General features: G+C 34.8%; 12 protein-coding genes, 1 long non-coding RNA gene, 1 other non-coding gene and 2 pseudogenes across 20 annotated transcripts in view; 5 read left to right on the top strand and 11 right to left on the bottom strand.

Moving 5' to 3' along the window:
• LOC146919527 (uncharacterized) overlaps positions 1–3,969 on the bottom strand; it is a 4,096-nt gene extending 127 nt beyond the window's left edge. The window contains exons 1-2 of the mRNA XM_085711046.1: positions 641–3,969; positions 1–361 (exon numbers count right to left, since the gene is read on the bottom strand). The exon at positions 1–361 is cut by the window's left edge and continues 60 nt beyond it. Of these exons, the coding sequence (XP_085567172.1) occupies positions 1–361; positions 641–3,969 (3,690 nt within the window). The remainder of the gene's footprint in view (positions 362–640) is intronic.
• Positions 3,970–4,481: 512 nt separating this feature from the next.
• LOC146919526 (uncharacterized) lies at positions 4,482–5,780 on the bottom strand. The gene has a single exon (XM_085711045.1). The coding sequence runs from the start codon at positions 5,778–5,780 to the stop codon at positions 4,482–4,484; it is 1,299 nt and encodes a 432-aa protein (XP_085567171.1).
• Positions 5,781–30,123: 24,343 nt separating this feature from the next.
• On the top strand, positions 30,124–32,210 carry LOC146919525 (putative receptor-like protein kinase At1g11050 pseudogene; annotated as a pseudogene).
• A 26-nt stretch (positions 32,211–32,236) lies between these two features.
• LOC146919524 (uncharacterized) lies at positions 32,237–33,341 on the bottom strand. The gene is made up of 2 exons (XR_015011516.1): positions 32,977–33,341; positions 32,237–32,894 (listed from the first exon to the last, which is right to left on the bottom strand). It is a non-coding gene; the product is annotated as an uncharacterized LOC146919524 (long non-coding RNA).
• Positions 33,342–36,050: 2,709 nt separating this feature from the next.
• Positions 36,051–37,374, bottom strand: LOC146919523 (F-box protein At2g27310-like). The gene has a single exon (XM_085712958.1). It carries the CDS (start codon positions 37,209–37,211, stop codon positions 36,300–36,302), a length of 912 nt encoding a protein of 303 aa, XP_085569084.1. The 5' UTR covers positions 37,212–37,374; the 3' UTR covers positions 36,051–36,299.
• Positions 37,375–40,659: 3,285 nt separating this feature from the next.
• LOC146919522 (uncharacterized) lies at positions 40,660–41,265 on the bottom strand. The gene has a single exon (XM_085711044.1). The coding sequence runs from the start codon at positions 41,263–41,265 to the stop codon at positions 40,660–40,662; it is 606 nt and encodes a 201-aa protein (XP_085567170.1).
• A 5,782-nt stretch (positions 41,266–47,047) lies between these two features.
• Positions 47,048–47,154, bottom strand: LOC146919521 (small nucleolar RNA R71). Its single transcript, XR_015012927.1, has one exon. It is a non-coding gene; the product is annotated as a small nucleolar RNA R71 (small nucleolar RNA).
• Positions 47,155–68,209: 21,055 nt separating this feature from the next.
• On the top strand, positions 68,210–70,858 carry LOC146919520 (beta-amylase 3, chloroplastic-like). Its single transcript, XM_085712955.1, has 4 exons — positions 68,210–68,774; positions 68,958–69,168; positions 69,518–69,628; positions 69,776–70,858. Exons 1-4 carry the CDS (start codon positions 68,239–68,241, stop codon positions 70,547–70,549), a joined length of 1,632 nt encoding a protein of 543 aa, XP_085569081.1. The 5' UTR covers positions 68,210–68,238; the 3' UTR covers positions 70,550–70,858.
• Positions 70,859–73,178: 2,320 nt separating this feature from the next.
• LOC146919519 (beta-amylase 3, chloroplastic-like) lies at positions 73,179–76,849 on the top strand. The gene is made up of 4 exons (XM_085712954.1): positions 73,179–73,774; positions 74,672–74,882; positions 75,301–75,411; positions 75,862–76,849. Exons 1-4 carry the CDS (start codon positions 73,233–73,235, stop codon positions 76,627–76,629), a joined length of 1,632 nt encoding a protein of 543 aa, XP_085569080.1. The 5' UTR covers positions 73,179–73,232; the 3' UTR covers positions 76,630–76,849.
• Positions 76,850–78,845: 1,996 nt separating this feature from the next.
• On the bottom strand, positions 78,846–81,564 carry LOC146919518 (putative serine/threonine-protein kinase PBL19). The gene is made up of 4 exons (XM_085712956.1): positions 81,195–81,564; positions 80,683–80,940; positions 79,728–79,850; positions 78,846–79,321 (listed from the first exon to the last, which is right to left on the bottom strand). The coding sequence occupies exons 1-4, from the start codon at positions 81,510–81,512 to the stop codon at positions 78,965–78,967; spliced, it is 1,056 nt and encodes a 351-aa protein (XP_085569082.1). The 5' UTR covers positions 81,513–81,564; the 3' UTR covers positions 78,846–78,964.
• A 5,965-nt stretch (positions 81,565–87,529) lies between these two features.
• LOC146919516 (casein kinase II subunit beta-1-like) lies at positions 87,530–99,836 on the bottom strand. Of its 4 annotated transcripts, none has more exons than XM_085712951.1 (6): positions 99,446–99,836; positions 89,718–89,951; positions 89,466–89,575; positions 89,212–89,377; positions 87,859–88,003; positions 87,530–87,756 (listed from the first exon to the last, which is right to left on the bottom strand). In XM_085712951.1, exons 1-5 carry the CDS (start codon positions 99,663–99,665, stop codon positions 87,873–87,875), a joined length of 861 nt encoding a protein of 286 aa, XP_085569077.1. In that variant the 5' UTR covers positions 99,666–99,836; the 3' UTR covers positions 87,530–87,756; positions 87,859–87,872. The 4 variants fall into 4 exon arrangements, with proteins under 4 accessions (XP_085569077.1, XP_085569079.1, XP_085569076.1 ...); XM_085712953.1 differs by having other exon boundaries at positions 89,718–89,936; XM_085712950.1 differs by lacking the exon at positions 99,446–99,836 and adding an exon at positions 90,954–91,344.
• On the bottom strand, positions 92,960–98,846 carry LOC146919517 (NAD-capped RNA hydrolase DXO1-like; annotated as a pseudogene). The gene is made up of 13 exons (XR_015011515.1): positions 98,400–98,846; positions 97,134–97,384; positions 95,869–95,934; positions 95,674–95,752; positions 95,451–95,530; positions 95,314–95,337; positions 95,030–95,154; positions 94,295–94,511; positions 94,126–94,179; positions 93,971–94,017; positions 93,717–93,801; positions 93,404–93,467; positions 92,960–93,284 (listed from the first exon to the last, which is right to left on the bottom strand). The product of XR_015011515.1 is annotated as an NAD-capped RNA hydrolase DXO1-like (transcript).
• Positions 99,837–101,421: 1,585 nt separating the features above from the next.
• LOC146919515 (NAD-capped RNA hydrolase DXO1-like) lies at positions 101,422–107,260 on the bottom strand. The gene is made up of 13 exons (XM_085712949.1): positions 106,884–107,260; positions 105,590–105,840; positions 104,329–104,394; positions 104,134–104,212; positions 103,911–103,990; positions 103,773–103,796; positions 103,489–103,613; positions 102,755–102,971; positions 102,586–102,639; positions 102,431–102,477; positions 102,177–102,261; positions 101,864–101,927; positions 101,422–101,748 (listed from the first exon to the last, which is right to left on the bottom strand). Exons 1-13 carry the CDS (start codon positions 107,227–107,229, stop codon positions 101,645–101,647), a joined length of 1,542 nt encoding a protein of 513 aa, XP_085569075.1. The 5' UTR covers positions 107,230–107,260; the 3' UTR covers positions 101,422–101,644.
• A 12,586-nt stretch (positions 107,261–119,846) lies between these two features.
• On the top strand, positions 119,847–124,693 carry LOC146919514 (uncharacterized). The gene is made up of 2 exons (XM_085711043.1): positions 119,847–120,010; positions 124,336–124,693. Exons 1-2 carry the CDS (start codon positions 119,847–119,849, stop codon positions 124,691–124,693), a joined length of 522 nt encoding a protein of 173 aa, XP_085567169.1.
• Positions 124,694–130,391: 5,698 nt separating this feature from the next.
• LOC146919513 (calcineurin B-like protein 1) lies at positions 130,392–134,700 on the bottom strand. Of its 2 annotated transcripts, XM_085712947.1 has the most exons (9): positions 134,591–134,700; positions 133,990–134,097; positions 133,636–133,718; positions 133,181–133,240; positions 132,103–132,211; positions 131,640–131,692; positions 131,046–131,126; positions 130,831–130,943; positions 130,392–130,744 (listed from the first exon to the last, which is right to left on the bottom strand). In XM_085712947.1, exons 2-9 carry the CDS (start codon positions 134,063–134,065, stop codon positions 130,678–130,680), a joined length of 642 nt encoding a protein of 213 aa, XP_085569073.1. In that variant the 5' UTR covers positions 134,066–134,097; positions 134,591–134,700; the 3' UTR covers positions 130,392–130,677. The 2 variants fall into 2 exon arrangements, with proteins under 2 accessions (XP_085569073.1, XP_085569074.1); XM_085712948.1 differs by lacking the exon at positions 133,181–133,240 and having other exon boundaries at positions 130,471–130,744.
• Positions 134,701–137,450: 2,750 nt separating this feature from the next.
• Positions 137,451–141,967, top strand: LOC146919512 (serine/threonine-protein kinase SAPK3-like). 2 transcript variants are annotated; one of them, XM_085712944.1, is made up of 9 exons: positions 137,451–137,588; positions 138,763–138,837; positions 138,917–139,018; positions 139,295–139,348; positions 139,450–139,542; positions 139,641–139,733; positions 140,667–140,771; positions 140,873–140,971; positions 141,558–141,967. In XM_085712944.1, the coding sequence occupies exons 1-9, from the start codon at positions 137,463–137,465 to the stop codon at positions 141,831–141,833; spliced, it is 1,023 nt and encodes a 340-aa protein (XP_085569070.1). In that variant the 5' UTR covers positions 137,451–137,462; the 3' UTR covers positions 141,834–141,967. The 2 variants fall into 2 exon arrangements, with proteins under 2 accessions (XP_085569070.1, XP_085569071.1); XM_085712945.1 differs by lacking the exon at positions 137,451–137,588 and adding an exon at positions 138,043–138,378.
• Positions 141,968–144,179: the final 2,212 nt, after the last annotated feature.

Here is a 144,179-nt window from a genome sequence, read left to right as displayed (position 1 = left end):
AGGCCATTCGGGCTTCAGAGGCAGTCGATGTTCTACTACTTCAGTATCTAACCCTGGCATATCCTTGTATGACCATGCAAATATGTCGGCATACTCCCTGAGAAGCTCAATTACTCTTTCTTTAACTGTCGCATCCAACAATGCCCCGATCTTGATCTCTTTCATGTCTTCCTCAGTACCCAGGTTGACAATCTCGATTTCTTCCTGATGAGGCTGAATAGCCTTTCTTTCTTGTTCTAACATCCATCTGATCTCATCAGGAATCTCTTCATCCTCTTCTACCATAGCCTCGTAAACAGGGACTTCGAAGTTGGGAGGAAGCATAGGGTTACCGTGTTCAACGGGCTCATTTATGTTCAGTCTGCACATGATTTATGATTAATTTTAATGGGTAAATGCAGACTTTTGAATTTGATTTTTAAAAGGAAGAAAACAAAATAAAAAACAAGATTTTTTTTTGGTTTTATGTGTTACCATTTTTCCAGAAAATGTGAAATAAAATAAAGTAACGGTCGTGATAGAAACGACGATTTTTATTTATAACAAAAGTATTTGAAGCAAAGCCCTACATGATTTCACTTTCGTCTGGGGCAGGACGAAAGGAATTTTAAGAAAAACAAAAACAAGATAAACACATTACTTAGAATAAGGCATCACAGAAGGGACGTCCACCGCGATCCAGTTGCAGCAAGTTCCTACGGGCGTCACAAAGACAAGTGTTGCTTCTTTGGACTGATCCTCGAGCAGTGCATTAATCTCTGATGGAGCATGAATGAATCCTGCACTATGAAAAGTACCTCCAATAGGGTTGAATACCCCAGGCTTACTGTTGGGAAAACCTATTCCTTCTTTGCGTTTGTTCTCAGTCAGCTCCACTAACTGACCCCAGCCTTCAGTCTTACCTTCTTGTATTACTCTCTTGGCATCCTTCAGAGAAGCCATACAAGTCTCCACCTTCTCCACATTCTCTTCGGAAGAGAGTCCTTGAAATGATGATCCATCTGTACTGTTACCACCAATAAAGGAGAAGGATGACAAATGGCTAACCAACAATGCTACCTCACCGTTCACGGTTATGAGTTTCCCTTGACTGACAAACTTCAGCTTCTGATGAAGTGTGGACGTTACTGCCCCAGCGTTATGGATCCAAGGTCTGCCGAGTAGGCAACTGAAAGAGGCCTGTATTTCCATAATTTGGAAATTAATCTTGAATTCATGTGGGCCCACCGAGATAGGCAATTCTATTTCCCCATACACAGACCTTCTAGTCCCGTCGAATGCCCTCACCGTTACTGAGCTGGGTTTTAAAAGATCCTTCGAATATGACAGCTGATCCAGGGTAGATTTTGGCATAACATTGAGGGCAGACCCCGTGTCTATTAGGACGTTAGACAGAGAGTCCGTTTTGAACAGGACAGAGATAAGTAACGCCAAGTTGTGGTTTCTTCCCTCCGGTGGGAGGTCCTCATCACTGAAACTCAAGTTGTTGCAGGCTGTCACATTTCCTACAATGCTTTCAAACTGACTCAACGTCACGTCGTCGTCCACATAGGCTTGATCCAAGACCTTCATTAGAGTCTCTCTGTGGGCGTCGGAGCTGGATAACAGAGACATGATAGAGATTTTTGCCGGAGTTTGTAACAGCTGATCCACGATCTTGTACTCGCTCCTTTTGATCAACTTCAAGATTTCATCAGTATCCTCATAAGTGGTTCCACTAGACTGCTCTATGGCTTTGCCTTTGCCCAGATTTCGCTCCTTCATCAGTTCTTCCACCGGAGTACCAGATTTTCTTTGAACAACAGGAGGGATAATACGTCCACTTCTCAGAATTTGACTACTTTCGGCGATATTGTCCACAGGGACTGGCGAGTCCAGCGGTATCTTCTTTCCATCTTCTACGATCGCATACTCATAGTTGTATGGGATGGCACTTTGAGAAGTGTACGGGATCTGTTCAGGAGAGCAAATTACCAGAGGAGTGATGGTTGGATTCGTCGGGCTGAGTGTTATCACTAGTGGTTCCCGGGCTCTGAATATAGGTGTGATGACACACACATCTTTATCCTTGTTTTTTCTGGTGACAGTCAGCTCTTTGGTGTCCAACAAACCTTGTACGTCATTCAGGACTTGTACGCAGCCACGAGGATTTACAGAACACACGCTACATGCTTCATGATCATGGTTGAAAAGTAACATTTCACACATTTTTACGTGTATCGGGACCAATGGAGTCTTGATATCATGAGAATTGAGGATTGGGCTATCTTCTTGATAAAGTTGGATCATGTTAATAGCAGGCCCATGAGGTGGTAAGGGATTGTTTTGGGCAATAAGGTCAGGGTCCGTGAAAGATAACTCTTTGTCTTTGATCAGTTTTTGAACTGCATCCTTGAGAGCATAACACTGTTCCACATCGTGGCCTCGTGCTCCTTGATGGAACTCACATGTAAGCTCAGGGCGGTACCAACGAGGTAAGGGATTTTGTACTTGGGGGGGAGGTTTAGTCTGTACAAGATTTCTCGCAAGCAGAGAGGGTAGCAAGGTCTTGTACAACATTGGTATGGGAGGAAAACTGTTTCTGGGAGGGCGAGGTTGTTGTGGAGGCTGGAAGTGATGTTGTTGAGGATTATATGGTTGAGGGTGATATGGGTGTTGGTAGTGTTGTTGAAGATTATGTGGTGGAGGGTAATTGGGCTGGTATAATGGAGGATAATATGGTTGAGGTCCTTGAGGCCTTTGTGGTTGGTGATGTGGTTGGTGATTTGTATTTGTGGAAAACGGTCGGGCTCTTTCGTTAGTCAACATACCGACTTCCTGTTCTTTCTTCCTTGGAAAGTTGCTCCCATATTTCTTTGTACCGCTAGTAGACGCACTGTCTTTCACTATTCGTCCTTCTCGAACACCTTCTTCGACAGTTATACCTACGCGGACCACATCCGCGAAGCTCCTGGATGCACACTCTACCAACTTATCGTAGTAGAAAGGATTAAGGGTTCTCAAGAACAACTTGGTCATCTCACTTTCTTCCACCCGTGGGCTAACTTGGGCTGCAATGTTCCTCCATCGATGAGCATACCCCTTAAATGTCTCTCTATCCCCTTGAGTTTCAGCCTGGAGGTCGCCTCGATCGGGCGCCATGTCTACATTATAGTCATATTGTTGCACAAAGGCATCACACAAGTCCTGGAATTTTTGGATGCTTGCCTTATCCAGATTCGTGTACCATTTTGAAGCCGGGTAAGCCAAACTTTCTTGGAAAACGTAAATGAGGACCTTATCGTCTTTAGCAAACTCAGACATCTTCCTTACGTACATCGTCAGGTGATCATTAGGGCAGGAGTCTCCTTTATACTTTTCAAAGTCAGGTACTTTGAATTTGTGGGGTATCCGGACATCCGGTACCAAACAGAGGTCATAAGCAGATTTCCTGTAAGCTTCTTTTCCCTTTAGAGCTCTCAATTCCCGATGCATCTCTTCATACTTGTCTTGTAAGTCGTCAACTCTATCCTGCCCCACTACACTTCCGGAATGGAAGATGGGTTCTTCTTCTTGTGGTGTAGTATGAACAGCAGGCGCTGAGTAGGTCACAGCAGCTGGAGGAAACATCGGGACTTGCCGAGGAACAGGAATTGCATGTTGAAAAGTAGGCATTTGTGCTTCACAGGCAATGGGGCGGAGTATCTCGCCGGCAGTCAAAGGTTGAAACCATGGCGTGGACCGTTGTGGAGCTGAGTATGTCGGAGAGTCGGCACAAAAAGTCCATTCAGGGCCAGCAGAGGTAGTAGCTTCGGCGTGCACTCTGATAGGAGAGGGAGGTGGGGGTGGAGCTTGTGCCACTGCCAAAACCTTTACCAGAACGGTTAACTCTTCCATCTTCGTTTTCATGTCTGCCAACTCATCCAATTTGGTGTTTAGAGCTGCTACCTCATCACGAAGTGTCGTATTATCCAGCTCGATGCGTTCCATTTTTCTCTTAAAGTTTGCCCGAGTGCCGTATACAATAGTTGACCGGTAGCGAGTGCGTCGGGCACAGTTGAGACGACTTAAATTCTGATGAAGAAGAAAATTTAGTGAGACTTGAGTTTGGAAATTATGAAATGCAGGATGATGCATGATATGTTTATGCAAAAATGGATATGATTTTTTTTTACTTATCAAAGGACTTATAAAAGCAAAATTGTAAACAAAACAAACCAAACATTGATAATAAATAAAGTGTTTACAAGATAATTCCCTTTCTAACAACTAAGCCAAGGGATAGACTTACAGACATAACACATTACAAGATAATTCCCTGGCTAACAACTAAGCCAAGGGATGGACTTATAAAAATGAAATGTAAGACATAAGGTAGCAACCAACTCGGGAGGAAGTTTCGATCCTCTATGGAGACGGATACGAACATGTGTTGGCAAAGAAAGCACTCCGCTTCTTCTTCTGTCCTGGAATCTGGCCAATTATGGCCTCCTTCTCTTCGTTCAATCTAACAATTCCTGATCCTTCCATTCAAGTAGGCCCATTACACATTCGTTCTCGCATACTGCTTCTTTATACTCTTCTGTCACTCTTGTATTATCTTCCATCAACTCAGCTATCTTTTTCTGATATTCCTTCTCAGTCTCAAAGGTCATAGGCATGGGTGGTGCTGGAGTAATTGTAGACAAGAACCTGGTGAGCTTATAAGGCATTCCAAAGTCAATGGATCGATCAATAACCCACTGCGTATAGTCTGCATGGATGGCCCCCGTCCGCTTTCCTAACTGGCCTCTATCTCTCCTCCGGATGGCGTGCCAAGCTCGTGCAATTTGACGCCTCATTCCCGCAGTGTCACTCTCATTGTGGTAGTATATGTTATCTAGATGAACGCTGAGAGGCTTTCCTTCCATGGGGAGCCTAAACTGGCGTCTAGCAAGAACCAGATTATAACTGATTCCTCCATACATGCCGATGAGCGGTACATTGTTGAATATCCCGCAACTATCAATGATGGTTCCCTTGTCGTAAGCTGGTTCATACCACACCACCTCATTCGGAGTAAGGGCCATGAGTCTATCTGACCAACGGAGACCATCTGGATTGGTGGTGAAACGAGGAGTTTTGGGTAAGTGAGAGGTAATCCATTTATAGAGCAACGGTGCGCAACACTTGATAAGTCCACGACCCGCCAGGGTACGCTCATGGATGGAGTGATAGGTATCGGCTAACAACGTGGGAGCAGGGTTTTTTGAAAGGAATATTCGGATGGCATGGATGTCGACAAAGTTGTCAAGGTTGGGAAAGAGCACTAGGCCATAAATGAGTAAGGCAAGGATGGCATCAAAGGCGTCAGCACTGGACATTCTGTAGAAATAGTCGGCTTTTTCGTACAGGAACTTGGTAGGGAAACCTAAGAGTTTGCTATTAGTGGTAATATGGTCTCTTACTTCGGTAGTTGGTAAATGGAGAGCTTCGGCGATGGTTGAGAACTTAGGAGGATTTTCAAGACCGCTGAAAGGTACTTGATTAAGCACTGGTCGATCAATCCAAAAAGCATATTCTTCCAAAGTGGGAACCAATTGAAATTCTGGGAAACCGAAGCAATGATACACTGGGTCATAGAACTGAACAAAAGTCCCAAGGAGTCCTTCATCGACCTTCATCCGGACAATACCGAGCAGATTCCCATGGTCCTGATGGAAGCGGTTTGAGCATTTCACCTTATTCCTTAGATCCCTTAACCTTACAAGATCCAGATTCCTGAAGCTATACTGCTTAAGCTTCCTTGTCTTAAAAGCCATATCTACGATGTTTACAATAAAACCAATATAAATCCTTCAATATTTTAATGAATGGTAAAAGTTTTCATGAATGAATGCATGGATGTATGATCATGCAAGGAAATATGAGGAGGTTTAAGATGTACAATGTTGGAGCTTTAGGGATAACAACGCCACTTGGTAAGGGCTAAGGTTTTTATTTGCACATGTAACAAAGGTTCTACCAAGGTCCCCAAAGTTTTCAACCACGTCCGAACATTTGTTAGGTGACGAGAGTACTCTCGTTCCAACAATATTCATCGGTTAGTCTCGTTTGGGTGTAGTATCGCGTGACGACCAATACGAGAGTACTCTCGACTAGCCACCGCACTACGTCCTAAAAGCCAAGATGGGTTAAAGGTGATTAAAGGTTCTCAACTTCGACGGTCACTTGAAAGTAACATGTCATACGCGAGTACTCACGTCGACAAAAGTATACCTCCAAGATCCCTCCATTGAGTGGGTTATCACATGTACCAATACCGAAGAGTACTCTTGGCAAGGATACTATGATTATACCCGGTCCTATCTTAATTTCCCTCAAGTCCGGGTGTAGGACTTATCTTACCACTCACGTTTAGAAAGGAGATAGAAGAAGGAGAACAAATATACACGTAATTTCCATCTTTTATTAATTTTTTTTTTTTTTTGCAAGCTTAGCACAAAATTTAAATAATGCCAAGTTAGGCTTAACCCTCTTACTTTTAGTCCCCAGTGAAGTCGCCATTTCTGTCGCGTCATTTTTCGGTCGGTCGAATGCCTTTTTATTGACGTTCGACCCGCTTTCGATTTCACGACTGAACATTTAATTATTTTCAAAAGAAAATGGAAAAAGGTTCAAATACCACATTTTTAGGGATTAAGGGTTCGGGGGTTGGTTATATTTAGGGAAGGTTTTAAGCACCCTAAATATTCGTAGTACTCTACGAGAACCTCTTGATTTTATTTAACTTTTGTGTCATAAACTTGCTTGCTTTAAAAAATGGAATTTGAAATGATAAAAGAAAAGAGAGGCCTAATTTATCTATATTTTTTATTGATTTGGAAGGACGCATGTCCTTTGCCTACGTACCCGTGAGGGATCAAAACCTCGTAGTTCGGGGTAAAAATTGACGTTTGATTGGTTGAGTGTTTTTTTATGAGTTTGGAAAAAAGGTTTGAAATAAAGAGCCAAGTGGCAAATTGGAATTGGTTTGTATTTTTTATATTGAAAGGAAATAGACTCAAAGTTGAATTAGAATTGATTTGAAATTTGACTAAGAAAAAAATGAACGATCACTTGATTGAAAAATCAAGGTTTGCTATGAAAATATTTTATGGTTTTTGTATGTTTGTATGTTTTTGTTGTTTTGAATAATGATATGAAAATTATATAAGCAAAATGAGAAAAATAATGTTAAGCTGAAATATAAGGTTATTTTAACACGGACCAGAATACTCTGGAGAATGATTTTATAAGCAGAAGTATAATATTAATAGTTGATTTAGGACCAGAGCACTCTGGATTAATTTAGTTAAACAAGGACCAGATCGTTCTGGAGAATAATTAAATTAAACAAAATATAATATTAACAGTTAATTAGGACCAGAGCACTCTGGATTAATTTAATTAACAAGGATCAGATTGTTCTGGAGAATAATTAAATTAAACAAAAATATAATATTAACAGTTAATTAGGACCAGAGCACTCTGGATTAATTTAATTAACAAGTACCAGATTGTTCTGGAGAATAATTAAATTAAACAAAAATATAATATTAACAGTTAATTAGGACCAGAGCACTCTGGATCGAGGTGTGTATTTTAGTGTAAAATAAATAAAAAGGTATATATATATATATATATATATATATATATATATATATATATATATATATATAGCGAGAGAGAGAGAGAGAGAGAGAGAGAGAGAGAGAGAGAGAGAGAGAGCACGAAAGGAAGAAGAGAAAAGGAAAAAAAAAGATTATATACCTTTGTGGGGAGAGTAGAAGGAAAAAAAAAAAGAAGAAAAAAAAAAGGTTGTTTTGTTTGATTTTTTTAGTTTGTTTTGGTAATGATGGTGTGTTGTTTTTTTTTGTTTGATTTTTTTGTTTGTTTGTTGATGGTGATGAGGAAGAAAAAAGCTTGTTGAGATTGTTGAAGAGCTTGATGAATATTTATTTGAATATTCACGTGAGAGAAAGAGTGGAATTCTTGTGTGTAAGCCCCTTCCTTTTGCCTTGCTATATGCTTGTATTTATAGAACCTTATGTCTTGAAGCTTCACAGACAAAAACAGCTGTGTTATCCTTGCTATAAACAGCCCATGTGCTTATGTCTTTGTTGTTTGATGCACAAGTGTTGCAAAAAATGTGTTATTCCAAGTGAAGAATGTTCTGAAGAACATTCTCTTCTTTCTAGCCATTTGAGACAACCCACGTGAGGTTGTAGTACAGCTGTGTTTTCCTTTGCTAAAAAACAACCCATGTGCTTATGTTTTTGTTACTTGGTGTGCAAGAATGAGAAAAATGTGACTTTTGTTCATGCAGAACGTTCTCCAGAACGTTCTGGAATTTCCAATTTGCAAAGAGAAAAGGTTAACACGTGAATGCAAGCTGTAGAAGTTTGGAGGCCACTTGTTTACAGCTGTTTGGTACTTCTTTGAAAGCTACAAGTGCTGTCCTTTGTTGCTTGGAGAGCAAGAATGTGCAAGTTGTAAAATTTTCACATGAAGAATGTTCTTAAGAACGTTCTTGTTGTTCCTTTCCTTTTTGAGACAAACACACGTGATGAAAACAGCTGTGATCTTGTGGCAACATGAGAGGACATGATGATGTCATTCTTATCTCTTTGAAGTTCCATCAGAATGTTCTCAAGAACATTCTTTTAGTTCCATGCACTTTTGAAGCAAAACGTGTGGTGTTGTGCAGCTGTAATCTAGTGACACACTTGATGGGACATAATGAGGTCACTTTGTTTCACTTGTAATACGACCAGAATGTTCTGGAGAATGTTCTAGTAGACCATTCTTGATTTCATCTTATGCCTCTCTGCCGAAAATTTCGTTGAAAAGTCAAATACTGATCAAGGTCTAAATGACACGTGTCAGTGTAGGAATGTAGGATCCTTAGGTCAAAAATTGGGGTATGACAGATATCTACCCCATTTGACCAAACTGTCAGTTTGCAACCAAACAAAGGTTGTCCGGTGGCACAACTTGAATATTCTAAAGTAATCGGATGCTTGATGTATGCTATGACTTGTACTAGACCTGACATAGCATATGCTGTTGGAAGGTTAAGTCGGTATACTATCAATCCAAGTAAAGAACACTGGCACGCTGTGAAAAGAGTATTAAAATACTTAAAGGGAACAATGAATTATTGTTTAACATATAGTGGAGAGCCTTCTGTTTTAGAAGGATACACAGATGCTAGTTGGGTAACATATGTTGAAGATCATGCTTCCACAAGTGGATGGATCTTCAACCTTGGTGGAGGTGCAGTTTCTTGGGGTTCAAAGAAACAAACATGCATTGCCGATTCCACCATGGCTGCAGAATTTATTGCATTGGCTGCAGGGAGTAAAGAGGCAGAATGGCTAAGAAATTTACTGTATGACATACCAATTTGGCAAAAGCCAATGGCGCCAGTATCCATACATTGTGATAGTCAATCCACACTATCAAAAGATTATAGCCAAGTTTATAATGGGAAATCAAGGCATATTGGTTTAAGACATAGCTATATAAGAGACTTGATTTCTAATGGAGTAAATTCCATCATGTTCGTAAGAACAGAGAAGAATCTTGCAGATCCTTTGACGAAAGGTCTGACAAAGGATATGGTGTTGAAGACATCATTGGGGATGGGACTTAAGCCCATATCTAATTGATTACCAATAGTGGAAACTCAACCCACACTTGAGTAGCATCAAGTCTTGGGTTCAATGGTGAAAGTACACTATTAGAGTAATTGTAGTACTTGACAATAGATACATCCCAAGGGTAAAAGTACTTGGACCATAAGAAGAAAAAAGGTAGGATGAGGTTTTCCTCTTAATGGACATATAGCATATATTTGCTGGAATGCATACTTATGGGGCATTCCCGATATAGTCTACCTATGTGAGAATGAAGTTTGGCCGCTTCACGGAGTTCAAGGGCTTGACTCTTAAATTCTCATGAAAAGGGATATATGACACAAGACCTTCTTAATGTGTCATTTTACAAGTCTCTTTATCAATGGTACCGAGATTCTATGTGTAAGTTATGCACACTTGTTCTAATGAATAGTTGGTTCAAAGCTTGCCTACCATACTATTTGGGAATAAGCGAAAACTTAACTTACTAAGTAATGGTTCAAATCGTGAGATACCATTATCTGAAGGCATGAAATTTCCGGATTTATGAGATTTAGTATTTTGAAAATGGTGGGGGATTGTTGGTGATTTCCAAAATAATGTAATCACTTTAGATCAAGAGTTGTAAATCTTCATGAGAAGCTTTCATATACATTAGAACCTTTGGCAAAGGGGTGCTTAATGAACCTTAGCATTGGTTCAAGTGTGAATGATCATAACCTTTGGTAAAATGGTGCTTAATGAACTTAATGAACCATAGCATTGGTTCAAGTGTGAATGATCATAACCTTTGGCAAAATGGTGCTTAATGAACCATAACATTGATTCAAGTCAAAGAGGTGCTTTCTCTCATGTGAAGGGTCATATAATGCACTATAAATACTTGGCATTTGGGCATTAATTTGACACACAATTTTGGACAGAATTTTGTTGCACTAACAACATAATTCTTCATCATTCTCTTACTCTAAATCATCCATCAATTCTCTAATGCATGAGTGAATTGCTGGAACCATAAATCTGTAAAATACTGTTAGGAGATACGCTTGGTGTGGTTGTGCAATACACGTCAAGGAACTCATAGTATCCTGAAGGGGATTCGCCGGTCATTCCTTATTGCATCCAATTACAGTTATTGGTGGGGGCGAATCGAACTTAAAGGTTAGTGTGTCAACCCCATACGCTTTGAGTTTTACATGCATAATCATTAAACATTTCAGGTTTCAAGTGCAGCAGCCTCTTCCCAACAAACAAGATTTAAAACAGTTTAACATTGTATGTCTAGAGTTTATAAAAATAAAATAAAATCATTGTATGCGTAGAACAGTTTTGGTGAGAAAGAGAATGTAGGATATACTCCTATTGTTTACATTTGCAGCTGCATGGGGTAATCGTATAACACCTGCATTTGATAAAGCATCAATTCGCCAAAAAAATGTAGATTCATGGGACCTGCATGCATGAATTTTGTAATGTGCTTATGTTATCATCTTAGGAACTAGGGAGAAACATAACGTCCTCGAATTGTTTTGTTTCTAGGTCCGTATGTCGGTAAACGGACTTGTTATGTGATGTAATATAAATTTAAGAATTTTTCTTCTGAAATACAAACCCAATATAATTGAACGTGCAAAGAATGAAAGTGTCTTAAAAATTGTACAAAGAATAATGTGATGAGGAGTGATATTTGTACAACCAATTTTGTAGAACTCTTGTGACAACTACTTTTCTCCTCTTTTTATTGGACAAAAACAATTGAGAGAGAAAGAAAAAGAGAGAGAGAGAATAAAAACACATGTGAGTATGAGAGAGAGAGTTGTTTCAAAGTTGTCAAAAAATAGATGTACAAATATCATTTCTCTAACGTGATATGTTTCGTGTGTATCGGAGTTGAGCATTGTTGTTTTGGTAGGAAGGGTTTGAATTAAGGAGGCATAAGTATGTAGGGTGTATAGGTCCTCCAAATTGCTCAACATATCGGAATTGAACTTTTGTAATTGTTAGGTTTTTTCTTTCTTCATACAAACCCTATCAGAACATCGTTTCTGAGTTTTGATAGGTACTTTCATTGAGTTTTAAGCAATTCAAGGGCCAACTATCTCTATAGCCAACTTTATCAATCACTCTAACTAACTAAAGTGCAATACTCTTCAACAATTTCCAAGGATGTCATGCAAATGCAAGTTTTTAAAGCCTCGTAATGTGATTTTTGGTTTGAGCAGAAGTGGAATGGAATATATGAACTGCAAATTTAGCAAAAGGTAATACACATTTATTTTAGAGGTGAAAATTAGAGATATATCATGCCACCACAAGTAGTACAAGTTAAATATTTTGTGTAAACCATTATATTCAAATGAAGTGGATAAAATGAAGAAGTGTATGAGGTTTTTTATGTGATAGTGTTGGGGCAGTAAAATGTCATTGCATGAGTGAGTGCTAAGCTAGATGTATGAAATACCATACGAGTCACGAGATAGGATGAAGCATAACAGGTGTTGGTTTTTATGCTTCATTCTTGATTCTATATTTGTAAGTAAAATTCATGCATTTTAACAAGCAAAGCTGGGTCTAGCTAGCAGAAGTGTCTACTCTCTCAAACTGTGACTGGCTAAAACACAACAAGTAAACTAGTAAATAATGAGTTAATTACTTCTAGCATAAAAATATAACAAGTGGCCCGTCTAGCTCAGTTGGTAGAGGGTTCGAGCCCCACGGTGGGTGATATATTTTTTTTTTTAATTTTTCCACTTCAATTCATTCATTAATTAATTAAGCTAAGTCAATGAAACAGCATAGTAATTAAAACGTAAACATATTCTCATATGGCCCAACCTCTGTTATTCACGGTGAAGAGGTGTGCCCCTGACCATCAAAACCAACACCTCATGAAATAAAATTAATTTCGGACATAAATGACCAAGAAGGGTTACGTTTTCAAATTCCAGTGATACAATTTTATAAATATGATCCAAATATGGCAGGAAAGACCATGTTGATATTATTAAAAAAGCATTAGCAAAAACACTTGTTTTTTATTATCCATTTGCAGGTAGATTAAGGGAAGGTCCTAGTAGGAAATTTATGGTGGATTGCACCGGAGAAGGTGTTTTATTTATTGAGGCTGATGCTGATGTTAGTTTGAAAGATTATGGTGATGCTCTTCAACCTCCTTTTCCTTACTTTTATTGTAGGCAAACTGGGTTGATAACAATTTGGATTGACAGGAGTAAGTTGAAAGTGCATGACAATTAGTTTAAATAGAACATGCCAACAAGCTTTTCTTAGCCGTCACAAAATAATGGAAAGAGGTGTTTAATAAGGTACAAAGTGGGTCTGAATTAAAACAGAGTACTTAAGTCAACCTAAATGTGCTTCCGGTAGATACATTCCGGAGGTACAAAATCTGGAAAATTAAAATGAACTACCGGATTATATGTACCGGATATGTTATTAAGGACATTTTTGTATCTTTAAGGGGTCTAAAGAGATATTGAGGGGCCTAAAAAGCAATCCTCGCAAACAATAGCATCTTGAAATGAGTCGGGCCTGAAATTAATTTATTTTGTTATAACTATTGTGAACACTAAAAAAATGCTTTTAGGAAACATGTTATTTGTTAGGAAAATTAAAAGTAGCAAATTTGTATTGAATTCAACAATTTTTTAACTTTTAAAAAGTTAAATTTATCATTTTTCAATACAATATTTTTATTTTTGTCCTCTTAACCAATGTGCTTAGGGCACTCCTTAGCATTTAAAAAAAAATTACCGCAATTTTATGAAATTTCGAACTATCATTTGTTAATGTAAAATGTTCTCGTGAGCTTAACTCAGTTGGTAGAGACAATGCATAATATATGTAAGGTTTGGGGTTCAAACACCGGTCATCATGTCAATTGACATGGAACTGTTTAGACTCGAAAGAGTCGTTAGTGCTTGTTGTCATTGTTGCAGGGAGTTGATGGTACGTCATTCGATTTCGTGTTGACGATCGATTCATCTGCCAAATTTATTTGTTAGAATTATTTAGGGTTTGATCCACTTTGTGAATCTTTTTTTATGTTTTGCCGGTTAGGATAGTTGACTGGGTCAGATTTTATGTCCATCTTGTTTTTATGTAATTTTTTCTTTTTTTTAATAATATATATGAGCTGGCAACATATTAAAGTAGGATACCAACTTAGTTGGACATTATTCTTTTTAATGTTATTTTACTCTTGACTTATAAAAAAATGATATTCCTAACATTAATCGTTTATGACATCTCGAGATAGAGAATCAATTGAATATTTCACTTTAGTGCTCTATGGTATTTCTTCAATGCAAATGTCTATGAAGTGAAAGTTCAAATGAAGAATAAAACCAAAAATAAAAGAGCTCGAACATTTAAGAGTGAAATTGGATAGAATAAAAACTACATTAAAAGTTAAAACTACTTATTCTCTTTAGGTATAACTTAGTATTATTTTTTAATAAGAAAATAATTTGATTAAAAATTTAATAATAAGCTTATAAACAAACAGGACAACGAAATTTCTGATAAATATTATGTATTAGGAACAATAATAAAATTCCAAGTGATAGTACTTAGTTGATCTCATGCCACAAAAGATGGATCCTAGGCAGGGTTGAGAACTCAATGGACATGCCATTGCAACAACCACACCCACAAATCAGGTCAGACCGATCTACAGGGACCTACGATCTAGTCTACGATAATGCATCTAGCTTAAAATAATAATCAAATACATCAATTTTTATTCATTAATCTTTATTTTATAAAAATGATCAGGGATAGAGTATTAAATAATGTGCTACTTCTCATGGGATGAAGCCAAGCCATGAAAGGGTGGGGTTCAAAAACAACAAAGTGGCGTATATGCAAGGGAAAGGAAAAAAAGTTTACTATGACACATCATTCCGAGAATATATGCAGGTTTCAAATCCCGAAACTTGTAAATTTCCCAATCAAAATATCAAATTATAGCTGCCCCAGCAGCCTCATCGCATAAGGACGACTTCTATATGAGAAATGTTGATACACGTCCACTCAAAAATTAAAAGGGGTGTATTAGCATGATACACCTTTTGTTTTGAAGAAAAAACCATTTTTTTCTTTCTTCAAAAGTAATTAATGAATGTCTTTTAGAGTTATTTTGCAACTCAACCCAACTTTTTCTCACTCCTTATCTAACTTATTTCTAATACTAATAACAATGTTAAGAAAAATTGTCAACCCTAATTCTACTACTCTTTGGCGTCAAAGATGCTTTGTTGTTATTGGTCCACATGATTTTGTAACTCATCTATTTACTAAATATTTCCATTTATATATATTAATTCTTATATTTATTATGTAACTCACCATTTGAGCTTTGTAACTTTCCACTATCTATTTTTACATATTTCAACTACATTGAAACTTGCCTCATTCTAAAGCTTGGATTGTGCCTATGTGGCACACCTAAAAAAGCTTCTCATAACACCTCTAAAAAAACCTTTGCTATCTCCTCTTAATCTATCTCTTTTACTAATAACTTTCATTGAATTGTGATTATACCAAACAAAAAACTAATGCATGAAATTAAATATGTAACTCCATCTTTCATATGAAAAGTTAGAGTCAAATGTTAACCAAATTTTTAGCTTCCCTTGCACATGCGTTTTTATGGTTCATGTGGACATAATGGTCAGGTTTAACTAACTGTTAAGATCTTTTGATCTTCAATTCTACATCTAATTCAATTCATAAGGTTGGGAATGTGAAAATGAAATGTTATCTACTTCTAAAATCTCGCCATACTTGGTTCCCTTCTTCCTTTCTTTTATTTTTGTTCATGAATTTAGTTTTTTGAATCCATAAATGGTTAATATATGTGCAAAATATAAGATGTGAAATATCTAACCCAGATAGCTTATTTTTTTCTTCTGAGATTGATAGTTTTATTCTTTTTTGATGCAATCTTTTGCTTTCAGCATTGTGTCATATAAATTTTGGCTTTTGGACATCATCACTTTATTCAAGTAACTTTCAGGTGGTGCTCTTTAATTTTGTATTGTAATTTTTCCCTTATTTTCTTTTCACGTATATAACCAACACTAATCTCTCATATTCCTTTTTTACTCATTATATGTTGCATTTGATCATTTTTCTCCTGATCTTTTGGCTTTACCACTAGGTTTGTTGTTGATGTCAATGACACAAAGTAAACTATTTTCTACATTTTTTTTAACCATGTTATTCAAGTGTTCTAATCTTATTGTATAATCTTTACTTCACAGGCTGGGAGTAGTTAAAAACAAAGGTGCGCATACCTTTGTGGACGATTTCTCTAATATGCTAATTGATGAGAAGGTATTGGTTGTTCCTCTTAAATTGACTATATGGTTAGGTTATGTAATTATCTATACTTATCCTCTTTCATTTGTATTGCTCAGTTTATTCTCTTATATGAATATGATGTTGTTTAAGAAATTAAGAAATTTCTTAGTTGTTTCAAGTGTTTATTTCTAATATTTTTCTCTATGATTCTAAGAACTCCAACTCAATACACATGAAGGCCACAAAGGAAATAAATAGGAAATCAAAGTAGAATGCATTTAGATTTGTACCAAAATAATCTCATAGTCAAGTAATGTAATTTCCTACTTCTTATGAATTAACATAATTCGTTGCAAGTGGATTTATCATGTAACATAATTTTCTACTTATTATGAAGTTAATTGAGTGATGACAACTTATATTAGTCTAACATAAATCGTTACATGCAGATTTCTTTATTTATATATATATTGCGCCTTCTACAAGAGGAATCACATTTTGTATTTTTTTAAAAATTGGCAAAGATGTATTTAAAGAACTCCGATCCAAGCACAAGATGTTCGCAAATAATAGTGACGACAACTTATATTAATCTAACATAAATTTTTGCATGTGGATTTCTCTCTCTCTCTATCTCTCTCTCTCTCTCTCTCTCTCTCTCTCTCTCTCTCTCTCTCTCTCTCTCTCTCTCTCTCTATCTATCTATATATATATATAAAATAGGGAGATGGTGTGACGACAAAAAAAAAACAGCGGAATAAAATGACTGAGAATATATTGACTTTTTTTACATTCCTAATTTTAATTATATGACATAGGTAATTGAACAATTGTAGTTTTTTTCCTTTTTTTTTGGGAATTTTCAGGTGTGAATCACATATTCTATTATAAAAAAGAAAGATGTCAAACCACATTTGATTATAAGTTAAGTTTTTGAATAACAAAGCCAGTCATAAGCATAGTTCATATGATCCGAGAGAAAGACAAAGAAAAATTGACAAAGTTGCCTCACGGTGGATTGACTGTCCGAGAATACATTAGTCATGCTATTATTGGTCATTGAACAATGCATTCATTATATGCAACTTCTTCCAAGCTTCGTTTTTTCTATATTGATGTTATGGTGTAACAAATTTGTGAAACTAATGTTTTAATTTGTCACAAGTGAATCTAAACTTATTTCACAAGACCGGTCCTAATATTTTTTTCTTCAAGGGAGACTGGTCCTAATATATGTGACTATCTTTTATGTTTGGTCATGTATGTATTGGTAAAATATTTCTGAAACAACTATTATCGCAAAACTCAAACTAATTTTTTTTTCTTGCAAGCTTCATTTTTTCTCTATTGATGTTAATAAGTAACTTCATGAAGTCCATCACATTTATTTTCATATATTATTTTTCAATGTAAATGACCCGTGCGGTAGCACGGGTAAACGGTCTAGTTTTAACTAATCATTATTTTTAATCAATATGGCAAGGTGGAATGGTGAAATTTTGGGGTTGAAATTCTTAATGTTTTTAGCCATCAACATTAGATCGAATGATGAAAATTTGAAGCCGAAATCGTATAATTGTAAATAATCTTGAATTTGGGAGTTTTTTTTCAAGCCGTGAAAATTTGGGGTTGAAGAGTCTAGAATGAAAGAAAGGATTTGGGTGTCACAAGTGCATTGTAAGACTTTTTCTCCAAATGGTTAATCGACCCTTATGCACCATTTCCAACACTTGCGTATGTTTTCGTCTTTTTGCTCTTTTTATTGCGTTAACGCTTAAAAATTAGTCCATAGGTCTAAAAGTATGTTGGTTTGGTCTATATTTTTGTATGTATGTATGTATGTATGAGTTGAAAATGGGATTGATGACTTTAAAAGAAATCATATTTGATATGTATGACTTATTTGGATGAAAAACAAATGAGAAATGATAGTTGTACAATTATTTTGAGAGAATTTTTGGACAACTTTCAGTCTTATTGTGTTTATACATTTTCTCTTTCTTTTTATCTCAATATTATCTTTGACTAATAAGAAGAGAGAAAAAGAATATTATCTTAAAAATTGTTATAAAATGGTGGTACTTATACAAATATATATCATTTTGACAAAATGGTGTACAAATATCATTACTCAAACAAATGAAATATCACATGATATGTACACTTACTCTTTTTGGTAAAATCTTTTTCATCTGTGCCAATTAATTGATAATTGTGAGAAAAAAACACCATATTAATGAAACTAATAGTTGGTGCTAGATGAAGATGGAAGACGTGATAGTACCGTCTTATCAGATAGTTTGATTATTATTTTCTTCTAAACTAACAATATATGATTTGAAGCTAAAGTTCTCATTAACTTCTCATAAAAAGAATGTTCTCATTTACTTGTGGATTAATCCATTATAGTTAGGCGTGTAATCAAAATAATAATCATTCTAGATTTCAAATTTCCAAACGTCTAGAATCGCCTATCAAATTTCAATTGCTTATATATGAACCGATCAATGATCCAAAAGTATTTTATACGCCCTCCGTTTCACAATAACTGTCGTTTAAGGTTTCTGCATTTGCTAACAGATTTTGTGTGGGACCGGTTTATACAATGTTTTGCTCTCACTTCAATCAAACCTCGTCGGTTAATGTTGAAATTTATCTCATGAGGAGGCAGGGGCGGACCTGAACTCACAATGTTGGTGAGGCACAATTTTTTTGTCAAATAATTAAATAAAACTAAATTTAATAAAAATTTATATTAAAAATAGTTGTAGCAACCAAAATTACAAAAAAACAATACTCTATTTTTCATTTGTTGAAAATGAGTTAAAATTACATCATTACTAATTGTTCTAAGAACATCTCTTTCTATATATGTTATAAGACGATCATTTAACCGTTGATCACTCATCTTGTTACTTAGTTAACTCTATACATATTCTTCATCCTAATTCAATTTCAATTTCAAACAATATAAAATCAATTTTAGTAGTCAAAACCTAATAATAGCTTGACAAACATATATATGTCACTAACAATAAAAACTCAATTTTTAGGTATTTTGTAAAACCACTTTCCAACAAGTAGCAAAAAAAATATAGCTTGATAATCACAAAAACTTATATTACTTAATATTAATATTAAAATAAATAATTAATTTCATTCTCTATTTTTTTATAGAAGTAATTTCATTCTCTATATGTAAAAAAAAATACTTCATGTTATTATACGTGCTTTGTAAAACATAGATAGATAATAAGTCCCACGTCGGCAACATTGCAAGCTTTTTTTTTTTTGAAGAAGCAACCTTGCAAGCTTACAAAGCCAAACTATTATATAAATAGGTAAATAACATGAGGCAAATGTAGAACAATTCTCTTTGTGCTGCATCAAATACACTACACTAGTTTAAAATTTTTGGCTATGCTTGTGTTTTGGACTAAACAAACAAAAAAAATTGGATGAGTTTGGCGTGACACTTGCCACACCAGGACCTTAACAGGTCCGCCCCTGTGAGGAGGTTACGACGTTTCATTTATATAACGACCAAAGTTACAGTCGCTATGAAAGAAATCTATACTAGTATTTCTATTTTTTATTATAATTTTGATGTAGTTATAGCTACACCAAATCTCATGTAGATCCGTACTTAATTGAGAGGTGAATGAAATATAATCAAAGATTATTTATGATATTACAATGACTTTTGTGATTTACTTTATAAATTTTGTATGATTTGTCTTTGACCTAAGCACGTTAACTATGTTAAAGAAGCTCGTTAACTATGTGCTGAGTGATATCTTCAAAATACTATGATATGACACCTTTTTAATGCTATACATTTTTTTTTGACAAAAACAAAATGATATTCATTCATTCAAATTGAAAGATTACATTATTCAACACCACTAAAAACGTAAAGGATGAATCTGCGACCAAACTCACAACATCCAAGTTAATGGCATATAATGTCACAATGCCAACAAAAATATATGATAAAATTAAAGTGACCGGAATATCCATGGCCTCCGGATATGCAACGTTGACGCCCAAATCTTTGATTGAATAATCGATCTTTCAATATGAATCAAATGATCACCGCACGAAGACGGGAAATCAAACAACGCCGCACAAAACGACGAACAACAAACCACCACACTTAGACGATGAAATCACAAAGAAAAAAAAATCTAGATCTATGTGAAAATCACTTATTTAGATTGAAATATAGAGAAAAAGATGAAGAGAGATGATTTCAGGTCAAGAATTGACCCAAAACCACCCCTTAATAAAGAAATTGTAAGAGAAAACCTAGAGAGATAAAACTAGGGTCGGCTTGTTGGAGAGGGAGAGGGGAGGACTAATGCTATACATTATATACATGTATTTCCCTCTCAATATCTTCAAAAGTGATTATGAACACTTACAATTGTGTATCATCAAATGTGATCTTTATATTCAAATAGCATATCTTTTCATTCACTTTGATATGAAGGTATTTAAACACAAATCATTTTCATTTAAACCCACTTTTAATTGAATTCATTTTAATCAAAGTCAAATTTTGCCTACATATCAGAGTATGAAGTTATGAACTCTCCCTACAAAAAATAGGAGCATGAAGTTATGAACTCTCCCTACAAAAAAAAATCAAAGATTAGCGCTTCAATGCCTTATTTGTAAACCCCAAGTAGTTTGAGTAGTAAATTGAATCTTATAGGGGGGAAAACGTACTTATAAAACCATATATATGATTATGTGTGCAGGAAAGAAGTGTGCCTCATATTTGATAATGAAGTGTCGAATAATATATGAATGAGAAAACTAATAAAGAGTGAGAAGGACATAAATCTGAAAAAAAAAAAAAAAAAAAGTAAATGAAATGAATATAAGAGTGATGTGAATATGTCACTGGAACTAGAGTGAGAAGGACATAAATCTGAAAAAAAAAAAGTAAAAGTAAATGAAATGAATATAAGAGTGATGTGAATATGTCATTTGTCATTCATTGGAACTACTACTAGAGTGAGAAGGACATAAATCGAAAAAAAAAAAAAAAAAAAGTAAATGAAATGAATGTGATGTGAATATGTCATTGGAACTAAAGTGAGAAGGACATAAATCTGAAAAAAAAAGGTAAATGAAATATTCACATCACTCCTATGCTTTGAATGCTCCTATTCAACATAGGACTTTTTTTTTTTTTGACAAATATTCAACATAGGACTTTTGATACACTTCGTCCTAGATATTAACGTGTACGGGTGAACAAAAACACAATTTTAATGAAAAAAAATGTTTGTAACAGCGTTCCATGAATTATGTGTTCAAAGCACTGTTTAAGATATGGTTGTTAGAATCTTTCAAAAAAAAAAATATGGTTGTTAGAAGAAATGATTTTGGGGAAATTAGTCACTTTAGTCCCTGAATGGGGAACGATTTGTCAATTTAGTCCCTGAATGCAGATAAATTGCAAAATAGTCCCTGAATGTAGACTTTGTTAGTCAATTTAATCGCTGAATGCAGACTCCGTTAGTCAATTTAGTCCCTGAATGTAGACTTCGTTAGTCACTTTAGTCCCTGAAATTGACCATGCAGGGACTGTTTTGCATATTATCTGCATTCAGGGACTAAATTGACAAATCGTTCCCCATTCAGGGACTAAAGTGACTAATTCCCCAATGATTTTGTGGGTCTCTAATGTTTTTTGTTTTAGTTTATTTGACCCCATTGTCTTCTTTTGGTTTAGTTAAGAATTTTAGTATTTTTAATACTTATTTCTTTCTTTCTAGTTCTCATGATTAATCAGAGACTTATGTAAAGTGATCTAATTAATTTAAGTATAGTTTCATATGTTAGCAAATTTTGATTTTGTTTATGAACCTAAAAGTCAAATTTATATTTTGGTTTAATTGCTTTAGGATTGGAATTTGGGAATTCTGGTCTTCAAACTAAGTCTTCAAGATTCTACATCTGACTTGATGAATGTGACTATTGGTTTATTATCGAGAAGGTGGTATTGGAAGCTGAGAAGAGATATATTAATAGAAAATTTATAATTAAATAGTGATAAAAAAAAGCTAAGAATATATCACATGGAAATGGTGATTTGCCAAGTGGATCAAATTTAAAACAAAGATATAACCAATATATAAATAACTTTGCTAAGACATATATTGTCAAAAAAAAAACTTTGCTAAGACATACACCATCCGGTCATAAATATAAGCAAAAATTTACTTTTTAGGTTCATTCAATAAATGATGTATGTAGTCTATTTAATAGTCCACATACATCATTTATTGAATGAACCTATGTTATACCCTAATTTTGGACCTAAAAATACTTGCTCAAAATGTTTTTTCATCTCTGATATGTGCCTATTACTATTGAGTGATTGCCAATCTGATATTGTTTGCCCTGATATTTTACTATGTTCAGCTGTGCCTTTGTCTATATTTTCCTACATTTCAAGCCATCCAAAATGTTCTTCTTGCATATCAAGTCATTTGAAATAGTCTCTGATCAATTGCATGTTTCTCTGCATTTCATTTCAATCTTATTTGCAAAAATTCATAACAAGGGCATTTTAGTCATTTCCTATGTTCAAACTCATTTTAAATCCCTGAAAATTGCTTCTGAGTCTTTTCAATTTGCTTGTATAAATTCTTGCTTAATTCCATGTTAAGATCCATTTCAAGATTGCATTTGAGTCATTTTGAGTCAGTTTAGCCCATAGGGGCATTTTAGTCATTTCCTGTGCTAAAATTCCTTTTAATCTTTGGAAATTGTTTCTAGGTCCTTTCAATTAGTTTGAACAAGTCCCTGTTTTAATTCCATGTCAAAATCCATTTCAAAAATTGCATCTGAGACATTTTGAGTCAGTGTAGTCCTAGGGGCATTTTGGTCATTTCACACAAAATTTTGACAGAGAGAGGTTACTTTAAAGTACCTCATTTGTGTAGTTGGTTCATTTTAGTCCTTTTTGTTTCGTTTTTTTTCGTTTTACCAATTTTATTCCAATTTTATTATTTTCATTTTAGTCCTTCAAAGTTTCGAAAATTGCATATAAGTCCTTTTGGTTTTAAATTTGTTTTTTTAAGCCTTTTTCTTGCAGATTAGTCCCTTTTCATTTCAGTCCTCAAATTTTGCAAGTTTTCATTTTTTTAGTCCTTTCACTTAATTGCAGAATAGTCCTTTTAATTTTGTTATTTACAGATTAGTCCTTTAGGTTTCCATAATTTGCAGATTGGTCCAAAGTCAAGTCCAGTGTCCAATTCAACGTGGCAAGCACTCATTGGCTATCAAGCACACATGTCACCTATATAAAGGCCCAATCATCACTGTCCCATTGAGATTACGCCAACTCATCAAATCACAGAAACAGAATCAAAACTTTCTCTCTCTTGGCAGTTAGATCAAAATTCAGAAATCATCAAGAACAATGAAGAACTCAATGAAACCCTAGTTTTTCCAGAATCAAAATTGAGTCAAATTGAAGCAATTTCTTCGCAGTTCTCAGAGATTCAAGAGTGAATCTTCATCATTGAACTACGTCCTCTGCAATTCCAGCACCAATTCATCTCAAAGACGAACTGGTACGATCACAGAGGGTTTGAGAGAAGTGAGAAGAAGAGAGAATCGAAGCAAGTTTTGAACCAGTGAAGAAGAAAGAGGGAAGAACACCGATTTATTTTCTGTCCAAACTTACCAGAAGCTTTCACGGATCTTTTTGTTCGAATCTCCAATTCGAAGTTCAAGTAATCACCAAAACTTCTTCGTTTTCATTGCAAAAGCTCATCGAAGGTTTTTTTATAAACGGTGAATCGAAGTAGATTAACAAGTTCTCAGACTTGTTCTTTCAAAGAACTTTGAAAAGATTCGAAAAAGTTTGAAACCAAAAGATTCAAGTGTAGATCTGCTCATATCTAAGCCTCGTTTTAAAAAACCAGTTCCAGAATCACAAAGAGGAGACTCAGACGAACACAACGATGTGAAAATATTTTAGAAAACGTTCAGGTACGGTGGCGCCACCGGCGAACCACCGTACCTCCGCCGTCGTGTTCGTCGGAGAAGATGATCAGAGAAGAAGAGAGTTGCAGAGCTTCTCTCACTAGGAGAGAGCTTAGAGAGAGAAAGAGAAGTGAAAAGTGAGTTGAACCGGCCTCTTAACCCTTATATAGACCACTGAACCAAACCGGTTCAACCCTGGTTCACCTCTGCTTCGCCTTTAACCATCAGATCTAGGGTTTGATGGAGCTGGATCAATCCAACGCTCCTGATGCGTTTGGATAGTCCAGATCCATCAAAGACCTTGGGCCTAGGCTTCTTTGTACTGGATTTCGTTTTCTTGCCTTGATTTTGCTATTTCAACAATGTTTCTTGCTGTTTGAACCCCTGCATGCTTGTTTTCGTACTATAAAATTCCTAAACAATTTTTTTCAATATTTTCTTGTTATTTCCAATAAATATTGATGTGTTTTACATATTAACCTTGATGAAAATACATGAAAATAATTTGTTCTTTGTTAATTCAATTCTTTTTTTTCATTCTTTGTTAAAAATCTTGTTAAAAACTTCTAAAAATTTTGGGAACTTTCTTGCAACTATTTTGACACTTGAAACTTGTTTCTCATGATATTTTGGTATGTTGAAAATTGATAAAAAAATGTATGTGGAATTTCCTTGTGATTTTGTGTTGTTTTTTTTTTTTGTCTTTGTCAAATTTTGTGGAGCTTCTTGCATGTTTTGATTCCAATTCTTTTGCTCATAATAATTGTTGCTTGTTGAGTAATTTTGAGGTTTTGTTTGTTGTTCAATTTGGAATATTTGGTGCTGTTTGTGATATATGATAATTGGTTTCTTATATGGCAAGTTACTTGAATTTTAGTATGTGAATTAGTGCAAAATAGACTTAAGAATATACCATAACTCTTTGGCTTGTGATTTTCTTGTAACTCTCATATTAGGGCTGAACTTTAAAATTCTTTGAAAAGTGTCATGATGTGAGGGTTATGAGTCTTTTGTTTGCTTGAGATTTTTGGTATTTTGTTAAGGGTATTTTACCACTTTTTCTTGCCATTTTACCATGTTGTTATGCCTTTTTCCTTGCCTATTTTTCTATCATTCTATGCCTATTATTACTAACCACTTTGTTCATTGTTTCATAAGCATCCCTCATCATCTTCATCTCCCTTCCCATTTCTTTTCTATTGCACTTTACTTTGGCTTTAATTCATTTTATGTGAGATTAAGTTCTCACAAAGGGAAGTAGTTTGTATTTAGGCAAATGATGTAAAGGACAATGGACTCTAATGATGTACACCGACACAAGCACCGACACATGCACACACCTTACATGGATGCTTTAGATGTATGTTTAGGAATCACGATACCTAGAAAAATTCTCTTTTCCAAAAAACATGAACAACTTCACTCAAATGATTTTCCAAATAAACCTTGGGATCAAAATCCCATTGAATTTTCTCTTTGCTTTCTTAAACAAAATCTTAATGAACTTTAATCATACTTAGACTTCTTTTTACAAAATAACTAATTCCACCTCACATTTTCAAAACCTGATGTCCTTGAGACCTCTCTCTCTTATTCTTCAAAATTCCATTTTCAAAATTAAAATCAACCAACAAAAACAAAAACATTTTTTGGAAGAGAACTACATGGAGTTTGATCCTTAAAAGGGTACGTAGGCAAGAAGTCAAAACTTCTCCAAGTCCAATAAAACAAAAATCTAAACACATTCTTCTCCCTCCAAATCTTCACTTAGTAAACCCTTAACGGTCCATTTGGTGCGCAGGATACAGAGACAGGATATGATAGAAGTATCATATCCTACTTAAATCTCATGTTTGGTGCACCAATAGAATAGGATAATTTAATCCTCCTACTTATCCTATCCTGTCCATCCTTCATTATTCTAATCCTTTGTTTTAGTTGGGTTACAAACAGGATAGCACAAAAACGCGCGTACCCTCTTCGATTCCCTTGACTCCCACTCTTTGTAATTTAATCCCAATTGTCTCCATATTCTCTGTGATTGCCACCCCTCTCCAGAGCATTATTCCTTTCACCGACTCCACTCCCGCATCTTTTTCTGGTGATTCTTTTTTTACGGAGCCAAACCTATGGTGAATGAAAATTGCTGAAATTTAAGATATTTTCAATTGATTCAATTTGCGATTGCCATTGGGTTTCAATTTCAACTGATTCCTCTTATTTGTAGTTTTGCATGTAGTTTTTGCTTGTTTTCCCCTCATGGTTGCTGTTTGTATCTTAGAGGCTGTGTTGCGGTGGTGTTGCTCTCTGCATAATATTCATATCGTGTACTTTCTGTGTGTTTTTTATTAATAAATTTGCATTTGCTTCCTAAAAAAAAAGTTGGAGGTTTTCTCATTTTATTTATTGATTTTGCCATGGATGATTCTGTTGGTGGTGTTTACGTGCCTGTCAATGAATTTTGCTAGGTATTGATTTTGCCATATTTAAAAAAATAATATGTATTTTTTGAAAGAAAAATAAATGTATTTGTTTCACATTTAATTAATATGTATCTATATATAAGTTATAATGTTTGTTATCATGTGTGCACCAAACACGTGATAGGATAAATGTTATCATGTCACTATCATATCCTATCCTTATCCATTTCTTTATCCAATCATGTGTCTATCCTATCATATGCGCCAAACGGGCCCTAAGTGTAAATATCATCTTTCAAATAGCATTTAAAAATAAAGCGCGCGCGTAGAAAGTAAAGACGGTTCATATAGGATACTATAGTCGTTGTGGGTGCCTAACACCTTCCCATAACGAAAACAACTCCCGGACTTCGATTCTCAAGGGTTTTTTCTTATTTTTTCCTTCCCAAGAAAAAATAAGATATCAAAGGTTAAAAGGTTCAAACTTAATCAATGTTTGACACCCGAAATACCAAGATAAAACAACCTAAAAAATAAATTTTTGCTTATATTTGTGACCGGAGGGTGTATGGTTGTGATTATGTAGAGAGCATAATTTTTTTGGGGTATGGTTTGGCTTATATGTTCGTCTTTTTATTAGGAAACTCACATGTATGTGCAGCCAAGAATCATGGGGACATGTGTATCATGGTACGTTTCTCTATAATTGTGACTTGGGGCCTTATATTATGGCTGTGATTCATGCCATTGGTATTTGGTTAAAACAGTTCCAATGAAAGCTTTCAACTATTGCTCAAAAGAGGGCTAGGAAAAACGCAAATGGAGGGTGTGTTTGGTAAAAAAAAGAAGCTATTAGAGTGATGTCAACATAGTCCCTTAATATCTACCAAGCTTACCAAGCTTTAGAAAATATCTACGATTTGTAATAGTCACTTAATAAATAATTAATTAGACGCCAAACTAAATGGACATAAGTTACATAATCTAAATGTCATTAACGTACAATTATTCTTCTTCTTAATTCAACGAAATTCATTAAACTAAAAGAGAATTAACTTCAACAAGTTAAAACTGTTATTTCATGCTAGTAGCTTAGCTACGAAATGATGCTTCTGATTGGTGGCTATATAGCCCTAGCACGCCTCCTTCTTGCATTGAAATAGCCAGCAAGCTAAAGCTGTTATTTCATTTTCAAGTATGGTCAATTCGTTTCCTCAGAAAGTGAATAATAAATATTAACCAAAGCCTATATTTTTGAATAAAGTCACAATTGGGAATACTCTATCCGTCCCTCAATAGATGACCTAGTTAACAATATAGTACATTGTTGATTTGACATACTTTGACCTTATTTTTCTACTAATTCACAAAGATAAATAATATCATGTAAGATGTTGGATTCGTCTAGATGAATATTTTTAAAATATTAAATTTTCATAATTTTTTAGTTGAGAATTGAAGATATCAAAGATAAAATATATGCATTGATACATGTATCGAAGTCAACTAGATCATCTATTAAGTAACGGAGGAAGTATAATGTGTCAGCCTTAGATCAGTATGGTCAATTCGTTTCTCAGAAAGTGAATAATAAATATTAACTTTTGTTAATTTGCTTTGCTTCCCATAATTGTCGTACAGAGATTCTGCTCTTCTTCTTCTTATTCATAGGACTTTAATTCGTACGTTTCCTGTGGGACCATGGGCCACAGCTGCTCCTATTTAACATAAGACCTTTGAGACACTCCGTCCTAGATCTTAACGTGTACGGATGAACAAAAACACAATTTTAATGCAACAAAATGGTTGTAAGTTGTAACAGCGTTCCATGAATTATGTGTTCAAAGCACTGTTTAAGATATGGTTGTTAGAAGAAATTATTTTGTGGGTTGTGGGTCTCTAATGTTTTTTGTTTTAGTTTATTTGACCCCATTGTCTTCTTTTGGTTTGGGGCATGGCCTATTCTTAGTCCTAATTCTAGTTTAGTTAGATATTTTAGTTTTTTTCTCTTAAAAAAAAAAGATATTTTAGTTTTTTATTTTTATAATACTTATTTCTTTCTACTTCTCATGATTAATCAGAGACTTATGTAAAGTGATCTAATTAATATAAGTATAGTTTCATATGTTAGCAGATTTTGTTTAAGATTTTGTTCTAAGTAAAGAGATTTTGTTTATGAACCTAAAAGTCAAATTTATATTTTGGCTTAATTGCTTTAGGATTGGAATTTGGGAATTCTGGTCTTCAAACTAAGTCTTCAAGATTCTTCATCTGACTTGATGAATGTGACTATTGGTTTATTATCGAGAAGGTGGTATTGGAAGCTGAGAAGAGATATATTAATAGAAAATTTATGGTGGCTTTTAGGGTACACAAATTTATACACAAATGCATTATTAGCCATAGGTCTATAGTATTAAAATTCAATGAACCAGATTTTGTTAGAGCAATTCAATGTACTTCTTACTCCTTTTCTTTCCTTTTTTTATTTCTTCTAGTGACACACATAACATTAAAACATTAAACCATTATAAAATTTATTCAAAATTAAATGTCATTATTTTAAATCTGAACCGTTAAAGTTGTAAATAGCAGTACTCTTTCCTCTCTTTTTTTCCTTCCAATGCTACACATTAAACTATTGTTTCAATTATTAATTTTTTGGATAGAAAAATTATAATATTTTTCCTTCTTAATCAATGATACATTTTTTGTTATGTATTCTTTTTTCTTTTTCTTTTTTATAAATGTGCATATTCATAATAAACCTCACGGGCGAACTTTGATATGAATTCATTAATTTTGGGGTGACCTTTGTTACATATAAATTTGCTTTTTTTATTTCTTAGAGAACAATTTATAAGGAAGATGTACCACTTATTAAGAAGAAGAAAATTTCTGTAAAGAAAAGAAGAAGAAAATTAACAATAGTTTTGTAAAAGAAATGAATTCGTAAAAAAAAAAAAATAATTAATTTTTTATTTCTATTAGTTGATTTAAAATAATGTTTTTAAGCATTGAATTGTTTTTTTGAAAAGAAAATTATTTAATCATTAATCTGTGAAAAAATAGAGTTTGACACTAACACCAATCAAATATAAGCTAATTATTTTAATTTAACTTTTTTTTTAATTCATGATTTTTTTTTATGTATATATAAGTGCAACTTTTATTTCCTTGAAGATTCACTAGTTCACTACTAAGTTGACATTCTTAAATCTAAGCCATTGAATTTTTAAACTCTTGAATCAATGGTAAAATGAACATTTGTGTATGGGTACACAAATTTAAGCACTTGTGTAACTCAAAAGTCACCAAAATTTATAATTAAATAGTAGTAATAAGACCAAAGCTTTCAAGGGGGAAGGGGTCCATTGGAATTAAAGTCACCTATGGTGAGAAATTTAGTTATTTTTGTGATATATTTTTTTACTGTAGAGACTTAAAGATAAATGTGTGATATTTTTTACTGTTGAGACTTAAAGATAAAGAATTAAAGTCACATTGGACGAGTCACGAGATACAGCATGCGTACAGAGATTCTTTTCTCTGCTCTTCTTCTTCACATTTCCATTCTTCATCATTTTCTTTTCCTCTGCAAATTTTTTAGAATCTTGCCTCCAATGGCAAGAATTGATTACAACAAAATCAATTCTTTTGTATATAAATATCACTCCCTTACTATTATTTCTTTCAAAACCAAAAACTATCTAAGAATTTATTAACAAATGGCAGCAAACACTGAAGACATTGTTTTGATCCACTTTGATGCACAAATCAGGCAGTTGGATGACAAAATCAGAATGAAGGGTTCGCTGATTAGTTTCTTGGAGCAAGACCAGGTACACAATTACAGCCGGCAGCAGAAAGATGAAATGCTTGCTGAAGCCAAGAGAGATGTGGAAGAGTTGGGTGTACACAAGAATGCTCTGATCGTATCAAAGAACGAGTATGTTGCTGCTAAAGCTAATGAGGATGCTCGTCGTGGTCGTGGTCGTGGTCGTGGTGGTGAGTGAAGGTTGGCGACAAGGAAGGAAGGAAGCAAGCAGCTGTGTGTTTTTCATTTTTATTTTTAATTAAGTTTTTTTTTTTTTAATTAAGTTATGTGTCCCCAAAAAAAAAGTCATGTGTGTGTTCGTACTTAATTGTGATGTTTGTATTATTTATATTTATGAATGAAATTAAAGCTTTGCTTCCTAATTATTTTTATTTTTAATATATGGAATAATACAATTGACCTACTACAAGAAAATATCATTTAATATATGGTTGTGTGAAAGAGAAAAAAATAATATCATGTTCATGTTTGAAGATTGTATACTGAGTTATTGAGAAAGGAGTGACAAAAACAATTGATTAATTTTTTTTGAAGTTTCTAGATACATGTGGTAAGTGGTAATGGTGATTTGAGTTCTGAAACTAGATGTGGCATTCGTACTGATGCTGGTTTCAAAGTCACTGCACAGTACTATTGATCCAAAAAAATTCAACCAAGTGTTTTTACTTCTCAATTTGATATGCTATTGGTGTTGTGAATAAATTTGGTCCTACACATCCTGAGACAGCTGGTTGTATACTTGGTATGCCACTTTCAACAAAAGGGTCATCAAATAATGGAAAAATTTTGAAACTTGTTTTTGGGTTATTGGGTGCTCTTGTTGGTGTTGCTCTTGCTTTTGTGCTCATAATTATGTATAGGAAATGGGATGAGATGAGAAGGGAAAATATTTATCACAGGTCAATTGAAAACAGTGTTAGAGACAGTGTTTTGCCTAATACAGGAGCTAAATGGTTTCATATATCGGAGCTTGATAAGGCTACAAACAAGTTTTCACAGAAGAATATGATTGGTCAAGGTGGTGATGGTGTTGTGTACAAAGGAACACTTCCAGATTGACATTTTTGATTTGGATACTAGAGGGGATGAAGAGCTTTGCTATGAAGTTGAGATTATTAGCAAAATAAAGCATAGGAATCTTCTTGCTTTAAGATGTTGTTGTGTTACAAGTCATAGTGTAAAAGGTAAGAGAAGGTTTTTAGTTTATAATTATAATATGCCCAATGGAAGTTTAAGTTATCAATTATCAGTTAATGGTGCTAATAGGCTAACTAGGCCACAAAGGAAGAATATTATACTTGATGTGGCTAAAGGGCTAGCTTATTTGCATTATGAAATCAAACCGCCCCGATTTTTCATCGCAATATTAAGGCGACAAATATACTTTTGGATTCAAAAATGAAAGTGAAAGTTGCTAATTTTGGTTTGGCAAAACAAGGTAATGAAGGACAATCTCATCTCACAACAAGAGTAGCTGGACATATGGTTATTTAGCACCTGAGTATGCTTTATATGGACAACTAACTGAGAAAAGTGATGTTTATAGTTTTGGCATTGTGATACTTGAGATAATGAGTGGTAGAAAAGTGCTTGATACAATGATTTCACTAGTTGTTTTGATCACTGATCGGGCTTGGACACTTGCAAAATCAGGGAAAGTTGATGAAATATTTGATCAAGCAGTTAAAGATGACGGGCCGGGGAAAATCATGGAAAGGTTTGTACTTGTTGGAATTCTTTGTGCTCATGCAATGGTTGCATTAAGGCCTACTATTGCAGGGGCAATTAAGATGTTAGGTGATATTGATATTCCTAATTTACCAGATAGGCCTGTTCCACTTGGTCATGAATCTTTTCTATCATATTTGATCCACTTTCCCATCTGCTAAAGAAAAACTTGAAATATATCACCATCTCTTTATATTCTACAAGGAATTAATTAATAGATGACATAAAAATGAAGCATGGCATGGGAATCAAATTCCTGATCAGCCTAAAACAACTAAAGAAAAGGAAAGATTTATGCCTTTTGGAATCATTTCCTGAAATCTGTGTACAACTTATACAACAACATTAATCAAGAACTTTTCAGTTTTATTAAAAACACTTAATTCCAAGTGTTCTCTGTAATAGGAGAGTACATGTCCTGATCATTTGCTGCACTAGATGTTGTCAATAGCAATAGGAACCTTGCTTATGAGACCATGCATTTTGGAATTCAATCCAGTCTCAATTTTCATTGGTTTTTTTTTTGTCAATCATACCATGGTTTTCAAGCTCTAGCACATTGTTGTTTATCTCTGATATCTGACAAGCTTCTAAGCCTTTAGAGGGAAATGTTTCAGTCCTGAAATTCTGTCCAAATATACCAACCACCACATTGTTGTTTATCTTATTAGTTGTGGTATTTGAGGACTCGGTCTGCTTCTCTTGACCATCTTTTGGCTCAACGAACTCCTTTTTAGCATTTATATCTTGTATGTTGTCTTCATCATCAATGATAATAAGTTCCTTCCTGAGAGTAGGCATTATGTCGATTGCCACTGAGTTTCTGTTGTCTATCATAATCATACCAAAGACTACGGAGTCTGGCTCACCTTGTATTTGATGTTTGGTGTCAATTGTGCCAATGACTACGTCTTTGACAGCAGAGAAGCTGCACTGTAATTTTTCGATTATGCAATTCTTAGTGTTCTTGGGTATAATGCTGTGGTTAAATACTACAACTCCATTGCAAGATTACCTTCCTGTGCTCGTTGCACTTTTAGCTCTACTCGCTTTGTTATGCTAGATCGACTATCAGTGAATCCAAGTCGTGCACCGCAGGTCACTGCCCAGATGTAATGAAGAAAACAGAATCATTTGCAAAACAATTTATCTTTTAGAGCAACCACATCCATGCCACCCAAATGGGTGGTATAAATGGGACCCACACAATATATTACTCCCTCCGTCCCACAATAGATGACCCATTTGAAAATATGCAATTTTGACCTAGCTTACTTTGACCATATTTTTCTACTAATATACAAAGATAAATAATATCATATAAGATGTCGTTAAATTCGTCTCAATGAGTATTTTCAAAATATCAAATTTTCATAATTTTTTCTAGAGGAGTGCTACGGTCAGCTGCTCAAGCACTCTCTCATAACCACTCTATCTTTGATTGGGCCAAGTCATCCATATTTTAAACTGTTTTCTTGGCTACCGGTTCTTTACCTGCACTTTAATATTTTTATTTTTATTTTATTTTATTTCACTTTGTCATCCATCTACCATCAAGCATATAGAGAAGTCAGCAGCTATTTAAGGGTGTTCTTCCCCATCTAACCGCCACCGTCAACCATTTTCCTAATTAAACCACCATTAACGAAACACAAAATCTCAGCCTTTAATCCTCCATAAACCTTCTCCTACCCACATGCATTCAGAACCAACACCGCCAAATACCACAACCCACTGCACCAAAACATCATAATATTCTCCTTTCATTCATTAGAGCTACTGAAGGATACAATTGATTGACATATGTAAGATTCAAGCAAATTTTATCTTGTTGGGTGTGTAGTTTATTTTGCAGAAGCGATAAAGATGGAAAGAGAGAACAATTTTTCAAAAACTTAATTAAGCCATTTTTTAATATATAAAAAAACCCATTTTTAAGTTGATGTGTTTGGTTTGGTTTGTTAAGATCTGGAAATTGGTAGTTGTATTTGAGCAGGAGGTTGTTTTGGCCTTGGAAGTTTGTGGGTTCATAGCAGTCATGAGGAAGAAGGATGGGCGTGTTTTTTTTCTTCCCAGATTAGATAAAATAAAAATAAATTTGTGAGTGTGTGTAAACCAGCAGAACCGGTTAGCAGGTAATTGGTTTAAAAAAATTAATGATGTGGACCAATAGTTGAGAGAGTGGTTAAGAGAGAGTGTAAGAGAGATTGACAATAGCATTCCTCTTTTTTCTAATATATGATTCAAGATATTTAAGCTCAAAATTATGCATTGGTGTGCGTAATAGGGTCAACTGCGTCATGTATTATGGGACGGAGGGAGTATATTACTTCACACTTTCCAATTATTTAAACCACTCAACTACATTTTCTAAATATACATACCACTCCTCTAAAACTCTAAAATGGGTCCCACTAAACCCCACAATATATCAAAATAGTCTTTGGTTGCTTTGTAAATACTCCTTTTAATTTATTTTTTAATGAACAAAAAGCTTAAGCAACCGTGGTAATGCAGAGGAACGGTAGCAAAAATTGGAACTGGCTTCAAAGCAAATTATCAATGATACTCTGACATTGTTCCTTGGTTTTGGTGTAGGAGTGGTAGAAAAACCACCGATAATCATGCTCTTAGTAGCTGATAGAAGTATTTCCATTATTTGTCATTAGGTGCCCGTTTGGTTCAGCTTTGAATATAATTGATTCTGAGAGAATTGATTCTGATAGAATTGATTCTGACAGAATTGATTCTGAGAGAATTGATTTATGTTTGGATACAATTATGTAGAATTGATTAAACAAAATGATTTATGTTTGGATGCAATTATGTAGAATTGCTTTTGAATGTATAATTACTAAAATAGACATAGCTAAAGGAGAATTGATAAAGAATGAGAATTGATAAAGGGCAATAAAGTAAAATAACGTGTTGTAATAATAAAATATACAAACATATACACGTTGTTCAAGGAGAATTGATTCTAGAAAAGCTAGAAGCTAGGATTTGTAGCTTCATGGAGAATTGCTTTTGGAGGACAAAAGCAATTCTTAAAAGCTGAACCAAACACGTTGTTTTTGGCTAGAATTGCTTTTGGCACTATAGAGAATTGCTTTTGGGTGGTAATAAGCTGAACCAAACAGACCCTAGGTTCTTATCACAATATCACACTACAAGTACTTATATTGCCTTTATAATCTATATAAAGTATTGACTTCAAAAAAAATATTTTCTATTGAGCTTTGCTAATTTAATGCGAATTTTTCATATGGACTTTTGATGAAGAAGATACTGGCTAACCATACACAAGGGTCCATGTAAAAGATTAGTAGTGAGGAGAGAAAAGTAATTGTATAAAAATAACCTCCATTCTTGCATTTTGTGTGCTGTTTGTTTTGTAGCAGTTAACATTTTGCTATACTATTTTTGATAAGTTATGCAAGGGTGGGATATGTAGAAGAACCTTGACATGATTGGTTTGTAATTCTTTGTTAATTGTTTGCAGGAATCATCTAGTACATACGAGCTTACAGAGGTAAGCTCAGGAGGCAAACTTGGAAGGCACAATCTTCGTAACAGACTTTGCACTTGTCTGCCTATCTTCACATTAGTCTTGTATTGGATCATCCAAGGGGTCAAATTCATAAGTGCATTGTGGCTCATTTACAGGGACAACAATACAAGAGTGGATTTAGGCCAATTTTGGATTAGTTTCTAACAACTCATAAGAGCTTCTCAATTCAAATAAGTATCTAATATCCATTTATATATGAAGAACTGAACATGTCGTTACAATGTATATATGTTTACAGAGAGATTAACGAAAAGAGTTTATGAAACAATTCATATGCTGAAACTAATTTCAACTGTCTTGCTATGGATTAATATTGTTAGCATTATGCTGGGAGTAGGAATCAGACTCCGAAGTCCTAACCTTAAACATAGACACTAAACAAACAAACAAACCTTGTACCCTCTTGTTTTTGCAAGTAACCGCCTTTTATATAGGAATGTGCTTTTATCATTATGTGTCAATAATGGAAAACTCAATTGTTAATTCAAATTCAAATTCAAACTCAAACGCAAAACCACGTAGCAAACTCAAACTCAATGTTCACAATTAAAACCTTCATCCTCAGGGACTTAGGTTAGAATCAATATATAAAATAAAACCTACGCAAATATAAATTACCATCGATACATCGTGGGTCCAAATATTAATAATAATAATAATAATAATAATAATAAGGGAGTTCGAACAAGAACAACTGCTAATTTAATTACCATCATGCCACCGGCACCACGCAAGGCTTTATGAGTCTGAATGAATCTGATATGGAACTACTTGTTGATCTTCCTCTTCCCATTTTCAATAGCATTGGAGATGATTAAGCTACCATCCTTCCATGTCAATTGTTCTCCATTCATATCATCCATTGTAAAGTCAATTGAATACATGTAGAACTTCTCTTCATCACCTTCTTTCCAGCCGCACGTGATCTTCACCTCACACTTGACCATCTCTGTATAAAACCCTACAGGCGCAGGTATGAAGGTCTCAAACACCACTTCAACCTCTCTGGACACGCGAATTGTCGTCACTTTCACCGAAACAGGTTTACAAGTAGAAGGATGAAACAAGCTCCCCGCACACTTTCTATTTACATCGACAACCACACAACTAAACCTCATATTTTGTTTCAAGTATTCTTCACAACCCTCTTTCTCTTTCTTTACACTTAAGAATTTCCTTCTTTCCGCCAAGCCGCCTGGCCAATTCATCTGAAAAGTTCTTCTGGTGTCGTAGTTTAACTTCGGGTCCAAAAACCGTTCCATTATTGCTTCTACGTGTTCCATTGTTGTTGTGTCTACTAGGTCCATATAATTCAATGAAGAAAAAGGTTCCCGTTGTCCCTGTAAAAATACATCTATGGAGAACATGAAATATGTTACCGGACGAGGAGAAGGGGGAGGAGGAGGAAGAGGATGATGTTCATCAATGGGAAGGAACGCTTGGCAGAAGAAGGAACGGTAACTACGGGGGAATCTGGAGATGAATTGGCAAGGGTACTCTTTGTAAAGCAAGGAAGGCCAAGTGGAGATGCAAATCTTACGCATTAGATCATCGTTGTTTATGATCAAGTGGCGAAATTCGGGAGAGACCCATGATAACCTGATTAAGGTTTCACCGTCCAGACGTGGAAGTATGTGGAATGGAACGATGTCTTCATCTAACCTATCAAAATGATTCATGTCTGAGCTCAACCTCTTCTGTTGTGTTCAAGCGGCGGCAAACACGCAAGATTGGATCTAAGGTAGTACTCAACAACACATGACTTGTTTGTGTACTTTCCTGTGGTTGCAGATCTAGATCTTGGTTGGTTTTACCATTCAATACAGGATTTCCTTGGATATGTAATGTACTTTCACCCATCCTTGGATATGTAATGTACTTTCACCCTCACATATCATTCTAATTTCAATTTTGTCCTTTTTACCATTTTCTTTAATTTTTTGCAACTTCTAATTTTTATCATCACTCTCCATATTTCCTAGACACGTGCACCCCCACAAAGCAAAGGTGAAAAATATATCTAAGTCCGGTAGAAATGTTAGACTTTTTTTGGCTTATTAGATCCATTGGTCCCTCAATTAATTTCCATTTTTCATTCATTTTGGTCCCACAATTAATAAAAGGATAATGATGTTTATCCCGAAAAAGCTTTCCCGACCGTTATCCCGACTTTTATCCTTTTGTTGTGTGTATGCCATGCCTCCCATGTTTTCCGGCAATAACTAAATTCTATTGGCTAAGCAGTTTTCGGGATGGTCTCGGGTTGTTTTTTTTCGGGAGGAATAGCACTGCTGTTAATAAAAAGTACCTTGTGGTCCTTTAGATTTTCCTCCGTTTGCCAAATAAATCTCGACGGTTAACTTTAACTCAAATGATGTTTATGGTGGACCAACCTTAAGAGTAGTCCACCATAGATCTTATTAATATTTTTAATTTAAACCGTTTGATCTTTTTTATTAAAAGATGACCGTTAGATCATGCATGTCTACTGTATCTTCCGGTGAGTCAACAACACTTAACTATTTTTTCCATTTCTTCATCTTCATCCCTCTCATCTTCATCATTTTCTTCATACAACCTCATCAATCTTCAAACTCAACCCAAAAAATCCAGTGAGTTTATCATAAACTCAGTTTTATAGTATCCCCCTCTCCCTCAATTTAATTTTAAAAATTAATAATTAATATAATTAACAATACATAATTTTTCCCCAAATTTTTTCCACCACCCCCTTTAGCCTTGCCGCCGTGAACGAACGTCCCTTTCTTCATCTCTACTCACTCAATCAATCTTCATCTCTATTCCCTCAATCAACCTCTTTTATTTTTAACTGTTGACTTTCGGAATCTTTAATTAGAGATGAAATGAAATAAGTGAAATGAAAACTACAAGTGAAATGAAACAGGACATAAAACGTACGTTTTGCAGAAAAATTAAACAGCACACATAAAAAAAGAACCATATCCGAATCACAATCTAAACCGTGAATCAGAACCAGATCCGAATCAAAATCTCCACCACTGCTGATGAACAATAACGCAGATTCAAGGTCCTAGAGAGAGAAACTGATATGACCCAATTCGAGTAGGGATCACACTCCAGAAATTAAGAGAGAAAACTAGATAAAAGAAAAGAAATTCATTATATTTTTCATTGATTCTCATAATAAGGCATACAATGCTTATATAGACATGTGCATACTCATAATAAGATAAGTGCACCCTAACATACTCAATATTATCCCCTAACAATATACCTTCTAGATCCTTCTAGACTAAGGTGAGTCATAACAACTTCTAGAACTAGCTGAGTCACCATATTAGTGGCTCCTTATTCTAATATCCTATCAGAAACACAGAAATTCCACCATGGCTTTAAAATGATTCGGATGGGTTGGGTGATAAGGATTTGTTGGATTTGAAACGCAAAAACGCAGAGAAAGGGGAAAATCAAGGGTTTGTTGGATTTTAAATGATTTATGTGGGTTGGGAGATAAGGATTTGATGTTGCTTTTAATTGAATGCTGTTAATTCCATCATGGCAGAAGTAAAAAAGAAACAAGAAGAAGCAAAAATGGGTTTGACAAAAGTAAAAAAGAAATGGGTTTGCAGGTCTGAAGAAGAAGATGAAAGATGGAAGTTCAGTTTTGGATCTGAAGAAGAAAGGGGTAAATCAGTAATTTTTTTTTGAAGAAGCTAAACTATCCCACCTAAATTGGCACTGGAGAGAATCGAACCATGTGTTCAGTCTCATTAAGGGCAAAACGGTTCATTCACATGTGAAAATCTAACGGTTCCTTTTATGATAAATAGATCGAATGGTTAAAATTAACAAAATTAATAAGGTCTACGATGGACCACTTTTAATGTTGTTCCACCATAGATATTTGGAGTTAAAGTTAACAGTCGGGATTTATTTGGCAAACGGAGGAAAAGATGAGGGACCAAAATGTACGTTTTATTAATTGTGGGACCAAAATGAAAACATGAAATTTAGTAAGGGACCAAACGATCTAATAAGCCGACTTTTTTATTTTTTAGAGACTTAGACTTGTTAAAAAGTTTATTAATTAAAAGGTCTAAAACTTATAGAAAAATATGCTAAGTGTATCAAGTCTGTCCGTATATATGTAAAATCATATACTCCATTATATTAATAAACTTCTGGGTCAGCTTTTAATCTCATATGGCTTTCTTTTGTGTGGTTGATTTGGATAGAAAGAAACGCTCGGGTCTTTCATAAAAAAGAGGCCTCGTTCTATCAATTACTAGATAAAATTAAACTTCAATCATAGCGGTGGCTGAAAACGAACCGTCCTAACTTTGTTTTTTCCTACCATTTGTGGTGGTTGAACCCTTTACCTTGTCTGGGTATTTATCTGTGATGGGGTGGTTTTGTCATTTGATCTTTTTATTTTGTTACCCTTTGCTTTGAAATTACATAAACACAAATTAATTAAAATTCAACCCATACGGACACAAATTTAGAAAACATTACACTATTACACTTAAATAAATATTACACTTCAAAAGATCGGACAAAAAGATACAAAGTGTTATCCTCTACCATTAACATAAACATGTAATCAACGTCACTATCATCTTTGAGAAGTTGTGGATAATATATGGTCTTACAGAAGTCTTCTTTCTTATCCTCCCCAAGTCCATGTCTGGCACATTTACTATCACATCACATGTTCTATGACTTAAACCAATATGGATAAAGAAGTCATCAAGTATTGTCTTCAACTCGTCCAACTTGTCGGTGAGGTTCACAAAGAACCTATCCCTCTTTTTCACATCTACAAAATCAAGTTTAACTCGGTCTTATGCATCTTCAGACATGTTTCACTTCACAAAATATGATGAAAAACAAATATGAGAGAAATGACATAAAATAAATAGATGAATAATTAGAGACCAAAAAATGCAAGCAATAATTGACGTGACATAACCGGCCACCAAAAAAAGATTCATTTCATATTCATATAATATATATAATATTAGTTACATATTGGCCATAAATATCCAAATTACACAAACGGCCACAAAAAAATATTTTGGGGTGTAATACCACCAAAAAATAGGACGAACACCGACCGATCAAAAAGTGTCAAAACCTATCTAACTAGACTAGTGATAGTGCATAATCTTCGTCTTCATCCATGACTTCAAAATCTTGCTTTGGTTTTTCCGGAGTTGGAGTGTCACAAGTTATAGGATTGTGGTCATTTGTTGGTTTCTTTGGCGGCTTCGACTCCTTAGACATGAGGTCATTGAAGGCGGCTTGTCTATCCATAAACTCAAAATGCCATTTCTCCGCCTCACCAATCTTGTTGTTCATGCACTCCTTACAAGGAGGTGGTAACAGACAATCTTCTTTCAACAAAACATGAAGAAAGTGGTCAAGAATTAAGCAAAGACACATTATGTTGGAATGTGGCTTAAGTGATGGAGCACGCCAGATTGGGAAATATGTCTCACATACACCACCCATTTCGGGCAAAGTCAATAGAACAACGGCTCTATTGCAGCAAGTAGCAATAATGTGACCCATATCCGGAGTGGTCAACCACTTCTCTACCGGCGCAATACCACTTGGGTGTAAACCATCCAAGATAATTTTATAACGCCTCTCGGTACCATATATCGGCAAGTAGTCACTCTTGTGATTTTTCAAGTCATTAATAAGTGCATGACGAACCAAAACATGATCTTCCTCATTCAATCCCATGTGCTAGCTATGACCCGGAAACCACAATTACCATCCCCTCTAACATTCACAATGTCTTCAATGTAAGGTCTCATGAGATTTGAAATTTGTGAAATGTATGGTATTTGCAAATAAGGTTTTGGTTTTGAAGTAGGAGTCGAAGCTTGTGAGCGGGAGCAAGTGCAAAGACGTGAACCTTTACTCTTTGGAACATTACTCTTTGTTTTATCTTGGTTTTCGGGTGTCAAACATTGATTACGTTTGAACCTTTTAAACCGGTGATATCTCATTTTTTCTTGGGAAGGGAAAAAGTAAGCAAAACCCTTGAGAATCGAGGTCCGGGAGTTGTTTTCGCTACGGGAAGGTGTTAGACACCCATAACGACTATAGTATCCTATAGGAACCGTCTTTACTTTCTACGCGCGCGCTTTATTTTTAAATGCTATTTGAAAATGACATTTACACCTAAGAGTTTACTAAGTGAAGAATTGGAGGGAGAAGAAAGTGTTTGAATTTTTATTTTATTTGAATTGAAGGAATTTTGATTCCTTGCCTACGTACCCGATTAAGGGATCAAATCCACCGTAGTTCTCTTCCAAAAATGTTTTTTGTTTTTGTTGGTTGATTTTAAGGTTGAAAATTGGAATTTTGAAGAATGAGAGAGAGAGGCCTTGAAGGCATGAGATCTTAAGAAAAAGTGAGGTTTGATTAGTTATTTTGAAAAAAAGGTCAAGTATGATTAATTTTCATTGAAATTTGATTAAGAAAATAAAAGGGAAATACAATGGGATTTTGATCCCAAGGTTTATTTAGAAAATGATTTGAGTGATATTGTTCATATTTTTTGGAAAATGATTTTTCTCTAAGTGTAAACCCTATGCATTCATCTAAACATACAATCCTAAGCATACATCTAAAAAATATCTATGTGATGTGTGTGCATGTGTCGGTGCTTGTGTCGGTGTACATCATTAGAGTCCATTGTCCTTTACATCATTGGCCTAGATACATGCTATGGTCTTGCAAGAATTGCATAAAAGTAAAGTACAAGAATTCCTAAGTTTTACATTCTAAGTATTGCATGAATTGTAAAATGCAAGAAATAAAAGGATGAGAATGTGAGATGGAGGATGAAATGCTCATGATGTATGAAACATGAAGTAGAGTGGTTAGTGAAAATAAGGCATAAAATGATAGAAAGATAGGCAAGGAAATATTAAACCAAGAATAGTAAAAATGACAAGAATAAAGTGTCAAAATGTAGTAAAAATTCACCATAACCTCTCAATAAGTACATGACCTATAATTCTCCTATCATAAGCAATTTTCAAAGACTTCATTGTATTATGAGTGTGAGAATTATAGGGCATATTCAAGTCAAGGATCATGACATATTTTTAGGTACACTTAGCACTTTATTTTCACATACACACATTTACATGACTTGTAAAACAAGAAACTAATTACACATATTCACATGCAGCAAGAAACACATACAAACATTAGTTAAAACTTCACAAAATCATATGGTATAGGTCACAAACATTTATCAAGAAATTGGAACTAGAATCAAGCCAATTTTCACAAATTTTTTAATACAAAACATCACAAAATAGCAAGAAAATCATCACATTATTATTTCCAAGTTTTAATATGCAAAAATCATCACAAAAATACCACAAAACTATCAAGAAATGTGTATGAAAACTTTTAGAATTTTTAAAGAATTTTTAGACACAAGAACATATAAAACTTCACAAATTTTAACAAACATAGTAAACAATTAACTAGAAAATACCACATATTTTTTTAATCAAGATTTAACACATAACAACATCACAAAAATGTCAAGAAAATGATCAAGAACACATAGAATTTTTTTTAGGATTTTTATGAAAATTTTTGGACAGACAGGGGTGTATATAGCAGTTTTTAGCAAGAAACGCAGGAAACAGGGGGGTGTGCCTAGCAACAGAGTGTTCAGGCATGCATAATGGGCCTTAGGGGGGACTGGACCGGGTTAGGGTTTGAAAAATGGGTTGAACCGGTTCACAGGCCTATATAAGGCCTTGAACCGGTTTTTTGCTCATTTCCGCACCTTCTTTCTCTCTCTAAGCCTCAAAGCTCTCCCCTCTCTCTATATTCCAGTTGAACGGAGAAGATGACCGGTGGAGTTCCGGCGTGGTGGCCGGCCACCCTAGGGTGGCGGCGCCGCCGCCGGAACTATATTTTTTTTGATTTTTTTCAGATTTCTTTCACCAATCGATTCATCTTCTCCTTCTCATTTCGAATTTCGAATTTGATTTTCAAAAACTATTATGAATAAGCCTAGATCTACAAGAATAGTTTCGGAATTTCTTGAGTAACCAACAGCAAAAACGAACGCAGGAAGGAGGAGAGGTTACCTTTGGTATTGGTTTGGAGCAAGAGAGCAGAGAACACGCGCTGCTGCTCCTATTCCAGATCCTTAGCTCCCTCTTCTTGCGTTCTAGATTCGTTGATCTACGAGCTTGTTATTGAATGAGCCGAATTGATGATGATGCTGAGTTGTTGTTCGTTCGGTTCCAATCAGTCCCTGGATTGGTGAGTTCGATTCGGATTGTGTGAAATTCGAGCCTGAATGCTTGAATTCGATCTTGTTGATGTTGATGATGATGATTCTGGTGTGAGTCTTGAGGGTTTTCGGATTGGTTGGATTCGAATTCTGGAGAATTTGTTATGAACGTTCTTGATGAACATTCATCAAGTTCATCAAGGGTTTTTGGGTTTTGATCTGAAAATTTGGAAGAGAGAAAGTGAAATGTGTTTGTGATGATGTGTAACATAATGAATGGTGGTTCTGACTTTGACTGATGAAGTGGCCTTTTATAGGCTGCCACTTGTGCAATCTGGACCAATAAGACACCGCCACGTGGCATAACTAACTCTTGGACAAAAAATCTGCAAAATGAACAAACAAAAGGACCCAAATGCAAATGACAAGACTAAAAGGACTAAAATGCAATTAGTAACAATTTTTTTGGACTAAAATGAAAATAAAAAATAAAATTGAATTAAAATTGGTAATATGGAAAATAACGTAAAGTGAAACAATTAAAAATGACAAAACGGACTAAAACGAACCAATTACTTAAATGAGGTACTTTAAAGTAACCTCTCTCTGCCAAAATTTCGTGTGAAATGACCAAAATGCCCCTGGGGACCAAAACGACTCAAAACGTCTCAGATGCAATTTTAAAATGGATTTTATCATGAAATTAAGCAAGAGTTCAAACAACCAAATTAAAAAACTCAGAGACAATTTTAAGGATTGAACAGAGTGTTTTACACATGAAAAGACTAAAATGCCCCTAGGGGCTAAACTGACTCAAAATGACTTCAAATGCAATTTTTTGAAATGGATTTTGACATGGAATTGAGATAAGGACTTATTCAAACCAATTGAAAAGACTCAAACAATTTTTCAAAGATTGAAAGAAATTTTAACATAGGAAATGACTAAAATGCCCCTAGGGGCTAAACTGACTCAAAATGACTTCAACTGTGATTTTTGAAATGGGTTTTAACATGAGAGTGAAACAAGGACTTATACAAATCAAATGAAAAGACACAAACAATTTTCAAGGACTAAAATGAATTTGAATGCAGGAAATGACTAAAATACCCTTTTTCATGAATTTTGCAAATATCATTGAAATAAGATGCAGAGGAAGGTGCAATTGATCAAGGACAAATCACATGACTTGAAATGCAAGAAAGATGTTTTTGGATGACTTGGAATGCAAGAAAACATGGACAAATACACAGTTGAAAAGGTTTGTAAAGCTAAGTTGAGAGATAAAGCAGAGTGAAATGTCAGTGTAAACAATAGCAAATTGGCAATTCTTCAAGAGTAATAGACATGTGTCAAAGATGAACGAGAATTTTGAACAAGTATTTTTAGGTCCAAAATTAGGGTATAACACTCTTGACATGTGAGCATTGTGATGAGTCATAGATAGTATTAATTATTGCCTTATTTAGTTTAGTTTTATTTTAGATTTGATTTTATTTTATTGCATTTTATTTTAGTTTAGAATATTTTACTTCAAATTGTGTTTTATTTTATTTTAGGAATAAATATATGGTGGAAGGTGTCTTGGAGCAAAAGAAAGAGGACTGGAGCAAATACAGCGCAAGAATACGAAGATACGGGACAAAAATATGTTCCCACCAAGTCAGAAGCTTGGCACGGCCAGTGCCAACATGTGGCACGGCCGTGCCACCCTCCAGAGCCACTTTTGCTGCTTTTTCTTCAAGGCCAAGTTACCCTGTTGCAGCTTTACTGTTTTACCCTTTTAGTTGCTTAGTTTCTAAGTCGATTGTAAAGCTATAAATAGAGTAGCTCTCCACCATGAACAATCATCCTTTACTTTGTTTATTTCAAGTATTATTTTAATAAAAGTCTTTATTTTCCTTTTACTTTCCTTGCAATTTATTTTACCGTATTTCTCTCTTCTTCCTCCATGTCTACGATGAACATGAGTGAGTAGACTTCTTAGTCTTAGGATTATTGGGGAGTCTAATGACTCAATCCTAAACAAAACATGTCTAAACCCTAATTTTTATGTAACCCTAATTTCTAATCTAGATTCACCGTCTTAACGTGGATTAACAATTATCAAACTGTGGAAGCGAAAGCGGAGGGTTTGATAATCGTTAATCCATCATCCCAAACATCAATTCATAAAGCGAGAGCGGAGTCTTGATGTTGGAACAAGTGAATCTAGACAATAGTTGCAAAACAGTGAAATAGTCTTTGCAACTATTGAGACAAAGAGTAGTTTCAATCCTCTATGCATCTTCTAGTAATCATGTCAGTGAAATAGGCTTGGTTGCTAGAAGTAAACTCTCACCGGACTTTCATCGGAAAGGTGAGGGGCTAAGGGAAACCGGTCTTTAGAAATTAGTGTGTAAACCATGAAATTAGAAGTTTAGGTTTTGTCTAGTGAAGGATTAGTTATTAAGATGAACCAATGATCCTAAGGCCCCATTATTATTATTGTTTTTACCTTCAGCAATCAAACCCTTTCTAATCAACTTTCTCTCCTCTAATCATTCATTAAAAGTTAATTAAATTGACCAACTCCCTAGCGGAACGATACTCTACTTACTACTATTACTTCGATAGGCCGTGCGCTTGCGGTTTGGCTCTATCAAGTTTTTGGCGCCGCTGCCGGGGAGTTAACTAATTTGATTAGCTTTTTCTTAGTGATTAGAATTCTCTCTTCTTCTTTCTCTTTTCTTTTTATTTTTATTTTTACCTTTTTATTTTTCTGTTATCGTTAACTTCTTGGGTTCTCAACCTTGTATGCGAAGAACTAGAAATCAAGCGGTATTCATACCCGAGATCGAAAGGTTCTTACATAGAAGGAGGAGAGCAGCACAAAATAACACCGCCATGGCCAATCGCACTCTCAAAGAGTATGCAACGCCGTCTACGGCTGAGCCACAAGCTGTTATTGTGTACCCAACGGTTGAGGATGACAACTTTGAAATCAAGCCTGCCCTACTTAACTTGGTGCAGCAAAACCAATTCTCGGGATCCCCCACAGAGGATCCCAATCTTCACATCTCTGTTTTCCTACGAATTAGTGGAACCATGAAGGAGAACCAAGAGGCCGTAAGACTTCATCTCTTTCCCTTTTCCTTAAGGGATAGAGCTAGCGCTTGGTTCCATTCCCTCGAAGTCGGTTCCATTACTTCATGGGATCAGATGAGGCAAGCATTCCTTGCCCGTTTCTTTCCACCATCTAAAACCGCTAAACTTAGAGACCAAATCACACGGTTCAATCAAAAAGATGGGGAATCTCTCTATGAGGCGTGGGAGCGTTTCAAAGAAATGCTAAGACTTTGTCCCCACCATGGCCTAGAGAAGTGGCTTATAGTCCACACTTTTTATAATGGCTTGTCTTATACCACTAAGATGTCTGTTGATGCAGCTGCAGGTGGAGCACTTATGAACAAAAACTACACGGAGGCGTATGCCCTAATTGAAGACATGGCTCAAAATCATTACAAATGGACCGACGAGAGAGCCATCTCTAGTTCTTCATCCTCCAAAAAGGAGGCAGGTATACACGAAGTCTCTAACTATGATCACCTTGCTTCTAAAATTGATACACTAACTGAAAAACTTGAAAAATTCAATGTTAGTGCTATCAATTCTGCATCTACTCCTTCTTGTGAAATATGTGGTATAGCTGGTCATGCTGGTGTTGATTGCCAACTAGGTAGTGCTACTAATGGTGTTGAGCAAATGAATTATGCTCAATACAACCAAGGGATGCGACAAAATCAAAATTTTTATAAAAACCAAAATCTCTATGGACAAGTAGCACCACCCGGTTATGCAAACAACCAAAGATTCACTCAAAAATCCAATTTGGAAATTTTGTTGGAAAATTCTATTGCCAACCAAAACAAACAACTTCAAGAACTTAAAAACCAAACTGGATTTCTGAATGATTCTCTTTCCAAGCTCAATACCAAGGTTGATTCTATTGCTACTCACTCTAAAATGCTTGAAACTCAAATCGCTCAAATAGCCCAACAAGTGGCCACATCTTCCCAAACACCGGGAGTCTTTCCTGGTCAAACCGAAGCCAACCCCAAAGCCCAAGTTAATGTCATATCTTTTAGGGGTAGTAAGTTAGGCGAAACTTTTGCTAAGGTTAAAAACATTGGGAAAGAAAATGTCAAGCCCTTAGGTGATAAAGTTGTGATAAGAGAAGCTAAATCACTTGGAGAAAACAAAACTCCATCCCCCTTAAATCCTGATAAGCTTAAACTAGAGGGTAAATTTGAAAAATTTGTTAACATACTTAGGAAGATTTGCGTTAAACTTCCCTTTGCTGAAGCTTTGTCTAGGATGCCTCTATATGCAAAGTTTTTAAAGGAAATCTTTTCAAAGAAAAGGGCTATAGAGCATAATGAGACAATAGCCTTGGCTAAGGAAACTAGTGCAATCATCCAAGAAGCAACCCCTAAGCTTAGAGATCCAGGTAGCTTTGCCATACCATGTGAAATTGGGAATGAATCCATAAACAAAGCCTTATGTGACTTAGGAGCTAGTGTTAGTTTGCTGCCTTTGTCTCTTCTTAAAAGGATAGGGATAGGAGAGTTGAAACCTACCGAGATGGAATTAAAAATAGCTGATCGTTCTACCATGAAACTTGTAGGATTTGTCGAGGACATACCTGTTAAGATAGAGGGGATATACATCCCCACTGATTTTGTAGTCGTTGACATTGAAGAGGACGATGACGTCCCTATAATCCTAGGTAGACCGTTCCTCGCAACTGCAGGAGCCCTCATTGATGTTAAACTTGGTAGGATCGTCTTTCAAGTGAGTGATAAGATGGTAGGATTTGAGTTGGAAAACGTTATGAAAGGTCCCGCTCTTTACTCTTGTTGCATGCTTAACGATCATGTTGTGAAAGAACGTTTTATAGCGCCATCTACACAACATGATATCTTTGATCCATTCTAAGGACTCTTTCTAACCGTCAAGCTAATGACATTAAAAGAGCGCTTCGTGGGAGGCAACCCACGCATTTAATTGCTTTTGTTTTGTTTTTCTTTGTTTTAATTTGTTTTGTAGGTAATTGTCCAAGTATGATTCGAGAAAAATCAAGAAAATGAAAAATTTTGAAGTCCCTCTGACCAGAGTGTTAGCACGGCCCGTGCTGGATCTGGCACGGCCGTGCCAGTGTTTTTGAAGAAAAGAAGGTTGGGAGCCACAGAAAGTTGGCACGGCCCGTGCCAAGGTTGGCACGGCCGTGCCCGTGTTCTAGCCTTTTTAAACCTAATTTTTCTTCTTCTTCTCCATTCATTCTCAAACCACAAACCTCTCTCTACCTTCAAACTTCTCTCTAAACCTCCATAACCTTCAAACCTTCAAACCTCCATATCTCACTCAAATCTTCATCAATCTACTCCATTCTTTCACCAATCAATCACAAACTTCATCCAAAACAAAAATCACCAATCAAAAACAACTTTCATCCACCCAAACCCATAATTCACCAAAACCCTAATCCTTCAAAACCTAACCCAATCACCACAAAACCTCAACCAATCTCCATAACTAAACCCATAAACCTTACTTAAACATCCACCCCAACCCTAAACCAATCCTTTCCACCAAAAATCTTCCCAAACCCCAAACTTTCATACCAACCATAACCAAGGTCAAATGGCTTCAAGAAGAAGAAGTGGAAAGGAACCAGCAAGTTCTTCCGGTCCTCCCCCAAAGAAGCAAACACAAGTCAAGAATCATGGAATTCAGTTCAAAGACAACAAACAAAGGGACAGGTACAAAATTCTTACTTCTAAAACCTTACATCCCTCTAGATATCCTGATTCCTATGATTTGCAAGTGCTAGGGCTTAGAGATGATGTTTTTAGGTTGATAGGTAGGCTAGGTTGGACTGATATGCTAACACCTTTGAGGGGTTATGAGAATTTTACTTATGAATTTTTAAGCTCACTTGTTTTCACTAAAGATAAGTTGAATTTTGATAACCCTAACCATAGAGTTGTTTTCCGGTTAATGAACATTGATTATAATATGTCTCTTCAGCACTTTTGTGAAGCCTTAGGTTTTGTCAATGAGGGGTATATTCATGATCATTGGGATGATAGTCTGAAACCGGATAACTATGACCCAGCTGCCTTTTGGAACCGTATCACCGGCCTTGATAACTATGTCCCTAGAGCCAACAAAGCTAGCAACATTCACAACCCCGTACTTAGGTACCTTCAGAGGGTCATGGCTTGCACTATTTGGGGTAGAACCGAGCTAGGAAACACTAGAACCGATGAGTTGTTCATGTTATGGGCAATGCTCTATAACCACCCCGTCAACACTGGCTTTTATTTGATTGATTACCTAGACTTTGTAGCTACTAGACCAGCCGGTAGGGGAGACATAGTGGTGGGTGGCATCATTACATACATAGCTCGATGTTTTGGTGTGAGTGAGGATGAGGGGATCAAACCAATTGAGGGAAACAATAAGCTTAACCGGGAAACCCTCATTGCTATGAATTTCATTAAACATCGTCCACCACTCCATTACCAACTTAAGCTAAATGTGCCAATCATGTTTTTATTGCCTAACCCACCTCGGACTACTACCGAGGTGGAAGAAAATTGGTTGTATGTTGATGATGTGCAGGTTCTAGAACAACAAGATGATGAAGGAGAGGGTGCTACCTTGCACCATGATGAAGGAGAAGGTGCTAACTTGCACCAAGAGGGGCACCATGGCCATGAAGCCGATGAGCTTAATGAAAATCAAAGATGGACATGGATTCACAATGAAATCGAGAGGATGAGCACCGAGCAACAAAGGCAAGGTGTTGAGATCTCCGGCCTTCGCAATGAAGTTCAAAGGGGCAACCGTGTCAATGATGAAAATAATGAGATGCTCCGTCGGATGATGCAACACCTCCAACTTCAAGGTCCTCCTTACGGACCTCAATAAACAAATGTGAGCTTTCCTCTTCCTCTCTTCCCTTCTTCTTCTCCCTATCTCTCTCATTCTTCTACTCATCTCCTTCTTTCATCTTCTTCTACTCCTCCTTCTTCTTCTTATTTTAATTTCTTTTTCTTTTGAATCATTGAGGACAATGCTTCCCCTAAGTGTGGGGGGGGGGCCTAATAAAGTGTCTAGAGTCGTAGTGTTCCCAAACTCCCTTGAACTTTATTCTTTTGTTTTGTTTTTATAGCAAGAGGCATGACTAAGTAGCTTGTTTTTAATGTAAATATGGCATAAAATTTTTGTTTTGTCTCTTCTCTAAAGGTTGTCTCTGGTACATGAAAATAGTTTCTTGTGTTTCTTATGTTCTTGCTATACCCATATCATGTTTTATTGTGAAAATCTCCAATGAGAAAAGCACCCGGTTGCAATCCTTGAGTAAATGTATGAATAGGTATTTTAAGGAACACGTTCTATCTTTAGTGTTAACTTAGACCCTTTAAAGTCTTAAGAGTAAAAGTAGTATAAGTTTGTGTGGGAAAATTAATCAAATTGTTCTTAATTGTTATATTCTTATTAATTTGTTAATGTTAAATGGGGCGGGAGAATGGCACCAACATATGGGGGAAAGGACAATTACATCCTAACTTCCTAATTGTGGTGGTGACTCCTTAATTTGAACTTAAAGTGAAACAAATTCATCAATGCTAGGGGGAAAGGACAATTACATCCAAAAAGACTTCCTACGCGGAGATGAAACAAATAAATAATTTTGCAGCACTGCTTAGGGTGATTTTGAATCTAGGGGGAAAGGACAATTACATCCGAGAAGACTTCCTACGAGGATAGATAGCCCCTAAGCATCTGCAGCCCCTTTGTGCTTAATTGTTATATCTAATTTAATTTTAACTCAAATTCCCATCACTCTTATATGAAATGAAGAAAGGACTTTTCTCGGTTACTTTAGCACTAAGGATAGAACCTATTCCTCATAATATCTGTCTTATACAGGAGCAAGAAAAGGGTTGGACTGCACACACACACTCACTTGAGACTTGATGTTGGGTAGAATAGGTTCATGAGAAGTGTTTGAAATTGAAATTAGTGTACTTGAGGCAAAACCTTTCTTTGAGACTTATGTTCTTAATATTGCCATAAATCAATCTTCGTTGCTGCTATGTTTGCTGCCTTTTGCTTGAGGACAAGCAAAGATTCAAGTGTGGGGGAGTTTGATGAGTCATAGATAGTATTAATTATTGCCTTATTTAGTTTAGTTTTATTTTAGATTTGATTTTATTTTATTGCATTTTATTTTAGTTTAGAATATTTTACTTCAAATTGTGTTTTATTTTATTTTAGGAATAAATATATGGTGGAAGGTGTCTTGGAGCAAAAGAAAGAGGACTGGAGCAAATACAGCGCAAGAATACGAAGATACGGGACAAAAATATGTTCCCACCAAGTCAGAAGCTTGGCACGGCCAGTGCCAACATGTGGCACGGCCGTGCCACCCTCCAGAGCCACTTTTGCTGCTTTTTCTTCAAGGCCAAGTTACCCTGTTGCAGCTTTACTGTTTTACCCTTTTAGTTGCTTAGTTTCTAAGTCGATTGTAAAGCTATAAATAGAGTAGCTCTCCACCATGAACAATCATCCTTTACTTTGTTTATTTCAAGTATTATTTTAATAAAAGTCTTTATTTTCCTTTTACTTTCCTTGCAATTTATTTTACCGTATTTCTCTCTTCTTCCTCCATGTCTACGATGAACATGAGTGAGTAGACTTCTTAGTCTTAGGATTATTGGGGAGTCTAATGACTCAATCCTAAACAAAACATGTCTAAACCCTAATTTCTATGTAACCCTAATTTCTAATCTAGATTCACCGTCTTAACGTGGATTAACAATTATCAAACTGTGGAAGCGAAAGCGGAGGGTTTGATAATCGTTAATCCATCATCCCAAACATCAATTCATAAAGCGAGAGCGGAGTCTTGATGTTGGAACAAGTGAATCTAGACAATAGTTGCAAAACAGTGAAATAGTCTTTGCAACTATTGAGACAAAGAGTAGTTTCAATCCTCTATGCATCTTCTAGTAATCATGTCAGTGAAATAGGCTTGGTTGCTAGAAGTAAACTCTCACCGGACTTTCATCGGAAAGGTGAGGGGCTAAGGGAAACCGGTCTTTAGAAATTAGTGTGTAAACCATGAAATTAGAAGTTTAGGTTTTGTCTAGTGAAGGATTAGTTATTAAGATGAACCAATGATCCTAAGGCCCCATTATTATTATTGTTTTTACCTTCAGCAATCAAACCCTTTCTAATCAACTTTCTCTCCTCTAATCATTCATTAAAAGTTAATTAAATTGACCAACTCCCTAGCGGAACGATACTCTACTTACTACTATTACTTCGATAGGCCGTGCGCTTGCGGTTTGGCTCTATCACATTGACTATTGGGATTTTGAGAATCAATAGTCTCCCACCTAGAGGGGATTCGACCCGTGGACCTGATTTTCGGTGTAGACTTCACCCTTTTAGGTGCTCCCTTGGTGGCCACTTTTCTCGGAGGTGGCTTCAACATTGTGTCCTCCGAAAATCCTAGTTCACACAACTTTTCTTTGATGTGGAGTTTCATCTTGTATGGGGCCCTCTTGAGACATTCTTGAATGGCAATCCATTCTTCCGTTACGGAAAAATTTGCATCAACCTTTTATCCAATTACACTTAACCTTTGCAAATGAGGGTGTATTTTATCCAAAAGAAACATCTTAGAAAGCTCAGATTGGTCCCCAAGTGCCCGAAACAAAAGTCAAAGGTTGCTGAAACTGGGCAGGTTCGCTTAAACGAAGGCCTGGTTTGCTTAAGCGAACAAGTTAGAGAACTTGTTATGTTGTTCGCTTACGCGTTCGCTTAAGCGAACAGTCATAATTCTGCAGAAAAATATTTCAGGTTTCAACCCTTTTTCACCCAAAAATATCAATTTTGATCATTTCAAACCCCAAAACTTAATCCCAAAGATGTTTACAGGTCATATACACTTCAAAACACTTAAGCATGCATAAGTTTTGAGATTAAAACATCAACACAACAAAATTCACCACTTCACCAAACTTCCACAACTTTCAACAACAATAACAATTCTCATCACCAATTCATCAATTCATGATACCCAATGCATCAATTCATCAACAACACATCTAACAACAACAACAACAACAACAACATCTAATCATGAAATCATCCACAATTTAACAACCACAACTTCATTCTTCATCAATATCACACAAGAGCATGTCATATTCATATAAACCCATTTTGACATACAAATTCAACAACAACAACAACACAATTATCATTCAATTCATGTACATAATCATGTCATCAAAATTAAGCACGAATTTCTACAACAAAATTCAAATTAACCACTTAAGCAAAGAATTAGGGAAGAACTACAACTATTAATTATGATTGAATTCTAACACCCTTACCTTAATTCTTCACAAACTCAAGCTAAGGCTTCACTTTAGCTCCAATTCTTGAATCTCTAGCTTCCTCTAGCACTATCTAGATCTTCCTCTTCAAACCCTTACTTCTCTTACCCTTTCTCTCTCTACCTCTTCTAAAAAATGTGTAAAATGATGGTGTAAACCCTACTTCTCCAAAGAATAGAGTTTATATAGGCTCTACCTAATTGGACTCAACTCATAATGCCTTAATGGGCCTAACCCATTACTAATCTAATTCAAAATGTTATTAATCACTTAACGGTAAAATGTAATAATAACGGTCACCTACCGGTAATACAACAATTCACTACAACTCCCTAGCACTTAGTAAAATAACACTAGCTCTCACTAAGCACTAAAAGTAATCATCATCAAAATTACTAAATTACCCCCACTCACAAAATGACCAAAATACCCCTGAGTCCAAAATGACTAAAATACCCTTCTAACAGCGAATTCTACAACTCCCAACCAAAAATACACACAGAGGCAATTAATCACATAAGAGCACATATAAACACACATAAATAAATAATAAAATAAATCTAGCGAAAAATCGGGCTCTTACAACTCTCCCCCACTAAAAAGAATTTTCGCCCTCGAAAATTACCTGAAGGAAACAACTCCGGATACGAAACCTTCATCCTACTCTCCGATTACCAAGTGACACTCTCACCAGTTGGTCCAACCCAAATCACTTTAACCAAAACGATCTCCTTGCCACGCAAACGCTTCACCTCCCGATCCTCAATCCTAACTGGCCAAGTCTCAACGGTCAAATTATCTCTTACTTCCAAATAATCCACTTGAACCACATGAGACGCATCATACACATACTTCCACAACTGAGACACATGAAACACATCATGAAGATTCGACAAAAACGGTGGTAACGCAATCCGTTACGCTACAACCCCAACCTTCTCAATAATCTCAAACAGTCCAGCAAAACGAGGAGTCAACTTCTGACACTTCAAAGCACGACCAACACCGATTACAGGATTCACTCTCAAAAACACATGATCACCTACCTGAAACTCAACTCCCTTCCTCCTCTTATCATGATAACTCTTCTGCCTACTCTGAGACGCTCTCATCTTCTCTTGAATCATCTTAACCTTTTCCGTAGTCTCTTGCACAACTTCCAGTCCTAACAAAGCACTTTCACCTGACTCATACCAACATAACGGTGTCCTACACCTCTGACCATACAAAGCCTCGAATAGTGCCATACCGATACTAGAATGAAAATTGTTGTTGTAGGTAAACTCAATCAACGGTAGACATTCAACCTAACTGACACCTTGCTCCAACACACAAGCTCTTAACAAATCTTCCAAACTCTGAATAGTCATCTTCGTCTGACCATCAGTCTGAGGATGATAAGCAGAACTCAACCTCAACATAGTTCCCAAAGCTGCTTGCAAGCTCTCCCAAAACTTTGAAGTAAATTTTGGATCCCGATCCGACACAATACTAGAAGGAATACCATGCAATATAACAATTTGCTCAATGTAGATCTCAGCCAACATCGCCACAGACATACCGGTCTTGATAGGAACAAAATGTGCTGACTTCGTCAACCGATCAACAATCACCCAAATCGAATCGAAACCCTTAACAGTCTTCGGCAACGCCCCGACAAAATCCATAGAGATACTATCTCACTTCCACTCTAGCACAAACAACGGTTGCATCAAACCCGACGGTTTCTGATGTTCAATCTTAGACTTCTGACAAACTAAACAAGCATACACAAACTCCGCAATCTCCTTCTTCATTCCAGGCCACCAAAACAACCTCTGCAAATCCTGATACATCTTAGTCGCTCCTGGATGAATACTCAAACTACTTTTGTGACCTTCTTCCAGAATCCGTCTCTTAAGCTCAAGAACATCTAATACACAAACACGATCATGAAACATCAAAACACTGTTCTCACCCAATCTGAAGTCTCCACCCTTGCCTTGATTAACCAACACCACACGATCCACAAGTTCCAAATCTTCCTTCTGACCATTCTTAATCTCTTCCAAAATATTGCTCGTCAGCTTCAACATTCCTAACCTCACACCCTCCGGTGTCAATTCACTAACCAAACTCAAATCTCGAAACTGCTCAATCAATTCCAACTCTTTAACCATCAAAGCAGACATATGCAACAACTTCCTAATCAAAGCATCTGCCACCACATCCTCCTTTCTAGGATGATAATTCAGCTGAAAATCAAAATCCTTAAGATACTCCAACCATCTTCTCTGCCTCATATTCAACTCCTTCTAATCAAACAAGTACTTCAAACTCTTGTGGTCACTGAACACTTCAAACTTAGAACCATACAGATAATGCCTCCAAATCTTCAACACATACACAACGGTAGCTAATTCCAAATCATGAGTCGGATAATTCTTCTCATGCAATTTCAACTGCTTCGACACATAAGCCACAACCTGACGATTCTGCATAAGCACACCACCAAGACCCGTCTTAGAAGCATCACAATACACCACAAACGATTCCTTCGGATTCGGCAAAATCAACACTGGGGCTGAAGTCAACCTCTTCTTCAACTCTTGGAAACTCTTCTCACACTTAGCATCCCACACATAAGCTTCTCCTTTCCGAGTCAACTGCGTCAATGGCAACGCCAACTTAGAGAATCCCTAAATGAACCTCTGATAATAACCTGTCAATCCAAGAAAGCTTCTAACTTCGAAAACAAACTTAGGTGATTCCCACCGCAACACTGCATCAACTTTTGACGGATCCACGACAATACCACCTTTAGAAATCACATGACCAAGGAAACTCACTTCCCGCAACCAAAACTCACACTTCGACAATTTAGCAAACAACTTATTCTCCTTCAAGACACCCAACACAATCCTCAAATGCTCGGTATGCTCTTCTTCTGACTTCGAAACACCATAAACACCACCACAAAACGGTCCAGAAAAGGATGAAACATTCTATTCATATATTCCATGAAGACACATGGCGCATTAGATACTCCAAATGGCATCACAGAATACTCATAGTGTCCATTCCTTGTTCGGAACGTGGTTTTGGATATATCTTCCGCCTTTACTCTAATCTGATGATATCCTGACCGCAAATCAATCTTGCTGAACACTTTCGCACCAACTAGCTGATCCATCAAATCATCAATCCTCGAAAGCGGATACCGATTCTTAATCGTCACCTTGTTCAACTGCCGATAATCCACACACAACATCATGCTTCCATCCTTCTTCTTAACCAACAACACTGGAGCACCCCACGAAGAAACACTCGGCCTGATAAATTGCTTCTCGAGCAACTCTTCCAACTGCTGCTTCAATTCACCCAACTCTGATGCAGACATCTGATAAGGCGCAATCGAAATAGGACTCGTTCCTGGAGAGAGTCAATTTGTGGAGAGAGTCAATAGTTAAATTCAGTCTCTAAATTGAATTTAATGTGGATTAGTATCGGAACCGTGAATAACAATGAATTTATGGATTATGTGAATAAAAAGTGTTGGAAAAAGAGAATAGACAAGGGAAAATTAGGGAGAACATGAATAATTTTACATTGATATTGCAAAACGACATATAATTTGGGACAATTTATTTTTCCAAAACGTCATACAATTTGGGACGGAGGGAGTATGTGACAACGAGAGTTTCTTGTCTTCGAGGTAGTGTTCCAAGGGAAACCGTGTAGCATGTCTCATAGAAGCATCTATGCAATCTCAAGATATTTTTGTAATTCAACAATTTTAGTTTATATATTTTTTATTCAAATTTGAGTTTAGATTATAAATTCTCACTCATGATTTTTCTTTCTTTCTATGTTCTCAAAATATTTTGTCAGATTAATATTTGATTCCTAAATTCTCGAAATCCAAATATATTTGTCAACTAATATACTATAATCTTTGAAATTACCCCTATTCACGTTTCACTTTTTGGCTCAATTCATACATTAAAGAATTGGCTAAATTATACCAGGGTTCTTTACGTTTGAGGTTTGTAACAAATTGGTCTTTACGTTATTTTGGTCACGTATAAGTCTTTAAGTTTAAGATTTGCAACAAATTTGTCCTTTAAGTTATTTTGGTTACACATAAGTCCTTCATGTTTGTAAAAATTTTCAATTTAGTCCTTATGTTAACAAACATTACAAAAACGATGATGTGACAGAAGGACTAATCGAAAATGTTTACAAACTTAAATGACTTATGTGTGACCAAAATAACTTAAAGACCAATTTATTACAAACCTCAAACTTAAAAGACTTATGTGTGACCAAAATAACTTAAAAATCAATATGTTAGAAACCTCAAACTTTCCGTTTAACCTAAAGAATTCATCATCCCAATGAAATATCAACCTTTAATTATTTTTACTAATAATTGAAATCATTTACTTTGCTCTCTAGTTATTTTAGAGAAATCAAATCTATAAAATAAGGATACAGAGTTTATACATTTTATATAAATATTATATGTTGTCCAAATATCATCACTCTCACACTTTATATCTGTTCACTACTAGTAAATTTCTTGCATGACTTGAGTGAATGTCGACCAAATATATTATTATTGATTAACAAATAGTAGCAAGTGATTTGGCAAATAAGTGATTTGAGTAAAATGCATGGTGATGTACTAAAGAGTAGACGCGTGAAGGGAAGCAAACAAGGTTTTGAAGGTGTACGTGGATACTTATCTATGCGAGAACCACAAGCTAAGAAGAAATTTGACATTTTGCAAAGTTATTAGTGGACTTGTGGTTAAGAAGCTACTACTACTACTATAGAGTGTGGAATTAAGCAATGTGAAAGTATGATATTTGCTCCTTTATGTTTGTCCTCATTGTGACAATGAAGTTAGATTCTCTTTAAAAATCAATTTAAATTTAAATTTAAATAGATTACTATGATTTTTAGTGTAAATAAAATCAATTAAATCTGACTAAGCACAAATATATATTTAATGCGCGGAAGTCCGAATAAGTTAATAGGTAATCTCTATTGAGTGTTTTTTTTATCAAATCAAAGTTAACTATTATCATTAATCAATCAATGTTCAATACAAGAAGGATACAGTGCCTAGCCCAAGAACAGGCCGCCTTAGCTAAAGTATGAACAACCATGTTCACTTGTCTCCTAACAAGTTTTACCTTGAAGTTGGAATGTAAAGATAACTGATAAATAATACTAGAAACAATCTGATCCCATCTGTTCATATCAGCAAAGTAAATGGCATCGAGTAAACCTACTACCTCCCCTTCCAAAACAATCATATTTGCCCGCAATCTCACATGAGTGTTGGATAGTTATGAAAATATTCCTAAAATGTGTTTGGATTTTGAAGGGAAATTGGTTGAAAATGTTGATGGTCAAGACAAGTGTACACTTACAAAAAACCTCCCCGACGTTCCCTTCTCCATGTTTTTTGTATCTATTTTCTCCATATGAATTATTTTATTAATAACTTCATCCTTTTTCCCTTTAAAATTTACACCAATTTCCCAACTTACATGTGAGATTTAAAGTTTTTGCACACATCCTTTCACGCCAAATACTATCAAAATTGTTGCATAAATATAAATGATGGATGAACCTGATCAATAAACTTTGATATATTTAAATTTTATTAGATCAGACTCATTCTTTAAATTTCAATTATTTATTTATTTTCAAATAATAGATCAAACGTGGGAAAAAGAGATCATAGTGACCCTTTTAATTGGACACACCATCCAAGAAAAGTCATTTTCTTTAAGCTTAGCCACAAAATGATCTAAGAGAGGAAATTAACTTACAGTACAAGGCAACATTTAAAACCTGAAGCCATATATAGTCGACGTGTTTATTCTTTTTTTTGAAGAAGCTAAAATGGAATATATTACTGAAGGCTGGAAATTTCAGCACAAGAAGTGCAAAAACCCCAGCTGAAAGAGTAACAGATTACAAACTCAAAACAAATGATAACAAAAAGATCAAAAGTCAAAACCACCCCATTACAGATAAATACCTAGACAAGGTAAAGGGTTCAACCACCACAAATGGTAGGAAAAGGAAAAACTAGGACGGTTCGCTTTCAGCCACCAGTATGATTGAAGTTTAATTTTATCTAATAATTGATGGAACGAGGCCTCTTTTTGATGAAAGACCCGAGTGTTTCTTTCTAACCAAATCACCCACACGCAAGAAAGCCATATGAGATTAAAAGCTGAGCGGTTGCTTTTGGAAAACCCGCCTAAGGTACCAAATTGATATAAATGATCTGACACATGTTCAGGAAACACTATCTGAAACCTAAGCCAGAGAGAAATGCCATACCACAGTTTACCAAAAAAATCACAGGAGAAGAACAAATGTTTGGCGTCTTCCAACATTCCACAACCACCCACACAAACCTGAGCATTTGGTTGAATAATTTGTCTTTTAACTAAATTGTCTGTTGTTGGTAATCTATTACGAAGCAAACGCCAAGCAAAGAGGCTGACTTTTAAAGGCACTTCCTTGTTCCAAATTTCAGTTATGTGTTCAGCTGCAAAGTTGTTATTTGTTGATGACAACAAGTGGTTTATTCTTTTCTATTCTTTTTTTTTTTGGTAAAAGACCGACATGTTTATTCACTCATATACTTACTTTGAAGTTAGATCATTTTAATTCAAAAAGAAAAAACCTATGCATATTTTGTTTCTTTGCCTAAAAAAAACCTTAATAAAAAGCCGTGATGGTTTGTCTCTCAATCCTTTGTCTCTCACTATACTACTACTCTCATACTCTTTCCGTCAATCCAATCTCGATCTTGTGCACATTTCTATGATATATGCTTTGTTATGTAATGTATTTAGTATTTACGATTATCATGTTAAAATCTTTCAATTGGTATTATAGCATTGAGAAAAACTGAGACCGAAAATGGATTTGCTTACATAATCCAAGCAATAGAAAGAATGTTGTGATTCAAGGATCGATCATACACAACAAAATCATATAAATTCTAAGGCATATTGATCGAGCTTAGATGACGTTGTTGAACTTGAAAGTTAGTTGAGGATTTTGATGATAACTATCAATTATGATTCCCATTTCGCTTTAAGTGATTACGCTAAGAAAAAACTTTGTCCCTTAATTTCACCACATATGTTGAATGAGAATTGGGTTTTAAGAGAAAATTCGAACAAAAAAACGAAAACTAATAAATACTTTTTGAGTTTCATTTACATCATGATATTAATAATATTTTAGCTTAATTGTAGCTTTGTTCTTCCTATTTTCATCTATTTGTGAAATTGATTCTCTCATTTTAAAATCTCATACCTTTGGTCTTTTTTTATGAAACTTGTGACGTCTGAGGCTGACGAGTGTGGAGAAGTGATCGTCGATGAACGTGATACGTACAAGACCACATGGATGAAGCAAATCACATCAGTATGAGAGGTATCTGATTCGAGACCGTGAGTCAGTTCTTTGGCTCAAGTTAGATTTTGGGTTTTTTATGGTTTCTTTCGGTGGATCGGAGGTCAAGAGGTGGTGGAAGCTAAATGATCTTTCGGATAGGAGCGTTGCGGATGTGACACAACTTTGATGTTCAGGACTTGGAGGTTTATTTTGATGGGTGTTTTTCTAAGGGGGTGAGCAGTGACGATGGGTGGTTGGAATTCGTTTTTACAGTGGTCGGTTTTTGTGAAGGAGTCTGTTTTAGGTGGTGACTTGTTTTTTGGTGGGTGTTGTACTCAAGGGTGTTTTTAAGCTATTTATTTTCAGGCGTTCCACCTATATACGGCGCCGTTTGTTTGTATTCTCAGTTTCACCGGTCTTTGTTCGTCTTGAGCAGGAATTTGATAGTTTAATAAAATTTGCTGTTTCAAAAAAAAAAAAAAGTATGAGAGGTATCCTGAAACTGTCTATGTATGAGAATTTACAGTTAAAAGATGACTTATAATGATCGATTGTTACTATCTATACCAACAAGATGCATATTCTTTTCGACAATCCAGAAAATAAGAACTTCATAGTCAAACATGCTTGACTTTGAGAAATTATTGGATGCTTTCTTTCTATATTCTCAAAATATTTTGTCTGATTAATATTTGATTCCTAAATTCTCAAAATCTAAATATATTTGTCGACTAATATACCATAATCTTTGAAATTACTCTATTCACGTTTCACTTTTTGCCTCAAATCATATATTAAAGAATTTATCATCTACATCCCCAATGAAATATCTGTTGGAATATTTTATTATTTAATTATATTCCGATATTATTATGTGGGCAAATATCATAATAATTATATTAGATATTTATCAATTGTGAGTCTTAATAAATCAGTGATTAAATTAAATAATAAGATTATTAGATTTCTAATTAGATAATTAATTTAATTAAATATTTAATTAATTGATATGGACTCACTGCATGGATGTTTAGATGGTCTGGAATAATGGGAAACACCATCCAATATAAAAGAGGCTATGATCCCAATACACCGTACATGACAAACTCTTTCTTCTCCCGTCTGAAGAGAACTAGATGCATAAATGTACCGGTTAAAGAAGAACCAAATCAGCTGCCACCAATTCTATGTTGTGTATTTCAGATTAGAGTTTCTCGGTGAGGCCTAGATTACCCTCTCTTGTTTAGGGGGCATTTACCCTTTCAAGATATCAACCAATAAAAATGTAATATACAAATGTAATATTAAATGTCAAATAAATGAGTCAATTTTTCTATAAAAAAATCAATTTTAATAAGGTAACTTTTAATTTTTATTTAATTATATTTAGGTATACAATCTTAATTAATTTACACTATAGGGCTTGTAACAATTAAAATTTCACATCAAATTCAACCCATAAATATTTATTTTTTAGGATGCAAAATTAATAAGTTTTTGGAATACTTTTAAAACATTATTTGTTTTTTAATTAAAAACAAAAAGGTGTAGCCAATTTTCAAAGTCTTCCCAAATTCTCTACAAAAAAAATTGTTCCTAATTTGTACTTCCACGGATAAGTTGATATAACAAATTGCCACCAATATTTGTATTTTTGTTGCAAAATTAATAAGTCTTTGGAATACTTTAAAATTTTAAATATTATTTGTTTTTTAATCCACTAACAATATATAAAAAAATTATTAAAAAAACAATATATTTATTAAAAAAATATATCAAAATCAAAATCCAAGAAAATTTCATAATTGTCCTTCTTAAAAGCCTATATATTATCATGATAATTACAGACAATTATGTTTTCAATTCCACGCAACAAATTTAAATATCTACTTTTACTACTAATCTACTACTACTAAATTAGAAAATCTTACTCGAGTAAAATTTCATAGTTATCCTCACAATCTTCTTAATTTTATGGGCTTAATCGTCATTTTCCAAAATAAAATACAAATTTGTTCATTTTGAAAAAATGATTATATATCTTGTCAAAAAAGAAAAAATTATTATATATATTTTTGTTTATCATTTTAGCCTAACTAATTCTTTATGTATCTTCGTTTTTCAGATTTATCACTTCCAAGCCTAACCAATTCTCTATATCATCATTTTATTCTCATCTATTTTAATCTCTTAATCTTAATAATTTGCATATTTAAAAAATTAATAGAAAAGATACAATAATGTTAAATTTTTTAAAATAATCATTAGTTTTCAAAATTTAAGCATATCAACTTTCTCATATCGGTATACATAAAATTTGGTTTGGAGATATAAGCACAAAAAATCTACAATGAGTACGATGTAAATATTTAACGGTGTTTTGGAGAAACAATACAGTGATGTTGATATTTTAAAAATAGTCACGAGTTTTCTAAATTTTATCATATTGACTATTACATATTGTTAAAAAAAAAAATCTTCTACATATATAAGTATACAAAATCTTCAACGAGTGCGGTGCAAATATTTATCGGTGTTTTAAGTATAAAATAAAAAGTTTTTTAATAGAAACATTACATCGATGTTGATATTTTGAAAATAGTCACGAGTTTTCAAAATTTTATCATATCGATTTTCTTATATATGTACATAAAAATTTATTTATGCATATATAAACACATAAAATCTGCAACGGGAGCGGTGCAAATATTGAACGGTGTTTTGCATATAAAATAAAAAGTTATTCAATAGAAACACTATATTAATGTTTATATTTTGACAATATTAATGAGTTTCTACGATTTTATCATATCAACTTTCTCATATATTAACATAAAAAATTATTTCTGCAGATAAATCACATAAAATCTACAACGGGTATGGTGAAAACATTGAACGGTGTTTTGCATATAAAATAAAAATTTATTTAATAGAAACACTACATTGATGTTGATATTTTGAAAATAATCATGAGTTTTAAAAAATTTATTTTATTGACTTTCTTATATGTGTATATAAAAATTTGTTTTCGTCTATATAAGAAAATAAAATCCACAACATACGCGATTCAAATATTTAACATTTTTTTTATATATAATATATGAAAAAAAAAACATTTGATAGTACTAACAAAGTAATTATTTTTTACATGATTACCACAATGTTACGTGACCCGTGCGTAACCGCACGGGTCTATTACTAGTTAAAAAAATAAAGCGAAGTATTTTTTTTCAAAGGAGAAAACGTGACAATTGTTTTATTAAAAAATAATTAAATTAATAGGGTTAAAATTGGAAGAAAATATAAAAAAAACTACCAGCTATAAGCTCAAAAGCTACTTGAAATAGCTTCTAAAAAAACGCTATAAGCTAGTGGAAAAAACCTTTTACCCAATACATCTTATTATATCAAAACAAACTTATAAGCTAGTCCAACAAGTTAAGCTAGCTTATTCGTGTTACCAAACACAACCATGACGGGTTGAATTTGATGTGAAATTTTAATTGTTACAAGCCTTATAGTGTAAATTAATTAAGATTGTATACCTAAATATAATTAAATAAAAATTAAAAGTTACCTTATTAAAATTCATTTTTTTATAGAAAAAATTGACCCATTTATTTGACATTTAATGTTACATTTGTATATTACATTTTGATTGGTTGATATCTTGAAGGGGTAAATACCCCATAAACAAGAGAGGGTAATGTAGAAAAAACCGAGTTTCTCCTTTCTGATTCAAATTGTTGTTGTTGAGACGGATGTAATCAAACTTCATCAAAGTATTCCTAATGACTAATCCTTAATATCCTTGATAAATCAAACATGTCGTAGATCCGATCATAATGATTGAACATGTTTTATGAAATCCGTTTTTATTTAAACCTAAATTCCTAACAATATCAACCTAGCTTTAATTCTTTTTACTAATAATTTAAATCATTTACTTTTCTCTCTAGTTATTTTAGAGAAATCAAATCTATAAAATAATTATATAGAGTTTATGCATTTTATATAAATATTATATGTTGTCCATATATTATCACTCTCACTCTTTATATCTGTTCACTACTAGTATGGAAATACTAATATGGAAATACTAATTTTTATATAAATACTAAATCTATTAAGTAAAAATAATAATTTTGATGCCTCGTGGGTGGCTGCTCCTCTTGTCGATGCTCACAGTGCCACATGCCACATGTTGGTGACTCTTGCAGTTATGGAAATAACACTCTTTGTTAAACATAATATTCAACCCTTATCGTCGATGAACGTGATACGTACAAGACCACATGGATGAACCAAATCACATCAGTATGAGAGGTATCCTGAAACTGTGTATGTATGAGAATTTACAGTTAAAAGATGACTTATAATGATTTATTGCTACTATCTATACCAACAAGATTATGCATCTTCTTTTCGACAATCCAGAAAATAAGAACTTCATAGTCAAACATGCTTGACTTTGAGAAATTATTGGATGCTTTCTTTCTATATTCTCAAAATATTTTGTCTGATTAATATTTGATTCCTAAATTCTCAAAATCTAAATATATTTGTCGACTAATATACCATAATCTTTGAAATTACTCTATTCACGTTTCACTTTTTGCCTCAAATCATATATTAAAGAATTTATCATCTACATCCCCAATGAAATATCTCTTGGAATATTTCATTATTTAATTATATTCCGATATCGTTATGTGGGCAAATATCATAATAATTATATTAGATATTTATCAATTGTGAGTCTTAATAAATCAGTGATTAAATTAAATAATAAGATTATTAGATCTCTAATTATATAATTAATTTAATTAAATATTTAATTAATTGATATGGACTCACTGTGTGGATGTTTAGATGGCCTGGAATAATGGGAAACGCCATCCAATATAAAAGAGGCTATGATCCCAATTCACCGTACATGACAAACTCTCTCTTCTCCCCGTCTGAAGAGAACTAGATGCATAAAGGTACCGGTTAAGGAAGAACCAAATCAGCCGCCACTAACTCTATGTTGTGTATTTTAGATCAGAGTTTCTCCTTTCTGATTCAAATTGTTGTTGTTGAGACGGATGTCATCAAACTTCATCAAAGTATTCCTAATGACTAATCCTTAATATCATTGATAAATCAAACATGTCGTAGATCCGATCATAATGATTGAACATGTTTTATGAAATCCGTTTTTATTTAAATTAACCTAAATTCCTAACAATATCAACCTTAGCTTTAATTCTTTTTACTAATAATTTAAATCATTTACTTTTCTCTCTAGTTATTTTAGAGAAATCAAATCTATAAAATAATTATATAGAGTTTATACATTTTATATAAATATTATATGTTGTCCATATATTATCACTCTCACTCATTATATCTGTTCACTACTAGTAAATTTATTGCATGGCTTGAGTTAATGATAGCCATAATGTTGCAATAGACCTCTATTGGCTTCAGAAAATGTCGACCAAATAATATATTATTATTGATTAACAAATAATTGATTTTGAGTAAAATGCATGGTGATGTACTAGAGACGCGTGAAGGGAAGCATACAAGGTTTGGAAGTTGGTGTACGTGGATACTTAGCTATAGCCTATAGGAGAACCACAAGCTAAGAAGAAATTTTACATTTTGCAAAATTATTAGTGGACTTGTGGTTAAGAAGCTACTGCTGTTCGAGTGTGGAATTAAGCCATGTGAAAGTATGATATATGCTCCTCTCTGTTGTCATCGTGACAATGAAGTGTTTTTTTTTTTGAAAGAAAGAGACCACTAGAAAGAGACTACCATTGAATAGGTTACTATGATTTTTTGTGTAAATAAAATCAATTAAATCCAACTAAGCACAAATAAGTATTTAATGCGTGCGTCCGCGGAAGTCTGGACAAATTAATCGGTAATCTCACATATGAATATAAATGATGGATGAACCTCATCGATAAACTTTATTACATTTAAATTTTATTAGGTCCGGCTCATTCTTAAAAATTTGATTATTGATTTATTTTCAAATAATAGATCAACCGTGGGGAAAAAGAGATCACTATTGATTCTTTCAATTGGACACACACCATCAAAGAAAAGTCATTTGCTTTAAGCTTAGCCACAAAATGATCTAAGAGAGGAAATTAACTTACTGTATAAGGCAACATTTAAAACCTGAAGCCATATATAGCCGACGTGTTTATTCTTTTCTATTCTTTTTTTGTGGTAAAAGGCCGACATGTTTATTCACTCATATACTTACTTTGAACTTAGATCATTTTAATTCAAAAAGAAAAAAGAAACAAACATTCAATTTATCTACACAAGATGCACTCATATTTTGATATTTTCACTCATATTCTTTTTTTGTGGTAAAAGGCCGACATGATTATTGATTTATCTACCAAGGTTCTCAACTTCAATTTTCCCAAAAATATCTAGTTGTTATTTTGATAAATAAAATTACATAATTAAGAAAAATAAACAAACATTCTTGGTCTATATATATTCTCACCCTCCAATCTTGAACTGCAATCACTCAAGTAGAGCAAACACTAAAATATGGCTTTAACACTTCATTCTTCAATTTCCTTCATTCACAAAATAGAAACAAGAGTCTTAAAATCTCTTGATGATTTTTCTTCCAACAAAGTTTCTTGTCCAAAAATTAAACCTTTGTTTCATCTCAAAGCAAAGAGTTCAATGCAAGAAACACATTTCACAAAGGAAAACACCAACTCTACAGTTAAGGAAAACAAGAGATGGGAGAAGATTCACGTGCCATCGATTGCTCATAACCACGATGCTGATTCGAATAGAGTACCGGTGTTTGTGATGTTGCCATTAGACACGGTAACAATGGGAGGAAAATTGAATAAAGCAAGAGCAATGAATGCTAGTTTGATGGCTTTGAAGAGTGCTGGAGTTGAAGGAGTAATGGTTGATGCTTGGTGGGGTTTGGTTGAAAAAGATGGTCCTATGAAGTATAATTGGGAAGCTTATGCTGAGCTTGTTCAGATGGTACAAAAACATGGTTTGAAGCTTCAAATTGTTATGTCTTTTCATCAATGTGGTGGAAATGTTGGTGACTCTTGCAGGTATGCAAATAACACTCTTTGTTAAACATAATATTCAACCACCAATTTTGGCTCTATTTGCCAAGTTAATAGTTGTTACATTCTTATGTTATGATACAATTAATTGCTTATTTTATAATCATAGTCTTGCTAGACCAAAAATAAAAAATCTAAGACTAATTTGGTTTGTATTGCATTTTATAGCATTCCTCTACCACCATGGGTGCTTGAAGAAATAAGGAAGAACCCTGAGCTAGTTTACACAGACAAATTAGGGAGGAGGAATCCTGAATACATCTCATTGGGATGTGATTCAGTGCCTGTTCTAGCAGGAAGAACTCCACTTCAAGTCTACTCCGATTACATGAGAAGCTTCCGTGACAGATTTACAGATTATTTGGGCAATGTTATCATAGTAAGTATTTCATATCAACTTGTGCTTCAGTTTTGAGGTTAGATGGGTGATTAAGATACTTGGCTAAGACTTTTAGATTGCACTCAGTGTTATCTTATCTTATAAAGTACATTTTCAATCACACATTCGTCTAACGATGACTGTCTATGTTCATCCTTATTGTAACGTCTTAGATACTCATTTGATCGATGTCAGTTAGATAAAAATTAAAAAAACAAATATGCCTAGCTCATAATTCAATTTTGTCATATTTATAAGATGAATACTTTTTGGGAACATTTGTGAATGATGATAAAACTAAGACTTGGTGCATATTTAAAGTTCTAAATTAAGACCAAATTGTTTGCAGGAAATTCAAGTGGGACTAGGTCCATGTGGGGAGTTGAGATATCCATCTTACCCTGAAACTGATGGAACTTGGAAGTTTCCAGGAATTGGAGAATTCCAATGCTATGACAAGGTACAAAATAATATTATTTTTGAACAATTTTTTTCAAAATAGTCCAAAATCATATTAATGTTAGACATGTTACATACAAAATATCTCTCACAAAATATCTCTTACAAAATATCTAGCTACTAACCAAAATGACTTATTTTCAAACAGTATATGAGATCTTCTTTGGAAGCATCAGCTGCCGCAATTGGGAAGAAAGAGTGGGGAACAAGTGGACCACATGACTCAGGTCAATACAATCAATTTCCTGAGGATACTGGATTTTTCAAAAGAGAAGGAACATGGAACACAGAATATGGAGATTTCTTCCTTGATTGGTACTCAAGCAAACTTGTTGAACATGGTGAGAGAATCCTTGTATCAGCCAAAAGCATATTTCAAACAAGTGGAGTGAAACTATCTGCCAAAATAGCTGGAATTCATTGGCATTACAATGCAAGATCTCATGCAACTGAATTAACTGCTGGTTACTATAACACAAGGTTTCATGATGGTTATATACCAATAGCACAAATGCTAGCAAAACATGGAGTTATACTAAATTTCACATGCATGGAAATGAAGGATAATGAACAACCTAATCATGCTAATTGTTCGCCAGAAGGATTGGTTAATCAAGTGAAGATGGCAACAAAGATTGCAGGTGGTGAACTTGCTGGTGAGAATGCTTTGGAGAGATATGATTCAAGTGCTTATGGTCAAGTTTTGTCAACAAGTGGATTAAGTGCTTTTACATATCTAAGAATAAATAAGAGGTTGCTTGAAGGTGAAAATTGGAGGCAATTTGTGGACTTTGTTGTGAGTATGTCTGATGGTGGTAAACCAAGGCTTTCAAAATCTGATTCATATGGAACTGATCTTTATGTTGGACACATTAAAGGAATTAAGGAGAGTGAAGTTATAATAGAGATTGCTCTTGTGTGAACATTGAACACATATTTCATCATGTTGATGGATCATGTGTATGGTTAAGAAGTATATTGATTTATTAGGGGGTTTTTTTTTTTTTTTTTTTATATTTGTTGGATATTTTAGTACACTCTCTCACCACCAACATTATTGAGCTTGGTGTGCGTAGATAATTTGGTGGGTGTCTAAAATAGATAGATTTTAATATGATATTTAAGTGAAAGATGAACTATTTATAAGGTTTTCATTTGAGTGCATGGTTAGTCTTAAGATTTTTTTTTTTTTTGTCTTGGATGTATCAATAAAGTTGTGTCCTTTTAATTATTCGAGTGTTTTTTATTGCATTATTTATTGTAAAAGATTCATTCATAATTAAGGTTTTCTAAAAATATATTTTCAATAAAATTAATTAAAACGAGTTACTTTTTTTTTATATAAATACTAAATCTATTAAGTAAAAATAATCATTTTGATGCCTCGTGGGTGGCTGCCCCTCTTGTCGATGCTCACAGTGCCACATGTCACACATGTTTACCAAATATACCACTATTGTTTGAGGATTGTCACAACACATATCAAAGTAACGAAAATGGATGGATGAACTTTTGTTTTATTGATAGCACATCATGTATTTATTCCTACAAGTCTACAAAATTAGTTCCACATCACTTGCACTTATTGCCAATTGTCGATGGATTCATTCGTACAAGGACAAAATGGTGGAACAACCTATTCAGGTTGTTAACAAAGGTAAGAGAAAAGATGTGCCTCAAAAGCAACATATGCAATAGTGGCAGCCCAAGGATAGTCCGCTTATTAGTTCGTCTCGAGTGTTTGAGGCTCAGCCTATCACTAATGCGACATTGGTACCAGTTGAGGAGCATAGCAACACACCACTTGAAACACATGTTGAGGCGGAGAATGACTATGCACAGGTTACAGGTGACGATCCGACCATGTCAGTAATGACACGCAGCACCCAATTCTCTCTTTAGTAACAGAGATTGTGTTGGATGTTCGTAATATTATGGTTGTAATGCCCGTTTCAATTATTTAATTATTTTAATGAGTTTTAGAATATATTTATATGATTGGCGTGATTTATATGAGCTTTATGTGATTTATATGATTTATGTAAGATAAACAACAATTGGTCTAGGATCTCCTTTAAAAAAAACTTATCTGATCCAATAAAAAAAATCTATTTATATAAATTACAATTGTAAAAAAATATATTAATATACCAAAGTATAAGCCACTACAATTGGTCTAGTGATGAAGAGTTTGTTTGGGTAGCATGCATGAGGTCCTAGGTTAAAATACTAGATATTGACATTATTGAATTACAATAATTAAATTATGTTTGAAACATGAAAATAGTAGACTCAATTGCACTTTTAGACATCCAAGTATGACAATCGTACGATTTTGAACCCGCATACCCAACCACACACACTTTTATTTGAGCAATTTTGACCCTTTATGTTTTTCTACTTTGTAATTTGGTACTCCCTCTCACAATTTTTTATTAAATTTAGCTGAAGTGATATTGTTTATTAACGTGACACTCAACTCTTAGAGTTAATTTTTTTTTTTTTGGTTACAACTCTTAGAGTTAATTTGACTTTTCTTCAAAATACCAAAAACTTTGAAATTTTTATTAAGGGTTTCATTTACTCTCGGTATACGGATTAATTTTTAGAATTTTAAAGAAAAGTCACACAAATTATAAGAGTTGGATTTTATAAGAGTTGGATATCACACCAATCAATGATTATTTCTCAACGTATATTTGAAGAAAAATTGAGAGGGTAATTACCAAATCATAAACGAAATAAAATAAGGGACATAAATCGCTTAAAACAATGAAGGTAAAAATCATACAATCGGAATACTTGAAGATAAAAAAAATACAATTAAAACAGAAAAAATATGATGAATTTAATTAAACTAGTATTCATCAAGCTTTATAACTTGTTTCAGACTTTACCATACGTGAGATTTAGAGTTTTTCTCAACGCACCTCTCACGCCCAAACAATTAAACTTAATGGGTGGATATAAACAATGGGTGAGCAGGAACAATAGACCATAATACATGTTAAGTTTCATTGGGTCTTACTTTTCATAAAACCTCAATATTTATTTATTTATTTTGAAATAATAAACCAACCGTGAGGAACAAGGGATCCCTAAAGATTCCTTTTTAATTGGGTACACCATCAAAGAAAAGTCATTTTCTTTAAGCTCAGCCCCATAATAATTTTGTTTGAAAAGGACATAGTTGATTTCCTCTCGGCTCTCCTTACAAAAATATCAAGACAGTTAAGGTAACAAATTAAAAACTGAAGCCATAGTCGACATGTTTTTTTTTGTTGTGGTAACATGGTCGACATGTTTTTTGTTGAAGTCATTAGATTCAAATGGAAGAGATGGTAACACGTAAGCATGGTGCCGACGAGATTTTGATTCTTTTGCACAATTTTCACTTTCCAACTTGGACCCACCAAGGTTCTCAACTTCAACTTTCCCAAAAATATCTGCTATGTGTTTTTTTTTATAAATAAATAAAATACTTAATACAAAAATTAAACAAACTTTTTTTGTTCTATATATATTCTCTCCCTCCAATCTTCTTCAATTGCAAATAGAAATAACACACAAGGAAAAAAACAAAAACAGATATTATTACACTAAAAATGGCTCAAGCACTTGGTTTCTCAATTTCCTTGATTAATCAGAAAGAAACAAGAGTCTTAAAATCTCTTGATGATTTTTTTTCCAACAAAGTTTCTTGTCCAAAAATTAAACCATCTTTTGGTCACAAACTGAAAGCAAAGAGTTCAATGCAAGAAACACATTTCACAACAGACAACAACAACTCTGCTGTAAAGAAAGACAAGAAATGGGAGAAGATTCATACGTCATCTGTCACTCATAACCACGATGGTGATTCGAATAGAGTACCGGTGTTTGTGATGTTGCCATTAGACACGGTAACAATGGGAGGAAAATTGAATAAAGCAAGAGCAATGAATGCTAGTTTGATGGCTTTGAAGAGTGCTGGAGTTGAAGGAGTAATGGTTGATGCTTGGTGGGGTTTGGTTGAAAAAGATGGTCCTATGAAGTATAATTGGGAAGCTTATGCTGAGCTTGTTCAGATGGTACAAAAACATGGTTTGAAGCTTCAGATTGTCATGTCTTTTCATCAATGTGGTGGAAATGTTGGTGACTCCTGCAGGTATGCAAATAACACTTTTGTTAAACAAAATATTCAACCACCAATTTAGGCTCTATTTGCCAAGTTTATAGTTGTTACATTCTTATGTTATGATACAATTAATTGCTTATTTTACACTCATAGTCTTGCAAGACCAAACAGGGACGGATCTACCTACAAAGGTATGTAGGCTTGTGCCTACACTAGAATTTTATTTTTAGGTAGTAATAATATAGTGGCTTAAATATGAAAATAGTCCCTGTAAATATCTGACATTTTGGTTTTAGTCCCTGTAAAAATATTTTTTTGGTTTTAGTCCCTGCAAATATAAAAAATTTGGTTTTGGTCCTTGGTATTTTGTTTTAGTCCTTGTAAAATTGATTCATATTGGATTTAGTCCTTGTAATATGTAGAATATTTGATTTTAATCCCTCAAAATGAGGACTAAAATGAATTTTATAGGGACCAATTTCAATATGAAATGATTTTACAAGGATTAAAACAAAATACCAAGGAGCAAAACCAAATATTCTATATTTGCAGGGACTAAAACCAAAAAAATATTTTTATAGGGACTAAAACCAAAACGCCAGATATTTGGAGGGACCATTTTCATATTTAAGCCTAATATAGTAATAGATAATAATAGTTGAAATTTTGATCAAATGGCCCACACAAACCACAATACACTTTTCTCTTGGCCCACACATATACACACACCTTGACACAACAACACAACTTTGTCAAGAATCAGATGCGAGATCGCATGGGAGATGAATGGTTAAACAATTGTTTAGTTACTTATATATATGTGGTGAATTTATATGAGGTGCCTCCACTTTTCAAAATTTCTGGATCCGTCGCTGAGACCAAAAATAAAAAATCTAAGACTAATTTGGTTTGAATTGCATTTTATAGCATTCCTCTACCTCCATGGGTGCTAGAAGAAATCAGGAAGAACCCTGAGCTAGTTTACACAGACAAATTAGGGAGAAGAAATCCTGAATACATCTCATTGGGATGTGATTCAGTGCCTGTTCTAGCAGGAAGAACTCCACTTCAGGTCTACTCCGATTACATGAGAAGCTTTCGTGACAGATTTACAGATTATTTGGGCAATGTTATCATAGTAAGTACTTCATCAATTTTGTGGTTACCAAAGTTATAATGATACTTGGCTAAGATTTTTGTATAGTAGTTAGTGTTATTTTCAGCCACACATTTGTTCAAAATTTTAACGGGGGCTATATATCGTCGGTCTCAGAAGTAGAAATTCATGATCGTCCTTAACGTAATGTCTTAGATAACGACCTAATCGATGTTAATTTAATAAAAATAGAATAAGAGAAAACAGACATGTATAACTCATAATTCTATTTTTCCATATTAAGCAAGATAGTTAGTTATAAGAGGAATACTTTTTGAAGACATTTGTGATTATTATCTTTTTGACAGAGACACTATTTTTTTGTGATTGATGATAAACTATGACTTGATGCATATATTGCAATGTATAAAATTCTAATTAAGACCAAATACATTTGCAGGAAATTCAAGTGGGACTAGGTCCATGTGGGGAGTTGAGATATCCATCTTACCCTGAAACTGATGGAACTTGGAAGTTTCCAGGAATTGGAGAATTCCAATGCTATGACAAGGTACAAACTTAAAAAGACATCAATTTTTAGAATAAATAGTTCAAAATAATATTAGTGTTAGACATATTTTGTTACAACTAAGGAGAAATACTTAGTTGATTACAATCCTAAATATAAATTATTTGGACACTCATAAACTTTTTTGTGTGTGCCTAATTGTTGTGCTCAAATGGACCACACAAAGATTTTCTCTATAATTAAACCTTTGATTGCAAAATATCTTAATTGAAACAGAGTTCAGAGATTTTTTTTTTTTGGTACAAAAGAGAATATTTCTTATTAGTATCTAGATATTTTGTTGTTATGTCACATTTGAGATGTCTTTTTTTAGATACTAATATTAATAATTTCAAATATGACATAAACTATATATTAATAAAAGTTTGAATATGTAACTTAATCAATTTCTTTTGAAAACAACTAAACTAAAATGACTTATTTGTCATACAGTATATGAGATCATCCTTGGAAGCATCAGCAGGGGCAATTGGGAAGAAAGAATGGGGAACAAGTGGACCACATGACTCAGGTCAATACAATCAATTTCCTGAGGATACTGGATTTTTCAAAAGAGAAGGAACATGGAACACAGAATATGGAGATTTCTTCCTTGATTGGTACTCAAGCAAACTTGTTGAACATGGTGAGAAAATCTTAGTATCAGCCAAAAGCATATTCCAAACTAGTGGAGTGAAACTTTCAGCAAAAATAGCTGGAATTCATTGGCATTACAATGCAAGATCACATGCAACTGAACTAACTGCAGGTTACTATAACACAAGGTTTCATGATGGTTATATACCAATAGCACAAATGCTAGCAAAGCATGGAGTTATATTGAATTTCACATGTATGGAAATGAAGGATAATGAACAACCTTGTGATGCTAATTGTTCACCAGAAGGATTGGTTAATCAAGTGAGAATGGCAACAAAGATGGCAGGTGGTGAACTTGCTGGTGAGAATGCATTAGAGAGATATGATTCAAGTGCTTATGGTCAAGTTTTGTCTACAAGTGGATTAAGTGCTTTTACTTATTTAAGAATAAATAAGAGGTTGCTTGAGGGTGATAATTGGAGGAAATTTGTGGATTTTGTTGTGAGTATGTCTGATGGTGGTAAACTAAGGCTTGCTGAAGCTGATTCATATGGGACTGATCTTTATGTTGGACACATAATTAAGGAGAATGATGTTATAATAGAGGTTGCTCTTGTGTGAACATTGAACACATATATCATGTTGATGGGTCATGTATATAGTTATTAAAAGCATGTTGAATTATTAGGTTTTATTTTTATATTTGTTTGATTTTTTCAATGCACCCCTTCACGGCCAACACTGATGGGTTCGATACGTAGATAATTTGGTGGTGTCTCGAATGTATTGGCTCTTATTTTGTATTGATTTGAATGATGAAATTTTATATAAACTTTTCTGAAATATTATTTCTTTTGATGTGGGGGTTTGAGTTTATTTTTCCAACATGAATTTTAGTGAGAGAGTAAAAAAGAGGAAAATGAAAATAGAAAATAGAATTATGATTGATATTTCAATAAGGTGTCGAGTTTATTAAGAGATTTCTCAATGGGATAGTTCATGGTTTAATCGGTGTTCACATTTATATTAATACATCATATTGTAATAATCATGTTATTGTTAATGAAATGAGATAAGTTTATCTATGTACAAAAATGTTATGATTGGAAAGCCTGAGATCACCAATTACTTTATTGGGTTAATTATGTTTCTAGTCCCTATAAAATAGCGACCTTGTAAGTTTAGTCCCTACTTAATTTTAATAGCATTTTTAGTCCCTAATTTTGTTTTTCTGCACTGAGTATTAGTCTTTACTCAATTCAAATTTGTTTAATTTATGCTTAAACTCTTAAATTTTTGAACAATTTTTTGCAGACATGTTTAGAACATTACTAAAAGTTCGTCCGCAAAAAATTATCGCAAAATTTGATTTCTACATCCAGATTTTATTACTTTTTATCTTTAACTTTTGTCGTTTTAAAAAATTCATATTTAATTCATTTCATGTCAGAAAATTCTAAATTTTAGTAAACGAACCTTTCATAGTGTTCTAATCTTGTCTCAAAAAAATCGTTCAAAAATTTAAGAGTTTAAGGATAATTATCAAACTTTGTTTTAGCAGGGACTAAAATTATAAGTAAATTTTTTTTATAGGGACTAAAAATGCTATTAAAATTAAGTAGGGACTAAACTTACAAGGTCGCTATTTTATAGGGACTAGAAACATAATTAACCCTACTTTATTTCATGCTAATAAAATTTCAATATGTGCGGGTCATTTAATTCCAGAAAGTAATTTTCTCCATAAATCATTTGTTTTTTCAATCACTAAAGTTACGTATGCAATAAACCAGAGCATTTCAAACTTTTCATTGCGAAAATAAAAATTCCCTCCAATAATTTCATTATTATTTATGTACTTGTCGTATTTAGCTCTAGCAAACATTCTTCGAGAACCAACAAAGAAAATTTATAGGGTAACGAGTGTCTTCGGGGCACTCTTTAAGTATTCCAAATTTAGTAATTATTCTTTTAAAAAGTCAACTGTTACAATTTTCAATGCATTCAATACACATTTTTCATTAAAAACTTATCATTTAAAGGGCTTAAAGAGTACCCCGGGAGCACTCGTTAACGTTTCCCAAATTTATAATATAAGAAAAAGGTTGCTAATGAGTGTTTTTTATGATCAATTACTAACGAGTGTTCTAAGAGTATTCGTCTACGTCATAAATAGTTTATATTTATTTTTGTATACAAACTTTCTTCTTTACATTATTCTTAGTCTCAAGTAACAACAAACTTTTCTCCTCGCTCCAAATCATTTCAAATGTACACATTAAAAAAAACACCTTTTTAAGTGGCCGAAGTATTTTTTCTCATAAGTGATTTTAAAAATATACAGTCAATTTAGTACTTAAACTATCACGTTCTTGTTAATTTGGTTTCTAAATTATTAAAATCAACTAAAAGGTCCCTAAATTATATTTTCGTCCATCAATTTGGTCTTTACAGATGGACTAAATTGATGGTGAAAGTATTGTTTATGCATCTTTTAGTTGATTTTAATAATTCAATGACCAAATTGATGAGGTTGTGATAGTTTAGAGATTAAATTGACCATTTATTCTAATATGTAGGTATCTCTTTAAGCGTTCTTTGAACTTTGAGGTCTGTCCTAACCCTAATGAACATCGAAGTCCAACTCAAGTAACTTTCGATGTACAAAAGAAAAAATAAAAAAATTCGATTGTAACTTACCATAAACCTCATGGCTAAGTTTTTTGTTATTGCTCGTACCATTTAAGGATGTTATTTGTGAATAGAATGCTCAAACAGATATGCACATGGTTGGGCATGTGGATTTAGTGACTCATCCATATGCTCCTCTTGTTAACTATATTTAAAGCCTCATCAATTTATCTTTGAACCAATCAATGATTAATTAAATTAATTAATCCAACATTCTTAACCATGTTAAGTCGAGGTAATTGAGAATTCAAAGCAGTGTTTAAGTTTATGAACATTGCAATGCTTGTTTCAAACTTTCCACAATCTGACTCATTGATGGTCTATCTTCAGCATTCTTCTTCAAGCAACTATCTGCCAACTTAGCAATTTTCCTAGCTGCATCAAGAGAATATTGTTTCGTGAGTCGAGGATCAATTATCATGCTGAATCTGCTACTGTCTGCAGGGTAGTTTTTAACCCATTCTATAAGCTTTTGTTCCACTTTTGGAAGGGTTCTGTCAATTGTTCTTCTTCCTGTTAGAATCTCATAAAGTACCACACCAAAACTCCAAATATCACTCTTTGATTTTAGATGACCTGTTTCAATATACTCTGGTGCTGCATAACCCCTTGTTCCAACTACCTGATAAAAAAAAAATGATTTTGGCGTACCCATTGTTAGAATGTTCACATCGTTGAAAACTTTTGCACCAGTAACACTTATGATTGGAGACGTGCTCGATGCCACACGTGTCAGTGTCCAATGCCGAATTATGTGAATACATTACATTTGATTATCCATTTTCTAAAATTATTATTTTGTTGATGTGCCAATGTCTGTCTATGTGTGTTTCATAGTTGATTGATATTGCTCATGAATAATTAGTCAAAGCAATTATACTTGCATATTAGTGAAAGTTATACTTGTATAATAATTGTGTGATTTGGAAAGTGGTATATAATTAAATTTAATGGTGATTATTATATAAGTTTAGTAGTCAAATTAGTGTCTAAACTTGAATAGATAGTCCACCATGAAGTCAACTTACCGCAGTAGAGACATGAGTTTGGTCACCTGTTGGGCCCTCCCTTGCAAGACCAAAATCTGAGAGCTTGGGGTGGAATTTCTTGTCCAACAGCACATTTGAAGATTTGAAATCTCTATAGATCACCTTCCCAAAAATAAAAAATAAAATGGAACAATTAGAAGCCAAAATAGATATAAAGTATCTATCCTTAAAAAAAAATATATAAAGCATCTAATGTGCAATATGAGTTTGTTTGAATTGACTTATTTAAATTTATCGATTATTTTCTTACGGGGCGAGTACCTTCATACTTGTCCCGAATTATGGATTAAGTACTATTTATACTTTTATCATTTTCTAATCATTTTTTTATGTTAAAGAAAACAATTAGACATTATTTTATTTTTATAAATAATTTATACAAAACACTAATATGATAAGTGTGTATGTTATAAACACTTAATTTAGTTGTTTATAGACACTAAATATTCAACATTGGCTGATACATTGTTAACTTGTTATATGTCCTTGTATCCATTTTATTCTTCCCATTAGGCTAGTTGGATTAATAGACCTATATTATATATTCAACATTATGCCTGGCATGTATGTTACTTTAGTTCTACTATGACAGAAACAAAATGGTTAATAAACATCTAGTAGCTAGAAAGTGATCCAAAAAAAAAAAAAGTGAAGTGGAATCATAGTCAATCTTAGTTTTAAGCACTATGGGTAAGAATGGTCCTAGTCAAAGAACAACACTAAGGATAAGCCTGTGAATGTTGTTTATTTATTTATTTATTAGTCTACAACAAAAACAAAGAAAAAATGAAGTGCACACAAGCTAACAGATATGGTCAAACAAATCCATATGGTCAACAAATGTCAAACGGTGGTCTACAATTTAGTTTTCATCTGAGAGAATTTAATTTGTATGGTTAGAACTTAGACTCAATTTACATCAACAAGGAGGTACCTGAATCTCCAATCCCTCATGTAGATATTGTAATCCTTGAGCAGCACCAAGCATGATTTGCAATCTTATTTTCCAAGGTAAAGTAGGTAAAGAACGACTGAAAAGATGATCTTCTAAACTCCTATTTGGCATAAACTCATACACTAACAACCGTTGGATACTTTCACCATCCACAGAACAATATCCCAAAAGCTTAACCAAATTCGGGTGATTCACAATTCCTAGAAATTGAACTTCTGCAAGCCATTCTTTATGACCCTTTAATAACAAAACAAAAAAAAAAATGAGAAAATTGTATGATACAATTAACATCGCAATATAATGACGGTAAGGTAACAAATATAACCAACTAGCAACTAATTACGACTAATTTGTAACGAATCACAACTAACATGTAACTACCTTAAACGATGACTAACTTGTAACAACCTTAAACAACATTAAATTAAACATTCTAACAAATCTCGAACTATCTCGAACAAACAAGCATGTATATATATATATATGTATACCTGAAATCCACGAGTGTTGAGTTTTTTTATGGCAACCACAATTGGCTTACCAATTCCATTTTCAGGAGTAATTGTTCCTCTATATACTTTCCCAAAACCTCCTTCTCCAATCTTCAACACCTTATTAAAACCATTTGTTGCATCTACTAGCTCTTGAAGAGTAAAAACTCTGAAATTGTGTTCTTTCTCTTTGTACAATTCTTTTATGCTCCTTGGTGATGAATGTGCACTTGTTGCTTTTTTTGCTTGATTTTTCTTCTTTTTACGGTTAAAATCTGGGTCTGATTTTGATTTTTGTTTGAAGAAGAAACACTTCATATTCTAATCACACTAAGGAAAATATGTTACAAGTAAATGAAATTTGAAGCTTAGAAAATGAATAAATGAAAGATGGAAATTTAAAGAGGAAGTGTTACGTGAAGTCAAAGAAATATGTGTGGAAACCCGCGTGAAAGTACGGAGAAAGGGTGTATAAAAAATTGGAATATGATAGAAACTGAAAGTGAAAAAAGTGAGAACTTAGATAAAGTGAGTTGAATTACATATTTTAAGAATTATTATTAGTTGCGTCCACACCACATAAGCTGTTGGATGGGTCCCACATTTACCCTTCAAGACATGACATTGACTCGAAATTTTCTACGTTTTTGATGTATCCTAAGGGTGTGTTTGGATCACCAAAGAAAGTGAGAGGAAAGATTGTAAGAGGAAAGATTGTTGAAGGAAAGAAAGTATGAGGAAAGTGAGTGGAAAGTGAGATGATTGTTTGAGTGTTTGGTATGAGTGAAAGTGAAAGAGGAAAGAAAGAGATGAGTTTAATAAATGACATAAATAACCCTATGTTATTGTGTTATTTAATTAATTTTCATTGTAAATATATTTGTAATAATAATTAACATATTTAATACACAAAATTTAAGCACGATATTAACTAATTCATTAAGTAACATTGTATTCAAGTATTTCTTTAAGAACATATGATTTAAGTTAGTCTAAAAGCATGCAGGTTGCAAATAAGAGAAATGTACATTAGTGCATGCACGTGGATCAAAGCAAGGGCAGGATTGGCATTTTATAAAGAGATGCATGTTCTCACTACTTTCTCCTGGTTTCAGCGCGGAAACAAATCTGTGGTAGGACCCACCAAAAAACAATCTTTCCTCCCTACTAATCTGTGGTTCCAAACAAAGGAAGCTCAATTCCCCAAAATCTTTCCATCCTTAGTGGTATCTTTCCTTATGCTTTCATCTATTCCAAACAGACCCTAAGTTTTCTATTGATCGAGTTATGATACTAGTAGAAAATTGATAGGGAATTCAAATGAAAATAGGTGAAGAACCAAGTTTGAATACAAGAAAAATCAAAATGGTACCTAATTAAGTATACACTGTACATTTAAGTTCCTTCATATCTGTTTGACCGCTAGAGTTTTTTTTCCCTTTTTGAGGAATGCTAGGGTTGTAAATTTTGGCCCACTCAATAAGCTAATATTTGAGAATTTCTCATTCCACCCATTCATACTTGAAACCCTCTGGAATTTATTGACCCTTGGATTTGTTTGAATTGACATATCCGATAGATATCTATTTTATAACAATATATAAAAGAAAATAAGAGATTTTACGTTGAATTTTCATTATTTTAATTATACTCTTAAACAAAACTTTCTATAATATTGTCATATTGTTGTTGGTGTTGTTGAAAATGATAAAGATTATATTATATTTGCTATATTATTGGTGTAATTAGAAAATAAACATAATTTGTTAAAAGTTGACGTCACAACATATGATTTTAATCTAAATCTAAATTTTAATCAAACTCAAAATCTCATAAAAGAACGGACAAACGATCCCCATACATGTTAGCGCAATATGATCGTTTGTCAAATATAATAATTATTAAACAATATCCTTACGCTAAAAACCTTTCTTAATTCTCATTTATGTTTTTTTTCCTCAAATTCAAAAAAAAAATAAAACTCAAAGCCCCAAACTATCTTACCAAGATCTCCGATTTCCTATCAAAACCACCTCCAAATAGGGGTGGGAATAGGCCAGACCGTCCGACAGGGGCCTACGGCCTAGCCTATTTAAAGTCTAACTCGGCCCAGCTCGTTTATTAACAAGGTCAGGCTCAAGTTTTTTATAAGGCCTATTTAATTAAACAAGCTAGGCTAAGGCTTGCAAAAAAACCTATTAAGTCCATCAGGTCGGCCTATTAAGTTTTTCATATATAATATATCTTCCATTATTGATATTTTTGAAGTTTTTTTCCTTCATAAACACAAGCTTTCATATGATTGGTTATTTAGTATCTGGTATATTGGTGTGATTAGACCTTCATATGAATTCATTATTTAGTAGCAAACATATTTGTGTACTTTAGGCCTTAATAAGTTTTGGCCTATTTAGGAGTAGGCTTACATGTGTTGTCAGGCCTAAGCATAAAATAGGCTTTTAAATAGGCTTTCAAGCTTCATCAGGCCTTTAAAAAGGCCAAGCCAGACCTCGAAAATGAGCCTATAACGGGTAATAGGCAAGGCTCAGGCCTTTAATTTTTGAAGTAGACAGACTTAGGCCTTACAAAGCCCGGCCCGACCTAACCCATAATATAGCAAATATAATATAAAAATGTCTATTATATTCGCTCATCTATAAGTTGTTATTTTTTATATGTAATGATTACACTTACTTTTTTCATTAAAATATCTATTTTTTATGTCTCAGATCAATAGTTAAGAAATCTATAAATAAAAATTTTGTCTTGTAAATATAAGTTGTTATTTTTTATATATATAATGATTACACTACTTTTTTTTTATAAAAACTTGCTTGTTTTGATTGTTTAAATAATACTCCTAAGATACTCTTTAACATTCTTCAAAGTTCTATTCATATTCTATTGCATATGTGAGTTCAAATTATGTTGTTGATATGAAAATTTCGTTAACAAATCATACATAAGTACACAAGTGCTACTCTAGGAAGGGAAAGGGAGAGAGAAATTTTGTTAATATTTTTTGGGTTTTTCTATTATGTGCAAATTTGCACATGATAAGACGTTTAAAGTAGTAACTTTGACTTGGTATTTGTGTTTTTTATATTAAATATGTAACTTTTAATAAATAATTGTTGGTTTTCAATGAAAAGTTACTACTTTTAGTTGCATTAACATGTGCAATATTGCACGTGTTAGACAAACCCATATTTTTTATTAGAGGAATGCTAAGGCCGGGTGTTCACACACAATCTTAGAAGCTCTCTCAATGTATGCGGCCACTTGAGTTTTTTTTTCTTTTTCCATCAAGCAGTCTAGTGACTAAAAATTCACATTTTTAAGGTAAATAAATAGGTGTCTGAGGTTCGAACCTCTAACCCTGCATATAATATGCAATATTTCTATCAACTGAGGTAAGCTCATGGAATGAGCAAGTTAAGAGACTTCCAACACTTTCCTTTATTCTTTTTATTTTTATTATTTCTATCATCATTATAATGAAAACAAACAACACAGTCAACTGTCCTCGTGAACTTAGCTCAGTTGGTATGAGCAATTCATAATGCAAGGTCCGGGATTTAAACCCCGGTCACTACAAAAAAAAAGCCACAGTCAACTCGTACATTTTGAATTTATAGTTTTCCTTGATATCCTCCATCCACCTCAACAAAGGAAGCCAGAAAATTAGAACCGATGCAAAGTTTGAGTGTTAGCTAATGAAGCCACAGTCAACTCGTACATTTTGAATTTATAGTTTTCCTTGCTATCCTCCATCCACCTCAACAAAGGAAGCCAGAAAATTAGAACCGATGCAAAGTTTGAGTGTTAGCTAATGTTTTCAAAAGAAAATTAATGGAAACCAGTGTCATTAATGATTAATGCTTGTGGTAGTCTTTTTTGTTTACAAATAATCGAAGATGCAAGTCCAATTCTCTTAAATGTCTCCTATGGTGTAGAGTTTTCTTTAGTGGCAAAATAAAATCTGAGAGAAAAAATAGTTGTGGTTATAAAATCGGCGAGTAAAAAAAAAGCTGTGGTTATAAAATCTGAGTAAAATTTGGGAAAAGATAGGCTAAGATTGTAACTATATTTGTGGTTATGTAGTATTTTTTTCCATTGACATAAAAAAATTGAGAGAACTTGCAAGGCTATGGCGTGGAAAGATACACACATGGCTCCATTCATTAGGAGACTGTTTGTTGGAGAGTGTTGAACCGAATGACCATAGCATTGCTCTTTTTATCATGGTTTGATTTTATGTAATATTTCATTTTAAAAGTTTTAGCCCCTTTTTATTGAATATCTGGATTCGTCCGTGTAAAACAAATATTGGGCCCGTTTGTTACGGATTAAAATAAAAGTGATTTTGATATAAAATAATTTAGAGATTATATTTTAGAGATTATATGAAAAATCAGAATCTATTTTGCGTTTGTTTACCGTAATAAAAATCACTTTTTTTAAACAAATAATCTAGTTTGTTAGGATTTTTGTTACAAAATTAGTTCAATCTTTTAAATTATATTTTCTCTAAATCTATTTTATTTTAAGCTGCTCCTAACAACTTCTCATTTGAAACTGTTTTTAGATTATTTTTAGATTCTGATTTTTTTGTTTAAATTTGTAACAAATGGATACAATACTTTTAGAAGTGATTATTTTTTAAAATAAGTTATTTTTTTTCTTAAAAAAGCTACAACAAACAAACTCATTATTTGTGTTTGACTTATAGTTATAGCAACTAAAACATTATTGAAGAAAAGAAAAATCACAGCAACTAAAACAAAGATTGTGCGTGTTTGACTTATAGTTATAGATTGTGTGCGGCATGAGAACCGTGTGGTACGGTTAAATGAATAAGTAGAAACCCCGAAATAGAGGAGGCACACGGTAAAATTATACAGAAAAGAAAAAAATGTTGTACACCACCAAAAACACGCGTACTCTCTCCCTCCGGTTACTATTATAAACAAAAATCAACTTATTAAGTTCATGTATTTGGTCTATATTATTGACCAAATACATCATTTTTTGAATGAACCTAAAAAGTTAATTTTTGCTTATAATAGTGACTAAAAAGAGTATAAAATATAAGAAAATGTCTGGATTATTTAGATCGAATAAAAGACCATGCATATGCTGCTTAGATTGGATGTATGCTGAACACCATATACGTGGTCCATAAAGATCATAGTTCAGAGACGGTACCATGCACTGCGAAAATGTATGATCATATTGGGTTGAAGCTCACTGGATCTTTTCCCCGTTCAAAGATCTCGAAGCTCCTATGCCTCACTGCCCCCACCCCACTGTCGTTTAACGTGAGGATGAGTATGAGAGAGAAGAATGATGAGTGTTTGTTATGGAGCTGAACTCAGCCCCGTGCGCTAACTTAGACAAAGGGATAGGGATACTTTAGTGATCCTGCCAGCAACATCAATGTTAAAGAGATGGAGGAGAGTGATTTAGTGAGAAGTTCATATGAGGATGTGTGAGGTGGAGAGACAGAGACGGTCACTCAGTCAGGGTTGGGGATATGAGACCTGAGGTAGAAGATGAAAAATAATAAATGGGGTGGTGGTTACATATAATGTCTTTGTTTTCTGATTTGGAAGCTCAGTTGGCAAGCAGCATAGAGTGGATGATGGCAGCAAACGTGGTGGCGGAAGAGGGTGGGCGACAAAGCGACCAACACATAGGGCGGCTGTGGGGAATGGTGGGTGAGTAAGAATTCTATGAAAATTGAGGAGGGCAATGTAAAAACCTGGCGTAGAGGTTATACTCCATAACACTGTAAGATAGTGGGTCCATTTATACACCCTCCATTCCAAAACATTATTGTTGTTTCCTGAAAATGTACGCGGATTATGAAAACATATATTTTTATTTTTTTTTGAAAACAATTAATTGATGTGTATAAGCATCAAAGTACCCTTAATACTATGTGTTAGGTTTCAATGCAATATCAATAAATGCCCCATTATAAATGGTCTAATGAAATACTTGCTCCAAATGGGGTATTTATGTGTATTTGAAAGAAAAGTGGAAGTACCAAATGTTTCTTGGGTATCTAAAACACCCAAAGTTTTAGAACAAATTTAAAATGCTAAAAAACTGATATTTTGGAATGGAGGGAGTGCTAATGAAGCATACAAGCAAACACATAGTGAGAGGATTCACATATCATAAGGCATACTGTATTCGTATTCTATATCATTATCAAGGTTTGACTTAACAGTATAGCACTTGAATTATAAATCAAATGTGTGAACCAAACGATGTGCAATCCACAAATTCAAATCCAAACGCTACGGTTAATGCGGGAGAGGAGGAAATGGAATAAAACAATATAATATAGCAGGGCATCTGTTATCTGAGATAATCATAAACAACATTAAGTGCAACTAACAGCAAGAATACAATTTGCTATAACCAATTAAGAGTGCACTGAAGTACCTAAGCACTTGCTCTTTAAACATGAAGCTTGGTGAAGTTTGAAGCCAAAATTGAAACATAGAATTTGCATCACACGTCTTCAATGTTTCTTTACAACAACACATTCCTAAAACATAATACAGAGGTTGTAGATTGTACTGATTTGGAAAGCTTATGATGTAGCAAACAGTATTGAGAAAAAGTTAATGAGATGTAGGCAAACTCTTACTTTCAACTTCAGCTTTATGGCTTATGAAGTTTGAATCCAAAAACTCTCGGAACATAGTTCTGTGATGGTTTCTGTGGCTTCAGTTGTCCATAAGTCATCAGCAACAGGTGAGGAAATGTAGTACCAAAATAAGCTCCGTCGATGTCTAGAACAGACTTAAGGAATTTCAGAAGTACAGGATATGAAGTGCTATCATAAATTTAAGCCATAAATATATATTGCAAAATAACAGATATATATATGCAATCAATCATCCCATATTTCATTTGCAAATCAGAATTTAATAATAAGAAAGTGATATATAATTGAAGCAAAATTAAAAAATGAACACTAACGTTTTACTGTAAGAAGTTTTTCTTAATTTTGTTTCAAGTAGATTTTAGGATTTCAATGATTTTGATAATCAAATATATGTTCCTAAAATTGAACAGGCCCAAAGGTCCCTACAACATTCTTAAGCTTGAGTTGAGATACACAACCAGCAGGCAGCTGGAAGTTATATGGCAGAATATAGTTTTTCACAAACAAGAAAATGTTGTGGTGATTCCAAACAGTCATAAAACACATTTCAGCACTAACGATAGGAGTTCCCAGCTCTGCTCTTATAGACATTTATTAATGTTTATAGAGCAGTTATGATCCACACAACATTATTTTGTCAATGTTGGAAATAAGAAACAAGATTATTACACGTATGGTAAGGTGTCTACGAATTTTGGGACTCTCGACAATATGGATGGTTCAAACACCAAAATTGTTGAAGTAATACACCTACACAGCGGCGGAGCTTAGATGAGTTATTTGAGGGGACTAAATTGTTAGGGTTTATGTTTATACATGTAAACATTTCACCACTATTTTATTAGTCATAATAAGGATTAGTTCAAATAATTTTGCCCTGTTGTACAGGGTTCGACTCTGACCAAAGCATTTTCCCCACAAAATATACACAACGAAATGAAAAAAAAAAAAAAAACTAATGCAGGAATCGATCTGGCGTCCTTCTACTCGCAAAAGCGAGCTTTATTACTGGATCGTTCCAACCATTAAGATTTTTAGTAGAAAATTTAATACATATTAATGTATATGCTATAACAGTGATAATACCAAATGTGTATAGACCTATAAAAAATAAGAAAATGGGGGAGCCATGGTGTCCCTTGTTGCTTAAAAGATCCGCCACTCCACCTACAAACTACTTAATTGACCGTTCACATCTGGGAGATAAAAAATGAAAATAAAAATTGACAAAGGAAGAGGTTTGCGCACAAAGGAACCAAAGTAAATTTGAGACATGTCCATGCAAAATCAACCTAAACGTAGACATCATTAAATAATATTGAATAAGGATACTGCCTTGATACTTGGACCGAGGATAGTAAATGTCTTCACACCTCGGGCAATATATCTTCACAGTGCTAGACCTAGGAATGTCGGACTGGCCAACTGGAAGGCAAGGTTGTCCGGAGCAGTAAACTCTTGGGCATCTACCGAAGTCATAGTTCTTGTACTTGTCCAGCTACAAAATTTGCAATATCATGAACAGGACCAGCCTTGTTGACAGTGAAGCAATAACACGGAAGTAAATAGTGACAGAAAATTCCTACCATGGCAGCCAGTCCTTTGCTGGTCAATATATAACGGGCATGAATCATACCATAAAGCATCTCCGCTGCTGATTCGATTAACTCATTTTGTTCCTCGGTAAACATGTCACCTACATATTCCAATCAATCCAATTTACACAACGAGATACAGAACGATCACTAAACAGGTAATCGGCAGAGTACAATTAGAACCACGCAAGAAATCCTATCAACATTATTATTAAGGAATTCAAAAAATTAGCAAAAGCTTACCATGGGAGGACTCAACATCCAAAATTAAATCAAGAGCATAATCATAATAAGGCACTTGACTGCTCAAACCACACAGATTGAAGTCATCTTGGATGTAATCATCGTCGACCTCACAAAAGAATTCATTTCCTCTCAAATTGCAAAACCACGAGATCCAAGATGTATCATCACCGTCAGAACCACTAACATCAGACTCTTCACTGTCCGTTTCAGATTCCTCTGCAGCCAATGCATCTAATAAGTGATTAGCTCATTAAAGCAATTAAAACAAAATATATTATACCTCAAAATTGTCAATCGCAGATCGCAAAAATAACAGATTGTTCAATTCCGCTTCGCAACAATGCTATATCACCACTAGAGCCTCTATTTGACAAAATTTTGTACAGAACAATAACAATTTGTTCAAATTCCACGACAATATAGCACTATAGTACCACTATAACGTATAACCACTATTTAACAACACCGCTTCACCTCTCTAAACATTTTATCCAAATCAATTAATTAAAAACTATAATTTTACCTTTAATTAAAAAAACATGAATATGAATCCCTAATCTAGTCTTTGAATACTGTTGTAAAAGCTGGAGCTACTAATAATTTTTTTTCCGTCGGTAGACGAAGTGACAAACGCCACCTGTAACTCACACACATAACTGTGAGGTCCCGGGTTCAAACCTGAATGAAGGTGTCCAACATTGTAACACTAACACTTCTGATTGAAGGCGTTACATTGTACGATGTCCTGCATGTGTCAGTGTCCGACACTAACACGTGTGATTAGTTAATTATATCATTTTTTTCAAATTATTATTAATGTCGACCTATGAAGCACGGACATTCATCAGATTAGGTGTCCCAATGTCAGACACGCGTCGGTATCCGACACTGACAATTGTATCCAGTGATTACACTGGATTATGTCATTTTCTCAAATTATTATCAGTGTCAGCGTGTTAGTGTTCATGCTTCATATGTCGACGTGTCAGTGTCCATGTGAATACTTCATTGGTATACCGCCTAACAATATCGGCATTATTGGTTGAGCTAAGGCTTACAACTACCTACTGGTAGTTATTAGCATGAACAAATAATGTATCGCATTAAACAAAATAATACAATTATTCAAGTATATAATTAAAAAAATAAATAAAAATAAAATACATAAGCATAGTAATTGAATAAAAATGAAAGGATTAATAACATTGAAATGAGATCAGATCGAAAACTCACCATCGGAAGCATTTTTGGAGATAGTGTTGGAGCGAGGGTCCCTATGATCTTTAACGGTTAAAAGAGAGGAAGAAGAGGACCTATCTTTACCACCGTTGATTGTCCTGGAAGTGGACGGTGAGGATCGTTCGAGTTGCTTATCAAGAACGTCGTTGATTCGTTTCCGATCAACGGATGCAACCTCCGCTTTGGATCCAACGCCTCCTATTTCTCTGTACATAATCACAACAATAACAACACCTTATTCTCTTCTTCTTCTTTGATTCTTATTCAATCATAATAACGATGATGAAGATGATTTTGGTTGAAGAAGTTAGGGTTTTGAGTTTTTTTTATTTTTTTGATGGAAATTACAATTTCGATTTACAGAGAAAGAAGACATAAACACAATGATTCCACCTCTATTCTATTCCTGACAAAAATAAAATATTATTTTTTTATTATTTTTCTACATTTAGTGCTTTTGTTTCGGGTAAGATATTTTTATTTTAAGAAATTTCGGTTTTATCGCTTCATTTTCCTGTATCCGAAGCTTAGTTCATGTTTTCAAATGGATTGTGATGTGATGATAGAGGATTTCAAGCTTTGTTTACAAAGTATAATAAAAATCTTTAATTGAGATATTTAATTACAAAATCTTACTAAATTTTGTGATTTGCAACTTCAATCAAAGTCAAGTCGCATTTATTTTAGAATATCTTTAAAATTTAGATCAAAAGTTGTGAGAGAAAGTCTTTTAACTAATGTATGTTTGGTCGAATATATAATTTTAGTAAGTTTTTAATATTCAAGATTAGGACCGTAGATATTGTCGGTTTAATAAGAAATTAATTAATTATCTTGTTAATTTAATTTAACTCAAAATATCGGATTATCTCAAAATCGATGTGTGATTTCAAACTTATTTGAATTTGTACTAATTTTTCACTAAAAAATGTGTCTAATCAAATAAAATTGCAATGAAAAGTTTTAAATTTAGTTCATTCTAAAACATACACATCATGATGAATTATGATACCATGCGATGATAAAGGATTTCAAGTTTTGGATAAAACAATAAAGGATTTCAGGCTTTTTTAAAGAGTGTAATAAGATCTTTAGTTGAGATAATTATTTCCAAAATTGAAAAATATAATTGTGACTTAGGTTTTCAATTTTTTGGGTGGTTTTTATCACGTGGTCTTGGAGTTTTGTCCGTAGTGGTGATGTTTCAGGTGTTTCGTTTAGTTGGTTTGGATGTTCCACCTATATACGACATTATTGTATCTTTCTTACTCGCAGGAGTTTGATATCAATAAATTTTGCTTATGCTTATGGAGAAAATCATTTTTCACAGCTGTGTTGTATTTGTACTATGAAATAGGAGATTTATTGAAGGAGATTTATTGAACTCAATTTTACACAGTAAAATAATCTCAAACATCATTTGGAGATCGAACGGTCAAGATTTGTTACAACAACTTGTAACTACCGAAATCTTCATCTGGCAAATCACGTAATTTTATTTTAAATGTATGCTCTGTTAAGACTACCGAAATCTTTATCTGGCAAATCACGTAATTTTATTTTAAATGTATGCTCTGTTAAGTGTTGTCCAATATCTACTTCATGAATGAGAGCTTTGAAGAGGAGAGGGCTATGCAAGGTGAGAAATATAGAAGAAATTTGAGAAGTTTTTCATGATTTTTTGAAAGAGTATGTTAAAAATTTGAGAAATCTTTCATGTTAAAAATATTACAACACAAATTGAATTTGAGGAATTCATATAATCCCTTCAAAACCCTCCTCCAATAAAATTTTGGAGTTTCCACAAATTAAGGGAGTTTGTACTCCGAAGAAAAATTAACTATCCAAAGCCCTCCCCCCCCTCTCAAAACTCCTCTATTTCTTTCAATTGCTCATTCCTTTTTTCCTTAAGTCCTCTCCTTCCTTACCTCCAAACACGCAAACAAAGCCTTAATAAACACGTTTATGCAGTTTAGTAAAGAAAAAAAAAGTTTAGAAAATGGAAACAAAAAATGAAAAACTATATTAGAACTAAACAATGCCATAAAATTACTGCATATTTCTAATAACACGTTGATACAATTCTCAGCACTCACAGAGTACACTTATCCCAAAAGTTCATCATCTGATCGAAGGTGCTGGGAAAAATTACGAGTTGATCCCTTGCTTCCTATATTGAATTGTTTAAAAATTAAGGGCAACTGTTAAGGTTCGCAATTTTTCACAACAGCTCCAGGTGACTTGTTATTACATCTGGACAAGAGTGAGCTTGCAGAAGTTCCAAACGGTTGAAAGGTGGCGCGAACTGCAATATGTAATCTTCATCTGAAACCAATAAACAAACATTAACAGAGGCAAAAGTGAAATTGTTCGGTCTCGGATAACAAACTCTATTTTGATTGGAAAGCCAAAAAAAAAAACAGATGGTGTCTAGTAATACTCACTTTCTTTGACTGTTCCATAAAGCCAGCATAATACCTCATTCGCAAACGCCAGGCACACTCCACCCTGCCAACAAATTATGTTGATAATGAGAAAAGAAAGCCATTTCAGATTATATAGTTTTCACTTTTCAGATATTTTGTCCTCTAAAGATGATATTCAATTATCCTTAATTAGCTAATTGATGATTAATTGCATGCATAAGCACGTGTTAATGCAGATCCGCTGGGTGATTACTGCAATTTCAAATTAACAGTGGAAATAGGAAACCAATACAGGTTTGCCACCATACACTTCACAGAAGTTAAAATGTACCTGCCAGTAGCCCTTCATTTTTATTCTCTGTGTAATATCTTTGGTTCTAAGCATTTCAGTCCGAACAAGATGGCCTGCATCATCCCTGTATGACAGCCAAGACGTGTTGTTATAAACGCATAAAAAAACCAGAAGTACGAATTTTCATTGTAAGGTATACCAGAGAGTAAGCTGAAACAGATTTTGCCAAAACTAGTTAAAGCATATTATTTATCAGCACAAGATCACAGATTGCGGAATGATGTAAACATTACCTAAATCCAATACAAATATATGGAACGCCTGCCAGGAATGACTGAATCTGCAAGCAAGAATAGAGGCCTTGTTGAAATCATGACATGCAAGTGAAAAAGGAGCTTATGGTAATGAAAAGGATAAAAATTGTTAAATAAAAATATAGGAGATGTACCCAAAACTTTAGCAGTTTCTGTCTCTCAAATTTTTCCTCGTTACGATAATTCAACTGCATCATAAGAAATGATAAACTCGTATCATTAAGCCAACATAAAACTATTCAAAAGGAAAACTAAATCTGGAACTACAAAAGTATTACAGAAGACAACTGTGACTATCTCAACCTCGTAACTTGTCTTTAACTCCACATAAAATCTCTTTCCATCAGTAGTCGTATCACAGCAATCCATCTCAGCACCCATCAAGATACGGTGAGCCCCCAATTTTGTCTTAATCACAGAACAAAATTCAACATTGGCATCAACATCATGTATCGGCTCTCCGTCTGCTCTTCTGGGATCTTCAGTGGCAAGGCTCTCAAAAGAGTAACCCAGATAACATCTAATTGCCAAAGACAAATACTTTAAGACTTATCCAACCAATCATAAAAAGTGAAACCATAAAGTGGGAAAAATTCCATTAATTTGTCCAACAGTTAAGTGGAAGAAGTAAAACATGATATTTTTTACAAATTGAATGTTGTCTCTAACTCTTTTTACTCCTCCATTTACAAAATCACACATCCTTTTTATTGCATTAGTATCCTATATTGCCAATATCTTCTCCAACCAATTTACTTGAAAAAAATTATGGCTCGGTTTAAATATAAGACACTATCCAACCATGACTAGGTAAAGAGACTATGAACAACAGACGCACAACCCTACAATCAGCTTGATACCAAATACTTTCTTTGAGCAATAGGCTTTTCCCCTAACAGCTACCTGTTGTTGTATTGGTTACATTCTCTCTCACATACACAAACATACCCATATTGTATCCTGATTCATGATCCATTGCCATTTACATGATTTACATGGCCAAGTCTAATAAAAAAGAAAGATGTGCAAGCAGTGTACCTCCTGCGATCTAAATCACTTTGTGGTCTTTCTGGTAACTTGTGCACATCGAGATAGACAACACCATTCCTTTTGTGTACTCCCATTTCCCAAGGCTCATGGCGAATATAAGCCGTAGCAAGTATCTGCGTAAAAGAAATTTTAGCACATGGGCGTGAGTTACTTACAGCTGAATTAAACTGAAATGGCCATCACTACACTACTAAACTCAGAAACTTCTGAAAAACAGTTATATGATAAGACTCGACCTAAGAGCAAACACATTTCAAAATGATTAATATTACCTTGTTCAGATTGTTGCGGTACGTCTGCAATGATAAAGAAGAATATTAATGTATGACCATCAGAAATTAAATTACCAATGGCTTATAATATTAAGAGAGAAAAAAAAATGAATGCTTTTATCTGGTTGATTACCTACCACAAAATGGATGTTTTGAAGATGGATTTTTTTATCTCTTATGCAAGCAAGAAGATCGCCATAACCTTCTGAGCCTAAGTCTGTTTTAGGTATTAGCAGCAAAAGGAAAAGGATAACTAACATGATTAGCAGCACATATCACTTCTCATAAACTATTTAGCATAGCATTATGAAAAAAAATTAAATCATTACCCAGCAGTTTATTTATAGATAAATAAAATACCTTTTTTGGGAATGTATGTATCATATCCTTCGTTCAAATCAGCTCCAATATCTTCAGTGATATGGCGTTTAAAAAGTCTCTAAATAAACAGGAAAGAAAAATAACTTAATAAATGAACATAATTTCATCACAATCTATTGCAAACAGACTCAAATTTGAAGAATAAAAAAACACAAGAGCCCAAATAGCGCTTACCAAGCTACGATCATCAAAATACACTTCCCCGCCTTCTGCACGACTATAGCAGGCAAGTTCACAAGGCTATCAGAATAATCAAGAAAACATAATCAGAACATATACATCTGGAAGGGAAATTTAATAATATTGAATGTCTTAAAATAATCATGAAGGATGAAAAAGGACCATAATAACACCAAATGTCATAAAATAATCATGACAGATGAAAAAAGACCGTCATCCTACGCAGTCAATGGTGGATAGCAGAGCAAAGTGGCAGACCCTAAAACGCTAAAGCAGTATAGCGAATAGTCGTATGGCCACTCCATGGAAGTATGGGAAGGCCAAAACCACGAAATATTAAAACTATAGAACCATGCACATATAATAAAAGCTCAGAAATAGAAGAATACACGACTAAAGACATATTTATAACTAATAATTACCAACATTCAAACTCAATATGAAGAAAATAAGTTTTAGTGTGAAATGTCAAAAAGTTCAAACGACAGATGGAAAGGCTAAAATATTAGGACACTATCGAGATTTTAGGATGGCTTCGTTTATTGCGGCTAGCAGATGCTATTTGTCTACTGTTTGGCTGCAACAGCAGCTACTCAAACACGCAAAGAAACGGTGTTTCATGTGGCGCCTGGAGGCTACAGCGCAAAGCCACTATAGCGACACATATGGCTGCTATTGACTACAAAACCCTAATTAATATCCAAGTCAAACAAAATCATATGATTTTTTATAATACAATTGAGTTTTAGTGTGAAATGTCAAAAGTCCAAACAACAGAGGGAAAGACTAAAATTATTAGGGCATATTCGAGATTTTACAAGTGCTTCATTGTAGCAGCTGTAGCTGCCACTATTGTATACTGTTTGGCTGCAGCAGCAGCAGCTACTTAAAAACACAAAGAAGTGGATTATCGTGTAGCGCCTAGAGGCCACAGCGCAAAGCAGCTATAGCAATGCCTATGGCTGCTATTGACTACAAAGCCGTAATTAATACTCTAGTCAAACATAATGATATGATTTTTTGCAATACAAAACTCATTATTCCTTTTGATTTCCTCGCCAGTTTCAACATAATGAAGAAAGCTAAAAATTGAGATACAAAAGCTCTTATCTCCATAACAATTTGTCGAATTCTTCAAGCAAATTGACTATTAAATTGCACGACGCAAGAGCAATAAAATATACAAAAACTTGCATTCCCCCTACTTAAATTGCATGACGCAACAGCAACAAAATATACAAAAAATTGCATTCCCATACCTCTTGAAAAGCAATAACCTTTCTTGACAGAGTTTCTTCACTTTTCGAGAGCTTCATTTCAGAGACAAAACGTTCATCGCGGTGGCCATTCTGAAACCTATTACCATACCCAAAATTCTGCCTCTGAGGATAAGGTCCAGGACGCGGAAGAATGCCAGCTCCTCTATCATTATGCTGCCCTTGTTGCCAACGACCACGTCCACCACCCCCTCTTCCCGGGTTGTTCGTATTATTACGGATGGGAGGCAATACTGCCAGAGAAAATCACATCTTGCCATAAAAAAACGAATCAAGAAAACAAAATCAATAATAAAATTTTCTTTAACTAATTAAAATTCTCAACTGCTTCACTAATCGACAAACACCAAGGCAGGACACAAGCGCCTATTCCAAAGTTGTAATAACCGATCAAAAAGAGCACCCTAGGAATCTCTCGACCGTTGATTTATCATCATTTAAAAAATTAATGGTAGAGATTAACTATTTAACCATGCTAAGTTTTTTATTATATCCACCCTCCCGCAATTTTGTTTTATAATCCCACGGTTAACCAATTAACCGTAAAGGAAACACTGGTAATTGTTTCCTATAAGGTCCTAAATTACCTTGTAGATAAAATGAAGTACCATTATGGCACAAGATATTCAACCACTGTAATACATTTTGTTTGGTTGTTACCAGACATAGTCTTCCATCTTCGTATACTCAAAGCTTATAACCTAACAAGCTTATAGATTTTTTATACTGCTACAACAATAGAAAAACACCAAAGCACGAGCCTAGGACCCGGTCGAAAGTGTAACCCGATTAAAATGAGCACACTTGTCATCCTTCAGCCGTTAGTTTATCATTTAAAAATTAACAATAGATAATATTAACCACGCTAATTTTTCATTACAACCGCCAGCACGATTTTTTTATTATAACCCATCCAACAGCTAACCAGTTAACCATAAAGGAAACACTAGTAATCCTTTACTGTTAGGTCTTCAATTTCCTTGACTCTAAAATACATGTTGTTTGATTACTATCAAGCAAGCATAGTCTTTCATCTTCCTATAGTAAAACTTAGGACCTAACAAGCTCATGGGTTATTTCATACTTTCAAATTCAATCAACATTCATCAACCCTAACACAACCTATTTATTTACTAAAACTACAAAAACAAGATTTTATTTACTAAAACTACAAAAACAAGATACTAACATTATATCAATGGTTAGCACTAAACAATAATAATGAACAAAGATTAGGAGAATAATTACCAGGAATAGGGTAAGGACTTTTAGCAAGGGTTTTACAATAATCTTCATTATCATCACCAAACAGATCTCTATCATCATGATCATCATCATCATCATCATGAGAATCAACCAACAACATCACCATTTTCTTCATCATCACCGCCACCGCCGCTACTAGCTCCGCTTCCAGTATCGGAAGAGGAATCTGCGGAACCTTTGGAGGAAGAAGCTGCGGAAGATGAAGAAGAAGAAGATGAAGCGGCGGAGGAAGAAGAAGACGAAGAAGAAGAGTGGGTCCCATCTTTATCGTTGTAGGAATCTTCGCCGAAAAGGTCCTTCCCCGTGAAATCCATTTGTTTACGGTCTCTTATGTTGTTGTTTTGTGATGTCAGTGTTGTTTCTTCAACAACAAAACCTTTGTTTGTTTTTTCTTTTAAGCTGTTACACTGTTGTGTTCGTGTGAAAATTGCTTATCTGACATAGAATACTTCCAATTGACACATGGAAATGACCATATTGCCCCTGGCGGTAGTTAACTACCGCTGGGAAACACGCCGGCAGCGGTTGTTAACAACCGCTCACACCAGTTACATACAGAACCAGTGCAGTCTGTAACTGGTTTTTCCAGGAAATGTGTCCTGTTTTCAAATTACTATTAATGTAGACCTATGAAGCACGGACATTCATCGGATTAGGTGTCCCAATGTCAGACACGCGTCGGTATCCGACACTGACAATTGTATCCAGACTGGATTACGTCATTTTCTCAAATTATTATCAGTGTCAGCGTGTTAGTGTTCATGCTTCATATGTCGACGTGTTAGTGTCCATGTGAATACTTAATTGGTATACCGCCTAACAATATCGGCATTATTGGTTGAGCTAAGGCCTACAACTACCTACTGGTAGTTATTAGCATGAACAAATAATGTATCACATTAAACAAAATAATACAATTATTCAAGTATATAATTAAAAAAAAAATACAAATAAAATACATAAGCATAGTAATTGAATAAAAATGAAAGGATTAATAACATTGAAATGAGATCAGATCGAAAACTCACCATCGGAAGCATTTTTGGAGAGAGTGTTGGAGCGAGGGTCCCTATGATCTTTAACGGTTAAAAGAGATGAAGAAGAGGACCTATCTTTACCACCGTTGATTGTTCTGGAAGTGGACGGTGAGGATCGTTCGAGTTGCTTGTCAAGAACGTCGTTGATTCGTTTCCGATCAACGGATGCAACCTCCGCTTTGGATCCAACGCCTCCTCTTTCTCTGTACATAATCACAACAATAACAACACCTTATTCTCTTCTTCTTCTTTGATTCTTATTCAATCATAATAACGATGATGAAGATGATTTTGGTTGAAGAAGTTAGGGTTTTGAGTTTTTTTTATTTTTTTGATGGAAATTACAATTTCGATTTACAGAGAAAGAAGACATAAACACAATGATTCCACCTCTATTCTATTCCTGACAAAAATAAAATATTATTTTTTTATTATTTTTCTACATTTAGTGCTTTTGTTTCGGGTAAGATATTTTTATTTTAAGAAATTTCGGTTTTATCGCTTCATTTTCCTGCATCCGAAGCTTAGTTCATGTTTTCAAATGGATTATGATGTGATGATAGAGGATTTCAAGCTTTGTTTAGAAAGTATAATAAAAATCTTTAATTGAGATATTTAATTACAAAATCTTACTAAATTTTGTGATTTGCAACTTCAATCAAAGTCAAGTCGCATTTATTTTAGAATATCTTTAAAATTTAGATCAAAAGTTGTGAGAGAAAGTCTTTTAACTAATGTATGTTTGGTCGAATATATAATTTTAGTAAGTTTTTAATATTCAAGATTAGGACCGTAGATATTGTCGGTTTAATAAGAAATTAATTAATTATCTTGTTAATTTAATTTAACTCAAAATATCGGATTATCTCAAAATCGATGTGTGATTTCAAACTTATTTGAATTTGTACTAATTTTTCACTAAAAAATGTGTCTAATCAAATAAAATTGCAATGAAAAGTTTTAAATTTAGTTCATTCTAGAACATACACATCATGATGAATTATGATACCATGCGATGATAAAGGATTTCAAGTTTTGGATAAAACAATAAAGGATTTCAGGCTTTTTTTAGAGAGTGTAATAAGATCTTTAGTTGAGATAATTATTTCCAAAATTGAAAAATATAATTGTGATTTAGGTTTTCAATTTTTTGGGTGGTTTTTATCTCGTGGTCTTGGAGTTTTGTCCGTAGTGGTGATGTTTCAAGTGTTTCGTTTAGTTGGTTTGGATGTTCCACCTATATACGACATTATTGTATCTTTCTTACTCGCAGGAGTTTGATATCAATAAATTTTGCTTATGCTTATGGAGAAAATCACTTTTCACAGCTGTGTTGTATTTGTACTATGAAATAGGAGATTTATTGAACTCAATTTTACACAGTGAAATAATCTCAGACATCATTTGGAGATCAAACGGTCAAGATTTGTTACAACAACTTGTAACTACCGAAATCTTTATCTGGCAAATCACGTAATTTTATTTTAAATGTATGCTCTGTTAAAACTACCGAAATCTTTATCTGGCAAATCAGGTAATTTTATTTTAAATGTATGCTCTGTTAAGTGTTGTCCAATATCTACTTCATGAATGAGAGCTTTGAAGAGGAGAGGGCTATGCAAGGTGAGAAATATAGAAGAAATTTGAGAAGTTTTTCATGATTTTTTGAAAGAGTATGTTAAAAATTTGAGAAATCTTTCATGTTAAAAATATTACAACACAGATTGAATTTGAGGAATTCATATAATCCCTTCAAAACCCTCCTCCAATAAAATTTTGGAGTTTCCACAAATTAAGGGAGTTTGTACCCCCCCCCCCCCCCCCCCCCCCCCAAAACTCCTCTATTTCTTTCAATTGCTCATTCCTTTTTTTCCTTAAGTCCTCTCCTTCCTTACCTCCAAACACGTAAACAAAGGCTTAATGAACACGTTTATGCAGTTTAGTAAAGAAAAAAAAAGTTTAGAAAATGGAAACAAAAAATGAAAAACTATATTAGAACTAAACAATGCCATAAAATTACTGCATATTTCTAATAACACGTTGATACAATTCTCAGTACTCACATAGAGTACACTTATCCCAAAAGTTCATCATCTGATCGAAGGTGCTGGGAAAAATTACGAGTTGATCCCTTGCTTCCTATATTGAATTGTTTAAAAATTAAGGGCAACTGTTAAGGTTCGCAATTTTTCACAACAGCTCCAGGTGACTTGTTATTACATCTGGACAAGAGTGAGCTTGCAGAAGTTCCAAACGGTTGAAAGGTGGCGCGAACTGCAATATGTAATCTTCATCTGAAACCAATAAACAAACATTAACAGAGGCAAAAGTGAAATTGTTCGGTCTCGGATAACAAACTCTATTTTGATTGGAAAGCCAAAAAAACAGATGGTGCCTAGTAATACTCACTTTCTTTGACTGTTCCATAAAGCCAGCATAATACCTCGTCCGCAAACGCCAGGCACACTCCACCCTGCCAACAAATTATGTTGATAATGAGAAAAGAAAGCCATTTCAGATTATATAGTTTTCACTTTTCAGATATTTTGTCCTCTAAAGATGATATTCAATTATCCTTAATTAGCTATATGATGATTAATTGCATGCATAAGCACGTGTTAATGCAGATCCGCTGGGTGATTACTGCAATTTCAAATTAACAGTGGAAATAGGAAACCAATACAGGTTTGCCACCATACACTTCACAGAAGTTAAAATGTACCTGCCAGTAGCCCTTCATTTTTATTCTCTGTGTAATATCTTTGGTTCTAAGCATTTCAGTCCGAACAAGACGGCCTGCATCATCCCTGTATGACAGCCAAGAAGTGTTGTTATAAACGCATAAAAAAACCAGAAGTACGAATTTTCATTGTAAGGTATACCAGAGACTAAGCTGAAACAGATTTTGCCAAAACTAGTTAAAGCATATTATTTATCAGCACAAGATCACAGATTGCGGAATGATGTAAACATTACCTAAATCCTATACAAATATATGGAACGCCTGCCAGGAATGACTGAATCTGCAAGCAAGAATAGAGGCCTTGTTGAAATCATGACATGCAAGTGAAAAAGGAGCTTATGGTAATGAAAAGGATAAAAATTGTTAAATAAAAATATAGGAAATGTACCCAAAACTTTAGCAGTTTCTCTCTCTCAAATTTTTCCTCGTTATGATAATTCAACTGCATCATAAGAAATGATAAACTCGTATTATTAAGCCAACATAAAACTATTCAAAAGGAAAACTAAATCTGGAACTACAAAAGTATAACAGAAGACAACTGTGACTATGTCAACCTCGTAACTTGTTTTTAACTCCACATAAAATCTCTTTCCATCAGTAGTCGTATCACAGCAATCCATCTCAGCACCCATCAAGATACGGTGAGCCCCCAATTTTGTCTTAATCACAGAACAAAATTCAACATTGGCATCAACATCATGTATCGGCTCTCCGTCTGCTCTTCTGGGATCTTCAGTGGCAAGGCTCTCAAAAGAGTAACCCAGATAACATCTAATTGCCAAAGACATATACTTTAAGACTTATCCAACCAATCATAAAAAGTGAAACCATAAAGTGGGAAAAATTCCATTAATTTGTCCAACAGTTAAGTGGAAGAAGTAAAACATGATATTTTTTACAAATTGAATGTTGTCTTAACTCTTTTTACTCCTCCATTTACAAAATCACACATCCTTTTTATTGCATTAGTATCCTATATTGTCAATATCTTCTCCAACCAATTTACTTGAAAAAAATTATGGCTCGGTTTAAATATAAGACACTATCCAACCATGACTAGGTAAAGAGACTATGAACAACAGACGCACAACCCTACAATCAGCTTGATACCAAATACTTTCTTTGAGCAATAGGCTTTTCCCCTAACAGCTACCTGTTGTTGTATTGGTTACATTCTCTCTCACATACACAAACATACCCATATTGTATCCTGATTCATGATCCATTGCCATTTACATGATTTACATGGCTAAGTCTAATAAAAAAGAAAGATGTGCAAGCAGTGTACCTCCTGCGATCTAAATCACTTTGTGGTCTTTCTGGTAACTTGTGCACATCGAGATAGACAACACCATTCCTTTTGTGTACTCCCATTTCCCAAGGCTCATGGCGAATATAAGCCGTAGCAAGTATCTGCGTAAAAGAAATTTTAGCACATGGGCGTGAGTTACTTACAGCTGAATTAAACTGAAATGGCCATCACTACACTACTAAACTCAGAAACTTCTGAAAAACAGTTATATGATAAGACTCGACCTAAGAGCAAACACATTTCAAAATGATTAATATTACCTTGTTCAGATTGTTGCGGTACGTCTGCAATGATAAAGAAGAATATTAATGTATGACCATCATAAATTAAATTACCAATGGCTTATAATATTAAGAGAGAAAAAAAAAATGAATGGTTTTATCTGGTTGATTACCTACCACAAAATGGATGTTTTGAAGATGGATTTTTTTATCTCTTATGCAAGCAAGAAGATCGCCATAACCTTCTGAGCCTAAGTCTGTTTTAGGTATTAGCAGCAAAAGGAAAAGGATAACTAACATGATTAGCAGCACACATCACTTCTCATAAACTATTTAGCATAGCATTATGAAAAAAAATTAAATCATTACCCAGCAGTTTATTTATAGATAAATAAGATACCTTTTTTGGGAATGTATGTATCATATCCTTCGTTCAAATCAGCTCCAATATCTTCAGTGATATGGCGTTTAAAAAGTCTCTAAATAAACAGGAAAGAAAAATAACTTAATAAATGAACATAATTTCATCACAATCTATTGCAAACAGACTCAAATTTGAAGAATAAAAAAACACAAGAGCCCAACTAGCGCTTACCAAGCTACGATCATCAAAATACACTTCCCCGCCTTCTGCACGACTATAGCAGGCAAGTTCACAAGGCTATCAGAATAATCAAGAAAACATAATCAGAACATATACATCTGGAAGGGAAATTTAATAATATTGAATGTCTTAAAATAATCATGAAGGATGAAAAAGGACCATAATAACACTAAATGTCATAAAATAATCATGACAGATGAAAAAAGACCGTCATCCTATGCAGTCAATGGTGGATAGCAGAGCAAAGTGGCAGACCCTAAAACGCTAAAGCAGTATAGCGAATAGTCGTATGGCCACTCCATCAAAGTATGGGAAGGCCAAAACCACGAAATATTAAAACTATAGAACCATACACATATAATAAAAGCTCAGAAATAGAAGAATACACGACTAAAGACATATTTATAACTAATAATTACCAACATTCAAACTCAATATGAAGAAAATAAGTTTTAGTGTGAAATGTCAAAAAGTTCAAACAACAGATGGAAAGGCTAAAATATTAGGACACTATCGAGATTTTAGGATGGCTTCGTTTATTGCGGCTAGCAGATGCTATTTGTCTACTGTTTGGCTGCAACAGCAGCTACTCAAACACGCAAAGAAGCGGTGTTTCATGTAGCGCCTGGAGGCTACAGCGCAAAGCCACTATAGCGACACCTATGGCTGCTATTGACTACAAAACCCTAATTAATATCCAAGTCAAACAAAATCATATGATTTTTTATAATACAATTGAGTTTTAGTGTGAAATGTCAAAAGTCCAAACAACAGAGGGATAGACTAAAATTATTAGGGCATATTCGAGATTTTACAAGTGCTTCATTGTAGCAGCTGTAGCTGCCACTATTGTATACTGTTTGACTGCAGCAGAAGCTACTTAAAAACACAAAAAGTGGAGTATCGTGTAGCGCCTAGAGGCCACAGCGCAAAGCAGCTATAGCAATGCCTATGGCTGCTATTGACTACAAAGCCGTAATTAATACTCGAGTCAAACATAATGATATGATTTTTTGCAATACAAAACTCATTATTCCTTTTGATTTCCTCGCCAGTTTCAACATAATGAAGAAAGCTAAAAATTGAGATACAAAAGCTCTTATCTCCATAACAATTTGTCGAATTCTTCAAGCAAATTGACTATTAAATTGCACGACGCAAGAGCAATAAAATATACAAAAACTTGCATTCCCCCTACTTAAATTGCATGACGCAACAGCAACAAAATATACAAAAAATTGCATTCCCATACCTCTTGAAAAGCAATAACCTTTCTTGACAGAGTTTCTTCACTTTTCGAGAGCTTCATTTCAGAGACAAAACGTTCATCGCGGTGGCCATTCTGAAACCTATTACCATACCCAAAATTCTGCCTCTGAGGATAAGGTCCAGGACGCGGAAGAATGCCAGCTCCTCTATCATTATGCTGCCCTTGTTGCCAACGACCACGTCCACCACCCCCTCTTCCCGGGTTGTTCGTATTATTACGGATGGGAGGCAATACTGCCAGAGAAAATCACATCTTGCCATAAAAAAACGAATCAAGAAAACAAAATCAATAATAAAATTTTCTTTAACTAATTAAAATTCTCAACTGCTTCACTAATCGACAAACACCAAGGCAGGACACAAGCGCCTATTCCAAAGTTGTAATAACCGATCAAAAAGAGCACCCTAGGAATCTCTCGACCGTTGATTTATCATCATTTAAAAAATTAATGGTAGAGATTAACTATTTAACCATGCTAAGTTTTTTATTATATCCACCCTCCCGCAATTTTGTTTTATAATCCCACGGTTAACCAATTAACCGTAAAGGAAACACTGGTAATTGTTTCCTATAAGGTCCTAAATTACCTTGTAGATAAAATGAAGTACCATTATGGCACAAGATATTCAACCACTGTAATACATTTTGTTTGGTTGTTACCAGACATAGTCTTCCATCTTCGTATACTCAAAGCTTATAACCTAACAAGCTTATAGATTTTTTATACTGCTACAACAATAGAAAAACACCAAAGCACGAGCCTAGGACCCGGTCGAAAGTGTAACCCGATTAAAATGAGCACACTTGTCATCCTTCAGCCGTTGGTTTATCATTTAAAAATTAACAATAGATAATATTAACCACGCTAATTTTTCATTACAACCGCCAGCGCGATTTTTTTATTATAACCCATCCAACAGCTAACCAGTTAACCATAAAGGAAACACTAGTAATCCTTTTCTGTTAGGTCTTCAATTTCCTTGACTCTAAAATACATGTTGTTTGATTACTATCAAGCAATACATGTTGTTTGATTACTATCAAGCAAGCATAGTCTTTCATCTTCCTATACTAAAACTTAGGACCTAACAAGCTCATGGGTTATTTCATACTTTCAAATTCAATCAACATTCATCAACCCTAACATAGCCTATTTATTTACTAAAACTACAAAAACAAGATTTTATTTACTAAAACTACAAAAATAAGATACTAACATTATATCAATGGTTAGCACTAAACAATAATAATGAACAAAGATTAGGAGAATAATTACCAGGAATAGGGTAAGGACTTTTAGCAAGGGTTTTACAATAATCTTCATTATCATCACCAAACAGATCTCTATCATCATGATCATCATCATCATGATGAGAATCAACCCTATTACTACTATCAACAACATCACCATTTTCTTCATCATCACCGCCACCGCCGCTACTAGCTCCGCTTCCGGTATCGGAAGAGGAATCTGCGGAACCTTTGGAGGAAGAAGCTGCGGAAGATGAAGAAGAAGAGGAAGATGAAGCGGCGGAGGAAGAAGAAGACGAAGAAGAAGAGTGGGTCCCATCTTTATCGTTGTCGGAATCTTCGCCGAAAAGGTCCTTCCCCGTGAAATCCATTTTTTTACGGTCTCTTATGTTGTTGTTTTGTGATGTCAGTGTTGTTTCTTCAACAACAAAACCTTTGTTTGTTTTTTCTTTTACGCTGTTACACTGTTGTGTTCGTGTACCTTAAAGTACTCTATTTACTTCTCTTCCTTGGGCTTTGCTTTAAGCCCATTTAGGCCCATTTTACTAATACACCCCTCGTGTCCTTACAACTTAAAGAGAACTCAGGCTCAATCTTAAAGAGATAGTTAAGATGATTAATTTGAATCGTGAAGATGCTTTGAGTTTAGTAAATTAATTAAAGTGAATATTTTGAAAGACCCAAGTCAGATTACAAGAAGCATTTTTTGGGTTGCACATAACCATCGAAGATTCATTAACTTATTGCTGATTGATTTTTATTTCTGGAAAAGAAAGAAAAAAAAGAAGGGGCGAACAGGTTGGTTAGTGCAAGCAAATGAAAGAAAGGAAAGAGGGCCAAGTTCTCTGTTTCATGGGTTTAGATCCCCTCCGGTGAAATTATCATGTGGTGGAGTCTTGACGATTAAAAATGAATGGAGTCATAGAGAGAGTGTATAAAATTTAAAAAGAAAAGAGAGATGAGCTATTAAAGATGTAGATTAAAATGATAGAAAAAATCGAAGAGACTCCAGGAAAGAGAATTTTTTTCCCCTATTTCATACACCATACCCACAAACTAGCCACTAGGATTTTCTTCGTTTTCTAAGACTCTGTTTGGATTGATGGAACATAATGAAATGGAACATAAATCTCATTCTATTGTTTGGATATTTTCTAATAGATCAAAACAAATTTCCCCTTCTGTTGTTTGGTTAGTGAACGGAATGAGATACTGTTGTGAAAGTGACTCAAAATTGGAGTTTGGAGGCCAAAATCATGTTTGCTGGAACTGGGAAAATCGGTGGCCGATTTTGGAAATCGGGGCCCGATTTTGGACGCATGTTGGAAGCTGTTGCTGCTGTAAAAATCGGCGGCCGATTTTAGAAAAACGGGGCCCGATTTTGCGTGCTGTTATTTTTCAGAAACTTATTTTTTGGGCCAGATTTGGTACAATTTTATGGGAGTTACTTTTACTATAAATATAGGCATTGTATCAGTGTAAACCTTGAGATAGAGGGGGCTGAAACAAGGGTTTAGAAAGGCAACAACAAAACTAGGGTTTGTGTAGAGTTTGTCTTTTTGGAACAAACACTAGGTTTTGAAGGTTGATTCACCTTGGGAAACACTATTAGGATTGAGTCTCTTGGTTACGGGAAGAGGCTGGGATTTGGGTAGAATTAGGCGGGAGACTTATTCTTGTAACCCATTGATATCTCTTTGTAACGTTACTCATCATATAGTGGAACGGAGGGCTGCTCTCTCCCCCAGACTAGGTCAATTTGGACCGAACTGGGTCAACAAATTCTTTGTGTTCTCTCTTCCTTTTCTCTCGCTGTTGTTTTCTACTTTTGGCTTGTGATTATAATTGTTCATACACTTTGATTTTGGTTGCTTAATTATCCCTTGCTCCACACATCAAGTTGTTATTGGTGTGAGTTTTTCATCGAATTCGCAACAATTGGCGCCCACCGTGGGGCAAGGGTCAAAGGATAATCAAGTACCATGGGTTCGAAGTGGGATATTGAGAAGTTTACCGGAGATAACGATTTTGGGTTATGGAAGGTAAAGATGGAAGCGGTGTTAATACAACAAAAGTGTGAGAAAGCTTTGAAGGGTGAAGGTTCGTTACCGGTCACCATGTCACGAGCGGAGAAGACCGAGATGGTGGACAAGGCCAGGAGTGCCATTGTCTTGTGCCTCGGGGATAAAGTTTTGAGAGAAGTAGCAAAGGAACCAACCGCGGCATCAATGTGGGCAAAGTTGGAATCTTTGTATATGACAAAGTCTTTGGCTCATCGGCAATTCCTAAAGCAACAACTCTACTCATTCAAGATGGTGGAGTCAAAGGCCATCATGGAGCAACTTACGGAGTTCAACAAAATCCTTGATGACTTGGAGAATATTGAGGTGCAACTTGAGGATGAAGATAAAGCTATACTCTTGTTGTGTGCTCTACCGAAATCTTTTGAATCGTTCGAAGATACCATGCTCTATGGCAAAGAAGGCACTGTTACCTTGGAAGAAGTTCAAGCGGCTTTGAGAACCAAGGAGTTAACCAAGTCCAAGGACTTGAGAATTCATGAAAACGGTGAAGGCCTAAGTGTCTCAAGAGGGAATGGTGGAGGTAGATGTAACCGGAGAAAGAGTGGTAAGAAGTCAAAGTCTGAATGCTTTAACTGTCACAAGGAGGGTCACTTCATGAAAGATTGTCCGGAGATTAATGGTAACTCCGCACAAATTGTCTATGAGGGTTATGAGGATGCAGGTGCTCTGATGGTGTGGTGTTGTTTGGAGGATGAAGAAGGTGATGTTGGTCACCTTGAGATTGATGCCTAGTGGAGCGATGATCGTCTAGAGAGACGTTAAACACTCAACATCAGCCTGGAGAGGCGGTGGTAAGAATACTCATGATCAGTCTGGAGAGGCGGAGGCAACAATACTCATGATCTACCTGTTGAGGTGGAGTTTCAAGGTTGAAGACATAGTGGGATGTACGCATTTGCTAGTTGAGGTAGAGTACGCTCAGCGTGAGGTAGAGTTGAACACACCGGTAATGGTACGACTATGGAGGACCTTGGGTGCTATGCTCTATGGTGAGCAAGGGATTTCTTCATAAGGTTGAAGAATGTATAGCACGACTTGCGGGATTACTCTAAAAAAAGGCCAAGGGTGATTGGATGCAAGGAGACCTTCAAGGAAGCGGGAGATGTCCTGTGTTGAAGATGTCATGGTGAATGCTTGTGGAACTACCTAAAACTCCTAGTGTAGTTAGACTGCAAGGACTCTTCGAGAAGACGGAAGACGTTTCGATGGCTGAAGAGGTTGAGGTAAAGGCTTGTGGAACTACCTAAAATTCCTAGCGTAGTTGGACTGCAAGTATCTTCGAGAAGGCGGAAGACATTCCGATGGCTGAAGGGATTAGGGTGTAAACTTGTGGAGCTACTTGGTGTAGTGGGAAGCAAGGGAAAGAGCAGCAAGGTGTTGGTGTTAAATGGGCATCATCACTAATTTGGAGTCAAGGTGGAGATTGTTGTGAAAGTGACTCAAAATTGGAGTTTGGAGGCCAAAATCATGTTTGCTGGAACTGGGAAAATCGGTGGCCGATTTTGGAAATCGGGGCCCGATTTTGGACGCATGTTGGAAGCTGTTGCTGCTGTAAAAATCGGCGGCCGATTTTGGAAAATCGGGGCCCGATTTTGCGTGCTGTTATTTTTCAGAAACTTATTTTTTGGGCCAGATTTGGTACAATTTTATGGGAGTTACTTTTACTATAAATATAGGCATTGTATTAGTGTAAACCTTGAGATAGAGGGGGCTGAAACAAGGGTTTAGAAAGGCAACAACAAAACTAGGGTTTGTGTAGAGTTTGTCTTTTTGGAACAAACACTAGGTTTTGAGGGTTGATTCACCTTGGGAAACACTATTAGGATTGAGTCTCTTGGTTACGGGAAGAGGCTGGGATTTGGGTAGAATTATGCGGGAGACTTATTCTTGTAACCCATTGATATCTCTTTGTAACGTTACTCATCATATAGTGGAACGGAGGGCTGCTCTCTCCCCCAGACTAGGTCAATTTGGACCGAACTGGGTCAACAAATTCTTTGTGTTCTCTCTTCCTTTTCTCTCGCTGTTGTTTTCTACTTTTGGCTTGTGATTATAATTGTTCATACACTTTGATTTTGGTTGCTTAATTATCCCTTGCTCCACACATCAAGTTGTTATTGGTGTGAGTTTTTCATCGAATTCGCAACAATTGGCGCCCACCGTGGGGCAAGGGTCAAAGGATAATCAAGTACCATGGGTTCGAAGTGGGATATTGAGAAGTTTACCGGAGATAACGATTTTGGGTTATGGAAGGTAAAGATGGAAGCGGTGTTAATACAACAAAAGTGTGAGAAAGCTTTGAAGGGTGAAGGTTCGTTACCGGTCACCATGTCACGAGCGGAGAAGACCGAGATGGTGGACAAGGCCAGGAGTGCCATTGTCTTGTGCCTCGGGGATAAAGTTTTGAGAGAAGTAGCAAAGGAACCAACCACGGCATCAATGTGGGCAAAGTTGGAATCTTTGTATATGACAAAGTCTTTGGCTCATCGGCAATTCCTAAAGCAACAACTCTACTCATTCAAGATGGTGGAGTCAAAGGCCATCATGGAGCAACTTACGGAGTTCAACAAAATCCTTGATGACTTGGAGAATATTGAGGTGCAACTTGAGGATGAAGATAAAGCTATACTCTTGTTGTGTGCTCTACCGAAATCTTTTGAATCGTTCGAAGATACCATGCTCTATGGCAAAGAAGGCACTGTTACCTTGGAAGAAGTTCAAGCGGCTTTGAGAACCAAGGAGTTAACCAAGTCCAAGGACTTGAGAATTCATGAAAACGGTGAAGGCCTAAGTGTCTCAAGAGGGAATGGTGGAGGTAGATGTAACCGGAGAAAGAGTGGTAAGAAGTCAAAGTCTGAATGCTTTGACTGTCACAAGGAGGGTCACTTCATGAAAGATTGTCCGGAGATTAGTGGTAACTCCGCACAAATTGTCTCTGAGGGTTATGAGGAAGCAGGTGCTCTGATGGTGTGGTGTTGTTTGGAGGATGAAGAAGGTGATGTTGGTCACCTTGAGATTGATGCCTAGTGGAGCGGTGATCGTCTAGAGAGACGTTAAACACTCAACATCAGCCTGGAGAGGCGGTGGTAAGAATACTCATGATCAGTCTGGAGAGGCGGAGGCAACAATACTCATGATCTACCTGTTGAGGTGGAGTTTCAAGGTTGAAGACATAGTGGGATGTACGCATTTGCTAGTTTAGGTAGAGTACGCTCAGCGTGAGGTGGAGTTGAACACACCGGTAATGGTACGACTATGGAGGACCTTGGGTGCTATGCTCTATGGTGAGCAAGGGATTTCTTCATAAGGTTGAAGAATGTATAGCACGACTTGCGGGATTACTCTAAAAAAAGGCCAAGGGTGATTGGATGCAAGGAGACCTTCAAGGAAGCGGGAGATGTCCTGTGTTGAAGGTGTCATGGTGAATGCTTGTGGAACTACCTAAAACTCCTAGTGTAGTTGGACTGCAAGGACTCTTCGAGAAGACGGAAGACGTTTCGATGGCTGAAGAGGTTGAGGTAAAGGCTTGTGGAACTACCTAAAATTCCTAGCGTAGTTGGACTGCAAGTACCTTCGAGAAGGCGGAAGACATTCCGATGGCTGAAGGGATTAGGGTGTAAACTTGTGGAGCTACTTGGTGTAGTGGGAAGCAAGGGAAAGAGCAGCAAGGTGTTGGTGTTAAATGGGCATCATCACTAATTTGGAGTCAAGGTGGAGATTGTTGTGAAAGTGACTCAAAATTGGAGTTTGGAGGCCAAAATCATGTTTGCTGGAACTGGGAAAATCGGTGGCCGATTTTGGAAATCGGGGCCCGATTTTGGACGCATGTTGGAAGCTGTTGCTGCTGTAAAAATCGGCGGCCGATTTTGGAAAATCGGGGCCCGATTTTGCGTGCTGTTATTTTTCAGAAACTTATTTTTTGGGCCAGATTTGGTACAATTTTATGGGAGTTACTTTTACTATAAATATAGGCATTGTATCAGTGTAAATCTTGAGATAGAGGGGGCTGAAACAAGGGTTTAGAAAGGCAACAACAAAACTAGGGTTTGTGTAGAGTTTGTCTCTTTGGAACAAACACTAGGTTTTGAGGGTTGATTCACCTTGGGAAACACTATTAGGATTGAGTCTCTTGGTTACGAGAAGAGGCTGGGATTTGGGTAGAATTAGGCGGGAGACTTATTCTTGTAACCCATTGATATCTCTTTGTAACGTTACTCATCATATAGTGGAACGGAGGTCTGCTCTCTTCCCCAGACTAGGTCAATTTGGACCGAACTGGGTCAACAAATTCTTTGTGTTCTCTCTTCCTTTTCTCTCGCTGTTGTTTTCTACTTTTGGCTTGTGATTATAATTGTTCCATACACTTTGATTTTGGTTGCTTAATTATCCCTTGCTCCACACATCAAGTTGTTATTGTTGTGAGTTTTTCATCGAATTCGCAACAATTGGCGCCCACCGTGGGGCAAGGGTCAAAGGATAATCAAGTACCATGGGTTCGAAGTGGGATATTGAGAAGTTTACCGGAGATAACGATTTTGGGTTATGGAAGGTAAAGATGGAAGCGGTGTTAATACAACAAAAGTGTGAGAAAGCTTTGAAGGGTGAAGGTTCGTTACCGGTCACCATGTCACGAGCGGAGAAGACCGAGATGGTGGACAAGGCCAGGAGTGCCATTGTCTTGTGCCTCGGGGATAATGTTTTGAGAGAAGTAGCAAAGGAACCAACCGCGGCATCAATGTGGGCAAAGTTGGAATCTTTGTATATGACAAAGTCTTTGGCTCATCGGCAATTCCTAAAGCAACAACTCTACTCATTCAAGATGGTGGAGTCAAAGGCCATCATGGAGCAACTTACGGAGTTCAACAAAATCCTTGATGACTTGGAGAATATTGAGGTGCAACTTGAGGATGAAGATAAAGCTATACTCTTGTTGTGTGCTCTACCGAAATCTTTTGAATCGTTCGAAGATACCATGCTCTATGGCAAAAAAGGCACTGTTACCTTGGAAGAAGTTCAAGCGGCTTTGAGAACCAAGGAGTTAACCAAGTCCAAGGACTTGAGAATTCATGAAAACGGTGAAGGCCTAAGTGTCTCAAGAGGGAATGGTGGAGGTAGATGTAACCGGAGAAAGAGTGGTAAGAAGTCAAAGTCTGAATGCTTTAACTGTCACAAGGAGGGTCACTTCATGAAAGATTGTCCGGAGATTAATGGTAACTCCGCACAAATTGTCTCTGAGGGTTATGAGGAAGCAGGTGCTCTGATGGTGTGGTGTTGTTTGGAGGATGAAGAAGGTGATGTTGGTCACCTTGAGATTGATGCCTAGTGGAGCGGTGATCGTCTAGAGAGACGTTAAACACTCAACATCAGCCTGGAGAGGCGGTGGTAAGAATACTCATGATCAGTCTTCAGAGGCGGAGGCAACAATACTCATGATCTACCTGTTGAGGTGGAGTTTCAAGGTTGAAGACATAGTGGGATGTACGCATTTGCTAGTTTAGGTAGAGTACGCTCAGCGTGAGGTAGAGTTGAACACACCGGTAATGGTACGACTATGGAGGACCTTGGGTGCTATGCTCTATGGTGAGCAAGGGATTTCTTCATAAGGTTGAAGAATGTATAGCACGACTTGCGAGATTACTCTAAAAAAAGGCCAAGGGTGATTGGATGCAAGGAGACCTTCAAGGAAGCGGGAGATGTCCTGTGTTGAAGGTGTCATGGTGAATGCTTGTGGAACTACCTAAAACTCCTAGTGTAGTTGGACTGCAAGGACTCTTCGAGAAGACGGAAGACGTTTCGATGGCTGAAGAGGTTGAGGTAAAGGCTTGTGGAACTACCTAAAATTCCTAGCGTAGTTGGACTGCAAGTACCTTCGAGAAGGCGGAAGACATTCCGATGGCTGAAGGGATTAGGGTGTAAACTTGTGGAGCTACTTGGTGTAGTGGGAAGCAAGGGAAAGAGCAGCAAGGTGTTGGTGTTAAATGGGCATCATCACTAATTTGGAGTCAAGGTGGAGATTGTTGTGAAAGTGACTCAAAATTGGAGTTTGGAGGCCAAAATCATGTTTGCTGGAACTGGGAAAATCGGTGGCCGATTTTGGAAATCGGGGCCCGATTTTGGACGCATGTTGGAAGCTGTTGCTGCTGTAAAAATCGGCGGCCGATTTTGGAAAATCGGGGCCCGATTTTGCGTGCTGTTATTTTTCAGAAACTTATTTTTTGGGCCAGATTTGGTACAATTTTATGGGAGTTACTTTTACTATAAATATAGGCATTGTATCAGTGTAAATCTTGAGATAGAGGGGGCTGAAACAAGGGTTTAGAAAGGCAACAACAAAACTAGGGTTTGTGTAGAGTTTGTCTCTTTGGAACAAACACTAGGTTTTGAGGGTTGATTCACCTTGGGAAACACTATTAGGATTGAGTCTCTTGGTTACGAGAAGAGGCTGGGATTTGGGTAGAATTAGGCGGGAGACTTATTCTTGTAACCCATTGATATCTCTTTGTAACGTTACTCATCATATAGTGGAACGGAGGTCTGCTCTCTTCCCCAGACTAGGTCAATTTGGACCGAACTGGGTCAACAAATTCTTTGTGTTCTCTCTTCCTTTTCTCTCGCTGTTGTTTTCTACTTTTGGCTTGTGATTATAATTGTTCCATACACTTTGATTTTGGTTGCTTAATTATCCCTTGCTCCACACATCAAGTTGTTATTGTTGTGAGTTTTTCATCGAATTCGCAACAATTGGCGCCCACCGTGGGGCAAGGGTCAAAGGATAATCAAGTACCATGGGTTCGAAGTGGGATATTGAGAAGTTTACCGGAGATAACGATTTTGGGTTATGGAAGGTAAAGATGGAAGCGGTGTTAATACAACAAAAGTGTGAGAAAGCTTTGAAGGGTGAAGGTTCGTTACCGGTCACCATGTCACGAGCGGAGAAGACCGAGATGGTGGACAAGGCCAGGAGTGCCATTGTCTTGTGCCTCGGGAATAAAGTTTTGAGAGAAGTAGCAAAGGAACCAACCGCGGCATCAATGTGGGCAAAGTTGGAATCTTTGTATATGACAAAGTCTTTGGCTCATCGGCAATTCCTAAAGCAACAACTCTACTCATTCAAGATGGTGGAGTCAAAGGCCATCATGGAGCAACTTGCGGAGTTCAACAAAATCCTTGATGACTTGGAGAATATTGAGGTGCAACTTGAGGATGAAGATAAAGCTATACTCTTGTTGTGTGCTCTACCGAAATCTTTTGAATCGTTCGAAGATACCATGCTCTATGGCAAAGAAGGCACTGTTACCTTGGAAGAAGTTCAAGCGGCTTTGAGAACCAAGGAGTTAACCAAGTCCAAGGACTTGAGAATTCATGAAAACGGTGAAGGCCTAAGTGTCTCAAGAGGGAATGGTGGAGGTAGATGTAACCGGAGAAAGAGTGGTAAGAAGTCAAAGTCTGAATGCTTTAACTGTCACAAGGAGGGTCACTTCATGAAAGATTGTCCGGAGATTAATGGTAACTCCGCACAAATTGTCTCTGAGGGTTATGAGGAAGCAGGTGCTCTGATGGTGTGGTGTTGTTTGGAGGATGAAGAAGGTGATGTTGGTCACCTTGAGATTGATGCCTAGTGGAGCGGTGATCGTCTAGAGAGACGTTAAACACTCAACATCAGCCTGGAGAGGCGGTGGTAAGAGTACTCATGATCAGTCTGGAGAGGCAAAGGCAACAATACTCATGATCTACCTGTTGAGGTGGAGTTTCAAGGTTGAAGACATAGTGGGATGTACGCATTTGCTAGTTGAGGTAGAGTACGCTCAGCGTGAGGTGGGGTTGAACACACCGGTAATGGTACGACTATGGAGGACCTTGGGTGCTATGCTCTATGGTGAGCAAGGGATTTCTTCATAAGGTTGAAGAATGTATAGCACGACTTGCAGGATTACTCTAAAAAAAGGCCAAGGGTGATTGGATGCAAGGAGACCTTCAAGGAAGCGGGAGATGTCCTGTGTTGAAGATGTCATGGTGAATGCTTGTGGAACTACCTAAAACTCCTAGTGTAGTTAGACTGCAAGGACTCTTCGAGAAGACGGAAGACGTTTCGATGGCTGAAGAGGTTGAGGTAAAGGCTTGTGGAATTACCTAAAATTCCTAGCGTAGTTGGACTGCAAGTACCTTCGAGAAGGCGGAAGACATTCCGATGGCTGAAGGGATTAGGGTGTAAACTTGTGGAGCTACTTGGTGTAGTGGGAAGCAAGGGAAAGAGCAGCAAGGTGTTGGTGTTAAATGGGCATCATCACTAATTTGAAATCAAGGTGGAGATTGTTGTGAAAGTGACTCAAAATTGGAGTTTGGAGGCCAAAATCATGTTTGCTGGAACTGGGAAAATCGGTGGCCGATTTTGGAAATCGGGGCCCGATTTTGGACGCATGTTGGAAGCTGTTGCTGCTGTAAAAATCGGAGGCCGATTTTGGAAAAACGGGGCTCGATTTTGCGTGCTGTTATTTTTCAGAAACTTATTTTTTGGGCCAGATTTGGTACAATTTTATGGGAGTTACTTTTACTATAAATATAGGCATTGTATCAGTGTAAACCTTGAGATAGAGGGGGCTGAAACAAGGGTTTAGAAAGGCAACAACAAAACTAGGGTTTGTGTAGAGTTTGTCTCTTTGGAACAAACACTAGGTTTTGAGGGTTGATTCACCTTGGGAAACACTATTAGGATTGAGTCTCTTGGTTACGGGAAGAGGCTGGGATTTGGGTAGAATTAGGCGGGAGACTTATTCTTGTAACCCATTGATGTCTCTTTGTAACGTTACTCATCATATAGTGGAACGGAGGGCTGCTCTCTCCCCCAGACTATGTCAATTTGGACCGAACTGGGTCAACAAATTCTTTGTGTTCTCTCTTCCTTTTCTCTCGCTGTTGTTTTCTACTTTTGGCTTGTGATTATAATTGTTCCATACACTTTGATTTTGGTTGCTTAATTATCCCTTGCTCCACACATCAAGTTGTTATTGGTGTGAGTTTTTCATCGAATTCGCAACAGATACATTATAATTTTTTATTTCATTTTTACCCTTATTTACAATTCATTGTTATAAATAATTAAATTATGTTTTCTTTTGAAAAAAAAAAATTGTTTTTTATTAAAATGGTCAAAATTTTGTATCTTGCATAGGACGTGTTTGTTTTAGCTTGGCTTAATTGCATGTTTGGTCCCTTATGTTTATTTTAGTTTTCAAGTTGGTCCCTTACGTTTTGAAAGTTTCAAGTTGGTCCCTTACGTTTTAAAAGTTTCAAGTTGGTCCAAAACGTTGCTCATGTTGGAATAAGTTAGTCCATTATGTTTATTTTAGTTTTCAAGTTGGTCCCTTATGTTTATTTTAGTTTTCAAGTTGGTCCCTTATGTTTTGGACTGACTTGAAAACTAAAATAAACATAAGGGACTAACTTGAAACTTTCAAAACGTAAGGGACCAACTTGAAAACTTTTAAAACGTAAAGGACCAACTTGAAACTTTCAAAACGTAAGGGACCAACTTGAAAACTAAAATAAACATAAGGGACCAAACATGCAATTAAGCCTTTTAGCTTTTAAAAAATAGGTTTTGTGTTAAAAAAATCTGAAGTTATTTGTGTTTGTTTACTACTAAAATGAAGCAAGAGAAAAAGAAATCAAAGATGTGCTCCGGCGACTATCACGTTGTATGTCACCATCTTCGATGAGCTGAAACACCCATCACCACACTTCTGACCTTTGCATGTCACCAACTCATACCTTACCCAAACCATAATTGAACCATCCTTCTGAACCATCACCGACCCAGACCACCCCTAGAACCCTTACAAACCACCAACCCAAACGATAACCAAGCAACAATCGACTCACTCGTATCATCGGTTTAGACCTTTAACTTAAACAAGCACTGACCTCCAACTCAAACCATCATTGATCCACAACCGAGCCTCCCACTATAACGACATAAAAGCATCACCGGCCCAGCACACTTAGCTTTTAACTAAACCATTTTCCCAAACCTTATTCGACCCATTAATCCTTTCAATTATGACCAACAAACTCTTATTTATCCCTTGGAAGTTTTTGGAGAACTCAAATCCATAAACAACCGCGCCAAAAAGCAAACCAAAACCCATACTCAAAGCTCATAAATCATTTGTCAATGCCTTAATCAATGTATGTGATATATCATTAAATCATTTACCTACACCCACGGTGAAGGGTGGTAGAATTTCAATCACAGTTCCAGAGGAAGAATCTTTGTTAGGGTTGGAAGCTTGTAAGAATAATTTACACGCTCGAATTGTTTGGCCAAAGGTTTTCAATCCCTTAATTGTGGTTAGACTGAAAGAAAAGATGAAGCCTATATGGAAAAACATTGGTATGTGGGGCGTTACATCAGTGGTTCCTGGACTCTAAAACCGACTTATTAAAGATCTTTGCTTGGATGAAATATTTCAATCCTAGTCTTCAGAAGAATACATCTGCACAAGTTTGGGTACATATTTATGGTTTAGCTCAAGAATATTGGCATAAAAAAATTATTTTTTATTGTGAGTAGTGTGGGAAGTCCTATTTATGTTGATGATGTTGCTAGTAAGTATATTCATGAACATAATTTTGGTCATTTTGTTAGGGTACTAGTTGACATTGACCTCACTAATGATCTTAAGTATAAAATCCTTGTAGAGAGGAAATGTTTTGCCTTTTGTGTGGATTTAGAATATGAAGCTACACCTGATTTTGGCTCTTTCTGCAAGAACATTGGTCATAATGTTGATAAATGTATAAATGTGAAACCTGATGAAGGTGTGAAATCTGATCGTAATGGAAATACTAGAAGGAAACAAGGCAAAAAGCCTTTAAAATGATTTATTCAAACAAAAGGCAATAAAATGAAATCGTCTAAGGAGCATGTCATTGTTGATTTAGATGCTTGTACATCAAAGGAACCTATTCAAATTGACATTATTGTGAATAATGGGGAGAAGAATGTGCTTCTAAAAAATCAGTTTAAGAAGGATGCAAAACAAAACAAGATCATTCATGTTGTAACCAGGTATCTAACTCGTAATAGAGCACATATAATTTCAAAATGTTGATGAGGACATCAACATTAGTTCACATACTATTGAATATGTTGAGGCAACCCAATTTAACACATAAGTGGAAGGACAAGACTCAAGCCAAAAACATATTACATCACAGTGAATTCAGAATGACATACATTTTATTAAAGAATCAGGGGATAATCTTGTAGAAATCGATGAAGAATTAATGAAGCAACAAGAAGTTGAACTAGTTAGAAGAATGTACAATGAAGAACAATTGATTTTCAACTTGCTATAATGGATCATAACAACATTGAAGCTTCAGGGTTTCAACTTGTCACCCATATATCAACACAGAAGAAGATTCAGAAAGCAAAAAAAAATCAGCAAGAATAGGTGGTTACACTACCAGATCTAAGACAGTCTCATCCAAGCCTTTTAAACTAGTTCATGTGTTATCTTCTTGTTTCTGAAAAAAAAAAATGGAAAATCTAATCTTAATAGCATTTCACTTTAGAGTAAAAAATGATTATTTTGATAAAGTTATTTTTTAAACAAACACTTAAAAATGGCAAAAGTGGTTTTTTTATAAAAATATATATATTTTATGGAAAAAAATCTAAAACAAACGCCTCGATAATCTCTTTTTGTTCATTTTGCCTTTTGCAGTGGTTGCTCTATTGTAACTATTTGGTTTGGTGGTTAAAAAATGAAGATTGCAAATATAATTCATAAAAAACAGAACATAAACAAAACATACAAGACAACAACCCAAAGAATACTACAGACCTTAGAGCAACAAAATAGAAACACGTAGAAGAAAGGTGTATTTGAAGAGAGAAAGACGAAAAATTATTATACATGATAAAATAGAATAAAGGTTAAAAGGGTAATTTTCTTATTATAATGGTCGATTCAATTGAATACCCTTAAAATCAAGAGGAATGAAAATTTAAAGAAGAGAAAGAGTGGTGTGGGATGGAATACACGCCTTTGAGCTCCATTTCATTTCATCCTTTTAATGAGTATCCAAATAATGGAACTCAAGCTTATTTTCATTCCAACAGAAGTTTTCAATACTATAACTTTGGAGTAAATAAATACAAGTGCATGCATTTATGAAATTAGCAACATTAAATAGATATTTATAAACCAAAGAAAATGTTCATTTCAAATCTCCACTACACACCCACAATATCAAAGAAAATACTAAGCTTTTTGGCTTCGACCCTCTTGTAATAAAAAATCAAATATATTAAACTTTTATAATTTTACTTCCTACTCTTTGCGTCTTCTGCCTTCAAACTTTAAAGCTTAATTTTAAGGCTAAATTACACTAACATCTTTTAAAGTCTATTAAAATAGATGAAGTCCCCTTTATCAACTTAACTTTGTTTAATGCATTCATTAATATGTTAAACATCCCCTCTAATTTTGAAGTTGGCAACAACCTCCTTAGGTTCTCAAAAAATTGATACAAACCTATCTTGTCAACTTAACACCATTTATAAATTTGTCAAAACTAAAAACCAATATTTTCTATAGATGATGATTGCTATGCATTTACACCTAAAAACAATTATCATGTTAGCCGAAGTTTTCATATAGGCAATTTAAAGATAAGTGGGTTTTTCCTCAGCTGATAGAATGCTAGTCAAGCATTATTACAACTAAACAAGGGCCAACCGGTTCTTCCTCGAGTCTACTGAAGAATACGTGGATCTTGAAGATATTGGACCTAGTCAAATCTCACACACCATATTTATGGGAGGAGCGGCGAGAAACAAAACATATTTCATGGGAGGTTGCGTATATTCGAGCTTGTTTACATATCATGGCGATAGAAGGAAAATTGTCAGCCCAACTTGGGGGCCACACACCCCCTTAATGAGGGAAAAAATTAACGCACTATCTATGCAAATATCGGAGCAAGGCTAAACACCGTAGACCATGTTGATTTGGCCAATGATAATAGTTTTACCTATAAATAATCATCTTGTATAATTTTATAGACACATAATGAATCAACATACAAGATATTTATGCTATTGTTTCCCCTTGCCTTCTTTCGTTTATCTTTATTTACATGTATTTCCTAGACTAGTAGTAAAAAAAACCCTAAAACACCGTACTTAACACTATACTAGAGCATTTAAGGAATATATGGTTAAGAGACAATTTTATTTTCTCGGCATAATTGATTGATAAAAGGGAATTGAAACTAAGGGCTATCTGCCTGTACCTCGGGTAAATCTCTAGTTTGACAACGCTCACCAATTTTTTCGTAATTCTCGTTGTTATTGATATTTTGACGTGATTTCAGTAGCATTTGGTACCAAGTCTGTTTGGTGATGAGTCATAGAATAGTCTATTTTATTGCATTATTTAGTATCGTTTTATTTAGATTTGGTTTTATTTTATTTTAATATTATTTCCTTTTTGAATCTTTTACTTCAAATTGCATTTTATTATATTTTAGGAACAAATATATGGTGGAAGGTGTCTTGGAGCAAAACAAAGAGGACTGGAGCAAATACAATACAAGAATACGAAGATACGAGACAAAAATATGTCTCTACCAAGTCAGAAGCTTGGCACGGCCCGTGCCAACATGTGGCACGGCCGTGCCACCCTCCAGGACCACTTTTGCTGCTTTTCTTCAAGCCCAAGTTACTCCGTTGCAGCTTTACTGTTTTGCCCTTATAGTAGCTTAGTTTCTAAGTCAATTGTAAAGCTATAAATAGAGTAGCACTCCATCATAAACATTCATCTTTTGTTCTTGGAATAAAAGTTCACTTTTATATTATTGTTCTTTTACTTTATTGCTTTCTCTCTTCTTCCCCCATGTCTACAATGAACGTTAGTGAGTAGACTTCTTTGTCTTGGGATTGTTGGAAAAGTCTAATGACGTAATCCGGATCAAGCCAAGCCTTAAACCCTAATTATATGTTACCTTAATTTCTTATCTGAATTCACCGTTTTAACATGAATTAATTATTATCAAATTGTGGAAGCGAACGCGGAGGGTTTGATAATGGTTAATTCATCATCACAGATATCAATTCATAAAGCGAACGCGGAGCTTTGATATCCGAACAAGTGAATTTAGACAAGGTTTGCGAAACATGAGAATAGTCTAGCAAACCTTGGGACACATAAAGTTTCGATCTTCAAGGGTCCCAAAGGCAATCACCCATGAGAATAGGTGTGGTTGTTGGAGGGATACACTCACTGACTTCGAGAGAAGCTGTGATATGCTAAAGAGAAACTTGTCCTTAGAAATTAGGATTAACGCATAATTATAAGTTTAAGGCTTGCTTGTGAAAAGATTCGTTGTTATGATGAACCAATAATCCCAAGGCTCTTTTATTATTATTATTGTTATTTAATTCAGCAATTAAACCTCCCTTTTTATAAGCTTTCTTCTTTTCTAATCATTCTCTAAAAGTTAATCGAATTCATAACTCCCTAGCGGAACGATACTCTTTTACTACTATTACTTCGATAGACCGTGCACTTGCGGTTTGGCCTATCAAGTTTTTGGCTGCCGTTGCCGGGGGGTTGTTGTAATTTGATTAACTTTTTAATAGTGATTAGACTAAAAAAAAAAAAAAATCTTTTTCGTTGTTTTATTTTATTTTATTTTATTGTTTTTCAAAAACAAAAAAAAAATCTTTACTTTATTCTATTTTATTCTATTTTCGTTTTATATTTGTTTCAAATATATATATATTTATAAAAAAAAAATATCTTTCTCTCTCTCTCTCTCTCTCTCTATCTCTCTCTCTCTCTCTTTCTCTTTTTCTATTCTATCTCTAACTGTTTTGATTTCAGGCATGGCTCAAAACCTTTATCAATGGACCTTTTCTCCCCTTTCACCACCTTGTAAAGCTTATGAAATTTTTGGTCACACTGGTGTTGAATGTCAACTAGGTAGTGTTGTTAGAAGTCCCGAGCAGGTAAACTATGGGTTTAGGAATAGTCAATTTTTTTTTCAAAACCCTCAAAATCTTTTTGGACAACAAACATCACCACCCGGTTTTGCAAACAACCAAAGAGTCTCTCAAAAATCCAACTTGGAACTTTTGATAGAAAATTTTGAATTAGATAACATTAGGCATAACCAAGAGTTTAAAGTCAAAGCTGGAGTTTTGAATGACTCTCTCAATAGGCTTTCCGCAAAAGTGGATTCTCTTTCTACTCACAACAAAATGCTTGAGACTCAAATCCCTCAAGTAGCCCAACAAGTAACCTCTTACCCACAACCCTCCGGAGTCTTCCCGAGTCAAACTGAAACCAACCCCGAAAGCCCAATAAATGCTATTACACCTAGGGATGGTAAGCAATTAGAAGACCCCGTTGTGGAAACCAAGAAAATTGAGGTTGAGGTAGAGAGTGAAAAGCCACAAAGTGAGAAAGTTGTAGTAGAAAGTGGAAAGCCTCACATATCACCACCATATGAGCCAAAAATTCATTTCCCACAAGGGTTTGATGAGTCCAAGTTAGATGAGCAGTTTAGGAAATCTATTGCAATCATTCAAAGCAAATTGTCATCTAAACTTAAGGATCCCGAGAGTTTTCCCATACCATGTGACATAGGATCCAAGACTATAGAAAGAACAACATGTGATTTGGGGGAGAATATTAGTTTGAAGCCATTGTCCCTTAGTGAGAGATTAGGTATCGGATAGAGAAACCTTTTGATCGTCAAGCTAATGACATTAAACGAGCGCTTCGTGGGAGGCAACCCATGCATTTAATTGCTTTTGTTTTGTTTGTTTTTCTTTGTTTTAAGTTGTTTTGTAGGTAATTGTCCAAGTATGATTCAAGAAAAACTGGAAATTTTGAAGCCCCCGTGACCAGAATGTTGGCACGGCCCGTGCTAAGGTTGGCACGGCCGTGCCAACCCAAAACCACCTAAAACCAAAAAACTGGCAGAATGTTGGCACTGCCCGTGCCAATGTTGGCACTGCCCGTGCCAAGCTTCTGCACCACATACCTTCAAAAAAATTCTTCTCCTTCCCCATTCACTCACTTCTCTCTAAAAACTCCATTAACCCCCAACCTCCAAACCTCCATAACTCCACCAAATCCAACAAATTCTTAACCAAATTATCCCAATTCATCATTCCAAACTTAACCACCAATCAAAACCAACCTTCATCCAACCAAACACCAAATTCATACACCATTAAACCCTAACCCATTTTCTTCACCAATCTTCATCATCAAACTCATAAACCTTACTCAAACATCAACCCCATCCCTAAACCAATCCTTTCCACCACAAATCTTCCAAAACCCTAACCTTCAACCAAACCACACAAAGACAACCTAAGGTCAAGGTCTAATGGCTTCAAGAAGAAGTGGTAAGGAACCAACAAGGTCTCAAGGAGGACCTCCCTCAAAGAAGCAAGCACAAGTGAAGAATCATGGGATCAAGTTCAAAGACGACAAGCAAAGGGATAGGTATAAAATTCTAATCTCTAAACCCTTGCATTCTTATCGATATCCTGATTCTCCTACTTTGAATATGCTAGAGCTTAGAGATGATGTCTATAGATTGATAGGAAGGCTAGGTTGGACTGATATGTTAGAACCTATGAGGGATTATGAGAATTTCACCTATAAATTTTTGAGTTCCATAGTTTTTACTGAAGATAGGTTGAATTATGATAACCCTAACCATAGAGTTTCCTTTAGGCTAATGAATATTTTGATATGGCTCTTCAGCACTTTTGTGATGCCTTAGGTTTTGCAAACGAGGGGTATATCCTTGATTCTTGGGATCCTAGCCTTAGGCCAGTTGACTATCAACCCGCTATCTTTTGGGAACGTATCACCGGCCTTAGCTCCTTTGTCACTAGAGCCAATAAAGCTAGCAACATTCACAACCCTGTACTTAGGTACCTTCAAAGGGTAATGACTTGCACTATTTGGGGTAGAACCGAGCTAGGAAACACTAGAACCGATGAGCTGTTCATGTTATGGGCAATGCTCTACAACCACCCGGTCAACACTTGCTTTTATTTGATTAACTACCTAGACTTTGTCGGTACTAGACCGGCCGGTAAAGGAGATATAGTAGTGGTGGCATCATTACATACATAGCTAGGCATTTTGGCTTTGGTGAGGATGAGGGGATCAAACAAATTGAGGGAAACAATAGACTTAACATGGACACCCTCATTGCTATAAATTTCATCAAACCTCGTCCACCACTCCATCACCAACTCAAAGCTTAATGTGCCTATTATGTTTTTATTTCCTAACCCATCTCGGACTACCACCAAGGTGGAAGCAAATTTGTTGTATGTTGATGATGTGCAGGTTCTTAGTGAGCAAGATGATGATGAGGGAGGCGATGCTAACTTGCACTATGATGTGGGAGAAGGTGCTAACTTGCACCAAGAGGAAGAATATCATGGCCATGAAGCAGATGAGTTTAATGAAAACCAAAGATGGGCATGAATGCATAATAGAGTAGAAAAGAGGTAGGAATGATGAGGATTAATGAGTTGTTTATGTTGTGGACTATGCTTTATAACCATCATATTAACATTTGCTATTATTTGCTTGATTATCTTGTTTCAATTGTTAAAAAGAAACCGAATGATAAGGGTGATATAATGGTAGGTGGAATCATCACTTTTCTTGCTAGGAAGTTTGGGGTGAGTGTGAATCAAGGGATCAAGAGGATAGAGGGGAACTATTATTTAGACTTATATACTATTTTGTCTTTCCTTAGAACCCATGACCCTACTCACAATTACCAATATGAATGGAGAATTTGTTTGACTATTCTATCTAATTCGGACATAACTAATCCGGAGGTGGTGGAAAATTTGCTTTATGTTGGTACTAACCCACAGGTACATAATGATGGTGATGATGATGGTAATGAAGAGGAGGTAGGTGCAAACTTGCACCATGAACAAGAAGCCGGTGGAAGCTATAATGATGAACGGCGGGCATAGATGCAAACCAAAGTTCAAAGAATAAGCACCGAGAAACAAGGACAAGGTGTTGAAAGGAACAATGTCCAAATGAGCACGCAACACCTTCACCCTCCAAAGTCCACCTTATGGAACTCAATGAACAAATTGTGAGCTTTCCTCTTCCTATCTTCTCTTATCTCTCCTATCCTTCTCCTACTCTTCTTCTACTCCTTCTTCTTTTTCCTCTACTTCTTCTTCTTTAAATTTCTTTTTCTTTGAATCATTGAGGACAATGCTTCCCCTAAGTGTGGGGGGGGGGGGGGGGGGGGGGGGGGGGGGGCTAATAAAGTGTCTAGAGTCGTAGTGTTCCCAAACTCCCTTGAACTTTATTCTTTTGTTTTGTTTTTATAGTGAAAGGCATGACTAGTAGCTTGTTTTTAATGTAAAAAATGGCATGAAAATTTTTGTTTTGTCTCTTATTTAAAGGTTGCTTCTTGTACATAAAAGTAGTTTCTTGTGTTTCTTATGTTCTTGCTATACCCATGTCTTGTTTTATTGTGAAAAATTCTCCAATGAGAAAAGCACCCGGTTGCAATCCTTGAGCAAATGTATGAATAGGTATTTTAAGGAACACGTTCTATCTTTAGTGTTAACTTAGACCCTTTAAAGTCTTAAGAGTAAAAGTAGTATAAGTTTGTGTGGGAAAATTAATCAAATTGTTCTTAATTGTTATATTCTTTTTAATTTGTTAATGTTAAATGGGGTGGGAGAATGGCACCAACATGTGGGGGAAAAAGGACAATTACATCCTAACTTCCTAATTGTGGTGGTGACTCCTTAATTTGAACTTAAATGAAACAAATTCATCAATGCTAGGGGGAAAGGACAATTACATCCAAAAAGACTTCCTACGCGGAGATGAAACAAATAATAATTTTGCAGCACTGCTTAGGGTGATTTTGAATCTAGGGGGAAAGGACAATTACATCCGAGAAGACTTCCTACGAGGATAGATAGCCCCTAAGCATCTGCAGCCCCTTGTGCTTAATTGTTAAATTAATCTTAACTTAAATTCCCATCACTCTTATATGAAATGAAGAAAGGACTTTTCTCGGTTACTTTAGCACTAAGGATAGAACCTATTCCTCATAATATCTGTCTTATACAGGAGCAAGAAAAGGGTTGGACTGCACACATACACTCACTTGAAACTTGATGTTGGGTAGAATAGGTTCATGAGAAGTATTTGGAATTGTAATTAGTGTACTTGAAGCAAAGCCTTTCTTTTGAGACATTTGTTCTTAATATTTCCATAATCAAATCTTTTGTTGCTGCTATGTTTGCTGCCTTTTGCTTGAGGACAAGCAAAGATTCAAGTGTGGGGGAGTTTGATGAGTCATAGAATAGTCTATTTTATTGCATTATTTAGTATCGTTTTATTTAGATTTGGTTTTATTTTATTTTAATATTATTTCCTTTTTGAATCTTTTACTTCAAATTGCATTTTATTATATTTTAGGAACAAATATATGGTGGAAGGTGTCTTGGAGCAAAAGAAAGAGGACTGGAGCAAATACAATACAAGAATACGAAGATACGAGACAAAAATATGTCTCTACCAAGTCAGAAGCTTGGCACGGCCCGTGCCAACATGTGGCACGGCCGTGCCACCCTCCAGGACCACTTTTGCTGCTTTTCTTCAAGCCCAAGTTACTCCGTTGCAGCTTTACTGTTTTGCCCTTATAGTAGCTTAGTTTCTAAGTCAATTGTAAAGCTATAAATAGAGTAGCACTCCATCATAAACATTCATCTTTTGTTCTTGGAATAAAAGTTCACTTTTATATTATTGTTCTTTTACTTTATTGCTTTCTCTCTTCTTCCCCCATGTCTACAATGAACGTTAGTGAGTAGACTTCTTTGTCTTGGGATTGTTGGAAAAGTCTAATGACGTAATCCGGATCAAGCCAAGCCTTAAACCCTAATTATATGTTACCTTAATTTCTTATCTGAATTCACCGTTTTAACATGAATTAATTATTATCAAATTGTGGAAGCGAACGCGGAGGGTTTGATAATGGTTAATTCATCATCACAGATATCAATTCATAAAGCGAACGCGGAGCTTTGATATCCGAACAAGTGAATTTAGACAAGGTTTGCGAAACATGAGAATAGTCTAGCAAACCTTGGGACACATAAAGTTTCGATCTTCAAGGGTCCCAAAGGCAATCACCCATGAGAATAGGTGTGGTTGTTGGAGGGATACACTCACTGACTTCGAGAGAAGCTGTGATATGCTAAAGAGAAACTTGTCCTTAGAAATTAGGATTAACGCATAATTATAAGTTTAAGGCTTGCTTGTGAAAAGATTCGTTGTTATGATGAACCAATAATCCCAAGGCTCTTTTATTATTATTATTGTTATTTAATTCAGCAATTAAACCTCCCTTTTTATAAGCTTTCTTCTTTTCTAATCATTCTCTAAAAGTTAATCGAATTCATAACTCCCTAGCGGAACGATACTCTTTTACTACTATTACTTCGATAGACCGTGCACTTGCGGTTTGGCCTATCATTTGGCTTAGAGGCGAAATTATGTTGGCAATTTTGATAAATTTAGGTCCGAATTGTGCTTATATTTTGTGAAGCATCCCGTTACATTTTAATTTAGTCATCATTTTGGGACAAGAGTTTGGTTTTGTATGATACAAGTTTAATTTAACAATAACCATTTGTTATAATTTTTCATACGCCTTTTGCAATACAAAATTTCCTTATAAAATCAAAACAATTGTATATTTAATAAATCAAACTTTCCATTCATGGATAATTTTCAAAGCATCACCCATAAGGACCAAAAAAGACTTTCACGAGTCTTTCCACTCACCTTCCTCAACATCAACAGTTGAAAACGTGCCTTGTTCCCATCAACTGACGCAAATGATAATAAGACTCCCTCATATAGTCCTTTTAGATGTCGATCACCAACGTGAAATCAAGGCTTGCAACCTGTTACAAATCAAGTTTTCATTGCATTTAGGAAAGCAAAAAATTCTTTAAACTCGGGATTATTGTTGATTTTTGGTTCAAATTCTAATGTTATCATAGATCCAGGATTTGTCGCAAAAGCATGATTGGCCTAAACTAGCAAGTCAATATATGAAAGTGTTTGAACTCCTTTAGTTTCTTGTCTAACCTTTTTCTTGCACGATAAAATTGAGCTGCATTAATTGGCTGTATTCCATAGTTATCTATCAATTCTTATTTCATAATTGCATAACTCATAATCATACCAACTTTTATGTTCCTCTCTAACTTATTTGCAATCCAAATGAATGTAGCATTTGAGTTCTTTGATGCCCGTGTGCAAGAGTGGATAGGCTTGTATGTCTTTATATTATATGATTTTGCATCTGGTGTAGAAATGTCATGAATGTGCCAAGAACAACCATTTGCAGCAAATATAGTAGTTACCCTTTACTTTTCATTTTTAATCTTCTTCATCTCGAATCCCTCTTCAAGAAATCTAATTCTAGCAAGTGATATTTTATAGTATTTGGGCATCCATTGACATGAAAGGTGACAAAACATTTATATGAGATCAATATGATTTAAGATCTACCGATATAAATGAACTAACTATTTAATTGTATCTATTGCTATATTCTCCACTCACATTGAAAAATAAATAAAATCTCAATTGATATTAACATTTGTGTAGCTAAAAATGCATATTTTCAACTAGCAATGTCATCATCCACCTTTGAGTTAAATACAAAACTGGGAAAAATTGTTGTTATATCCCTGCATTAATTTCAAATCAACCAATTAGTTATAGACAGTTTAAAATATTTGTATGGATAAATTTCAAAAAATAATTATACAAATACCTTAGATAAGGTAGTGTCATGATTTTTAACATTGACGGATTTTGAGAAACAAAATTTTTCCACTCGAATTTGTCTATCTTCCCGTCTTGGTTTGGATCAGCATCCAAGAAAGTCTACTCGCAAAAATAAAACGTCAACATTTGATTTTATAGTTACCTTTTTCATATATTACATTATAATTTATATTATCTTGTTTTTGTAAAAATATAACTCACCTTCTGAATAATTGTTTCGATCATGTCATCACTCAACTTAATTTCAAATTCACATAGAAGCGCATCTATCATTTGTTTGACCTAAAATAACCAAATGCACTTACAAGTTTGAACGATATGAACCCATGATTATAGATAACAATTTATAAATTTAACAACGAGTGTCACAACAAAACATATTTTAACATTAACTAAACCAATTGTAAAATATATAGTACGCTTTTCAGATCATAAAAAATGTATATCCACATAAAGTGGTATTTAATTAGTGGGTTAATTGAGTAAATGTCCCTAAAAATATTCAGAGTTTTATTTTTAGTCCCTATAAAACAAATCACACTTTTTAGTCCATGTAAATTTTTCCGTCAACATTTTTAGTCCTTGTAAATTTTCGATCACTATTTTTATTCCCTGTGAAATCTTTTGTCAACACTTTTGGTCCTTAAAAATACTAAAGGAGAGTGTTACAAGGACTAAAAAGTGCGATATTTTTTTCAGGGACTAAAAATAAAATTATAGATATTTATAGGGATCATTTACTTAATTAACCTTCATTTGTTGACATTAAAACAAAAACTTTGATTAGCATCTTACATCATCGCGCTCTATAAAACCTGTATTGTCCAGATCATAGAGCCTAAAAGAAACTGCAAGAAAGTACAAAACTCAACCAAGTTACCATATATAATCAAGGATAACCCGCAAGAAAGTTCACGTTAACAAATAAAGTGATTAATCTCAGCATTAGTACGGAAATTACTGGTTGATATTGTAGCAAATCCATGATTTTTTGTGTGTGTGAATGCAACATCAAACATTTAATTTGTTCAATCTATATAAAATTATGGTCTATTTGTAGTTCTCATATTTAAAAATACAATAATATTCCTTTTTAAAAAAAACACAATAATATTAGCAAGCACCTTATTAGATATAGACTAAAAAAATATTTAACCAAATTTTTAATAAAATATTTGAGAGTGTATTTTATCGTATAAAGTGAATTGTGCAATTTAGATGTAAATATAATATATCGAGTATTGAATCTTTAACTTACAATCTATCTTGACTTCTTGTGGTGCATTAGGGTGGAATACATTGAGTGCTCTCACAAAGTCACCAAAGTCAATTACTCCCTTCCTCTTCACATCAAATAGAACAAAGACCTGCTTATAAACAAATAAAATGAAAAAGTAGATCAAAAATTTGCATGTACAAACTTTTAATCAATAGAAAATGTTACTAGATGTTTAGATTCTAGAAAACACTTGCCTGTAAATGTACAACAAATGGTAATTACTTCACAAGTATAAGTGTTCAACCATATTCAGTTTTTAGTACGTCAAAGTCGGATCAAGCCAGGTCAACTTGTTCTTTTTATCGTCTCCCGACAAAATTAATGTTATCTATTTATTAGCAATTCGATTTAACAACGGTTGAAACGATTAAAATACAATTCAAAGATCCCACTAGTTTGATCTATCCAATTTTTAAAACATTGTTTCAATGTTGAGTCATATAAGCATGAATAAACAGTTCAGTTATCTTGGTGGCGTTGCAAAATCCAAACAATTCATATTACAAGCTATATGGTTTGCAACTGTCTGGGAAATTTGGAAAGAGAGAAACAAGAGGATATTCAATGTGAAAAATTGCAACATACAACAGGTGGTTGACAAGATTAAGTCGACAACTTTCATGTGGTTGAAAGGAAATTACATCAATCTTTCCCTCAATTATCATGGTTGGTGGCTTAGTCCGTTCACTATTCTCGGTATAGGTTAATGGTTTGTTGTTTTCTTCTGCCTTTGCGGTTTGATTTTGTCTTGTAATTACATATGTGATACCGTTTTGAATACTGGTGTTTCTTCCTAAGCACATCTTGTGCTCGGAAGACCATTTTGAGGTGGTAATATAATTTCATTTTAGTCTCTTCAAAAAAAATATAAGCATGAATAAATTATAATCTTATTCAAAAATTCTATACTAAAATTGTGAATTTTTTTGTCATTCTTGCATTGCAAATCATTTATCTAAGTTCTAGAGAGTAAATGTATGCATTATGTGAGTACCCGCAAGAAAAATCCACCATAATAAAAAAGTTATTGAAAAAGTAAAATGATTTGGTATTGTACCCGACTTGTGAAGAGATTCTCCTTTGTTTTATTACTGAAAATCGCCAATTGAAATTCTTCCTGAAAGAGAATAAAATTTAAAATAGTTTACATTGTACGTAAAAGTAATAACCAAAATTCTTAGTATTGAATGATAGTTTTTAGAATTTTGAATAAGTTTCTATAAAGTACGAAGGGGAAATAGAAGCAACAAAAACTAGCTATAACAAATCAACACTAACACGTCAGCATCGATATAATAATTTCATAAAATATGCTTAATGATATAAATATGTGTCGATGCCATATCCGTGTTTGGTGTTTGACACGACACACACCAGACATTTGAAACACATTCAATGTATAGTGTTGGTGATGCATATGAAACTATTAATAATATAATTGTTGTTACAGAAAATGAGACATTTTCTATATCTCTATATCTATCTATCTATTTATCTATATATCTATATTACCTTGCTTATTAGTCCATCATCAATGACCGACCCACTGACGCTCTTAAAAAGCTCAAATAATGCTTCAACATCATTAACACTGACTAGAAAAGACAACAAGTTCAAACTATAAATTGATATTAATATATGAGAAAGATAGCCACTAGTATTTACAAATGTGACACAAAGAGAAGAAAAATCTAGCAATAAAAGTGGTAGGGCTCATGTGAGATCCTTCTTTACAAATTCACTCATACAAAAATAATACAAAATGTAAAAATGCAAAATTAGTAGCTAGAAAATGTGTATCAAGAAAATTGATCATTAAAATAGCTAACTTTAAAAGCAAATATCAATGTTTTATAATAAACTTACAGGCTGTTTCTGATGCAAGAATTATTGGGTCTTCCTGCTCTGGAAATATTTTTCCTTTAGAGTGGTAGCAACCCATTTATGGAGGAAAGGAAATCAAGAAAACAAAATCTAAAACAAATACAAAAACCACAACACAAGTAACAAATCATTCGCACAGTTGTCATTATACATCAACACATGTTGAAAAGTTTAAATATAATATGAACAAGGGCAAATAAACGAATAAAACATTATAAATGGAATTGTCTACAGAAAAAATTGTAACTACGAGAATATTTGAAGAACGACCTCCATAAAAATTGATAAGATGAAATAATTTTATAAAGAAAATAAGCAAAGACCTAACAAAATCATAAATTGAAGGAATCATTACGAAATTATTACAAACTGATAGCATCATAATCAACATCTTTTTGTTAACGCATAAACCATATGTAGTAAGGAAAATAAAATAAAGAGTTAAAGGAGGAATAATCAAAATGCAAAATTGTGAATATCAACATGAACAACGAACCTCAACATATATAACATATAAAGAAAACTCAATAAATATTTCATGTTTTGAACAGGCAATGACGACAATAGGAAAAAAATGACTTACAGACGAAAGAATTTGGCCTACAAAATTGAGACTTTTCATTTTAACAACAATGTCGCCATAAAATTACAAACAAGGCGGGTAACTCTCTTGGAGAGAGAGAGAGAGAGAGAGAGAGAGACAAAAGTTAGAAAATGCGCAATAACATGTAACTCATATATATATATATATATATATATATATATATATATATATATATATATATATATATATATATATATATATATATATATATATATATAGGGTTATGATAGAATTAAGTTACTCTATGAGCATTTGCGAAAAGACACCAACTTACTTTTATGAAAGTGTCTTTTAGTAAAGTTATAACTAAAAAGTGAAAATCACACCTTAAGGTGTGACTTGTTAAAAGACACCACCAAAGGGTGACTTGTAACAAAACCCATATATATATATATATATATATATATATATATATATATATATATATATATTCTAGGGTTAATTAAGTTTTTAGTCCCTATAAATATTCACAGTTTTGTTTTTAGTCCCTACAAAATAAAATCACACTTTTTAGTCCCTGTGACATTTTCCTTAAGCATTTTAGGGACCAAAAATGTTGATGGAAAATTTTATAGGGACTAAAAAGTGTGATTTTATTTTGTAGGGACTAAAAACAAAATCCTGAATATATATGTCTGGTTTTTTTCTTTTATCATTTAAAAAGTGTAACAAACTATAATTCTAGCGAAAAATAGGTTGTTACAACTCTCCCCCACTTCCCTAAAAAAAAAAACTCTCCCCCACTAAGAAGAATTTTCATCCTCGAAAATTACCTGAAGAAAACTCCGGATATGAAACCCTCATCCTACTATCCGATTCCAGGTAGCACTATCACCAGTTGGTCCAACCCAAATCACCTTCACCAAAAAGATCTCTTTTCCTCTTAAGCGCTTGACTTCCCGATCCTCAATCCTAACTGGCCAAGTCTTAACAGTCAAATTATCCCTTACTTCCAAATCATCCACTTTAATCACGTGAGACGGATCATACACATACTTCCTCAACTGAGATACGTGAAACACATCATGAAGATTCAACAACGACGGCGGTTAACACAATCTGATACGCTACAGCTCCAACCTTCTATCTAATCTCAAACGGTCCAACAAAACGCGGTGTCAACTTCCGACATGATTGCGACGACATACCGGTAAACTGCCATTCAAATCGGAGAGGTGGCATCAGACTTCTTTGTAACTCGAGTCGCACGGATCCAAATCAGAATGAAACCACCCAAGAGCCGACATTTGGTGGTCCAAACTACCAACAAACACATTTGAAAACCTAAATCTAACCAAAAGCTTCCGCATCGGAGCCATATCGTGACACCTCCATTCAGAAACAGCAAGCATGTCGTGATAGGATGCCGATGACTGCTTGTGACGATGGTGGCGTCGCGGCTAAAGAGGAGCCGATTGCACCACGACGAGAGCCAGGTTACATCTTGACGGAATGTTTAAACAAGACCCCCTGTAAGTGAATGATGAGATTTGATGCTTCAGATTAGTTATCTTTGAACCGAATATCGAGTCTAAAAAAAATATTTAATATGTTCTACGAAGCTTTTTAAATACTACCGAAATAAACATCTATTAAAGTCTAATATTTTATGTTGGTCCTTTCAATATATGTTTGTTGCCTTCATATTATGGTTACAATATGATATGAAAAAAGAGTTTAATGAGCATATATGATCGGTATAAATTAGCTTTTACATAAACTGCCACCCCATTACAGTAATTTCTTTCTCCATATTTTATTGCCAATCTAAAAACACAATTATAAAAGTGACACGATATAGTAATATAGAAAGAAAAAAAAAAGTAATATAGCAAAAAGATTTATAGATTGTGCATTAGTTTACATACCATTCAAATAAATGGAAGACAAATCTTTTCGTCCTCCTTTAAAAAAAATATATTTTTGTCATGTGCAATAACTCATTTTTTATTTTGTGCTATCCATTATTAATTTTTTAAATCAAACACATGACAAATGTTTTTTTTTCTTGTCCAATCCCTGTCATTCTTTTTCCATTTTTAAATCAAACTCATGACAAATATTTTTGTTCAGTTTTTTTACGCCAATATTTTTGTTCAATTCAATTCCTCGTTTTTTAGTGATTCAAATACACTCGGAATCCTTCCGAAAATAATAATAAAAACTCATAATAAACAATACAAAAATATAATTAGAAAACCTTGTTCAAAAATGTAATTCCTCTTTCATAAATAAACAATACAAATTATTTACTTCATATGAACGTATCATTTTTTATTTAAAAATGTATGTAAATTTTGACCATAAAATTAAATTTCTTTAAATATTAAATTTCTATAAATATTAAATTTATTAATTAAAAAAACACTTCTAGAAAAGCATTAAAAAAATATGATCCCAAAAAGGTATTATTTAATATTTTAAATGTAAGGAAAAAAAAACTACACAAATTAAGAATGTTGAATAAATCTGGTCAAAAGAAAAAGAATGTTGGATATATCATTTAATCTTCTTGACTGAATAATAATAAAAAATTATATTTTCTAAAATATGCTTTTGTAATTTTTTTTTTTAACTTAAACCTATTTCTCCTCCACATTTGTTTTGTTTTGTTAGGCGACAAGACAAGTATCACTCAACTCAACTCCCAAAACTTACAAGTTACCTCTTTTCCTCACATAAAAGCAAAAACATCAGTCTAAGTAAACCATTCTTCTTACCTTTTCTTTGTCTAATTTCTAATTCACATTTTTCTCCTTCTCATTTTCATTACAATGTGTTATTTCAGTTTTGACTAAATCACTTATTTCTCATTGGATCGTCCCTTGAACAGTATTATTTGGACTGTGAAATGGAGGAGGAAAGATACGAGATATTGAAGGACCTTGGTTCTGGAAACTTTGGAGTGGCTAGGTTGGCTAAAGACAAGAAGACAGGAGAACTTGTTGCTATCAAATACATTGAAAGAGGATATAAGGTCACATATCTTTTCTTCATATATCTTAATTAAATAAAGCTTCTGCGTTGCATGTACATTTTACTTGTTTGATAAGAAGTGTAATCAAATATTTTCTGCTAAATAAAAGGATTAATTTGATATTTTGGATTTTTCCCCAACTCAATTGCCATTGATCGACCAAGTTATCTGATCTCACATTTGGCCTTGTTTTTATTTTTTATTTTTTTATTTTTTATTTTATATGATCTCATGTTATTACTATGTAGTTTGCATCTATATATTTTTTGCCACTCCTTTCGGTTTGGTATCAGTTAGCTAGGTGGTGGGTTGGGTGTTTGTGTCTCCGGATATCTTATTCAACACTTTGAGTACTTCTTAGGATTAGGCGTGGGGAAGAGAGTGAGACTAGGGCTTCTTTTAGTTTGGCATGTTGTTCTGTGGACCATCTGGAACACCCGTAATGATCTGATTGATAGAGTGAAATTTTTAGCTTGAAAGTGGTTTCTAGGCAAGTGTCCGGCGAGTCCTTGCTCTTTTTATGAGTGAGAGGTGCAACTCATCTTGTGTTTGACCTAGTAGGGTTTTGTGGTGGTAGACGCCCTGCGGTTGTTCGGGGGGGGGGGGGGGGGGGGGGGGGGGGGGTGGGGGGGTGGGGGGTGGTTTTAACCCCCCTCCTAGCTGTCATTTCCTTGTGGTGATTCCTTTTTTTCGGTTTTTGTTTTGGTGGGTTGTTTTCCTGTGGTGGTTCGGTTTGTTTTTCTCTTCTTTGTAGGGGATGGTGTTGGCCTTGACGTGTGTTCCTTTTGGGGTGCGGCCTTGTGTTGTGTGTTACTCTTACTGATGTATTATGTTAGTAATTTTTCTTTTTAATATTTATTTAGTTTGCCATCCAAAAAAAAAAATCTGCCACAAACTAAAACATTATTATTATTTTTTTCTTTCTATGATGTTGTAATTTCAACTATATCGTAAATCCAACATATAGTTCTAGCAAAAGCTGATTTGTTGTGGATTTTTTTTTATGTACATAAATTCATCATTGATTTTTTTTTTTGGTTGTGGTCATTGTCAATTTTAATTATTTATGAAGCTTAATAATAATTAGATTACATCATTTGATTTCAAGCATTTTCCACAACGAAGTACTATAGATTATTTGTAACTATCTTAATTATATTTGTGGTATGTACAGATTGATGAGAATGTTCAAAGGGAGATAGTTAACCATCGATCTTTAAGGCATCCAAATATTATCAGGTTCAAAGAGGTAATTAAGAGTTAAGACTCTGTTGTATTAAAATTATTACAATACAACAAATTTTGAATGACAAATTTTTTTTATGCAGGTATTTGTGACACCTACTCATTTGGCTATTGTCCTGGAGTATGCTGCTGGTGGTGAACTTTTTGACAGGATAGCCTCTGCTGGTCGACTCAGTGAAGATGAGGTTGTAAATTGTATATAAATAATTGTCCATCTGCATATACTATATATCATATATCATTGTTGTCGATCGCATATCACAGAAAATAATTTTTTTCTTCAAAATTTGTTATGTTACAGTGTTATAGCCATTATTCGACAACACTTTTTTATTAATAAATAACGTATCGCGGAACATTAGGGTTTTTCTCAAATTCCACTAAACTATAGCTGCTTATTTGACAATATTGACATACATATTAGCTAGTGATGTTTTTTTGATGAATTCCATATACTACAGGCAAGATTTTTCTTCCAGCAACTGATATCTGGAGTTAGCTACTGTCATTCCATGGTATATATATGTGCACTCGGATTTTTTTTTTAATTTTTTTTTTTATGTTACTCATAAAAAATATGTTATATATCATCTTAATTTTGCATATCCTGCTGCAGGAAATTTGTCATAGAGATCTGAAATTGGAGAACACTTTATTGGATGGAAGTCCAGCTCCTCGAGTTAAAATTTGTGACTTTGGTTTCTCCAAGGTTAATAGCATTAAAATGAACTTTTTTTTAGAAAGTAGTAGTGCTTTCATATATTTGTTTATTTTCATCCCTAATTAATTTAATATATCCATTTGCAGTCGTCTTTACTCCACTCTCAGCCCAAATCAACAGTTGGAACTCCTGCATATATTGCACCAGAGGTTTTGTCTAGAAGAGAGTATGATGGGAAGGTATAGTAAAATTTGCATATTATTTATATCAAGCTACATATCAATGTATTTGGAGCATGTTTAAATGCTACTCGGATTCAGAACGATCAAAATACCTTTTAGTTACTACAATCAACAAATTTCAGTAGTTGGATTAAGATCAGACGATCTATATTTTGAGTATATCTTTGAAATATGATTCGATGATGTATGAAAATGTTCGTCAGATCATTATCAAGGATAGAGATCTCCAATTGTACTGATTTTTTTGTTTGTTTTGAAATGGACCAATTGTAGTGATTACAAGGTATTTTGACCATAGTATGCTGACAATCCAAATACCCGACAGTGGCTATGGTGTTGTAACACCCAAGGCTGACGAGGGCGGGGAGTGGTCGCCGGTGCGCAAGGCACGACAATGAGCGGCTCCCGACAGCTTCTAGAGGAACCGAATCACATCGGAATGAGAGGGATCCTGAGGCCGTGTAGGTATGGGACTATATGGTTGAAGGAAGGCTTATAAGAATTGTTTGGTACTACCTATATTAACAAGATGCATTTTCTTTTCGGTAGCTCATTCCATAAGAACTCCACAGTTAAGCGTGCTTGACTTGGAGCAATATAATTTTGAGATGGGTGACCTACCGAGAAGTTTCCCGGTAAGCGTGCGAGTGAGGACAAAACACGCTGAAAAGACTCGTGTTGGTTTGTGGGGTCAGTCGGCTATCCTGAAAGCAGTCTGGGATGTTACAGGTGTTATCACTCGCATCAAGTGTATGCTTTGATTGATAATGAGTTCGACAAAATCACAGTGACGACGTGGTTTTGTGTAGATTTTACGAAAATCATGGCCACTCGCCATAATTCTGCCAATCTCACTGTTAATTCAAACGTACATGAAGTATAGTACAATTCATCAATGCTAAAGTCCTTCGCAAATTATCAATTATGCAGATTGCAGATGTTTGGTCATGTGGTGTGACTCTTTATGTCATGTTAGTTGGATCATACCCTTTTGAAGATCCAGAAGATCCTAGAAATTTCAGAGCGAATATTACGGTGAGCTATTTACTACAATAAAAAAAAATCTATTATGATCAATTAATTAATATATTTGATCTATAACATGAAATTAATGCTTTGATTTGTTTTGTTTGCAGAAAATAATGAATGTTCAATACTCGATACCTGACTATGTACACATATCTGCAGATTGTAGGGAACTTATCTCTCGTATTTTTGTTGCCAATCCAGCTAAGGTAAATATTAGTCTTAATTCTCTCTCTCTCTCTCTCTCTATATATATATATATATATATATATATATATATATATATATGAATTTAGATGATGCAAAAAGGTGGAAGTTTGAAAATATTTAATAAAAGGAAAAATGGCTCATCTTACGCATTGAAACTATTCGGGCGCAGTCGTGCTTGTTGGTCTTCGTACCAACAAGCATTTTCCATATATGGAATTGGCGGCAATAACTGCATGACACAATAACTATGATCGACCATCTGATTTTAAATCAATGGTCGAGATTGGTCAAAATTAATTTAACGCATGTGTAATACGTAATGTCCAGACGTAAATTAGTGACTGCGTTTTTAAATTGTGTGAAATAATTATTGCATGCAATCCAGGTCGATATATACACAATCTAATAGCATTCAAGATTTCTAGTTAATTAAAACATGCATGTTTTCATGCAGACGACCCTAGCTAGATTTTTTATCTAAGCTTATGAATATGAAATGAAATGTTAAAAGACTGTATCTAAGTGCATGTATTTCATGTGTAATGAAACTAACTATTATTTGTTTTTTTGCCTTCTTTTATAAAGAGGATCACAATCTCAGAGATAAGACAACACCCTTGGTTTTGGAAGAACATGCCCAGAGAGATAGTTGAGGCTCAAAGAAAAGGTTACAATGAAATACAGATAGACCAATTACCAAGCCAACAAAGTGTGGAAGAAATCATGCGGGTCGTAGGAGAAGCAAGGATATCAGGGCTGGAAAACAATGGTGGAACAAGCTCATTGGGTGTTAACGTTGTTAAATGGATTGAAGAGGAAGTTGATGGTAGTGATGACTTTGTCCAAGTCCAACTTAATTAATTTTTGGGGTCACAAGATTTGTTTTGCAATTTTATGTACTAGTATTCTTCACATTTTGGGCACAAATAAGTTATCTTAAACAAAACATAAAATCTCGCTAATAAATTAAACTTGTTATTTTATCTAAACTTAAAGTTGGTGCAATTTTTTAAAGTTGATCCGGTATGGGAAATACTTCATGTAGTAATTAGATTTTACCTCACATTTTTAAAAATCATACATGTGTTTTTATAAGTGTACTTTTTAATTGAGATAATTTATCTGAAAGTGTGCACCATTCAGGTGAGTATAAAAATGCATTTTTTTAAGGAGTGAGAAAGTTTTTCTTTTCCTCAATAACATGGACGATGAATAAGAGGTCCAATATAGTGGGTTGGTTTGATTTTTGATAAATAACATAGAGGAAGAAGATATAGAGAAACTGAAGACAAGGTTAATCGTTGTGAATTACAAAAATTCCATCCATGCAATTAGACAAGTTCAAAGTATGATGTTATATATACTTATATTTTAGAAAGAATTACATTTACCACAAATTTTTTGTCAAAGTTTTAATTTTTTTTTTATCAAGCAAAGAAATACTATAAATGACCTGGAGAGGGTCAGAACCCTTAACAACAAAAGTGCTTACATCAAAACAAAAAGAGGGTGCAAATCCTCCATGAATTAAACTAACAAAGCAACTGCTAAAAGAACAACAACAGGGAAATGGCAGAAGCTACTAGCTAAACACAAAAATTCTATGAACACCAAATGAGATAGAATCAACAGTATCTTAGAATAAGATGTTGCAAAGAACACTTCCCAAATATTCTTTTGTAATGGAACTAACTATTCATTATATGCCAAGTCGGCTTTGGAGGTACCCTTTTGGACACGGGTCCTCATTCCGGCTGAGTTGAAGCTAGTAGGCTTCACTTTGTTCATCAGCTTCTTCGGCTTTCTCTCTGCCTTAGTGCTCTTTGACAGACTTGGATAGTGCTGCTCAAAGATTGATGGGATATGACTTCATCATTGCCCTCTTCCTCAATTTCATCCCCCCAGAATTTGGAGAGAATCGGCACAATCTTAAGGGCTGCAGCAGAATGGAGAGAGGGTTTAGAGGCCAGAACCAAGTTTTGGTTTGAGAGAACAAGCCACGCCAAATCTGCTCTTGAACAAAGAGAAAACCAAACTGGAGCCTCACCGGAGCCGAAACGGACAACCCTTGAAATAGCTAAAACCCAGTGAATAACAACGAGTCTAGGTGGAATGAGTTAGAATCAAGCAGAGAACGAGAGAGAGCAAACAGAATCGATGAGAAAACACAAGCTAGATCTTCATCGGAGCAAGGCTTATGTCATCGGAGATAATCGTTGAGGAGAGAGAATAGAGAACGCCGGTTGTTACATTTTCCCAATTGATCGTAGATCTGGCGAGAAGAAATCATTGTTACAAGATCTAATTGAGAATTCAGGTGGTTGTGTTGTTACTGATGGTGGATTTGCTCAACGTTAATTTCACATTGGAACAAAAATTCAAGGATTTGAATAAAAAAATTCCTAATTAAAATATCATTATGAATTCAAAGTTTTAACTAAGTTACATTCTTATGAATCAAAATCATTGACCAGGTCTGCGAACAATCTCATCTTAGTTCGGTTTACTACATACATTGTGTGATCACAAACATTTGTTTTATTACAACTACATAAGAAAAACGATAAACAAATTAAAATAAACAAAGAGTAACTATTAGGTGAACTAAGAAGAATATGAAGTAGTTGAGGGGGACAGTCCATCCATGACTTAAGAACATTCTCACGAGGCACATACTTTCGGTCCACACACTAAATCATACTACCTCCGTTCCGGTATAATTGACCTACTTTGGTTTTTCACACAGATTAAGAAAAGTGTATAAATAAAGGGGAAAGTGGAATATATTGTATTGGGAATGATAAAAGTAGTATTATTTAGTGTTATATTGTATTGAGAATGATGAAAGTTGTATTGAAAATTGAAATGTGTCAGTTATTTTGGGACACTTTTTTTTAGAAAATGGGTCAGTTATTCCGGGACGGAGGGAGTACTAATTACCTTGAAGAGAGTACGACGGAAAGAAACAATTCAATTTTGACGACAAAATTGAGAAATCTATCTAATCAATGGAGCATATAAGATTGATGAAGGGACAGAGCATCGAACATGATTCTATCAAGTGTCACCGTAGAGTTAGATTCAAGAACAACATTCCTATGACCAACATTGTAAGCTATACACAATGGCAAATCTTGCCTTAAATTTTAGAGGGTGGCATATTTATAAGGAAAAAGTTGCACGAATGAGTTGTATGTTGTAGTTAGA

This window comes from Medicago sativa, chromosome 5 (assembly GCF_051527215.1).
Source record: "Medicago sativa cultivar Bolivia chromosome 5, Bolivia_mono, whole genome shotgun sequence".
NCBI classification, from domain to species: domain Eukaryota; kingdom Viridiplantae; phylum Streptophyta; class Magnoliopsida; order Fabales; family Fabaceae; genus Medicago; species Medicago sativa.
The sequence above is the reverse complement of the archived record's forward strand: the minus strand, read 5'-3'. Positions and strand labels throughout refer to the sequence as shown.

Excerpts from the sequence above, each read along its gene's own strand:
- LOC146919522 (XM_085711044.1), bottom strand. The coding sequence starts at position 41,265 with ATGGGATTGAATGAGGAAGATCATGTTTTGGTTCGTCATGCACTTATT.
- LOC146919514 (XM_085711043.1), top strand. The coding sequence starts at position 119,847 with ATGAAATCGTCTAAGGAGCATGTCATTGTTGATTTAGATGCTTGTACA. Across the intron at positions 120,011-124,335 it reads ATCATTCATGTTGTAACCAG|GGATGGTAAGCAATTAGAAG; the intron begins GTATCTAACTCG and ends TATTACACCTAG.
- LOC146919513 (XM_085712947.1), bottom strand. The coding sequence starts at position 134,065 with ATGGGTTGCTACCACTCTAAAGGAAAAATATTTCCAGAGCAGGAAGAC. Across the intron at positions 133,241-133,635 it reads ATGATGGACTAATAAGCAAG|GAAGAATTTCAATTGGCGAT; the intron begins GTAATATAGATA and ends ATTCTCTTTCAG. Across the intron at positions 132,212-133,180 it reads AGAATCTCTTCACAAGTCGG|GTCTTTGTTCTATTTGATGT; the intron begins GTACAATACCAA and ends GTTTATAAGCAG.
- LOC146919518 (XM_085712956.1), bottom strand. The coding sequence starts at position 81,512 with ATGAAGTGTTTCTTCTTCAAACAAAAATCAAAATCAGACCCAGATTTT. Across the intron at positions 80,941-81,194 it reads TCAACACTCGTGGATTTCAG|GGTCATAAAGAATGGCTTGC; the intron begins GTATACATATAT and ends TTGTTATTAAAG. Across the intron at positions 79,322-79,727 it reads AAACTCATGTCTCTACTGCG|GTAGTTGGAACAAGGGGTTA; the intron begins GTAAGTTGACTT and ends TTTTTTTATCAG.
- LOC146919515 (XM_085712949.1), bottom strand. The coding sequence starts at position 107,229 with ATGGATTTCACGGGGAAGGACCTTTTCGGCGAAGATTCCGACAACGAT. Across the intron at positions 103,991-104,133 it reads TACATACATTCCCAAAAAAG|ACTTAGGCTCAGAAGGTTAT; the intron begins GTATCTTATTTA and ends TACCTAAAACAG. Across the intron at positions 102,640-102,754 it reads AGTTAAAAACAAGTTACGAG|TTGAATTATCATAACGAGGA; the intron begins GTTGACATAGTC and ends CTTATGATGCAG.
- LOC146919523 (XM_085712958.1), bottom strand. The coding sequence starts at position 37,211 with ATGAATCATTTTGATAGGTTAGATGAAGACATCGTTCCATTCCACATA.
- LOC146919520 (XM_085712955.1), top strand. The coding sequence starts at position 68,239 with ATGGCTTTAACACTTCATTCTTCAATTTCCTTCATTCACAAAATAGAA. Across the intron at positions 68,775-68,957 it reads AATGTTGGTGACTCTTGCAG|CATTCCTCTACCACCATGGG; the intron begins GTATGCAAATAA and ends TGCATTTTATAG. Across the intron at positions 69,629-69,775 it reads AATTCCAATGCTATGACAAG|TATATGAGATCTTCTTTGGA; the intron begins GTACAAAATAAT and ends ATTTTCAAACAG.
- LOC146919519 (XM_085712954.1), top strand. The coding sequence starts at position 73,233 with ATGGCTCAAGCACTTGGTTTCTCAATTTCCTTGATTAATCAGAAAGAA. Across the intron at positions 73,775-74,671 it reads AATGTTGGTGACTCCTGCAG|CATTCCTCTACCTCCATGGG; the intron begins GTATGCAAATAA and ends TGCATTTTATAG. Across the intron at positions 75,412-75,861 it reads AATTCCAATGCTATGACAAG|TATATGAGATCATCCTTGGA; the intron begins GTACAAACTTAA and ends TTTGTCATACAG.
- LOC146919516 (XM_085712951.1), bottom strand. The coding sequence starts at position 99,665 with ATGTACAGAGAAAGAGGAGGCGTTGGATCCAAAGCGGAGGTTGCATCC. Across the intron at positions 89,952-99,445 it reads CTCCAAAAATGCTTCCGATG|ATGCATTGGCTGCAGAGGAA; the intron begins GTGAGTTTTCGA and ends ATCACTTATTAG. Across the intron at positions 88,004-89,211 it reads TCGGTCCAAGTATCAAGGCA|ACATCGACGGAGCTTATTTT; the intron begins GTATCCTTATTC and ends AGTCTGTTCTAG.
- LOC146919512 (XM_085712944.1), top strand. The coding sequence starts at position 137,463 with ATGGAGGAGGAAAGATACGAGATATTGAAGGACCTTGGTTCTGGAAAC. Across the intron at positions 139,734-140,666 it reads GAAGAGAGTATGATGGGAAG|ATTGCAGATGTTTGGTCATG; the intron begins GTATAGTAAAAT and ends TCAATTATGCAG. Across the intron at positions 140,972-141,557 it reads TTGTTGCCAATCCAGCTAAG|AGGATCACAATCTCAGAGAT; the intron begins GTAAATATTAGT and ends TCTTTTATAAAG.
- LOC146919526 (XM_085711045.1), bottom strand. The coding sequence starts at position 5,780 with ATGGCTTTTAAGACAAGGAAGCTTAAGCAGTATAGCTTCAGGAATCTG.